Below are 126,682 nucleotides of genomic sequence, written 5' to 3'. Positions count from 1 at the left end.
CCACTGTTCACAACTATGCAATCTTCCAGTTTCTCTCTCTATCTCCTCTCTCCAACCTCAAATTTCCCAACTATTTTCCATAACCTAAACCGTTTTTTCTTTTGTACAAAGAAACACAAAAAGTTCCAAACTCTGGTTCAAGGTGAGAGTGCTACTGTGACTTTTCTCAAACAATAAGAGCTAACAAACAGACAAACAAAAGGGGTTTGGTTTTGTTTTTAAGAAAAAGGAGGTTCGGACATGACCCTCTTTATGTTCTCTAAGTGAATCAATGTTTTCTACATGTGCCAGGCTTCTGTTGACTGTTCTTTGGGTTTGGTTTTCTTTCTTGATTCATTTCTCTCTCTTGGATTTTAGAATTATTTTTTCTTTATTTGGCTCATTATGGTTTTTTGGTTTGGTTTGTTGGTTTTTTTTTGTTTTTTTTTTTTTAAATTCTGGTTTTGTATTGTAGGTATTGGGGATGTGAAGATGAAGGTGAAATTTGGCTTAACTCCAAGTGTTTTAGTACATGTGTGTGCTATATGTACATAGTTTTCTACATAGAAAATTTTACGCGCTTTTTAACGCACTTTATGACTTGTATGTACAAAGTTGTCTATATAGAAAATGTAGTGAGTGTCCCCCAAGCCTCAAAGAAGAGCCTTTTGATTCCATGACTTAAGAGGATTTCAGGTGTTTGAGTATCTCATGTGTGTGTGTGTGTGTGTGTGTGTATTATATACTATATTATATATTATAGAAATATATAATAGCCTATGTCCACGTGAGGGTGTGTATAATATAGACACACATCCAACCCAGGATCATACCCATCCACACCATCCAAATAGAGGTTTTGTAGTTCTTTTAGCTGTGACAAATAGCCTGGCTCTACTGGGTAAAATCCCCCCTGTCCTTAGGAGAAAGGTAGAAAATTGACCCGTTATTCACAGTGCATATTCCTTGGGGGGGAATCCACTCTTTGTAACTTTTCTTTTCCCACCCCAGTTTTGCCACAGAGAGAGTGTTGGTGAGTAAAGAGGAGAGAACATTGGTGAGGAAACAGGAGAGAATGTTGGTGAGGAAACTGGAGAGAATGTTGGTGAGGAAACAGGAGAGAACATTGGTGAGGAAACTGGAGAGAACATTGGTGAGGAAACAGGAAAGGACATTGGTAAGGAAACTGGAGAGAACATTGGTGAGGAAACAGGAGAGAACATTGGTGAGGAAACTGGAGAGAACATTGGTGAGGAAACAGGAAAGGACATTGGTAAGGAAACTGGAGAGAACATTGGTGAAGAAACAGGAGAGAACATTAGTGAGGAAACAGGAGAGAGCATTGGTGAGTAAAGAGGAGAGAACATTGGTGAGTAAAGAGGAGAGAACATTGGTGAGGAAACAGGAGAGAATGTTGGTGAGGAAACAGGAAAGAGCATTGGTGAGGAAACAGGAGAGGACATTGGTGAGGAAACAGGAGAGGACATTGGTGATGAAAGAGGGTGCTCCAGTGATGAGCTCAGGAAACCACGTGGCCACCAGAGGTGGCTGCCCTGTCCCCTGCCCACCCCTGTCTCCCCTGCACGTTGCTCCCACCTCTCTGTCACTCTTCAAATCCCTCTCTCAGATTCTTCTCAGCCCCAGCTTGGCCAAGGCCAAAATCCTGGATTGCTGTTGTCAGCTCATTCTTATCCCATATACTGCCCACAGATCCCATGGATCCATATGGATGCCTTCCAACTTGAGGTAGTCTGTGGTTCAATGATTCTGTGACCTTGAATTTCTTGGGGTGGGACAGATAAAATCCCATTTCTGACTCACTGGACAACTAACTTAGTGAAGCTCTTCCAAGTGATCAAGGAACAGCTGTGGGTACAGAAAGGACTCTTTCTGAAGCTGGTAAAAGTGGGGAGGATGAAGGGAATGGATTTGTGGCATCTCTTCCATCAGGTATCAGTGGGAACACAATTGTCCACATCATTCTGTGGTATCAAGGTGCTTCTTCTCGCTTTTTGCATTTGTATCCCCAATAAGAGCTTCATGTGAATCTTCCTGTTCAAGTTACTGCCACATTTACCTGAAAACAACCGTAGTGAAAAGCAGTCTGTGTTAATGATTATTAATGATTAATTTAATGATTAATCAGTATTTTTCAAAGACAGTATTTCCAACCCCCCACCCCCTCCCCAGCTCACTTTGAGTTTGAATTTCCATCCCTGAAAATGCAGTGCTAAGAGGCCAAGTGGAGTCATCCTCTGCCCCAGTTTCTTCTAAAGTTTTAAGGAAAATATTTAGGATACTTTCCTAATTGCTAAATTCAGTGAGCAGAGGAACCTAGAAGGCAGGTTTGACTCAATCTGTAATCCTGCAGCAAAAATCTTTTAGGTTCATACACTCCAGTTCTTAAAGGAAGTAACTTGCAAAAGCTGCTTGTTCCATGACTCACCCAGAAAATCTGTCAGGGAAAAGAAATGCATGGAAGATGCTTGGCAATACATTTTTCCTTTCTGTATTACCCAGACCCCTCAAAGCAAAGCAAGGCACCCTTTAGAGTCTCAAGCACACCCATGTTTCATTTCCAAATGGCTTTTTTGGTGACATGGAAACCCAAATCTCTAGCAGTGTCTTTGGGAAAGAACAGGAGAAATTCACTTTGTGGACAAGTATAAAGTCACTTCCAGACACTAAGACAAGGGTGCATTTTTTAAACAGATTCCCCCAGGTAAGGAGGTTTGTCCCAAGTTCCTTGGCTTTATGTGAATGGGATCCAATCCTCTAATTTAGCCAGAACATCTGGGTATCTCGAGTTACCAAGATCAATTCCATACTCAAGGCAGACTGCCAGGTAGGGATTCATCCCAGCTGATTTCAGATCTGTTGTGTGGCCTTTATTTAGGTAATCTTAATCCCATCCTAAATGGAAATTATTTGCCATGCTTCCAAGACACTCTCCACCATGGCTTCTCATGAGAATTTTGCACTCTGCTAATGAGCATTCAAAATTATCTCCTTCAGCACAGCTCTGGAGTCAGGAATTTGGCTCTGCAGCCCCTGCCAAAGTGGCACATCCACATCAGGCATTCCCCTTGCAGGACTGAAGGTATCAGGCTGCAATTCAGTGTGGAACCCACTCAAGAAATGGGAGAATTTGATTTTCTGAAGTGCTACACATTTTCTGTGACCATCCTCTGGTCGCTGTAGGGGTTCCCAGAAAATCTCTCAGAAATGAATGCCCAAGCAGTAACTCTGTGTTTTCCTAAAGGATAAGGTCGTTCTCCAACAGTGACTTGTCCAATTCACAGTAGCAGTCACACCAGCTTCTCCTCCTGCTCATTCACAATTTGTTCTGGTCAATTCTCCTCATTTTCTTTAATCCAGCCATGACATTGTAAATGGTAGGAGAATGAAGCTCACATTGCCACTGTTTGCAGGAGAGCTGGGGAATTGTGCTTCTTCCAGGGTGTTACCTTTGCAAGAAGATTAGGAGATGTTTGAGCAGCAGCAAAGGGGCTTCTTAGTCTGGAAAATCCAACTTGCTTTTGTCTATGCTGGACAAAAAGCACTGGGAGCTCCTCACACCCCTGATAATTCATGGCTCCTGAATGATATGAGGGTGCCATATCCATCCTTTGCTGCACATCCCACCTCATGGATGAAGGTGGTCCAATGGCCTAAAGAACTTTTGCCAACCATCCCTGTGCTGGAAACACACTGGAAATGTTCTCCTGGATCCAGCCTGGTTCCCCCTGGCTAACATTAAACCCACAGCTTCTCATATTTGTCTTTCCACCCATGGAAGGAAGCGCCAGGCACATGCTGTCCTGGGTTGCCAGACTAAATTGAAAAGCCCAAGGCTATCCCAAACCCATCCTGGGATATTGTGCTGAGAACTACCCACAGAGCCCAGGTCATGCAGGTGCCTTAACAAGTTTCCTTGTGGGAATGCAGGGAGAGCAGCCAGAGCCCAGCAGGTGCCAGCCCCGGTCCCACCAGCGCCGGCCGCTCCACAGGCACCAACTTTCCTGCCTGGAAAGGGCAGCAGGGCCCATCCAGGGGCTGCCCTTCTGCTGAAGCCTTGTTTGGTTGGCCATCATCAGTGAGTCTGAGCTGGTATTCCCGAGCACACGTTTGTGGATGCAGCCTCCAGCGTTCCCAGGGTGTGCTGCTTCCTCTCAGCCTTTCTAACGGAAGGGAGAAGGGTTTATTTTGCTTTTGCTGATGTTCAACCGCAATAGATTCCCCTGCTGGAGAGTCCTCCCTCTTTGCCCTCAGGCACTACCAGTACCCCTAGATCACAGGCTATTTCTCAGAGCTGTTTTATCCACATTACAAGTCATGAAAAAAAAATCAATGGAACATTTTCCCCTCGGAGATGACTGGTTTGTAGGAAACTTCTGATTTATTTTCCTCCCCGTTCCCCAAATGGTATCATTCCTAACTGGGCTCTAATATCAATATCAATGTTAGTAGGATCCATTGATCAAGCTGTGAATCAAAGCTCACTGCTGTGGTGGATATACAGATGTTAATGACAGTTGCGTTAAGCCAAATTTAGCAGCTGGATTCTTCAACATCCCTTTGTTTTGTATCTACCTCACTATGATTTCTTTGATTTCTTGTGATTTAGTGTTGTATACAATGTCAGAGGTGATATGTAGATAAAAATATATATATATATATACAAATATATATTTTTTGCTTTGCAATAAAGCTCAAAGCTATAACACGAATATTCATAAAATGTCATAATCTTTATTGTAATGTTTCCTTCTTAGTTGTAAAATCCTATCTGGATCCCATTTTCCTGTACACTGGAATTGATATTGTGTTCATGAGTGAATGGTTATTATTTCTGTTCCTTTTCCATTGAAGTGATGTTTTTGAGATGTGAGATAGACACCAGAACTGTCAAACATGAATTTACTTTATTTTTTTTCCCCAAATACAGCCTGTTTGTAACTGGAATCAAAGAGCAAAATTGAAAGAAAATTATTTGCAGTCCTGATCTTTCAATTTTGGTTTGTCTGATCTCAACACTGAATTTGGCAAGAGGCAGAGAGGGAGCAGACAGAGAGGGGCTTTTAGGACTGATGGAGGAAAAATATGTTCATCTCCTTCCATCTGGGTGAAGAGGGAGTCCATTATTTGAAATAATTGGAATGTGGCACTTCCCTGAGCCATGGGACCACATTTATTAAAGACTTGTCCATCTAATGGCAGAGTCACTAATCCAGGTCCTTTCTGTGGGACTGGAGAGAGGCAAAGAGCTCCCCAGGACAAATCACCACCTGGCTAAGGAATCTGGGATCAGTGTGGCTGGAACTGAGGATTTGAGGGCACCTCACCTTGATGGGCTAAAGCCAAATTCCCATGGTCAGAGCACAGATACCCTGGCAAGTGAAGAACCCTTTTTTTTGGTCACCTGCATCATTCTGAGCCACACACTCTGGGTGGGGAAGGAGTGAGGAATGTGGGAGCTCCTGGCCAGGTGAGGAAGATTTTGCCCTGTGCTCATCTGGTGGGAAATATCCTTGGACCCTGTGATGAGCCAGGAACACCACAACGACCAACATCTGGCACAGAAATTCTGGCTGAGTCTGTGGTGTGGGAGCAGCATTAGAGAGGGCTGCTGAGGGGGACAGGGCCTCTCAAGTGTTTATTATCCCCAGGAAAGCCTTTCACAGCTTGATCCTCCTGCCAGAAATGTGAGGACACAGAGCCCACATCTGTCCAGCAATCCTCACTGCTCCAATAAGCTGGAATTAGGAAAAAGAACAAAACAAAAAAAGCACCAAGCCCCACATACTGGGATTCTTAGCTTGGTTAGGAAATATTTACAGGGATCTCACTTTGCTGGGAGTAAAATTATGGGAATTCTCTCCATTTCCTTTCCACCAGACTGTGGGGAATGTAACATTTTTCTCCACTGCCTTGTCACAGCAAACAAAAAATTTGTGACCAGAAAGAATTGGACACAAATGGAGCATGACATATTTTTTTAAGAGCAAGAAGAAGAATTATTACTGAACAAAAATCCAGCTGTTCCATTAGGAAAGAGAAATATTTTAAAAATTTAAAATTTAGAAAGGGAAAAAGAAAAAAAGAAAGAAGCAGGAAATGAAACCCAAAGATGGATAAATCTCTGTGGAGAAAATGCTGTTGGGTTTCACTTAAAGCACAAGACAGGACTGCAAAGCACAGACTTAGACTGGGTTTCATGAGACCCCTTCTGCATAGTCTTCTCTCTAAAACTGGCACAATTGTTCAGTACAAACAGCAAATTTTTTTTCCTCATTCTGATCTGGTGTCTGTACAAATCTGGCTTGTTCTTTGGTTTGGTTTGGTTATTTTTGTTGCCTGTTCCCACCTATTTCTATTTTTATGGTGTAGTATTTTGTCTATCTGAAATGAAATGCAGGTGTGTTCATGAAGTTGTATAGCAGATGGAATTACAGGTTGGAGTTGAATTGGAAAAAAAGAAATAATCTAACAATGAGAAAAATATCTATATGAAAAGTATGCTTCCAAAGTGTGTGTTTGAATTTGGGCATTTTGTCATCCTACTGAGCTTTTTGAAAGGTTTATTTTGAGATAATGAGACTTTATGAAGTTTGAGAGGAGCTTGAGATACCAAAAAGCACAATTTATTGTTAAACTGCTATAATTTGATTGAGGGTCCATTATGGTAGTTCAATCTTTGCCTATTATAATCCCCATATTTTGACATGAAATACACAATCCTTTCAATCTGTTCATTAATCATCTTGCATTAGGCAGAAGGGAGAGATGCAGCTGTTTCATTTCTGCTCACAAATCCCACGGAATTCCTGGCCTTATCTGTTCTTTATTTGCTTCAGAAATAGGGTTGGATTTTGTAATTTGTGGTTATTGTCTTCAATCCCTGCTGTGAAGTCAAAAAGGTCTTTTAACTGAGTGGCAAAGAGCCTGTCCAGTAAATGGAAGGGGCAGCCTGGCTTTTCTCTCACCTGCAGTGAAATGAGCTCTGGGAAGGACCAGGCTGAGGAATCACTGGTGGGTCTCACTGGGTCACACTGATTAATGTTAACACTGATTAATGAGGTTCTGGTGGATCCTCTGCCCTCCAGAGCTGCAGTGTTGGCTGAACTTCATGTCTGAAGCAGAATTCATGGTGTGTTCAGAGGGCTGGTGCTGGTTTGATGAACTGGGGAAGTCCTCAGCATTTCTGAAGGGAGCTCAGGTTTTCCTCCCTTTCTCCCACAATTTGGATGCCTTTGGTTTTGGTCATGGGAGCATTTCCCTGTCACATCTGGTTGGTTTGTTGCTGTGGTCATACTGTAATGATTTCCTAATGCCAACTCTGAGGGTTTGAGTCCTTCTGGAGCATCAGCTCTGCTTTTTTGAGAATCTTTCTGTGTCTCCTCCATCTCGTGCTCACTGCTGGGCTACCTGCTCCTTTCCCTGCTTCAGGACTGTTCATTTCTACAGAGATCCCTTTTGTTCTGGAAGCTGGCTGCTGAGCAAAAATTTCCTCCTATTCCAGCTTGCTAAAAGTGGGAAAGCTTTCCCAGCTTCCAGGGAGCTGACCCAGCTTTTACCTTGGCCTGGAGCAGAGCATCCATCAGTGAGCAGGGCGTGCTGTGTGAGCAGGAATTGCCTCTGTGCTGCTGTTGCACGACAGATGGGATACAGCAGCACTGGGAATGTCTTCTGCTGTCTCATCTGCCTCAGAGAAGGTTTGGATAAAATGTTGAGTAGGTTCTGACCATGGAGCTTTTACAGAAATTAAGATTCATCTGATTTGGATCAAGGGTTTCCTGAGATCCTTTAGGCATCAGAGCAGTGATAGAGGCTGCAGGACTCAGTTTTATTTTCTCTCTGTTTTTCCTGAGGTTTGGAGGGGCAAGACCCTGCACTGAGTCAGATTTGGCTTGCTCACTCCTCAGCTCAAGTCAAGAAACAAATTTTTGTCCAAGGCATGAGGGTGAAACCATGGTTTGAGGGTTCCTTCATGGCTGTAGTGTTGGGCATTAGGACATGCCCAGGCTCACATGAAGAAGGACAGACCAGTGCACCATCTGAAAATCCTACAAAAGATACCAGAGCTTAAAATATATGGAAAAAGTGCTGCAATTTTAGCCCACTGAAATTCTGAAAAATGCACTCAGCAAAGGAGGCTGAGGACAAAAGGAAAAGATAATTGTTCAAACAATTGGATCAAGTTGAACCTGAGCAGAACTGCACTCACCAAAGCAGTCACAGCACCAACACACAGCCTGACCTGGACCAGCCGTGCAGGAGGAGCTGAAAGGATGATCCTCCTCCTCCTCAGGGGGCCTGTCCCATCTCCCAGGCTGGCCCCAGCCTCCAATCTGCCCCTGAGTCACTTCAGTGAGGTGTTAATGGCATTTTTGTGCCAGTCCCTCTTTGGATCATTAGCTCAGCACCGATGACATCACCTGGCAGGAGTTTGGTACAGCTCTTCCTGAGCACCAGGTGAGCCTGACACTGCCCAGCCAAGCTCAGTCAGGATGAGAACCAAACCCCCTCCTTGGAATTGCCTGGGGTCTCTCCATCACCTGAGATGCAGGATGAGGGGCTGAGTAACATTTTGGATGCACTTTGAAGTGGCAAAAGCTTTAAATAAGACACACAGCTTATTCTCCCATTCCTGTTGCATTCCTTGTCTCCACTCACACTAATAAATTACACAGAGCAGGATCTGGCACTCAGTTGTCAAAAGTTTTTCAGTTCTTCAATATCCAGTCAGTGAATATTGACCCAGAGGTTCCCCCATGTGAGGATTTGGTAGCTGGTGTGGAGATAATTTTGGTTGTGGGCATCCTTTTGTGGAGGCTCAGGGACACTGTCACAGGGAGAAGGAGCCACTGGCACAGTGTTTTTTCATTTATTATGGATAAAGTCACCACAAACCTTATCAGCTTTTGGTTCAATGTCATGGCAAGAACAGTGCAAAAGTCAAGAGGTGATACCAGACTGAACCTGAAAACAAGTCCCTGCTTAATAAGACAGAGCCAAGGTTTGGGGGAGAGGTCATATCTTTTACAAGAAATATATATTTTATTATTAAAATACCTCTCCTTTCAAACCATGCCTCTTGTATTACCTCAGACTATGCCAGCTCCCAAAATATGATGTCTAAAAAATGGATTTTGTCCCAGTGTTGTCATTCTATTGTTAACAAACTTTTGTGGCTCATTTCATCCTTCTGACTTGCATCCTGTTCTTATCCTGCTTCAACTTTGCAAGGTGCCAAAGGTTTCTTATTAAATCCCAAAATACCATCCCTGCTTTACGTGGGAGCTGAGGGGATCAGAATGTTCCAGGAAGAGCCCAGAATTTTTTTGGTCCATCCTTCCCTTTGTTATGCTGCCAGCAGAGCCTCAAGGATGGCATATGGCTTTGCTACATTTGCTTTTAAAAAAATAACGACCCCACAGTGCTGCCTGAGTTTTAATAGTTCTGTGTTAATGTGCATTTCCTTTTTGACAAGTGAGATATTTCTGCAGAATTCAGCCCCTTCAGAACTGGCTGCAATTTCCTGCAATAATTCCTCATTTTTCAGGCTAGGGTGAGATTTTCTGGCTATTTTTTTTTTTTCTGCCTTTCTCACAGTCCAAGGCTGATTTAAAATATAATTCTTTGTTTTCTTCCCCAAATCCTTCCCCATCTTTGATGCTCACTCTAAGAACTCAGCCTGGGGCTTTCTTAAAACTCACAGCCAAGAGCACTGAAAGAATTTGCATCAAGTGAGACCTGGAGGTGTTTGCATCTTCAGATTGGGTTAAAACTCCACAGATTTGGCAAATCAGATTTGGCTGCACAACTCTCTGGATCACTTCAATTCTGGGTCCACATCCTGTGTTCAGTGCATCAGATGCTTTTGCAATATTTGGGGTTTTTTCCTATAAAAATGTCACATTTTATCAGAAAAAACAAATGCATTTGCATCTTCTTATGACAAGAGCAACCTCCATCCACATCAGCCAAATTTGGGTAATTCAAATAGAAGAAATCACCTGTAACCCTTTTTTTTTTTTTTTTTTGAGCAGCTTGGTTCCTTTCTCAGGAAATGTTTGGTTTGCATGAAGCAAAAAGAGTTGGAATCAATCTGGTATTAAAAACTATACCAGGTATTTAAAGAAACCATTCTCATTTCTCATTTGGTGTAGCCTGGCAATATTTAAACAATGATTGAAATCTGGTTGTTTCACATCCCATGACTACCTTTATAATTTATTTGGCTACTTGAGGAATTCCAGAAGATAATTCCCTTAAACCTGCAGGCTTTAGCAGCCAGATGTCCTTCCCCAGGTGTGCTCAGGCCTGGTTGTCATGGTTGGATTTTGGGATCATTGCTTTTGTAGAAACCAAGAAGAACACTGGGAGAATACCCAGCTGCTTTTGTCCTTTGAAAATTTCCCTTAGCAGCAACAACATGAATTTTAGCACATGGTTTGTTTTCTGTTCTTTATTAAGGTGTCTTTCATCTACATTCCCATGACAATTTGTCACCCCTGTGCACCTTAGATGGGTGTGTGAGGCCAGATAATGATTCCCCTAATGATTCCAGGGCAATTTCATTTCTTCCCCTTGCTCTTCATCCAGAAAAGATCTCCCACAAAGCTGCAGTAGGACTCTCTCAAGTTTTAAGGTTTCTGAAATAGGATTGGTCCTTGAGATTTGTGTTTGCTCCATGACATCCTGTCCAATTTGGGAAGCAAAAAAAAAAAAAAAAAAGAGAGAAAGAAAAAAAAAAAAAAGGAAAAAAAAGGATGTGAAAATGAATAACTTTGCAATGAAGGTGAAATTTGACTCACCCAATTTTAGACATTTGCAGCCTGCTTGTCCCACTTGTGCAGGTTAATGGATGGATGCCACATTTAGGAAGGAATGTGCCTTTCTTGGATGCACTTCCTGCCATTGAAAAGCAGCTGCCTGCACTTTGTCAGGTGAATCATGACCCAGAAATGTCTGCATCTGTCCTGACTTTAGAAGGAGTCCAAGATACCAACTCAAACACAGGCATCAATCTCTGTTTGTTCAGATAATGAGGCTCCCAGTGTCCCAAGATCAAATCAATTTTTAAACTGCCCTGCAGACTGCTCACCTGTCAAGGTGATCTCCTGTTTCTTCCAATCTTTATGGGAGGAGAAGAACTTCTCACTTTTACCACTGTGGCTCATGTTGGTAATATTTAAAATTTGATTTCTGTAAAAGATCTTATTGGAACCTTAACAGCCACTTAACACCATATTTATACAGCAGCACTTCCAAACAATCTCACTTTTATCCCAAAAAAAAACTCATTTTCATCCCCAACAACCTCATGTTCACCTTCTTCTCCAGCTCAGGGTTTCAGCAGAGAAGTGTCACCTGCTGAAAATCTTTCATTCTTCTCTCTAGATCTGGCCACAGCAAATTTTGCTCATTTTTGGAATTCAGATAAACTTGAACAACCAAGATCAGCTTGCCAAGCCCCTCCAAAGGGACACTGTAAGATCCTACAGCTCTTCTAGATTCTTATTGCAACATCTAAAAACAATTCAGAGGCTTGAACTGCCATGTCTGGCACCTTGTTTTTGAAGAAGGAATCCTTCAATGCACCCACATCTCTTGCACCAAGCCAACACCTTTTCTCTGGCAGAACAAGTGGCATCATTTGTTTTCACCTTCCAAAGAGATTTTAGAGGATTAATGCCAATGAGCTGGTGCTGGGACATTCCCTGTGTTCCAAAAAGATCCTGCTGATCTCTGTGTGAGCATCTCTCTGGAATCTGCACTCTGTGGGATGCTCCAGCAATCACTGCATCACTCAAAGAACAAGTTCCCAAAGCCACTGGCCAGGGCTGCACATGGCAGACCCAGGTGGGAAAACAATTACAGGTGCAGTGGGATGAGAGGAGCTGTGCTGACCACACTGGGGAAAAGCAGCTGTGCTGCCTTGGCATGAAATGAACAAAAATTTAAGATGGCTGTTGCTCCAATATGGATTAATCAATTCAGGATGGAAAAAGCCAGCATTGAAATGAGTTGGTACTTTGAAAAACCCAAACCTCCACAAACTTTTAAGACTGAATATTGATGGTAAAATTCACTTTATCTGACTTGGATAACTAAAAGTTAACTCTCCAAACTCAAACTAGTGCTGCTCAACTTTGTCTTTGATCCTTGGAGAAGAACACTCACCCCTCCTAGCAGGGATATCTAAAGCAGGAGAGATCAATCAGGCTCTGGAAATGCCAATTTCCTTCCACTGACTACAGAAGGAGCCAGGGGTGATCCTCTAACACAATGTAGAGATCACAGGCCGTTTTCACTACTCGTGCAGCAAATTCCTTTGTGTAGGGATGAGGCAACTTTCCTGCTGTCCTTCTTCCATCTGCAATTCATCAGAGAAGTTCAGACATTAACACCAAGGGGCAAAATCACTGTAAAAAGTAGAGATCATCATTGTTTCCTGGCATAACAAAGCCTACCCCTCTCAAAAAGCCTCACAGTCTCAGATCCCAAACCTTGACACAGTTTGATAGAAGGAATTTGGCTTTTCTGATTTCCACCACTTCTTTTCCAGCTTGAAAACTTGTGCTTTAATTGTCCAAGTATTTTCTGGGCAGGCCATAAAGTTTTCATGGGATTCCTGACTTTTCAGCCTTCTGTAGTTAGGCTTGTGCTTCACTGCCTTGCTGCTCAGAGCTTGGGAGGAGGATGCTTTGCCTTTGACAAGGTTGCAGGGTTTTTTTGTTGAATTGGTCTGTTAAAGGGATTTTTGCTTTAGAATAATGATCATAGAGAAATCCCTCCTGCAGTGGGGCACCTCACAACACCAGAGGCCTCCATGCTTGGATTGCTCTTCCCCTGGCCCATCATTCCAGAGGAATGTCTTGTTAATTAAAGCCTAGGGTAGAGGAGCACTGTGATGAGAATGTGTCTAATCCTTGATCCTTGCCTCTTTAAAGAGATTAATTCTTCCTGACCAGGGATTTTGTCAAGCTTTTTGCTTCTCCATGAGCTAGACTGCTATGAGCTCCCCCAGTGCTGGGTAGATCCCACCAGGCTGCTCTCAAAACTCAAGTAGTGTTTAAAAATTAGGAAACCCAGGTGCAAGGCAGGTTTTCCATGGGGAAAAGGTGCAGGAATTGGCAAGGAAGAGCTGAGGGGCAGTGGTGGAGCTGACTGCAGAAACCTCCTGGGAGGATGTAGTGTCTAACAGAACTAAAACAGGGTGACTGACACAACCAAGGGCATCCCACTCTTGTGTTGGACTCTTGCTTCTTCTAAAAGTCCATCAAGTGTCCAGAATAAAATCTAAAGGGAAGCAGAGATGGAAGAACTTTGATAAAAAATTTGTCCTTATCTCCTCTGAGCTCACAATGTTCATCAAACCTCCTCCAGCCTCTGGGGCTTCATTTTTCTAAGGATTAGAGATGTAGTTTTCAAAATATGTTTGGTATTTTTTTGTGTGAGATATTCATTTTAAGTAATTCTGCAGCCTTTACCACCTGAGTACTGCATATTTACTTACCCACCCATTCAGAGTGGGGAGAGAAGCTGAAAGAGGGATTAATCCCACTTAACTTTCTCTCCCATAAAGAGTCTGGTCTGAGTTCTTTGCATCTGCTTCCTCTGCCATCAGTGGAAGGAGATGTGCACCTCTGGAGAGGAATTCTACACCACTCTTCTGGTCTAACTTTCAGTAACTTGAACTCAGAAAAAAACAGATTATTTACCTGAGTAAAGGCAACTTGAGAAGGTATAAATTGCAAAATCATGCACTAAATAAATTCCTGGAATACTGCTGAGGGACAGGAACGTTTCTGTTGGAAGCCTGGTTAGGAAGTCAGCTGGATCCCTCTTCTTGGAGCTGGGATTTAAACTGCAGCATCAGATTTTCCGGGCTATTTCCTGATTACTGTTTTCTTGCTTTCAGAAAAGTCATGTTGGTTGTGAAATAAAATCAATGTGTTTGACTAAATTAGTGAGTTTCCATGGTGCTTCAGGCACAGGGTGGGATTCTTGGAACTGACCTGTGCAGGGCCAGGAGTTGGACTTTGATGACCCTCCCAACTCAGGATATTCTGTGATTCCATGATCCTAAAGCTTCTTTAACTCAGAAAAGTCAAAGCTGGGCGCAGTGAGACCAGGGTGGATGTGGCACTTGAGGACACAGTTTAATGGTGACCATGGTGCTGGGTTAATGGTTGGACTGGATGATCACAGAGCTCTTTTCCAACCAATTTCCAAGGATTATTGCAGGGATGCAGTCATTTGCATCTCATCCTGATCATTTCAAAAAGGATCCCCATCCAAATGAACCTGTGGCTTGGAGTCACAGACCCTCTGTGGATGATCCTTCTTTTTGAGAACTCATCCATCCCAAAAACAAATAGATCGCTGATAACGTTAAATGCACAAACTCAAATCCCAGCTGTGGGAAGCTGAACACCACTTTGCCTGGCCAAAAAAAAAAAAAAAAAACAAAAACAAAAAAACAACTGGTGGTGAGCAAGAAGCAGCAGTTTGGACAGCACAGACTCATCCAGGAGCTCGGTGGAGTGGCAGAAAGCCGTGACTCAAACACACACTCACGTCCCTCATTGAACAGTTTTCACATTTCTTTAAATGTTGGGGTTTCGACCAAGTTTTCATGCTTTTTATTAAGGCAAAAGTCCGTGCTTGTGAAATTGTGAACTTGATGTGTTATTTTGTATCTGTTTAAAAAAAAAAAGAAAAATGTATTTAAAGCTCAAGAGCCGTTATTGTGCGGGGTTTTCTCTCAAACTGGTGCATACACTTTACATCAGGGACCTACTATACATAACAAAAATCAGTGCTACAGTTACTGTAAAACCAGATACACACCTTTTACTGTAATAATAACTTTTAAAACCTTGCACTGTAATGGTTGCTATTAAAAAAAAAAAAAAAAAATTACAAAAAAAACAAACCTCTTGTCAGAACTGATTTTGTATCTTTGATTATATCTGAGATTTTAGCATTTTTGTATACGTGCCATGTCAACCACAGCATCCTCCACGGTTGATTTCCAGGTTCTGTTCCCTTTCTGTCTAACCCAACCCACGCATTGCTGAGTGTGGATGGGCAGGGTATGGAGCATGCAGGTCCTCACCCCGCTCACCCAGAGCCCAGTGGAAGGAAAAGCAAAGACCCCAAACCCTTGGGATGGTTTCAGATCCCGAGTTCCGGCTGCCCCAGCAGAACCCAGCGAGCGATTCCCGAGTCGTTCCTTAATCCTGGCGTTGCTCCAGCTCCATCCCACAGCAATGCACCACGAGTAGGTAGGAAATCCAAACCAACGAGATAACTTTGCAATCGCTGAGTTTATCGATAAATTTTTTTTTTCAATTTTTTTTTTTTTTTTTTAACCTTCCCCTTTTGAACGTTTTTTTTGAACTAAGATGTATTTGGAATCACAGCATGGTGTTGCAATTCTTTCTACTTTTAAATACTGATACATTCTGTGTGTAAAGTCTTGTTTCTTAGCTAAGAGAATCTTAAATGTGGAGCTGAGTTCGAACCATTTTTTTCCTTATTGTACTGTGATTTGGGAATTATTTTGATATAATCCTTTAATTTGGTAGAAGATTTCCCACGCCTTCTCCCTCCTTCCTATCACCATTTCATATTTTTTACAAAACTGAAAAAAAAAACAAACAAACAAAGGAACAAATAATCTTTTTTTCTCTATTTAGGCTGTGTAATGTTGTGTTGTCCAGATTCTGTATAAAAATATGTATATGATGTATCTGATATTTGGCAGTGAACGGCTGCAACTTTAACCAATATAATTAACAAAGAAATGCATAATGTTGGTGTTTTAAAAAGTAAAAAAAAAAAAAAAAACCTAGTTAAGATGTTTGTGTAAACTTGCATGGTTTAAAATGTACTTAGTGCATTGAGAAATGTTGTTAGGGTCCTAAGTGAAAGGCTGGTTTACTTTTTGATTCTAATGGTGATTGGTTTGTTGATCAGAATATCCCCTATACTGTATGTCTTAGTTTATTTAGCATATTGGTTTCTTTTCTCTCCTCCAGACCTAGCATAGTGTATCTATCTCTGTGTGATACTGTTCCTTAAAACCAGGTTGTGGAAACTGCGTTTCGTGCGGCCAAAACGATGTTTCGCATCACGCTCGCCCTTCAGTTGCTCTCCATTTGATTTGCTGTGGAGTCCAGGTTTGACTTTCCCTTGGGATCTCACGGCAGGAGATGCTCCAGGCCGGGCTGCAGGTGCCACTGGGACCAGCAGGATGTGAGGGTGTGGGACACCAGCGCCAGGTCTGGCGGTCTCTGACCACGGAGGGGCTCGAGGGCAGGATTTGCTCCATCCCTAACCAACAAAGGCTGGGTTTTTCCTCTTGGCAGCACGTGTTTTATCAGGATCCCAGCAGGCTTCCTCCCAGCTCTCTAATGGATGAATTTGGCTTTTGTGGCAGCCGTTCCTCGCCGCTGGGTACCGGCAGCACGTGGACGACCAGCCCTCGCCACCATTGTGAGAAACACAGCGAGCCTTCAGCACTGGCAATAAGCTCCATGTTCCCTTCCAGAAGCACAAATTCCACCTTCCAGAGGAGCTGCCTCTGCCTGCTGCAGAGCTGATGGACATCAGTGACAGTCAGGACCAAACGTCCAAGAGGCGACCACGCGGGCAAAGGTCACGGTTCATTTTCACACCTCCTGCCCCCACCACACCTCTTCCCACTTCTCTCCAAGCTTTGCTGCTGCTGAACCACCACAGATGGGGACATCTCCAAGCCTCCAGCAGGAACCAACAAAATTTGCTGGGTTTATTGACCATTAATGCCCTCCCTGTGCTGGGCAATGCCGACGCTCATGTTCTTGTCTCTCAATGCCTGAAAAATCTCTGGTGGCCTTTCCCAAAAAAAAAAGACAGAGCTAGGCTTGAATATATAGACCTATCCAACTTCTTCAATTCCTTCATCCCAGTGGGTCTCCAAGGGCTTTTCCAGCATAACACAAGCCTGTGAAGTGGCAGAGCACTGTTAGGGACCTGCAGCCACCTCCGGGGTGACCCCGCCAGCTCACGGCCACTCTATGCAACAGTCTGGTGCCAGAGGTGTGGATCACACCCCTGGGGGGTGAAACATGCACAAATCCCAGCTAAACCCACGCTGAGACCCAAGAGGACAGATTGATTCGTTGAATTTTCCTTTTCTGTCCTCACACCACAAGCAGTCCGAGTAACCTAAACTTTTCCAGTTTGCTTTCATCAGCTTTTTCCTTCCTGAAAGCTTTTTAAATATTCTTTTCACACAGGAGGATAGGGAACAAATCTTTCCTTCTCAGCTCCAGAAATGGAACAACTCTTCTTTCTTTGCTCACCTTCCTTCTAGTCATTGACCAATTAACTTCCAGTCTTCCCCGATCCCCACCACATCTTTTAAACGACAGCTGCACTCTGATTTTGCTGCTTGATGTTCTAATTGGTTTTAATCTGGACAGAAACAAACAGCCTGACACTAGGCACTGGCAGGGATCCTTGCTTGGCATGCAGACATAGGCACTGTCCTGTGGCCAAATCCTCCAGCTCGATGGACACCGGCTTTTGGCCTTGCTGCTGACTGCAAATCCTGCCATTTGTTGCAGGATTGGCTGCATCTCTGAAAAGCTGCCCATGGCACTCATCTCCCCAGCTTGGTAAGCTTTGTTCTTGCTCTATTCCAGGTCCAGAATTACTCCAGTCAAACAGTGGAAATGCCTTGGCATTCTGCAGAGAGGAGATCTCCCGGTTGGTGTTTCGTGGTGCTCAGTGGATCTCTCTCCCCAAGAGGAATTCAGTTGATCCCAAATCTGAGCTCTTTATATAGAAAAGCTGGTGCTGGAATCAAGCTTTGCTTTCAAAGGCTGTGAGCTGAGCTGGCTCCAGACCCCTCAGGGTTGTGGAGCGTTCTCAGATGGAGAACATCAGCCCTCAATCCCTTACAAGAGCTTTGCCCATCAATTTTCTTTCTGCAGAGCTGGCCTGCTGTATCTCCAACACATCTGGGAGAAGGAGCTGTGCCCTGCTAGGAAGAAGTTCATTCCTTGAGAGATGCCACCTGGATTTATAGAGCTGTAGTGTCCCCTTGCCCTTGGCCCATCTGCCTCTTTGTGGCCCCACAGACATCAAGAGGAGTTGGCTTTTAGAGCAGCCTCCCGCAGCCAGTCTCCAACAGCCCATCCTCCTTCCCTGTCCCAAGGCCAGCATGAAAGTGTTCCCATTGACTAATTAACCATAGACCTGCTATAAATTACCAGAACCCCACAGAAATAACTCATGGCACAGCTCTCCACCAGCTGTTCATCTTCCACTTGTTTGGTTTGCTCAACAGGAGCATTTTCTGGGATCAGATAAAATTCCCCTTAACAAATATTACCCTGGATTACAAGCTGGGCATGGAGCTTTGCTCACCCTCACTAGAAACACATCAGAAGAATTTATCTGTATAAACAGACTTTCCCCTTCCTGCCCTCAGAAGAACAAATGCCATGACCACCTCTAATTTCCATCCTTGAAACCAAATTTAAAAAAAACCAACAAAACCCTCGAAAGCCCCAAACCCTGAAAATATTCAGCAAACTCAAGGTGAGGCAGGGATTTTGCAGGCCATGGCTGTGGATTTATGCAGGACTTTCCATGACTGTTTTATTTCCAACGCAATAAAGAATTAACCAACTTATTGTAGCAAGCCTTGTGCCAGGTGCTATCTCCCAAAACCTTCTGCATGGGACAGTCTCCCTGTTTTTTCTCTGCCTCACAGCACTTTGCAGAATGTTGGAAGGGAAAACACCCCCTTTGTAGATTGCAAATAGGGAAAAGTACGTGGTTTTTCTTTCTTTTTCTTTCTCTTTTCTTTTTTATTCATTTTCTCTATCTTAATCCTTTTATTGCTCTTTCTTTCTTTCTTTCTTTCTTTCTTTCTTTCTTTCTTTCTTTCACAGTCTGAAAGCTGAAAAATATTTGTTGTATTTTTGAGAACCATGAGAAAAACTCCTTCCTTCCTTCCTTCCTTCCTTCCTTCCTTCCTTCCTTCCTTCCTTCCTTCCTTCCTTCCTTCCTTCTTTTTCTCATTCTCTCTTCCTCTGTCTTTCTCTCCTTTACCTCTAATTTTTCTCTATTTCTCTTTTCTTTCTTTTATTTTTCTTCCTCTTTCTTTTTTTTTTTTTTTTTAATATCTTCCTCAGTCTTGCTCTCTCAACCTCTTTCTTTGCCTTTCTTTCCTTCCTCCTCTTTCTTTCTTGTGAGATGAGGAGTTTCCACTGGAATTTGTGAAAGCAAATCCCTTTGTTCTTTCCATCAATGTTCCAAAGCTGACTTGAGGCTGTGCTTGTGAAGACCCCACTGATGTCCCTTTGGAGCAGCATTTTGGAAATGCTTTTCTTCATGTCTCCTCTCCTTACCTGACTTCCCAAATTTCTGGATCCTCTCTTTCACTGCTCTTATGCCCAGTGCACTTTTCTGACCTTTAATGAACCAAAAACTGAACTCCCAACAGGAAAATGAACATCATCCCAAGAGCTCCTCTGGTGTCCCTCCCACCTTGCAGCAGACTCTTCTCTTCCTCTCCCTGGAGCAGCAGGATCCTGGATCCTTGTTGCAGTTTTTCCTCACACTTTCTCTCTCCTTCTTCTCTGTGTGACTCCATTTGCCCACCCAGGTTCAACATCTACCCCACAGGGCTGCTGTGAGACCCTTGTCTGGAGTTGGGGTAGGAGCACCCACCACTCATGGATCAGCTCATCAGTATTCCCAAACTCTGTCCTGACACATCTGTGCTGGCAAAAATCAGGAGTTTTATTCATTCCTTTCATCTGGTGCCAAAATTTGGGGCATTTGTGTCAGCATCCCACAGGCAAGGCTGGGTGTGAGATGTGGAGGAGATCAGATATAGGAATTTCTGCTCTTATTCCTGAAATGCATTAAATTTCCAACACAACCATGGCCAAAGAGGTTTTGTCCCTCCCTCCCAAGCCACCACCAACCATTTAATCATCTTTTCCACCACACACTCAGCCTTTGGATTGCAAAACTCCCTGAAGAATGGTGCAAGTGCACATTTTGTGTGTATAAATGATGCCAGGGCTTTCTGTGCCACAGCCCAGGCTGTCCTACAGCACTGCAGCAGCAGCCAAAGTTGCTGTTTGAAAGGATGTGCAGGGAAAAGTAATTTTAAAATAATTTCTCAGCTTTGGCAGGGGTTTAGCACCCTCAGCCAGCCTCTCCTTGACTCTACACACTTCAATCTATGGATTCAGGCTCCAGCAGACAAAATTTAGGATATGAATCCCAACAGCTGCTACTGGAGAGGAAAACTTCATCACCATCTTAGCCTACCCCACAGTCAGCAAAAAATGCTATTTTATCCCAAGTTTTATCTGAATCAGAATGAATGGTTAGCAGGGTGAAAACCATTCAGCTCAAGTGCAGGAATTTCTGCTCAGAATTTCTGCTACTTCCTTCAAGAGCTCCACTGAGGTGGACTTTTGAAAGCTGTAAGAAAATTGGATTAGGGAACAAAATGGTAAAAAATAAAAGAAAAAAGAGCAAAATGCCCTCTCAGGAGTGGCAAAGGAGCCCAAAAAAGACCTTCTTGTGCACCATGTGAATTTGGTTTAGGGAAAACAGTAGGACAAGGGATCTCCTTTCAGCCACACTGGCACAGGAAATTCTTGGAGCAGCTTGGAGTGGGTCCCTCCCACTGGAAAGCAGCACTCAGAGAATTTTTGCTTTGTTTGCCTTTGAAAATCAAGACACAAGTTCAAAAATAGAAAATGAGAGAGCTTCAGGTAAGGTGAATCAAGTCTTCTGCACAGGGGGGTTGATAGGGAAGAACTGTTCCATCCCTTAAGAATTTCTGTGAATTTATTTTTCCAACCCACATGGAAACCTCAAGGCTAACAGCAAACATGAAACAAAAATATGCAAAACAATGCCAACAAAAACAATTTGGCTATCATGGAGGGAGATTGTTTTGATCTTTCCCTGTTTGCATCCTCTTTTTTTTTTCTAATTTAATATATAAATTATCCTGCATTTTGAAACAAAAGCTTTTCAGAAAAGAAAAGAAAACAAACTGAAGGGAAATGTCAAAGAAGACCTCCAAGAGCTGCAAATCACGTCACTCATTTCCCAATGGATGTGATATTTTCCAACAGGAAAAGGCCTGAAGTTGGCATTTCCCAAGAAGTTTTAATTGTGATGCTTTTTTGGAGGCAGAGAAAACAGTTTTCCTTCCCAAATCTTGAGTCTATCACGTCTTCACAGGGTTATTTTTACAGTGGGATTCCCTTGGATATGGGAGCTCTGCAAACAGCTGGTGCCACAAGATCCTTCCTCACAGGATGGGAACAGGTTCCCAAGAGGATTTCAGCAACAAGAGCAGCACAGGCAGCACCTTCCCAACTCCTGCCTGCCCTGCAACCCAGCCAGGATGGGCTGTCCCTCCTTTCTGGGGTGGCAAAACCTTCTGCTGCCTTCACACCAAGCAAATAAAGAAAATCCACCCCTTGCTCTGTGTGGTTGCACTGGCTGGCAGCAAAACGACCCCAAACCTCCAGAAGGTTAATCCAGAGGTCGGCAGGAAGATTCTCTTTAATTCCATTTTAGCATAGCCTCGTTTCTTTTTCCCTTTTTTTTTTTTTTTGAGTGGAGAGCTCCTGGTATGCCAAAATTTGGAAGAAGTCACCGTTGTCCATCAGGGAAGCTCATTGCCCCAGCAGGACCCTGCCCATTGCCCACAATGATAAGCACATGGTAGAGGGACCACGACAGCCCCTGGCTGCAGTGACAGAGACAAAAAGCACACTTGAGATTAAAGCACACCTCCAAGGATCCTGATAAAACCTGCTGCCAGGAGGGAATTCCCCACTGCCTCTCCCCCAGGGTCCCAAAGCCACACTCACACTTCCCCCTCTGCCCCTCTCGCTCTGTGATTTCTCATCTGGATGTCACCTCCCCTCTCCCAGGCCAGGCTTGCTCCAGGATATTCCACTCCTGCTCCACCAGCAGTGAGGAAGGAGTCTGCAGAAGGTTCCTGTGTGCCAAGGGGGGATTTTCCCAGGATCATCAACACCCCTGGGAACCACAGGGGAGCCCAGAATGGCGTCATCAGGGCTGATCTCCAATCCTGCCTTCCCCTTTGGATTAAAAAAAAGCTTATCCTGGCCAAAAAGCTGTTTTGTTAGACCTGGCCTGGAGCTTTGCATCAGATCTGGGCTTGTGCACTTGCCTCTTCCTTGCCCCATTTGCTTTCTGAGCTGTTTTCCTTTTTTGCACTTGTCAGGAGTTTCTTTACCCGTGTTTAATTGTTGTCAGCTGCAAAATGTTTGTTCAGCCTCTCCACCAAGCTCTTTAAATGAACGTCAGTGGCTGTCTTCCCTTGGACAATAATGAATGTATATATCGTAAGTGCAGACTATACAGAAAAGTGGCTAAGTCAAGGATCAGAGGGTTTTGTAAAGCCTGTTTATTTTTTTAAATAAGTTTGAGCATTTATATTTTACCACCATTTACGTGGTTTTGGGGAACCCAGATTGTGTCAAGATCTCATGCCAAAACAAGCCAAAAGTTGTTTGAGTTCAACCTTTTCTTCCATGAACCATATTTTAAATGATACTTTGTCATTTTAAATGTTTTATTGAGACATGTACTGATGAAAAAAAAAAAAAAAAGAGAAAAAAAAAAGAAACAAAATGTCATCTTGACAAAAGATTTATACATGAATCAGAAAGTATTTATTTCAATTTTGTACCTTTCCATTTTAATACATTATAATGTATTGACTCAACCGAGATAATATAAACAGTTCATTTTAATAACATCTTTGCAGTGTGCTGTGTCTTCTTATTCTTTCCTTTCTACTCCACGTTGAACAGAGAGATTATGAAAACAAAAGAAATATTTTAGATCCTGGCAATCCTGAGGTTTTTTTTTAGACCAGAGCATAAATTTTGAGCAGGATGCTCCAGGAAAACCAAAGTTTAGACCGTGGGATGAGGTCTGCTGAGAGAGCAGAGGGCCTGGGCATGAGGACAGCCCATGGTTAGAGTAACCCACATGTAGCTGGAAATCCAACTGCCTGTGCTGTCCCAGCTGGGTGATGTGTCCCCCTTGTAGTGCCCAGACAGGGAATGGCAGCTCCATCACCCACGTGTAGCTGGAAATCCAGCTGCCTGTGCTGTCCCAGCTGGTGATGTGTCACCCTTGGAGAGCCCAGACAGGGAATGGCAGCTCCATCACCCACGTGTAGCTGGAAATCCAGCTGCCTGTGCTGTCCCAGCTGGGTGATGTGTCCCCCTTGTAGTGCCCAGACAGGGAATGGCAGCTCCATCACCCACGTGTAGCTGGAAATCCAGCTGCCTGTGCTGTCCCAGCTGGGTGATGTGACACCTTGGAATGCCCAGACAGGGAATGGCAGCACCATCACCACGTGTAGCTGGAAATCCAGCTGCCTGTGCTGTCCCAGCTGGGTGATGTGTCACCCTTGGAGAGCCCAGACAGGGAATGGCAGCTCCATCACCCACATGTAGCTGGAAATCCAACTGCCTGTGCTGTCCCAGCTGGGTGATGTGTCCCCCTTGGAGAGCCCAGACAAGGAATGGCAGCTCCATCACCCACGTGTAACTGGAAATCCAGCTGCCTGTGCTCAGTCCCAGCTGGGTGATGTGTCACCCTTGGAGTGCCCAGACAGGGAATGGCAGCACCATCACCACGTGTAGCTGGAAATCCAGCTGCCTGTCTCAGTCCCAGCTGGGTGATGTGTCACCTTGGAGTGCCCAGACAGGGAATGGCAGCACCATCACCCACGTGTAGCTGGAAATCCAGCTGCCTGTCTCAATCCCATCTGGGTGATGTGTCACCCTTGGAGAGCCCAGACAGGGAATGGCAGCTCCATCACCACGTGTAGCTGGAAATCCAGCTGCCTGTGCTGTCCCAGCTGGGTGATGTGTCACTTTTGGAGTGCCCAGACAGGGAATGGCAGCACCATCACCACGTGTAGCTGGAAATCCAGCTGCCTGTGCTGTCCCAGCTGGGTGATGTGTCATCCTTGGAGTGCCCAGACAGGGAATGGCAGCTCCATCACCACGTGTAGCTGGAAATCCAGCTGCCTGTGCTGTCCCAGCTGGGTGATGTGTCATCCTTGGAGAGCCCAGACAGGGAATGGCAGCTCCATCACCCACGTGTCCCATTTCCACCCCTGGCAGGTGAGGTCCCTGCACTGAGACCCAGCTGAGCCACTGCCACAGGGACTGAGTGTCCTGACCCTGCTCATCCCCACTCACTCCACCCCTGAGTAAGGATTGACTCTCCTGCACCAGATTCAGAGCCTATTCCTGATTTCCTTCATTCCCTCCCTTGTGCCCTGCTGCTCCTGCAGCCCCTGCCCAGGGAGCACAAAGCCCTCTCACACAGGGGGACACATCTCTGCTGTGCTTTGGCTGCTCTGCTGTGCCCTTTGTGGGCAATCCCAGACATCAGCCCTGACTGGGACAGGAGCTCACTGCGGGTTTGGGGGTGCTGGTGGGTGAGAGCTGGACATGACCCATCCCTAAAACCCCCCAAGTCCTGGGGCAGCAGGGGAGGGGGGATTCTGTCCTTCTGCCCCTCTCAGGTGAGACCCCACCTGCAGAGCTGCTCCAGGTCTGGGATCCAACAGCAGAAGGACCTGGAGCTGCTGGAGAGTCCAGAGGAGGCACCAGAGATGCTCCAAGGGCTGGAGCCAGGCTGGGAGAGCTGGGGGTGCTCACCTGGGGAAGAGAAGGATCCAGGGGAGCTCCACTGAGGTTAAAGAGAGCTTGTAAAAAAGAATAACAACTTATTACACAGACAGATAATGACTGGACAAGCAGGAATGGTTGTAAACTAAAAGAGGAGAGGTTTAGGTTATGTGGGATGCTGGGGAGGAATTGTTCCCTGGGATGGGGGGAGGCTTCCCAGAGAAGCTGTGGGTGCCCCTGGAAGTGTCCAAGGCCAGGCTGGACAGGGCTTGGAGCAACCTGGGACAGTGGAAGGTGTCCCTGCCCATGGCAGGGGCTGGAACAAGATAATCTTTAGAGTTCCTTCCAATCCAAACCACTCCATGATTTTCTGCTCCAGTGTTCTGGCCTCAGTTTGTGTCTCCTGTTGAGCCCCTCTCCTCCAAACACACATTTGATGGCAGCTGAGCCCTCAATCCATCACTCCACAGGGAAACCCAAGTATTCAGCACACCTGGGCATGCCATGCCTGGCAATCTTGTCCAAGCACCCAGGACATGCTGCTTGTGAGGACACAAACCTGCTCTGAGGGCTCTCTCTTGGTGCTGGGGGTTGGGGTCACGAGCAGAGCAAATCCATTTGTGGCCACGAGGGAAATGCTGATTCCATCTTGGGGTTTCTGGCAGGTCCATGCCCCAAACTCCAGAGGAGGGGAGGGTAACACCCAAACCACCTGTTGGGAATGGCCTGTTCTAACTCCTGAGGCAAAACAAGGATTATCTGGGACATTCCCAGGTGACCTGGTCCAAAACTGCTCAGGAGTGTGGTTGGAAGCCAACATTTGTTTAATTTATTGCTATAGATATAAACAATGAGGATCAAAGCACAAAACAACAAGGCAGGACATTCACTGCAGAGCCCCACTGGGTGCTGATTTCTGGTGGCAGTTTTTGGGTATTATCAAGAAAAGCAGATCATATTCCCCATGACTGAAGTGTAAACCTGCTCCCCTCAAGAAACTGCTGCTCTCTTCCCTCTGGTGGCAGTTTTTGTGGCAGTGGAAACATGGACCCATTTTTCGTGCAATTTTAGGGGTTTTTGGGCCATTTTAAGTCACATTTCCTCCAGATATTTTGCCCATCCATTTTCCCAGTTTTTTTCCTCAGAAATCCCTGGTTTGGGGACCATTTTATTGTAATTTTAGGACTTTTTGGGACCATTTGTCATATGATTTTTGGGGATTTTTGCGTTTCTCTGTGCGAATTTTGAGGGATTTTACTGCTTAATTTTTCCTGGATTTTTCCTGATGTTTTTCCCAATAATTCCTGGAATATTGACCCCTCCATGCCCTTGGCTCCCCAGATCAGGAGCAGTGAGATTCCTGCATTTTTCCACTTTTCTTGGGCACAAACTTCGGGCAAATTCTTTTGCAATGGGATCTTTGAGGCTGGGACGTGGAGGAAAAGGGAGAAAAGAGAAGCAGGATATAGGGATGAGGCTGAAGAGACAGTGGGAGAAGCTGAGAAGGAACCTGAGGGAACAGAGAAAAAGCCAAGAACTCCTTAAGGGTAAGAGGGGAAAGAAATAAATGCTAAGGGAAAGAAAGAAATAAATGCTAAGGGAAGAATTCCAAGGGATTTCAACCTGCACCAGGACCAGAGCAGAGCAGAAATCCTGGAAAAACCATCTTTCACCTATGAGGGTGGGGAAAAACAAGTGAAGAAATTACTTTACAAGTGAAGCAATTCCTTCTCTCCTGCTGACACCCATCCCAGGACAACCTTGGGACAAAACAGGCTCCCTGCTCCCTTTCATCAATCTGCCAGATTCCAAATTTTAGCACTTCTCCTAATAGCTTTCCCTGGTTTGCTGCTAACAAGCAGCTTGTGAAGAGGACAACTGCAGCTCCTCCCACAACCTGGCTGGTTTCTGTCTGCCCCTCACCTGCCTGAGGAGGAACTCCTGACATGTCACAGCACAAGGTAGGTAGCAGCTGCCTCCACCCAGAGCAGATATTCAGTGGGAATTTCCTGGAGATTTTCCCAGTTTTTATTTCTGTAGGAAAGCTCATGGAGAGGGTCAGCATGGCCACACCCAAACTGCATGCTGGGGCTGGAAACAGAGGAGTCAGGACAAAGAAATGGGTTAAAAAGGAGCAAGAAATGGGTGGGAAAGGAGTGTGGGGTGAGACAGCAGAGCAGATTTCTCCTGGTAGGATAAACTGGGGGGTTCTGTGGGTGGGAGCTGAGCATTCCCAAGTGGAGGTGAAGAATGTTGGATATGATTCAGCAGGGCTGGTGTGGGTGGCACTGTCCTGCCCTGGGGCAGCAGCCACTTCCTGAGTGCCACCAGTGAAGGGGACACTCCTCCAGGGTTTGTTAGGGAATAGATTAAATAGATTAAATTGTTTTTTCCAATTCTCTACTTACAGCACCTCTGTGTGCATGTGCATCTTACCTGTTTGTGAATCTCTCTCTCTCCCTAGAACAAGCCAGGACCTGAGTGCTGCAGCAAAGTGATTTCCTTCCCAAGCTGAGCACTTTCCCAAGTGCTCCAGAAAACCTTGAACAAATAATGGTATTTGTAAGCACTGGTGGTGCTGCTGCTTCCTTTAGCTGTGGATTTGGAGGTGTCTGTGGGATAAGTGTGCCACGATAAATTCCCTGCCTCCTTGACTCCACAATGGGTGAGCAAAGGAAAGCTCCAGCTCAGCTCCTACTTTACAGAATTCCATCCCAAATTCCCATCCAGCCCTGCCCTCTGGCAGTGGGAAGCCATTCCCTGTGTCCTGTCCCTCCATCCTTTCTCCCAAGTCCCTCTCCAGGTTCCTGGAGCCCCTTTAGGCACTGGAAACTCTGAGCTCTCTTTGAAGGTTTCTCTTCTCCATTATGAACAGCTCCAACTGTCTCAGCATCATTCCTTGGTGCTTGTTCTGCCATGGGCTCCATGAGGGAATCCTGTTCTTCCAAGGTGTGGGGAAGGCAAGGGCAGGGACATGGGCTGGCAATGTCCCCAGACCTGGCACCCCCCAGTCTCTGTCAACGGGGAGCTCACAGGGCAAAGTGTAGATGAGAGAAAAGAAAACCAACGTGTAATTAAAGAGCTAATGAGCCCATCTTGCCTATTTTTAGTGCTCTTTTATTTTCCAGTGGTTGCTCAAACAGCCCTGAAATGACAGTACTGGGTCAGCCTTGAAAGTGCAGCTCCACTTTGAAAAGTGAGCAATGTCCTTGTGGGTTTCCCTCTTTATTTCTGTTCAAAAGCCCTAAATCTAATTTGCTGTGTTTACAAAGCTGAGCCCTGCTGGGACTGCAGGTTCTGAAATCTTCAGAAGGAACCTCCATCCTGCCACAAGAACATCCCAGACAGCCAGGGCTGAAGAATGCAATGAATACAGCTGGAAATGGGCTGCATTCAAACAGTTTAAAACCCACTGCAGCTCTATTTGCTTTCTTCACTGCTGACCTCTGTTTGCTGCTGCTGGATCCTGACAAGTCTTCAGCACATAATTCCTTATGAATAATATATCAAACATGCTCTGCTGGGCCTGGCATTTCCTCCTCCTTGTGGAAAGCAATGAATTTTCCTTGCAACCATTTGCAAATCCAAAAAAAAAAAAAAAAAAAGAAGAAAGATATCTGGGGCAGGGATGTTTTGTTTAATTGTACTAATTTATTTTTTTAGTTTTTGTGGATCCTGTTGAAGTGAGCCATTAGTGTTGCTTTTGTGTTGCTCAATATCTCTTTTTGTGCTTCCTGACCAGAGGAGTGATTCCTGTATCTACAAAAGTGCCATTTTCTTCTTATCTCACCTGTGTGGTAAATAACACATGAACCCCTGACAACAAATGCCATGAAATGCATTGAATTTTGAAGTGCAAATGAAATTTGCTGCCCAGTTGCTTCCTATAAAAAGAACACAACAATAGTGGAAGGGGATTAATTTTGAAATCTGAACCAGCATCTGCAGGAATGCATCTCAGTTTGAGCAAAAGCAAGTGAGTGTTTCATGGGATTAAATGGGACACTTTATTTGGCAGAGTGAGCTGCACTTTACAGAGGAGCAATTAGCTCAGGGTTGGTTTTGTGGTTAAGTCACTGCATCAGGCCTGGGGGAAGATGCCTTCTCAGAGGCTTCCTGAATTAACTCATAAAGTGATAAAATCTGGAGAGCTGGAGCAGCTGGAGGAGCCTTTGGGCTACATCCCTTCCCTGTTCTGTGGTCAGACAACCCATCCATGACAACTGTGACCTTCCAAAAGGAATCCAGCACCCCTCAGCCATTCCCAGGTGTTCTGTACCTGCCTGCTCTCCAACATGCTCAGTGATGTTGATTCCTGCTTTTCCAGGGGACAGTGCACAAGGAAACCATCCATCCCTAGCAGCACTGCTGGAGTTCCTGTGTGCTTTTCATTTCTGGAACAAAGGATCCCAGTTCATCTAAGATATTCCTCAGACCATCTTATTCAATCATCTGTTTGTGTCCCTTCCTCTCCTGCCTGCTCCATACCTGGTTCATCCCTGATTTCCTGAAGTGCAGTGGTCAGATATGGGCACATTGTTACAGCTCTGGCTTTTCCATCTCTGAGACTGGGAGCAAATATCCTCTTCCATCAGCAATGGGTCCAGAATGAAATTTGAACAGGTTTTTAACTAAAGGTTCTCATTTAATTTGTTATTTTCCAGCTTTACTCCTTCCTCCTTTTTTACTTCCCCCCATTGTTGGTGCCTCTTGGTCATTCCCACTTTCCCAACTTGGCTGGTGCTCAGATGAAAAGTTTTGCTCCTTTTGGCCCTCAGTCACCAAAACCAGCATCATGGTCAGAGACAAAATTGGGTTGGTTTGTGGAGGATTGTCCCAGTGAATTATTCAGGTGTTTTTTCATCACTCTGTTGCCCCCCAGTGCACAAATATTGAACCATTTGTGGAAGAACTTCTCCATGGTTTTCCCAGGGACTGGGGGTAAAGTGACTCCTCTGTGATTCCCTGAACTCCACAACCCTTCCTCCAGTATGATCATTACTGATTCAAAGGCTGTTACATGACAGTTCTCAAAATTTCCAGGCTGAGCTTTCCCTGAGTTCCAAACCTCCAAGCACATACATCAATTTTCTTCCTACTCCCAACCCCTCACCATTGAATTCAGTCCAGATTTCACAAAAAACTGGAAACAAGAAACCTGCAAAGCCTTCAGTCTCCTGTCAATGCTTCTTACGGATTTTTCACCTTCTCACCTACATTAAGGTGAGACTAAGGCCAGGCTGGATGGGTTTGGAGCAACCTGGGATAGTGGAATGTGTCCCTGCCCATGGCAGGGGGTGGAATGAGATGAGCTTTAAGATCCTTTCCAATCCAAACCACTCCATGTTTCCATAAAGCCCAGGCTGATGAAATAACAAGAGCAATAATCAGAATACAAACACACTGCACTCATGGAATAAAAACCATCAGAATTCCTCCCTGCTGCCTCTTGCATCCTCCAGCATTCCCAGCCGAGCTGTGTGCTGGCAGCACCTCCAGGAACATCCCCCCTCTCCCTGAGCCTGTTCGTGCTCTCAGTGCCCCAGTAGCTGTTCTTTGACCCCCTCATCTCCTGGCTCTGGGCTCTCATTGTGACATCCTTGGCTCCACGGGTCACACCTTGTTAATCTCTTGCTCCCTGCCTGGCACTTGATGGGTGGCTTCTCCCACCTCTAATCCGTGTGCTCCCTCCAATCAGTGTCCCAAATCAAAGCTGTCTGGTCTTTTTAAGGTCTCCAGGCAGTCCTTGTCCCTAGTGCTTCCATCACACCTCTCCCAGGACTCCCTCAATAAGCATTCCTAGCCTGGCCTCAGGCCATTTGTCACACAGCAGAGGCTGATTTGTCTCACAGAGGACTTGTTGCACAGCCAGGATTCACATCCTATTTCTTTCCTTGATTTCCTCCTCCTTTATCCCCCCACTTTTTTTTTTTCCTGGCTGCCTCTCCCTCCTCACATCTTCCTGGTTTATGGGGCATTCTGCAGAGCTGCTCTTTAGCTGGGAAATGTAATTCTCTCCTTCCAAGGGTCTCCTCCAGGTGGAAAAGGGTCAGCAAGGTGAGGATCAGGCTCAGATGTGCTTCCAACTCTCCTCCACTTTCCTGCTGTTCCCATTCCCAGCTGCTGGCTCTGTTCATCCCAGCTGGATCTTTCCCTATGAGCCCAGACTGGCAGTGGCACCAAAGGAACTCCCCAAAGCCTGAAGGGACGTGCTGGGAGGAAAATTCCCAGCTCAGACTCTGAGCTCTGGGTGATCCTTGCAGGGCTGGCTCCCAGGAAACTCCTCTTTCCAAGGAAGACCCCTGGGAGGAATCACTGGAGAACTCCAAATGGAATGCCCACCGGGCATCTTTATCCCTTTATTTTCCAGAGTAGAGCTACATCTCAACCCCCCCAAGCACACTGAAAACAGGATTTTAGGCTATTTTCTCACAGGGCTGGAATCACCCATAGCAGAAAATACATATTCAAATATCCACATATTTTCTTTTCCTGTGACACCAGCTTTTAGTCAGGAATGTAAGTGGGAAACACACATTGCCCCTGGATGGAACCTTTTCTCTGCCTAATTTCACTGCCTCCATGCATATTGGTGGACTTAATTGTTTTATAAACTCCTAATTTGCAAGAACTGCGTCGGATAATTTGGACCTTGACCTCAAGCTACCCGTTAAGCAAATATTAAATAATAATTAAATCAAGTATGACCTCCTTTGTGTTTTGAGTTGTGATTCTGTGCCAGACAGAGTCAGAGCTCTGGAGGCAGAAGTGCTCTGATGCAGACGAATATTAAGTTTCAAAACCAAACAAGAGAAAAATCTCAACCTCAAGGCATCCTTTAACAGAAATTACTTCACATTTTCCACCTCCAGTGATGTCTTTATACCACAGCAAAGCTGCTCCAAACGTGGGGAATGCTGCTCCCTATTGGAGCAATCAAACACAGCACTCAGGTCTCAGCCAGGAGACTTCACCCTCTCCAAATTAAAACCCGAGCAAAATTCAGCTGGTGAGAAATGGATCACACAAATGACCATCCAAACACCCCTGTCCTGGTTTGAAGGACAGGTGTCTGCCAATAAAGGCAGAAGCTTCTCTTTGAAATAGAGAGTGTAAACCCCCTCCCTCCAAATTATTATTATAATTTTGAAATGAAGGGGCTCTCAGGCAAAAATATGGGAATTAGGAATTACAGTTCTTTACTAGGAAAATTAAAATAGAAATGCAGTATTACACAGAACAATCCCAAACCCTGCCAGAGTCAGAATCCAAGCTGACACCCGTCAGTCAGTCAGGGTGTTGGCACAGTCCCATTCAATGGTGGCTGCATCCTCCTGCAGGGGCAGATGTGGCTCAGCTGGAGCAGTGCTCCTGGAGAAGGTGCAGTTTCCTCTGAAGCTCCAGGGATGATGTGCAAAGGTCCAGTTTTCCTCTGGAATCCAGTGGAAAAGGCTGCTCTGCTGTTCCAAATCTCAGTTTTTCTCTGGGTAGGAAAGGCTTGGCTCCTCCCCTGGCTGGAGCATCTCCCAGTGGGATGATGGAATTTTATCAGTCATGCCCTGGGACTCACTGGCCATGAACAGGAGATATCTCCTGGAGGGAGGATGGGCTGTGGGAAAGATAAAGATGATTGCCCAGCTGGTTTAAAGATGGCCCATGAGCAGATAATGTGTGCCAGGAGATCAGGGTCACTGCCCCAGCTGGTTTAACAGATGGGGACAGAATTCACATTGCTGGTACATCCTGTACTGCAACCCAAGACAACTGGACACATAGGTGACAGTACAATTTTATTGATGTAAAAGAGATCTTAGAGGTATAATTCATGGAAATGGCTGCTACTGCCAGGAAGGGCACTTGGATCAGGGAATACAGGTACAAGGATAAGGGAGGGATAAATTATTTTATTCCAGAGCCAGATGACAGCAAAAAGTGGTCACTACAAAGAATGGATGGTGGAAGGGAAGGAGAAGACTTCCTACAACTCCCTGAAAGGGGGAAGAAATGGTCTTGAGCTGTGCCAGAGGAGGTTTAGATTGGATATGAGAGGAAAATTCTTCATTGAAAGGATGCTCAGACATTGGAACAGGCTGCCCAGGGCAGTGCTGGAGTCCCCATCCCTGGAGAGATTTAAAACCCACGTGGATGTGGCACCTGGGGACATGGGGCAGTGGTGGCCCTGGCAGTGCTGGGGGCATGGTTGGGTTTGGAAGGTTTTCCCAACCTGAGTGATTCTATGAGGATGCTGGTGAGTGACCTGTGAGCATGGAAAGTAGATGAGGTGACACAGAGGTGGGAAAGGGCTGGAGCACCAGGAGAGGCTGAGGGAGCTGGAAAGGGGCTCAGCTGGAGAAAAGGAGGCTCAGGGGGAACCTTGTGGCTCTGCACAACTCCCTGACAGGAGGGGACAGCCAGGGGGGTCAGGGACTGCTCCAGGGAACAGGGACAGGAGGAGAGGGAACAGCCACAAGTTGCACCAGGGGAGGGTCAGGATGGACATGAAGAAGAATTTCTCCATGAAAGGGTGCTCAGGGATTGGCAGGGGCTGCCCAGGGAGGTTTGGAGTGCCCATCCCTGGAGGTGTCCAAGGAATGGCTGGATGTGGCACTCAGACCTCTGGGCTGGGGACAAGGTGGGGATGGGTCACAGGATGGACTCAGTGATCTTGGAGATCTTTTCCAACCTGAATAATTCCATGACTCTGTGATCCTGTGTGACTCTATGAAAACAGAAAGAATGATCTTTATGGTTGATTCTGATCTCCAAGGATTTTCTCCTGGAGAAAAGTGTTAAGTGAAACTTTTGAACACGGTGAAGATCTGGACAGTATTTATTTGTTTTCACATCAGTCCAGCTTGATGAATATGACCTGAAAGTGCAGAGAACTGGCAATAAAGCCTGAGGAGAACAAACCCTGTGAGGATTCCTGGCAGTGGGACATGTATAGTATATAAAGTATAAAAGGACCAGTTCAATACCCTCATTTAAAGGAGGAAGTGGGGCAGCCAGTTTAACAGGAGTTGAATATTAACAATTAAAAAAAATCATCAAGCTAATTATAAATTTAGAGATTTGCCAGGATCAAGCTCCATCATACTGATGTAACTTTGCTGACACGCAGGAGTCTTAGAGAGGAACAGACACAGATATGTTTGTTTGCTTTGTCTATGAAAAAAAAAAGACAAAAAACTGTCTTGCACAGTGCTCCCAAAGCAAACAGGGAATTGTGACATAAACCCAAAGGTTTATGAGGCAAAGCAGTGGGAAAAGCTGAGCCAGGGGAGCTGGAACCAGATGGGAGGATGGATGGAGGAAGAGCAGTGGGAAATCTGTCCTGACCCTCTCCTGTGAGGACAGGCTGAGGGAATTCGGTTTGTTCAGTGCATTACCTCCCAAACAATGATTTTTACCCCCAAACACACATTTCACAGAAAGTCAGGTAGGGGATATTTTATCTCCCCCCACTGTCTTCCCTCCCATGACAGCGAGATTTGGGGAAATCCAGGGATTTTTTCAATTTTGAATTTTGATTTTTTTTTAAATTCCCTGGGATTTCACCCTGCTCGTGCCCCTTATTTCCAGCGCTGCTCACCCCCTTCCCCCACCTCAGAAACAACCGAGACGCGTTTTGAGCCATTTATCAGAATTTTAGCAAATTTGCGAACTTTGTTTCCTTTTTTAAAAAAATTATTTTCACTTTGGTGGCCGCGGCGCTCGCCTGTTTTAAAACTCTATTTTTAATCAGGCGCTGCTCAGGGCGCCCTTTTTGCGCGCCGGGGATCACGAAAGCCCCGTGGGCAGAGGGAGGCCCCCAAGATGGCGATGCTGGCGGAGCGTGAGTGCCGGGCCCGGTTAAAGCCGCGGGAATGGGACGAGCCGCTGTGCCGGGGGAGTTAAGGAAAGGGGGATGTGGGAGATGAGAGATGTGGTGTGAGGGGTTCCTCTGTCCGGGAAATGGGGTTCTCTATAAATGAGAAACAAAGCTCTCGGTATTCTGCAAAATTTCGGTTGGTTTATTTTCTATAGGCAGAGCAAGCGTGAGGGGTCACCACCCACTCCTTCCCCCACCGAACTTGGTTTGCAGCTCCCTTTTTATAGCATGATTTCCTTGTGGTAATCAGTAATTGTTATTGTGGTGTTGTAGTAATTCTGCGAGGTAAGCAGTGATGGTCGAAGAAACTTCCAAATTTCTGTGGGACAGCTCTTGGGACAATTGGTCCTGGAACCATCTGGTCTTGGGAGATAAAAACAGGAGAAGTGGGAAGTCTGATCTTTAGCAGATAATTTGTGATTGATCACACAAAAGCAGGAAATCTGATTCTGCAAAAAAACCTTTCAGACTATGGAAAACCTTTTTTTTTTTTTTTTATTTTACAAATTGGTATACACAATATTCATAACGGGGATTTAAACAGAGTAGGTTTAATCATATATTTCCCTTTATCTAGGTCCATGCTCTTTTCTTATTTTGAGTATTTTGGTTTATACAAACTCCCAAAATTCTGTGATGAACACGAATCATTTATCAATTATCACAAGGAGAAGGGGAAGGGTTGGGAGAGCCCAGGATGGTCGGGAAAAGGGTTCAGGGGCTCCTGGTGATGAAGAACTGGGGAGATGGGGGATGGAAAGGCAGGAATGGGGGTCCAGAGGGTCCCTGTGTCTAAGAAAATGGGGGGGCTGGGAGCTGGGAGAGCCAGGCTGGGCCAGAAAAAGGGGCTCAGGGGGTCTCTGGTGTTGAAGAATGAGGGGGTTCGGGTCTGGGAAAGGCAGGAATGGGGGTGTGGGGGATCCTAGGGGCAAGGAAAACCTGGGCTGGGGCAGAGAAGGAGCTTCAGGGGTCCCTGGGGGTGAAAAAACAGAGGATCTGGGGTCTGGGGAAGGCAGGAATGGGGGTGTGGGGGATCCCAGGGGCAAGGAAAAGGGGGGCTGAGAGCTGAGAGACTTGCCTGAGGTAGAGAAGGGGCTTCAGGAGTCCCTGGGGGTGAAAAATCCATGATTTGGGGTCTGGGGAAGGCAGGAATGGGGGTGTGGGGGATCCTAGGGGCAAGGAAAATGGGTTGGGAAACCTGGGCTGAGGCAGAGAAGGGACTTAAGGGGTCCCTGGGTGGGGAAAACGGGGAATTTGGGGTGTGGGGTATCCTAGGGTCAAAGAAAAGGGGTTGGGAAACCTGGGCTGGGGCAGAGAAAGAGCTTCAGGGGTCCCTGGGGGTGAAAAACTGAGGATCTGGGGTCTGGGAAAGGCAGGAAGGGGCATCCAGAGGGTGCCAGGGTTAAGGCAGAGGTGGGGGCTGGAGGCTGGGATGGCTGGAAGGGTTCCAGGGGGTGTTGGTGCAGATTAAGGGGGTGCAGGGGGTTCTGTGTGGGGTCTGTCCTGTCCCAGGCAGGGCAGGAGCAGCAGGAATGTCCCTTGGACACTTTTAGGGACAGTTTGTCCTGTCAGTGGCTCGGGGCTATCTCTGTGTGTTTGAGGGGAGCTCAGAAAAAAGGTTCTGTCCCAGAGGGTGTTTGGACACTGGAACAGCTCCCCAGGGAATGGTGACATTCCCAAAGCTGCCAGAGCTCCAGGAGTGTTTGGACAATGCTCTCAGGGATGCACAGGGTGGGGTTTTGGGGTGTTTGTGGGTCCCTGCTCAGGATATTCCATGATTCTGTCAATTTTGTTTCAATTTCCCTGATACTAGAAACAAAGCTTCACTTTTGCCTCTGAGGTAATTGAGAACTTGGGCTCCTCATTTCTGGCAGGACACCCTTTAACCAAGAGCTCTGGTGAATTTCTGTGCTGGGCTGCTGGAAATATAAATAAAAATTACAAATCTGGACAATACAAATAACAAATATGGTTTACAGTGGGAAATAAAGATGTGATTTGAGGAAAACAAATCTGCATTTGCCATTTGCACATGGAATTTTTTAGGTGTTTTCAGTGTAAACTTTGGTGTCATTTTTTCAGAATTTGTTCATTATTTTAATTGGAGATATCAATGATAAGGGACCTTAAATCTCATCCAGTTCCACCCCTTGCCATGGGCAGGGACACCTTCCACTGTCCCAGGTTGCTCCAAGTCCCATCCAGCCTGGCCTTGGACATTCCAGGGATCCAGGGGCAGCCACAGCTTCTCTGGGCACCCTGTGCCAGGGTCTCACCACCCTCACAGCCAAAAATTCCTTCCCAATATCCCATCCATCCCTGCCCTCTGTGTTTTGTCTATTCCCTGTGTCTGTCCCTCCATCCCTTGTCCCCAGTCCCTCTCCAGCTCTCCTGGAGCCCCTTCAGGCTCTGCAAGGGGCTCTGAGCTCTCCCTGGATCCTTCTCTTCTCCAGGTGAGCACCCCCAGCTCTCCCAGCCTGGATTGAAAATGAGGATTTTCTCCACTGGGTGGTGCTGCTCTCTCAGAGTTCTGTCACCATCTGTGGCATCATTTTTGAAGCAGCCCAGAAAAGTTGGTGTTAAATTAGAAGTTGAATCTTGTACCTTGTTTCCTCTCCCACTCTAAAGACAATCTAATCAATTATTGACTAATTAGTGGATTTTGTTGTTTGTGTGGAAAGGGAAGGTGATTTTATGTTTTCTGTAAATGGCATGGAGCTGTTGCTGGGTTTCTTGAATACTTCTCTGAAGATGAAAGAAAGTTTTTTTTGGTTTTTATCCTGCATCTAATTCACCCTATTTAAAAATCAGAGTATGTTAACCTGGCAGAAATGTGAGGATTAATCCCAAGGTGTAGCTAAGAAGTTTGCAATACTTAGATTGAAAGTGTTGGGAAAGGGAAGGTCTCTAAATTTCAAGAAATATTTGTGTCAGGTGCCCTTGTGCTTTGTGACCAACAACCTCCTAGGAAACAAAACATCTCAGGGGCTTCTCCACAGGGAGAGATATTCAGAAAAAAACATTTTGTGATGGAAAAGTTGTGATTAAAAAGAAAGGCAGCTGCTCAGCTGGGGAGCAGATCTGTTGGAATCCTTGCACCAGAATGACTGAGGCTGGAAAAGATCTCCAAGACCATCAAGTCCAAACATCCCCCAGGATTGCCAAAGCCACCTCTGAGCCATGTCCCCAAGTGCCACATCCACAGGGCTTTGAAATCCCTCCAGGGATGGAGACTCCTCCACTGCCCTGGGAAATCCCTTCCAATGCCTGACCACCTTTTCCATGAAGAATTTATTCCCTCATGTCCAATCTAAACCTCACCTGGCACAGCCTGCGGCCATTCCCTCTCCTCCTGTCCCTGTTCCCTGGAGCAGTCCCTGACCCCCTGTCTGTCCCCTCCTGTCAGGGAGTTGTGCAGAGCCACAAGGTTCCCCTGAGCCTCCTTTTCTCCATGGGGCAGCAGGGAATCCCAGTTTGTTTGGAAGTTTAAAATCACAGACCACAGTGCTGCTTCCCCATCTTTTGTTGGCAGCACAGACAGGGCTTGGAGGAGTTGCTGCTCTCAAAGTTTCTGGTGGGAATAATCACAGAATCCCAGATGGTTTGGGGTGGAAGGAACCTCACAGCTCATCCCATTCCACTGTCCCAGGCTGCTCCAAGCCTCATCCATCCTGGCCCTGGACACTTCCAGGGATCCAGGACAGCCATAACCTCTGAGGTTAATAAGTTGTTTCCTGTAGAGAAGTGAACCAGGCAAAGATTGGATTCCCCTCACAGCCCTTGGGCCTTGAACCCACTGTAAAAACTCTTCAGGGACTGTTTGGAGCTTCAAAGTTTCGGAAGTGTTTTTAAAAAAAAGCCCCCACCTTGAATTCTGACAGTCATAGTTCCTTAAAAATGAAGCAAAGAATAAGTCAAACATCTCTGTAATATTCAGTCCCTCTGGCCCAAATCCCAAATCTTGTCTTTTAGGGAAGAATGACTTCCTGATTACATTGAAAACACCTCGTTGGATTTGGCTTCTCCCTGCCTTTGTGTGGCCTTGGGTCATTTTTGATCCAGCATTTCCCATGGTGTTTAATGAAGTTTGTGATCTTCCTGTCTCCCATTCTTTGTTTGTCTTGTTTATTTAGGTTCTCTTCCTGCCTGGGCTTGGGTGCACGCTTCATGTGAATGGTTAACTGGGCTGGCTGCTCTTCCTTGGTTTCAAGGAAGCTGCTCCTGGTGGGAAAGGCAACATGTGGCACTGGGAATCTGTAATTTCTTTAGGAATTCACACAGGACAAAAGACTCTTGATTCTCCTTTTCATCTCTTAATTTCTGCAATAATTTCTGGCAGCTTTCCAGTTTCCCCATAAACCGTTTTTGAGAAATCCAAAATCTGAAATCCCACAGGTTTGTGTTCTGTCATTCTTCTTCTCTGTTCACTTACACTGGAGTTTTGATTTGGCTTCTGTTAGGCAGGCAAATATTAAAATTTCTGGGTTCTAGTTAAAGGGAAGCTTGGAGAATTGATTTTGTCCAGCACTGGGAAAGCAGCATCATAATCTCTTCCCCTGAAGATTCCATGTTGAAGCCAGATGTAAAACAAAATTGGAATAAATGTGGAATTTACACCTAAATGATGATCCTTAAAGCCTTCCCTGAGCTGCAGCCCATCCCGAGGGACAGCAATCCTACTTTGGCATCTTCCCATTAATAATTAATATTTTCACTGGGCTTTTATTATTGTTGGGTTGTTGTGAACTCCAAAATATGTTCAGTCTGGCATAAGTTCTGGAGTGGGTATTTTTTTTTTTTGCAATGAAGAGCTTTGTTTGAACTGATTCAATCCCAAGAAGTCTGTGGGAATGCCAACAGAAGCTGTTTGAATTTTCCCTTCCTGCTGCAGCCAGGAGAAAGCAGAAGTGGTCAGTGGATCCCCGAAACAGCGCCTGGAGCAACGATGACTCCAAATTTGGCCAGAAGATGCTGGAAAAGATGGGCTGGTCCAAAGGAAAGGTAGGAGCTGAAGAAGAATTGTGTAGCTAAAAGAGTCTAAAGCTGCCAGGGGATTCTGATTTATTCTCTTAAGTGCACAGAGAATTTGAGCTGTGATAGATTTCTGCACTTTGTTGCAAAGTCTTGCTTGTGCCTCTCCTGCTTTCCAGCTTCTCTCCATTCTTTGACAATCTGAATTCCCAAGTGAAAGCAGGAGTTGGGACATTAAATCAGGTTAAAGATTTAAGCTGCCTTTAAACTCTCAATTCTTTTCATGCTTTTGCTACTCTTTAAAGCAACTCCAGGACTTGCTTTAGTCTTTCACCTGGTTTTGAGATTTTTTTTCTGATCTGTTCCTTGAACCCCCAAAATGCTGTGAGCTGTGTCCCTTCCCAGCTCCAGGCAGGACCTGTGGGTGAGGGGACTGGTTCCTGGCACTGATAAAAACCTCCAGGTCAGCACAGACAGCTGCAAACTGCAGGTTTAATTCCACAGAGGTGCCTCAGCAAAGCTGAGATTAGGGGTTGCACATCAGGGTGTTTAGTGATAAAAATCCCCACAAAACCACCACTACCTTCAATTAGTCTTCTAGATTTCATTTTCCAGACTTTCCTTAAGAGGCATAAAATTAGGATCTTTCTCAATTCTCTAAATGCATTAAAACCTATTTTATATTTAAACTGTTGCCTCAGTTGTCTCCCAAGTTTCCCACTCGAGATACTGGATCTCCCTTGCCAACAGTTGTACAGGAAGGATTTATGTCTCCATTCCATTACAATGGAACTTTCTCTTGATCAAATTAAGGGGCCAAAGCCCATCTGGGCAGTGAAATTAGGCTGCTTAACACCAGTCCTGTAATTGGTTGTAGTGGAATTGGGTCAGTGTGGCCAAGTGTCCTGCTTGCTTCCCTGCTTTTTGGGAGGCAGAAGTTTCAAGGCAAATTTTCCACCCCATTGACCAAATAAATTCTTCTTTGTTTGTAATGACAACACCCTTTTCCAAATAGGCTTCATCCCTTCAAATATTCAGTATCCCAAGATGTGCCTGCAGCACCACATAAATGTTTATTAATTCTAACACTTTTGACTGATGATTTATGATAGATGAGGCAAGTAAATACAAAGTTTTAAACCCAAAGCTTTGCCTTTTAATTTTTGAGCCTTGACCATAGAGTTGAGAAGGATAACCCTGGACCTGAATATCAAACAACCCTAAAATTGTTTGCTCCAATATTTTCATCCACTTATGAAGTGGAAGGAGTTGTGAATGTCCTGCTGGCTCCTGTCTGCTTCTCCCCTGTCCTTCCCTGTTCTCCTCCCATATAAATTTGTTCTAGATTGTGTTCCACGTGGATCTGCCTTATTCCCATTACCCTTCCCAATGACAGAGGCATTTTTGGTTCTTCTTGTGTAGTGTCTTGTTTGGAAGCTGTAAACACTTTGAGCTTGCTTAGGAATGTCAGGTGGCTTCCTGATTAATCACCCAACTACTTAATGTTGTTGCTATTTTAGTGTTTATAATGCTTTGCTGGAGGCTTAAGTAGTGAATTAAAAAAACTTTTTGTGTTGTGTGGTAATACCTGGGAATGAATTCAGCTACAAGCAGGCAAATTAATAGGAAGTTGTGATTTCTTGCTGTATTTCCTTGTGAACTGTCTTGCAGTCCAAAAGCTCCAATTGCTGCTGTAAAATCCTTACAGTTTTGCCTTCATATCCTCTTTAGGGTCTTGGGGCTCAGGAGCAAGGAAACCCAGAACACATCAGGGTTAAGGTGAAAAATGACACGCTGGGATTAGGAGCTGCCATCAATCATGAGGTGAGCACTAGACCCAGGGCTGGGAATGGATCCCATTTCAGCACAAGCACAACTATTTGAATGGAATATTATTGAAATTTGTTGTCACAGCTGGTGGTAGCATGTACCAAACTGGATTGTTCAGGACTTTCCAAGACAACCCTTTTAATTTCATTTCACTTTGGGGTGACTGTTGGAGCTGTGGTTGGTGTTACCACCTGTGGAGCTTCCCAGGGTCCCTCTCACCAACAAGGATTGGATATGTCCAAATAATTTACTTCTAAGAGCCTTTAATATCTATATTGTGAAACTTGTGTTAGTTCTGAAGTCTTCTGCCTTGTATTCATGTGGGTGATATTTACAGGACAACTGGATTGCTCATCAGGATGACTTCAACCAGCTTCTGGCTGAGCTGAATAACTGCCATGGACAGGGTGGAACAGGTAGGCTCATGCTTGGCTCAATCAGATGCTGGAAGCTCAGCAGAATTTCCATTCTGTGTCTTAAATAAGTTCCTGAGGCCCAGTTTGTGATACAAATAATATTTTTGGTTAGGTTGAGAACTTCTTCCCCAAAATCACTGGGAGCCAAAGGATGTGTTGCCAACCTTGACCATGGATTTGTGGATCTCAGTGGATCAGTTTTACTCTCAGGATTCAAAGAAAGGCTTTTGTTGAGGAAAGAAAACATAAAATGCTAAACCTGTTTATTTCATCCAGGATCACAATATTTGGGACACTTTCCCTGCACTGTACCTAGAGGAACATTTCTTTCTTTATAAAGCACCCAGAATCTGTCTGAAGGCTCACAACAATCACTCAGTGCTGCAATGCTTTGCCTTCCTTTGGCTGCTGAGCTGTCACACTTGGCTTCCATGCTCCAGTGGCTTCTTAAATACCTCCTTTTCCTGTCCTTGGAGAGCTGCTCATAGCTTTTGCTTCAGAGTTCTGCATTTCTGCTCTGAGTGTGTCATAAAGTGATTTTTGTAGCTCTGGTGTTGAGAACACAAGTGGGGAAACTTTCCCAAAAGAGCTATTTTTTAAGTCTTCTATTTTGGAAAAGCTTCTTACAAACTGACCTTGCTATGTGAAAGTGAAGTTAGGAAGTTGTGGTGGGTGTGAGCTTAGAGAAGGGGCTGGTTTATCAAGTGATTTATCATCTCTCCTTCAGTTAAACTCAGTTTAAACTCTGATTTTGTATCTCTGGAGTGTTGTTAAACCGGGGGCTCCTACTTGGGCACAGCCTTGTGCTGCTGGGGCAGAATTGCCAAATTAGTGAATTTAGCAACTCTTCATTCATTCATTCCTAACCTTTGAGCACAGAAGAATTTCAGCACAGAAGAACAAGAGGAAAATCAGTTAGCAAGGGGATTTTCTAATCCTGGAGTACTAGGATTAAAATTCTGAGCCTGATGCCTCAAAACACCATTTTTAACTTGCTGTGCAATTTGCTCTTGTGGGGTCATGAGGCCACCCAAGGACTCAGCACTGTCACTCAGCTCCTGGAGAGGTAGGAGAGCATTTCATGGGGAAATTCCAGAAGTTCCTGTCTCCCTTTAGAACTAAATCCTACCCAAGTTGCAACTTGAGCCCTGGGAAGATCAGGGAGGTGTAACTGGTGGGAAACCTGCAGACTGATGAGCAGAGAGCTGAAATGACTTGCCCAGGGCCACGGTGAGTCAGCAGAGGCAGGTTCAGGGAGCAAGGCTTGGTCCTAAGCTCTGCACTCTTCCCTGGGTCACCTCATGCAAAGTGACCCTTGAAAACCCTTATTCCTCCCTGTTTCACTCAGTTCTTTTAGTCCTTTTAGGAGCTGGGACAAGTTTACACTCACTGAGAACAAATTTGGGTGCACCTTGATAATTCCAGGTCAGAGTCACATTTGGTGATACAGAAAGGCATCACTCTGAAACTTGTTTTTTTGGCAATTGTTGAAGCTGGCAAAACTCATCCAGGAAAAACTCTGCCTGCAGCTGTGCTGGAGGAGCAAATGTTACATTATTGGCCATCCTCCAGTTTCAAACTGCATTAAAAGTCAGCTGAAAAACTTCATTGTTCTTAAAGAACTGGTGCAGTTGCCAGAGCTGGATTGCAATTAGAGGTTGGAAAGGAAGGGCCCTGTGGGGGTTGATGCCAACATTCAAATACCCTCAGTGGATGCAGCTTTAGCTGTCTTTTCCTTTTTTCTCCTGGCTGAGCACCCAGTGAAGGCAGGTTTAGATTAGATTAAATATTAAGAAGAAATTCATCCACTGGTGGTGAGGCCCTGAGAAGCTGTGGCTGCCCCTGCATCCCTGGAAATGTCCAAGGCCTGGCTGAAGGGGGCAAACTGGGATAGTGGAAGGATTTGGAACCACATGATCTTTGCCCACCCAAAATATTCTGTAATTCCTGGCTCTTTTCCTGGGATCCTCAGTGATTATGACCATGGATAAAAAGTGAGAACAACACCTTGGCTGTGCTTTGGCACATCCACCTCGATCACATCTGCTGCAGAAATACCTCTTTGGTGGCTTGATTGGCCCGACTAAATTGCTTTAAAAAGCACATTAATATTGCTGCACTGCTTGCTCAGAGGATTTTCCAGTCCCTGGAAGACACTGATGTGTTTCTATTTCCCTGCCAGTGCAAGTGCCAGCACGTTCTGTAGTGAAATTCCTCCCTGCAGGCACCAGGAGGAGCTGCTGCCCCTTTCCCTGTAGGAATAACGTGGAGGAGGAAGGCTCTGTGGAAACCCTTTGCTGTGTAATGCTCTTGCTACCTGGAAATTGGAAACCCCTCAAAGTGCTGCATCCCTGTCAGGATATTTTAGTTGTGATCCTTGCTTTCCCCACAGACCCTGTTTATTCAGGATTTTTTGTTAAAAACTGGATTTGCTGGTCTTTTCTCTTGCCATTAGTGTGGGAGTGGGAGAGTGGGTCTCAGCCTGCTGGCCCTCAGCTCTCCCACTGCAGGCTGAGGATTTCAGTTTTAGCTCAGGGATTATCAATTGGCACTGCCTATCAAACAGGGAAGTGCTGGAATTCCAGTGTCAGAAAAGCTTGGGCAGCAGAGCTTTCCAGGGTGGGATCCTATAAAAAAGGTGACTCAGCTTGGCCCTGGGGTATGGGTTGATTTCCTTACCCATCCCACAGGGAGGAAAAAAACCACCTCACCACAGTAACCTTCTGTGAAGTTACAGAGCAGACACTGCTGTGCTGCCTCTTTTCATGACTAGTAAGGCAGTAATTAACTGTCCAACAGGTTAGTTCTCTCTGTCTGGCAGTGTTTTGTAAATTAACAGGCTCTGTGGCTGCAAAGAGAGCATTTGTCCCCCCAAAAGAAGATGGCACAGCACAGGAACATGATCTGTGTGCTGTTCAGTAGTGAGGTTAATCCTCCACGTGGCTTTAACCTGCTCACAGTCTCCCAAAGTACTCCTGAGTGACTCTGGGACTGAGCCAGCCCCAGAGACCATTCCCAGGGGACAGTTTTGATGCAGTCCCTCTTCTGGAAGCCTGGAAAATGAGATAATAGGGATGTGGTGATTTGTTCTGGCTGGCCTCAGGGACAGAAAAGCTTTGTCACCATTCAGTTTCCTTACACAGCTTATGTCCAAATAAAGGTATTTTGTGTAGGGTTAGAAATGAAAATCCTGTGGGGGGATTACCCCTTTTTCTTTCTGCTCAATCAGTATTTTTTTTCCTCATCTTTCTCATACTCTATGAAAAACAGCACTATTATTATTTTCTTACCACAGAGATGATTTGCCTTTGACCTGGAGTACCTGTATCTGCCTTTTCAAATTACATTGGATTGGAAAGAGCAAAGAAAGGGGATGGGGTAAAAAAAAAAAATCAAGCATTGACATATTTCATACAAAACTTAGAATGCTTCCTTCAGTAATACTTTATGATATGTTGTTGACTGAATTTTGAGAGAGAAAGTTAATTACTTTCAAACATCATTACACTGATGTTTGAATGTGGTGCATAATGAATGTGGTTGCTTGGGGTTTGATTTTTTTTTTTTTTAGAGTCCTCTATGAAAAAGCAGAAAAAGACATTCAGCCTCGAAGAAAAATCCAAATCCTCCAAGAAACGTGTCCATTATATGAAGTTTGCCAAAGGTAAGAGGAGTTTTGTTGTTTCATAAGCCTGGCCAAGATTAGAGCAAACCCTGCTCAAGGTGATCTGTTGCCTTGTGGAGTCTAAATTTGGCAAGTAAAACCTGGGTTTAGAAACACCCCCTGCAGCTACTTGCTTAAAGCTCTAATGTGCTGTTCCTCTTTATTTTGGGCAATTTTGGATGGCTGATGTTGGGAATAAAACAGCTCCTTAGTGAAGGAGCTGAATAAAGGAGCAGTGAATATTGCGAGCGGTCGGGGCGTGGGCAGGGATGGGAGCTGGAGGCAAAGGTGAGATGGGAGTGTCCTGGACATCTGCATGGCACTAACCCTGCAATCCCCTGCTCAGAGATCATGGGGATGAGATCAGGGATCAGATTAAACCTGCACGAAGGAAGAGAACAGCCCTCTTACATCCACCAGGTACTTTATGGAATAAATGAGGGCAGCCAGAAAAACTCTTGTCAAGAACTTGTGGAGTTTAGTAATTTCTTTCTTTCTTAGAGAGATGACATTATTTTAGTCAGCTCAGGTTCTGGCCCTTGACAGTTGTGCACTCCTTTCACTTTTGCCCTGCTCCCCTTTGACATGGTGTGTGTGCCCATTTCAGGGCATGGATAGGATCAGTTTCCACTAATGGCTGATATATTAAACTGAAAGTTCTGTGTAATGTTTTCTGACAGCAAATACCTCTGCTAAAACAGAGCTAATTGATACCTGAATGGAGGCCAGATTTTCCTGTCAGGGTTTGGGATTTTGGGTGAAATAATTCAACCTTGAAGTCCAAGTTGTTAACATGAGCCTGCCACTTTATGACATTAAACAATTAAATTGGTTCAGGTCTTGCAAATACAGAGGCCATGGCCTGTTTGAGCAAAGAGGATTTATTTTGATTTGGATTTAATATTTTACTAAATATAGAGGAAAAAAGAAGTGTCTTTTGAGCATGTAAAATACAGCTCAAGGCTTTCATATTCACAATATCCCTGATTTGTTCAGTCACATTTCCACAAGGCAGCCCCTCATTTGCTTCCACCCTCTGTGGCCTGACACAGGGAAATTGTCCTTTTTCAGGGAAAGAGGAAAAGTTATTTGAGAAAGGCTCTTGTTGTTGAAGTCCAGTCGTGCTTCCTTTCAGACTAAACAAGACAAGCTCACACAAAAGCGGGAGAAGGGAACAGCGACGGCAGCAAACGCGCCTTCCGCTCCCGGCGCTGCTTTGGAGCCTCGCTGCTGGAGGAGCAGCCACCCCTGCATCTGGGATGAAACACTGATTTCTGCTGCTTTTCCAGTGGCTGCTCCCCTGTGATGCTGCAGGAGACTGGGGCTGGGGGATACACCCAGGGAGAGGCACGGAAAGGAAGCGTAGCCTGAAAACAAGAGCGGGAGGATTTTAGGTGTCTGTCCTGGTTTGAAGGACAGGTGTCTGCCAATAACGGCAGAAGCTTCTCTTTGAAATGGAGAATGTAAACCCCCTCCCTACAAATTATTATTATAATTTTGAAATGAAGGGGCTCTCAGGCAAAGATATGGGAATTAGGAAGAACAGTTCTTTACTAGGACAATTAAAATAGAAATGCAGTATTACACAGAACAATCCCAACCCTGCCAGAGTCAGAATCCAAGCTGACACCCGTCAGTCAGTCAGGGTGTTGGCACAGTCCCATTCAATGGTGGCTGCATCCTCCTGCAGGGGCAGATGTGGTTCAGCTGGAGCAGTGCTCCTGGAGAAGGTGCAGTTTCCTCTGAAGCTCCAGGGATGATGTGCAAAGGTCCAGTTTTCCTCTGGAATCCAGTGGCAAAGGCTGCTCTGCTGTTCCAAATCTCAGTTTTTCTCTGGGTAGGAAAGGCTTGGCTCCTCCCCTGGCTGGAGCATCTCCCAGTGGGATGATGGAATTTTATCAGTCATGCCCTGGGACTCACTGGCCATGAACAGGAGATATCTCCTGGAGGGAGGATGGGCTGTGGGAAAGATAAAGATGATTGCCCAGCTGGTTTAAAGATGGCCCATGAGCAGATAATGTGTGCCAGGAGATCAGGGTCACTGCCCCAGCTGGTTTAACAGATGGGGACAGAATACACATTTCTGGCCACATCAACCCAGCACAGTGTCACATTCCAAACCTTGGCCAAGAGAAAGCTGAAAACAACCCCAGTCTCTTCCAGCTTGCTTGGACAAGGCCATTTAGAAGGTGCAGGGAGGCAGTAGGAAGCTGGGGAACACTTCCTTCTCTAGGCTGATGTGTCTCTTTACCCTCCAGGGGCAGTTAAGGATCCCAGAAAAAAGAAGAAGTCAGATTTGAGTGGGTTTTTTTTTTTTTTTTTTAATTTTTTATTTTTTTGGCCATTACAAGATTTATTTTGAGGTCACTGATTTTGGAATCAGCAAATCAAGTGATTGAGACCCCAGCAGAGTCTTAACAAGTTGACCTGTCTGGATTAATTTTATTTCTTTAACTTTTGCTGATCTTTTCCAAAAGAATTTTGTGACACAGAGAGTGGACAACTCAGCAACTCCTGTGCTGTGGAATTGTTTAAACCTTTGCCTGCATCTCTGAATATCACATCAGACCCTCCTGCTTCCCCCTCCTTGCTCCATGTCTGATATCCAGCTCACTACACAACAATCAGATGGGAGTAATGGCCCTCCAGAAAATCTTTGCTTCACCCTTGAAGTGGTTTTCAGTTGGAATAACCCAGTGTGTGGCAGAGGTGGAGATTTTGCTTTTCAGAAATCAGAGAAAATTCCTCACTGAGTAAAAATGGATTTTTTTTTTTCATTGTGTGGAGGAACTGTAACTCCCTAATTCTGTCAGAAATGGGGAATCCTCATGAGAATCCCAAGATCCAAATGCATACACACATTTCCTCTTGTGCACCTTCTTTTAGTGGCTTTAGCATAGAACCACAGCATGGTTTGGGTTTGAAGGGACCTAAAAGTTCATCTCATTCCACCCCCCTGCCATGGACACCTTCCACTACCCCATCCAAGGCTTCTTGGTTTTTATTTATCTCCAAGAACAATTCCTCTCTGTGGGTCACACTGTTCCCAAAATGCACCCTCAGATGTGAAGGTTTTGGGGTTTTCCCTCTCTTTTACGCCTCCAGGTAAGGATCTCTCATCACGCACTGAACAGGACCTGTCCTGCATTTTTGGGAGAAGACAGAAAAGTGCCAAGAGTCAGGTAAAGAAGAATCTTTTCTTTTCTCTTATAATAAAATATCCAAATGTCTTCTGCCAATGTGTGTTTTCTACTTGAAGTGCCATGCTTCAACTGTGAGGAAATAAGAGTGAATTTAATCCCTATTTTTTGGATTGTCAAGGGAACTCCAATATTTTAATTTATTGTAGGAAATGTACATCACAAAGAAGAATTTTTCTTGACCTGAAAGGTCAAAGGTTAGACTCAATGCTCTCAAAGGTCTTTTCCAACCTAAATGATTCTGTGAAAGATCCATGAATATCCAAAATAAAATTGGGCATTTGGTAGAAACTAGGCAATCTCCACAAACTGCCCTGGTTTTCACAAAAATTGGGAAAGGCTGAGCAGCTGCAAAAGATTCAGAGATGACCTGAACAATGATAAATATTTGATGAGAAGATCTTTCCCCTGACTTTGTGTAATGACATCCAGGTTTGGACCAGCTTTTATTTTATTTATGTGTTCATTAGCATTTTGCACTTGCAGAGCACAGACCAGCTCTATCAGTGGATAAAATAACTGTGGCATGACCAACATATCCAGAAAAATGGTTTGGAAAAAATAACATCTGGAAAAACACAAATGAACATTTTGCAGGAATTGCCCTGTTGGTTCCAAGTTCTTGGAAATCTCTGGTTTTAAGGGAAAGATTGGGCTTGAAATGGAATGGAAATTTTTTAAATAACCTGTAGTGTTTGATACCTTTGTGCTCTTGGAATTTGTTGTGGAACTTCACTGCAGGTCACTGGGAGCTGAAATAAGGATTTGGGAATTTCCAGTCTGTGAGAGCTGTTGGAGCTCTCACATCCTGTGGGTAAACTTGGGAGTCCCTGATCTTCTCCTTGGCTCCCTTGCTCTCAGATGAGTGGGAAGCAGGACAAACTGGGATTTAAAGCAGTTCAGCACTGCTGGGGTTGAGGGAGCAGATCTTGCCCACTCTCTCAAGTAGTTGGTACCATTTTCTCTCTATGTTCTACATCTTTTGAACTTCAGAGTTGGAAAGTTGCTTCTCCTGGGACTTTTTCGTGCAGGACATTTGCTCTTTTGTGGATAAACACTGCAGATCACACAGATTTTGTGAAGGGTGTCTAAGTTTGTGCATGTTTTTGCCAGTCCCTTGACAGATGCAGTAGTTGGCTGATGGCTACTGTGCAGATTTCCTGAAATGGTTCAAACTTTTGGCAGAAAAGTCACAGACTGTTCCCTCCTAGGCACCCACATTTCCACATGCAAATCCAGGCAGGATTTGGAGCTGCATTGTTGCCTTCTGGCTGCTGCTGGGCAGCCACAGGGGGAGGAAGCCAGAGGCAGCACAATTGCTTCCCCCAGCTCCCCCTTCTCCTTCTCTTCATGGATCAGAGATCTGTGGAGTTTGCACAGAGCAGAAGTTCATTGCTCAGGCACTCAGCTCTGAGCAGTCTCATTGCTCTGCACCCATCAACTCTTATGATCCATTTCCATCATGTCCCAGAGCCTGGTCCTTAAGGTGGCACCAAGGGAAGGACAGGAATTCTCTGTGTTTGCCTTCTGGTGTGAAATCCCTGAGCTCTGGGCATTTCCCTGCTGTGGCCCAGGGCTCTCTGCAGGAGCAGGAAGGTGCTGCCATTCTCCTGGAACTGAGCTGTTCCTACATGGAGATGAGGTAGGAAGGGCCCTGGTGACCAGCAGAGCCCTGGGTTTGCCTGCAGGTTGTGGTAGGTTCCAGTTCTCTTCAGATTTCAGCTCCTACAACCCTGGGCTGGTTTCCCTGGTCACAGCATAAGGACTTCCACACTTCCACAGGAGCCAGAGCTGCTCCTATCCCTGAATCTGATTGCAAGTTCCCAGCTGTGGGGGCAGTGGAGAGGATACATGGAATTACCCCCATTGATCCTGGAAAAGCTGGAGCACAGCCCACAGGAATCTCATGGATTTAACAAGACCAAGTGCTGGTGCTGCATCTGGATCAGGGCAACCCCCAGGATCACTCCAGGCTGGGGATGAGCAGATGGAGCAGCTCTGGGAGAAGGACTTGGGGTGCTGGGGGGTGAGAGCTGGACATCACTCAGCCCAGAAACCCCTGGAGCTGCTGAAGAGAGCCCAGGATGATCAGAGGGGTGGAACAGCTCTGCTGGGAGTGTTCAGCCTGGAGAACAGAAGCTTTGGGGTGACCTTATTGTGGCCTCCCAGAACCTGAAGGGAGCTACAAGAAAGATGCAGAGAGACCATTTACAAAGTCCTGGAGGAACAGGACACAGGGAATGACTTCAAACTTACAGAAGGCAGAGTTAGATGGGATATTGGGGAGAAATTGTTCCCTGTGAGGGTGGGCAGGCCCTGGCACAGGGTGCCCAGAGAAGCTGTGGCTGCCCCTGGATCCCTGGAAGTGTCCAAGGCCAGGCTGGAGATGGGGCTTGGAGCATCCTGGGATAGAGGAAGGTGTCCCTGCCCATGGCATGGATGAATGATCTCTTAAGATCCCTTCTAACCCAACCCATTCCATGATTTTATAGCTTGCATTCATATCTCTGAGGCTCTTTCTGAGGTATCCTCTCCCTGCTCTGTTCTCAGAGATGCAGTTTGAGAAGCATTCAGTACACTGAGTGACCCCCAACAGAGTTACCTTACTACTCTTGATCTTTTGACAAAGATTTTCAGCTTAATTCTTTTTCCCCTATTTCTATTTGTTTCAGTCTGGGATCAGAAAAACTTGAGTGTAACTTCATGGGAAGATGCAGGAACTGCTTTTCACAGAATTGCTGAGACTGGAGGGGACCTGGAGGTTTCCAGAGGAGTCACCCTGCTCAGAGCAGGGTCAGCTATGGCAACTTCTTCAGGAGTTTGTCCAGAGTTTTGATTATCAGCCTTCCCTAAAGCCTCCAGTATAAGCCCATGAGAAAACTTCAGTGAGTGGATAAAAGAGATCTTAAGGGGCAGAAGAGATTACTAAATCATGGAATTGTTAAGGCTGGAAAAGGCCTTTACAATCCTCAACAAGCCTGTTCACCACTAAATCATATAGTGTATATCATCAGGTGCTATAGCCATGTGTTTCTTGAACACTTCCAGGGATGGTGACTCCTCCACTTCCCTGAGCAGCCTGTTCCTGTGCTAGACAATGCAGAATTTTTCCTAAATCCAGTCTAAACCTCCCCACTATTGCACTAGGTCTGGTTGGTTGGCTGGTGTCACACCAAACTGCCTTTAGAGGTTAGGGAAAAAGAAAAAAGCAAAACACAGGGATTCCATCTGTGCTTATGCTCCAAGAGGAATTAATGGGAGAACTCAAGGTTCAGTGATGGTCTCTGGACCAGCAAGATAATCCTGGCTCTTCTGAAGAGTTTGTCAAAAAAACAAAAAACAAATAACCTATCACCTATGAACTGTTGCAGTGATAAACAGGGTCTCAACAAATCAGATGTCACTGTTCCAGTCAGTCCTGCCCACTCTGTCCCTGTGTGGTCACTAGCAATCATTCTATGACCTTGACTGTGCAGGTGGCCTGTGGCAGGAGATGCTCTCTGTGAGCTCAATCTCAGCTCTCTTAACTGTGGGGCTGATCTCAGACTCCTTTTTTAACTGGTGCATTGGTCTGGTAATGGATCCTTTCTCTTGTTCCACACCAGCTCTGCAGCAGAAAGTGGGGAATGTTGAAACTTGGATTATCTACCTTATCAAAGGAAGAGGGAGTTGGCCAGAGGACTGTAAAGATTGCAAAAGAGGGGAATTGCAAAGGATGTGGAAGGAAATGCTGTTTGCCCCTGGGGGTCAAAAAGAGTTTCTCTAGAAGTAATAAAACTACAATGCTGTTGTTTTGATGGTTCTGGGATATGTGTTACTAATCAGAAGCAATTGCAACCTTTAATTCTCCTGAACGTTCAACATAATTGTCCTTTTTTAAAAATTATTTTGGATAAATCATCTGTCCAATTCAAACCTCCTTAATAAACTACACAGGGACCTTTTTTTAAAACAAAAAACCAAAAAAATACAAGTGAAAAAAACGAGGTGGGGAAGCAAACAATGGCTGGGCTTCAGAGTGGACCTAAATTGAAAACGTCTGCAGTTTTTCCCAGGGAGAGCAAGTGATCAAAAATATTGAATTGTAATTATGATGCTCTCTGGAGACCTGCAGTGAGGACCTGTTTTGCAGGGTAAGATCTGCCAGACTTGTTTTTTGCCCCCCACTTTTCCCTGTGATTTTTCTCACTTGCTTAGGAACACTGGGAGCTGGGGAGACAGAAAAACAAATTCCATTAGTTCCTATCTGGTTGAACTTCCTGGAACCCCCACTATTTTTTTTTTATTTTTTTTTTTTTTTGCTTCTCAGAATTTCCTTCCTCCATCCAGCTGTGTTTCCTGATGGAGCCTTATCACTGGAGAAAATGCTCCTGAGCTAGGCTGAGGATTTGGGAATGAGCTGCAGACAGTCCCAGCTTGGTTGCTGAACAACATGATTCTGGCACTGATTTTACTCTGGGGGCTGGGGAGGGGGGAGAGCAGCTCTGATTTGCTCAAACCCCTGTTGGAGATGCATAAAAACCTGAGTGTTTTGCATCCATCTCTCACATGCATGGCTCAGGCAGTTCCAGGAGTAATCTGCTTCCTCCAAGTTTGTGTAATTTGGATGTAAACCTGCCTCAGTTCCCCTGAGCCACCCAATCCAAGTAGCCCAAAAGTCTCAGGCTTGCAGTGATTTCTTCCTTGTTAGGCATTAGAAGTGGAACTGTCCACCCCTGGTGCTTTTTCACTTTTTTTTTTGTTTTTTGTTTTTTTTTGGTTTTTTTTTTTTTTGTTGTTGTTTTTTAATCAGGAAATTGTCTTCTGACACATTTTGCAGAACTTCCTCAACTGATTTATATTTCCCAGCACTTATCAGAAAAGCATGTTGGCTAATCTTAAGGGACATAGCTGAAAATCCATTAAAGTCTGGCTTTGCCATGGGCTCCCTGAAGTCATGGGTGCACTGATACCATTCCCTGCACCTCAAATTTATCTCTGCAAAATACCAATCATGATCTTGGTCTTTTGGGGGTTTCACAGTTGTGACTTTTAGACAAGTTACAAGTTTAATCTTAGGGTTTTTGTTTTTGGTTTTTTTTTTTTTTTTTACCTGTGACCAAATTTGTTGCAGGGTTAGCACATGAATTAATTTGCTGCTCCCTTTTTTGGCAATGCCAAGGAAGGGAAAAAAAAAAAAACCTGCAGAAGAGAAAAATGAGTTACAAATTAACACAAATTTTTCACCGTTCTGCTTTGGAGACCACAGTTAGCATGAGGTATTTGGGACTGAGAAGCAGAACTGGGAAAAAAAAAAAAAAAAAAGACATCAAAAACCTGGAAAGAGTCCAAAAGGATTTAGTAAAATGGGAGACAGGGTTAGAGGGCATGTCCTAGAAGGAGAGAGTGGAGGAACTGGAACGTTGATCTCAGAAAAGAGGCAGAAAAAAGATGACCTCTCTGCCTATAAATATCTGGGGGTCATGGGGAGGGAGGAGCAGAGGAAGGGAAGGGACAGTAATCAGAGTAGGCAAAAGCCAGGAATGGGACTGGGGGTGAGAACTTCAATTAGAAAAAGGAAGACACAGACTCACTCTTCAGCAGGTTTCCTCACAGTGATGTCAGCAGGGCACTGGAGGAGTCTCCTGAGGGAAATCCCAGCTCCTCAGTGAGTGGTGCCAAGAAAAAGATGAATTTAACACTTTTAGACCCGTTGGGATGGGCAGAGATGGATCAGTTTAATTAAAACATCTCCCAGAAGCCGTTCTGTGAGCAGCTCCAGGACTGGAGTTGGATTCCTGGGGTTGTGTTGGATTCTGTGTGGCTGAAGGAGATGAGCTCATGCTGGAATCCCTTGTCCTTGTGGATCTGTTGGCCTTCCCTGTTCAGTCATGAAATATTTTAGAGTTTTAATATCTCTGAAATCTCTGCTGCTTGGATCAGCATGTTGTATATGCTTCAGAATTTTACTCTGATGGTCTTGAGATGAGGCAGGGGAGGTTCAGGTGAGATGAGAGGAAAAAATTGTTCCCTGTAAGGATGGTGAGACCCTGGCATAGGGTGCAGAGAAGCTGTGGCTGCCCCTGGATCCCTGGAAATGTCCAAGGCCAGGCTGGACAGGGCTTGGAGCAACCTGGGATAGTGGAAGGTGTCCCTGCCCATGGAAAAGGGTGGAATGGGATGAACTTTAAGGTCCCTCACAAACCATTCTGTGATTATTATCAAGGGATTTTTACAGCCTCTGTAGTACTGCAGGAACTTCTTCAGCCTCTCCAGTTCTGCTCTGCACCCCACCATGGACTCTTAACAGCCCAAAGGGTCAAAAAGAAGAGAAAAAACCCACCCAAAACCAGCAGTGCAAGCAGTGCAAGGCCTTTCCCTGCACCTGAGGAGCAGCCAGGACAGGCTGGGGACACAAAGTCACAAGGAGGACAACAGGACAGTACAGCTGAAGGGCTAAATCACAGAACCACAGAATGAGTTGGCTTGGATGGAGCCTTAAAGCTCATCCAGTTCCAGCTGCAAATCTGGCAGCACAGACCCATGGAAAGCAGATCCAGAGCCCTGTTGCTTTGAGCTGGTGACTTGCAACATCCTCCATAGCAAGTCAGAAAATTAATTAGGCTCAAGGTGCTAATTTGGGCCATAGATTTAATATTTCTCCATGCAGATGAGATTGTTTCAGGAACACCAAGAAGAATTTCTTTTTAACCAGCATTCTAGTTGTGCTTTTGATAAAAAAAAGAGGAAGAGCAAAGTATTGATGTTGTGTTGCCTTATTCTATAAGCACCTTGTTAATCAACTGGAGGATAAATTATTGCTGTTCAGATACCAGGAGAGAGGGAGAGGAGGAGGAGATATCTCCCAACCTGGAATTAAAGGTGCTTTTTCTTCCTCTGTTCATTGGAGAAGCCTTGCCTCCACATTTGTTCCTTGGGGGGGTTGTTAAGGAGCAGAAACAAAACTGGGGGGGGAGCTCTTTTTGATTTATCTTCTCTCCTTCCCTTTTGGTCACTTCCAGAGGCTTAAAGAGCCGAGTTGGCTTTAATGTGTTACCATTAGAGACCAGGCATTAGCTGGAATAACCCATCCTGCCTCCCAGTGAAAAATATCCCTTGATTGGATAATTAATCAGTCAAAGGGGAATGACATGGCCCTAGGCTTGAGGGACTCTGCTGCACAGGTAAACAGGTCATTGATAAATGGTTTACCCACAAATTCATATATCAAGAAAACTTAGTCATTTTTTAACTACACTTGGTGTGAAAGCTGTGCTGTTTTTTTTTTTTTTTTTGGAGGTGGGTTTTTGCTGCCTTTGCTTTTTTTTTTAGCATCGTGGAAGCTTTGAGGCTGTGGAAGTTTGTAAGAGGAAAAGGCCAATCAGAACTTTGTCACGATTGGAGTTCTTCTGTTTTCAGCATTGGAAGGGAAAAAAAAAAAAAAAACACATCAAGAATTTTTTTTCCCTTCTCAAAAAGAGGAAATCATTGACATGGCTTTGTGTTGAGATTGAGTGGGTCTGAAATCAGGATGGCTCAGTTGCTTTTGTCATTTAAATATCCTGAGGCTGCACACTTGGTCATTCCAGTCCTCAGGCACTGCATGGACAAAAAAAATATAGATCCATAAATGGGTCTGATGAAATAATTGGGGAAAATCTATGGTGAAGGAGGCAGGTCTGTGTTGGTAAAAGGCTTTAACTGACCTGATTTCCTGTTGGATTCTGACATTTCTGTGCTGGACCTTGTCATCTGTATATTTTATAACACCTTGTCCTGCAAAGGTGGTTCTCCAGTGGGAGTCTTCACTGAGATTTAGAGAAAAAAAAGAGGAAAAAAAAAAAAAAAAAGAAATTAAAAAGGGAGGAAGAAAATCCAGTTCTAAATGAAATTGCATAAAAATGTGATCTAGAAGCACTTTTGTCCATGGGGTGAATAGGGTTAAAGCAGTGGAATCATGTAAAGGACCACAAAACAATGTTTGGCATAGCTGCTTAACTGGGTGCTCAAAACAAATCCTAATTGTGCTTTTTTTCTTGCAATTGTCTTTTTTTTTTCTATTTTTTTTTCTTTTTAAACTGTGTATTATTTGAGAAAGTAACACACCAGTATCCAATAATATGGGTTTGGCTTCTAGGGTATAAACCTCACCTTATTTTTGTGCTGTGTAATCCCTTCCTCCCAAGCAGCCCTTGCCATAGGCCTGAGCTTTATAGACCAGCCTTGTTTTGTTTTTCCTTTTAAAAATATTTGTCTGATTAAAAAGCTTTCCTTAAAAAAAAAAATTAAAAAAAAATTGCAGTGCAGCAGTTCAAAACAAGGAAAAGTCCCTTTTTTTGATCCTATCATAACAGGATTTGTATATGGAAGTGTGAACTAAGCAGGTGGCTTCCTGTTGATTTTTAAGCCAGGTGGGCAAGTTCTTGATGATGAGTTGGTCTCCCTCCCTGCCCTGCTTTCCCTGGGGCAGGAATTTGCTTATTCCTGTGTCTGGAGGAGTGGGATTTGGGCTGACAGTTTGTAGGGATAATGCTGCTGTGGGAATGAGAGGGAAACAGCAGCTTGGTGTCTCAAAAATCTGGGATTAGGATGCATTTTATTACCTCCAAGGTGGCAGCTGGATCTGCTCAAGCAGCCTGCAAGGACTGGGTGTTCTCAGCAATCTGATTTTTGCTGACTTTATTGTGTCATTGAAGGGTGTCTAACCTTCCTCCAAGGGTGTCTTCTGATTTTTGGCTCATCAAAGTGGTTATGAAACTGCTGCTTGGTTCAGATGGGTTAAACAAACCAGAAGCTAGAGCAAAAGAAATGATTCAGCCTGAGAAAGTACTTTAAAATCTAAAGAAACAAGCTTTTCCACTTCCAATCCAGTATTTCAGCTTCTCTGCTGGATCTTTCTTTCTTCAGCTGTGAATATTTGCTTTTTTAACTCTCCAGTCAGGAGAAATACCTGGTGCTGGAGAGTGACTTGGTGGTAAAATTCCCCACCAGTGTCCAAACTGGTTCCTCCTCTCTCTGAGCTCCCTCCAGCTCGCTGGCATTTGAATTTAGTTTGTGCTTATTTGAGTTTTCCCAAGGTTAAGACAAGCTTAAGAAATCCAGGGGTCTGTTTTTCACTACATCTGCAGCCTCCCTCTGCAAACCACCATCAATCCCAGCATGTTTCCTTTGAATAATTATGGTGTTGCCATAGGGAGAGGGACAATTGTGACAAAAGTGCTGATTAATGTCATTAATTTGACCATCTGTTAATAACTGTGTGTATCCCTCAGCTAAGGAAAGAGGAAAAGGATGATGGGGAAGACAAATTGTGAAGTAAAGAGAAGAGGAGGATCCAGGGAGAGCTCAGAGCCCCTTGCAGAGCCTGAAGGGGCTCCAGGAGAGCTGGAGAGGGACTGGGGACAAGGGATGGAGGGACAGGACACAGGGAATGGCTCCCACTGGCAGAGGATGGGATGGGTGGGACATTGGGGAGGAATTTTTGGCTGGGAGGGTGCCCAGAGCAGCTGTGGCTGCCCCTGGATCCCTGGCAGTGTCCAAGGCCAGGCTGGGTGGGTTTGGAGCAGCCTGGGACAGTGGCAGGTGTCCCTGTCATGGCAGGGGTGGCACTGGATGATTTCAGGTCCTTTCCCACCCAGCCCATTCCATGATAACTGAAACCAGCCACAGAAAAGGCAACAAAGGGAAACTCAAGAGTTTTGCTGAGTTGGACAGAATTCCACCTGTGGTGTGCAGTGTGTCCCTTCTGTCCTTGGGCACAGCTGGTTGTGCCCTCAGATGTTTGGGTTTGCAGACTCACAGCAGGAGAGGCTGCAGCTTGCTCAGCCTTTGGAGCAGGAGGTGCTGCTCCCTGCGATCATTAATTCCATAAATTTTGGGTTGTAGCCTGGGATTGACCTCCTGAAGGTTCTGCCTCAGAGATCCTGGTGGGGAGTTCTGGAGTCCCTCAGGGTGCAGAATTTCCAGGGTGGTTTGGTGGCCACCTTGCAACAACCTCAGCTGGAGATAAAAAACAACATTTTGGATAAACTTTCCCACAAAAAGTCAGTTTTGAGGATGATTTCACCATGGATAGTAGAGTGGACAGGATGGGAAATGTGTCCACAGCATTCAATTTTTAATTCTCTATTTACTGAGATTTATATTAAACCTGCTCTGTTTCACTTTTTCCAAGTGCTGGGAAGTGTTTTTGACAGCAGAATCCAACCCAGCTCAGGGTAACACTGATCCTGTGTCACCTGTGTGTGGTACAGGTTGTTTTTTAACAAATGAAGGGAAGATCAAAAATATTGCATGCCCTAAAATCCTGTTTTCCAGAATATTGAAGAATTTAAATGTCACTCAATGCTTCAATACTTGAAAGAAAATTATTTATTCTCAATACTTTTTTACAAAGAAATATCTAAGCTTGGGAGCAGAAGAAAGTTTCTGTAGTACAAGGTAGTCAAAGGCTAATGCTAATTAGGAAATGTTTTCTAGTTCACAGAAAATACAATTTATTTTTCTTAAAATTTCTAAAAATAAAATCTAATTTCAAATTGTCAGCTTGTGCATTTTGCAATGAATATTTGCAGTTAGAAAAATAGTAATTGCTATAAACATCTTGCTGTGGTCAAGTACAAGCTTGAAGGTGCATTTTTATTATTCATTAAACCACTATATCTCACAATAGAGTAAAAAATCTTAGATGAGGAAAAAAATCAAGCAATTTTGTTATTTCAGGAAAACCTTTATTTATGTATTTATTCTTTGATGTCTCATAATATTGATAAGGGGTTTATAGTTAGTGGAGAAAAAGAGGAACAGTTCAAGTAAATAAGCAGAAGGTTTTTGTTGTTTTTCTCCAAATCTCATCTACTGCTTAAACTCTTTACAATATTAAAAAAAGCACCAGACTCTCCAAGTGCCTGGAAAAGTTGTCAGGTTTAGTGAAATATTTGTAAAGTCCTCTGGGTGTCAGTGGATGTGGAATTTCTCTCCAAGTACTAATAGATTAAGCCACTAAGAAATTTGATATGAAGTATATCAAAGATAAAATCCCAAATTCTTCTTGATGCATTTTGGGGACAGCTGACTTTCCATGTCCCTGCTGTTACATCCAAGCAAAAGCTGTTTCCTCCAACAATTCCCAAATTATTTTACAACTTCAGGTCTTTATTGACTTGCCTGGCTCAGCTCATCCCAGTATCAGCTCCTTAATCAGTTTGTAAACACCACATTTAGCCCAGTGGATTATTAAGTTTTCTAAATATTTCTCTTTTGTAAGGACTCAGTCTGTGCAGTGATAGCAGCAAAACTCCAGTTGTTCCATGAAGACCACCATAATATATAAATTATATAAATTATATAAAAACCTTCTGGTGCTGCTCAGCTCCAATCTGGGGCAGTGATATAACAAAGCTCTCAAATTGCTTCCCCCTAAAAATGTTTCTCCTCCTGACTTAAAGACTGAATGTTCTATGGGGAGCAATTCAGCCTTGGCCAAAATGACCTAAATTAATCCTTTTAATATCTGTGTGTGTGCTGATGCTGGGAGCTTAAGCTTCATTTACATTTCATCTTAAGAGCAGTGAGGGTGCTGGGCCAAGCTTTGAGGTGATGAGAGAAAATTGGGTAATCCTACACGTCAGCAAGGGCTGGAAGAGGAAGTTTTTTGTTGGAACTTGCACACTGAGAAGGCACAATGTCCCTATTTTAACTTCTGCCTTGCTAAGCCTGCTGTTAATCACTGCTTTTGAGCTCCTCTCTCCCAGCCCCTCTGGATTTGGAGGATGGGATTTGTCTGTAGTGGATCTCAGCAGTTTGGCTCAGGTGAGGCACAGCCAGGCTTTAGTCAGGGCTCTCTGCTTCCCTTCACCAGCTGCTGTGCAGCCTGGGGTCACATCTGCATCCCAGTTTCCCAACCACTAAATTCATTGATTTGCAGTTGATTAATACAAAATACAGATTGATTCACAAGTGCCATGGGAGCCTAATTCATGTTGTGTGTGGTTCTTCATGAAGTGCATTGAAATGCTGAGATGATAATTGAGAATTTTGAAGGTCAAAGTGTATCACCCAGGTTTCTCCCAATGGTTATTTCTGGAAAAGCTGTTGGAAGAGTTCTGTGTGTTCTTTTCTGTTTACCTTTTGAACTTTACAGCCACAGTGCCCATATTGTGGTTTTAAGACATTGCAGCTTTAATTAAACTTCCAGAGAGTCCTGGAGCGTGACTGTCTCCAGCTTTCCTGCAGTCCCTGCAGAAGCAGGGGCTGTTTACATAAAGTGGGGTGGGAGAGGGGTGCTGTGCTCCAGAGCATCCCCCCAGGGCACAGCTGAGACTGGGGCTGTGTAACCCTGGAGGTCTGTGCATCTTGGGCAGCTGAGGCCAGGCAAGACGTGCAGGAGTCTCTCACCTGCAGGAGTGTTTGTGTAAGTGGTCAAGTGGAGCAACAGTCTTTGTTTTTGACCCTGTGCTGCTGATTCCCTGCCCTCCTCTCATTCCAGCAATCCCCTCTGCCCTTCCCACCTGGAGCACTGCAGCTTTGGGGTTTTTTATCCACAACTGTGGGTTCAGGAGGTTTTTTCCCATTTTTTTTTTTTAGTTAAGCCTGGTGTTTGTCAGTTAGCAAATGGCAAAGGAATGCTGTGTGTAGCAACTGGGATGGATGAGGTCCAAAGGCAGGGAGCGTGGCCCGTTCCTTTTTCCGGCGTTGTAGGGAAATGGGTGTCTCCAAGAGACGCCCAGCAGCAGAGCCCTGACTGAGCTCAGCACAGTCAGCCTGGGGCTTCTGATCTGAGCACTTGCTCCTGGAAAACACAGCCCTGTCACTCCTGGCAACTGGCTGTACAAAAACACTGATAACAATAAAGGGCTCCCTGCCCAGTCCAGGCTTGCTTGCTGGGAATCTTCCAGGCTAGAGGAGATGCTGCCCCTCTGCTTTAACCCACACTGGGCCCTTCTGCTCCCAAAATTCTGTATCTGCACACACCTAAAGCCTTGCAGGGTTGTGGCAGATCCTCTTCCCATCACAGAATTTTGAGTCTTGAGACTCCTTTTTTTCCTGTATCAGCAGAACAGAATGCCCTTCACCTTCACAGAGTGGCTGGAGGGAGGGGAACTGCTCACACTCTCACAAGGATGCTCCAAGGGCTGGAGCCAGGCTGAGAGAGCTGGGGGTGTTCACCTGGAGAGATTCCTTCTCAGAGGAACCTTGGGAAATAGGAAAAGTTATCTCAAGTTCATGTCAGACAACAAGAGGTTAGAATTTTGCCGTGGCATCTGTAAAGCACTTTACATACTTAATTTTCCAAGAAGTTTTTATGGTTAAAAGTTTTGGACTGAAAGCTGCAAAACTCTTTTGTCCTAATTAGGAGCCAGTTTTTCTGGAACCTGCACTGTCAGGCTGGTGATAGAATTCTCTGTTTTCTTGGGTCTGAAAGAAAGAAAAGATGAGATTGTACCCAAGGGGGAGTTGTGGGGTTTGACACCACTTAAGGGCCCTGACACAAAATCACATTCAGGGTGTCATGCAGGAGACACCCTCTAGACTTCTTGTTTTGTCCTTCAGGATATCTTGTTGCTGTAGAGATTTGCTTGAATCCATGAGGATTCAAGGCAATATTCTCCAATTGTTTCAGAGTTAAGCTAAATGCCTGCAGGAGAGGGAGATTAATCCCAGCTGAGAGGTTAAATATAGTGATGTAACATCTAAGTAGTAGGGGAAGAGAAAAGCTGCAGTGAAGGGCCATTTAACCTGCTTAAGGTGTGACCTGTGCACTTGAGGGTCACCTCTCCATTGCATGTGAAGATTTGAGACTCTGGATGTAAAGCTTCCACTAAATATTAAATATTTGTTTTGAGCTTTAGGTACAAAGCTCTTGGTTTATAATCATATATTGCAAATATATTAAAGCTTTATATTGTTTTCCTTTCCATGTAGACGCTTTTGACAGTTTCTGCCTTGTATTTTTCACAGAACAGAATTACAGAGTGGTTTGGGTTGGAAAGGATCTTAAAAATCATCTCATTCCAATCCCCTGCCATGGGCAGGGACTCACATTTTTTGTGCTGCTAAAAGAATTCAGTCCCAGAACATGGTTAGGACCTCAAGGAACATTAGAAAGGACCACATGTACAGAAATTATTCTGCAGATTAATGCCACTTCCTAACTTATCCTTAGATAAATTATCTTTCTGCCACTTCTGATTGCTTTCCTTTCCCAAGTTCTGCAAATAAAAATACCTTTCTATAGGAGATACAAGCAGAAATCCTTCTTAAGGCAGGAGCTTTACATGTCCAGGAATTTATAGGCACCTTTTCCCCAGTGTGCAGCTCTGAATCAGTACCTGGCTCTTATTTAGGAGGGCATCTTCTTCACTTTTCTCCCAATATTTGGGAAAGCAGGACATGCTGCTCATTTGAAAATCATACCAGCTCCTTTATCACTGCCAGTCACAGTCAGCAATGCTGCATTCCCAGCTTGACACGGAGGAGGAGGTTTGCCCTGAATACATAGAGGAGATAAATGGTCTTTCTGTTCCTCAGAGGAATTTGGGCCACTTCTCAAACTTGGTGCCAGGAGTACAGTAGAAGAGTGGCATGGTTAAAGTTAATTGCCCTCAGATTTTTAGTTAAAAGTCTAACTAGCTTGTCAGCTTTGAATTTATATTTTCACAGTTCACTAGGGAGTGATAATAGGGAGGCTTTGATGTAGCTGCCTGTTTTTTGCTTTGTACGAAATGCTCCCAAGTCTAGTAAATAAAGTTTTCTTGAGAGGGGGGCAGGATTGACAGCTTAGAGCCAGCCAGGAGAACCGTGGATATCCCCTCACCCAGGGGCAGAGGGGCAGCAGGACAGGGGAGCTGCATGGCTGCAGTGATAAAGGAGATTTTCGTGGAGCACCGCGCTGAGCTCTCTAAGAAACAGCTCATCAGAGATTTGTTAATTAGGTGTCACCGGAGACTTGCTGAAACAGTGAAGCTGAGAAGCACAAAGCACTACCTAATTAACTCTTTAATAGCCCTGGAATACACTGGCTAGTTCCCTCCACCAGGGAAACTGAGGAATGCTGGATTAATCCCCTGGGCTGTCCTGAATAGCATTTGAGAGAATAGAGATGTGAGACTGATTCAGAGCTCACAGGAGACTGTGGCTTCTAAACCAAGAAAAGCCTCACTAAATTAACTGGTTATAGAGATGGGTGTTCTGACTTTAACTGGAACAAATTTTTTTTTGAAATTTTAATTTATGATGACCCTTGCTCTATAGTGTACCTCTGCCCTATAGCCAGCTGGGAGGGACCTGAGCTGTTCAGTCATCTTTCAAGTACAGAAGCAAAAAGGCACATTCAAAAGGATTTAAAGGATTTGCTGCATCTTATTGTAATATTATTATCTCATTGAAGATTACCTAATAATGTCACTCAGAGGGTGGGGAGGCCCTGGCACAGATTGCCCAGAGCAGCTGTGGCTGCCCCAACCCTAGAAGGGATGGATAGGGCTTGGAACAGCCTGGGATAGTGGGAAATGTCCCTGCCCATGGTATGGGGCTGGAACTGGATAATTTTTAAAGTCCCTTCCAACCCAAACCATTCTGGGATTCTGTTACTGGTTAACTTCCTAGTCACAACATTGTGTGTTGATACTTTCCAGGCAGCTGCTCTCTGGTTGAAGGGCAGAACAACTCCAAGAAATTGGAGTGCTCCCCCTAATTCTTGCTAAAATAATTCCTGAACACTTTTAAATTTTAATACATTTTTAATCCTTTCTCATTACATGAGAAGGAATAACCTACTCTCCTGTTTCACCTGGTGATGTGTGAACAAACCATTGAGTTCTTTGAAGGTGCAAGTGGTTTTCTTGGCTCTGCAGCCAGGGTGGATGAATTCCATTGCCAGGATCTTACTGCCATCCAGCCTTGTCTCAGTGAGCTGCTATTTTTGTGGAATCTGTTCTTGAGCTGCTCTTTTCTCTGCAGGTGGTTCTGGGTTTGGACACAGAGCTAAACTTGTGCCTTTGTGGCTGAGCTTACACAAGCACAGATCACCTGCTGGCCACCAGGAATGTGGTCTGATCTTGTTCTGGCTGACCCCAGTGAAAATGGGAACTTGCATTGCCAAAACTATTGGAGCATCCAGTGGCTCCAGGGAGTCCAGCAGGCTGCAGACAGGTTTGAGCTGTGTGAGTGGGAAGGGACTTTGTGTTTTACAATATTTTTGCAATATTGATTTCAGCTCTGCCTGGCTGGGGCAGAGGTAGTGTCAGCTCCTGGAATAGCTGTGGCTCTGTCTGAAGGAAAACCTGGGGTTTGTCCACTCTGAAACCATAAGAGTAAAAATGTTATTTCCTTCAGAAAGTTCTTAAAAGGAGAATTTGGTGAAAATAATCCATTTGTAAGGCAAACAATGAAATAGTTACATGTAAAAAGACATTACTGCTTTAACATAAAATCATGGAATCACTGGAAGGTTTGGGTTGGAAGGGACCTTAAGCTCATCCAGTTCCACCCCCTGACAAGAGCAGGGGCACCTCCCACTATCCCAGGTTGCTCCAAGCCCTGTCACCTGGCCTTGGATGCAAATTTCCTCCAATTAATTTTTAGTAAAGTGCATATTTGAGTTTTGGTTGAACTCAAAATTCTGAATTGTTTCACAGTTTCTGCCTGGTGTCATAAGTACTGTATTTGAAAATTACTTTTTCGAGGGAGAAGATGGAGAGGATGTTGCTCTCGGGTTTTTATGGCAAATTTTTGCAAGACATGTCTCTTAAAAAAGTTTATGCCTTTGGGCTGTCTTAAAAATACTTGAATAAATGGAGTCCTGGAATTATTTGGCTTGCAGGGACCTTAAAGCTCCTCCAGTTCCACCCTCTGCCATGGGCAGGGACGCCTTCTGCTAGCCCTGGTTGCTCAGAGCCTCATCAATCTGAGCCTTGGACACCAATTAATAAAAACCCATCAAAATTTTGGGGGATTTTCCTTTCATAAGACACATGAAGATATCATACAAGGAATATTTAAGTCTCTGTAAGGATTTCAGTGCTTGTACTTCCATCAGGCTGGAATTGCATGTTCTCCCAGAGAGATTTTGGGCTGCCTGTGGTGGAGTTGGTTGAGTGGATCAGAAGTTTAAGGTTTATTTCACCCTTTTTCTACTCTCTATAATCTCACTTCTCCACATATTATACTGAACCTCATTCAAATAGCAATTTGTGTAAAAAAAAAAAAAAAAGAAAAAACACCAGACAAACCCTAGAAATGCTGAATCTGAGCTTGATCATGTAACTTGACTCACTCCAACCCTACAATGAGATTATTTAGTCAATCATAATTGTTAATTACATAATTATGTACTGTTCATTTCTCTGGAAATGCACTCACATCATGAACAGCTATTGAGTTTTCTGGGTTTTTTTTTTCATTGAGGGTGTGCCCTAGGTCTTTGTTTACAACATGCTATTCAAATGCTGTTTAGAAGACAGGATTAGGAATATTCTTGCTGGGAATTTGGGAATATTCTTCTGTGTTGTTTACTGCAATTGTATCTTCATCCTTTCTGCTCTGGGGATGGTATCAGGTACTTGTAAAGGACAGTTTGTTAGATGCTGAAAAACAAATCAAAATCTGGAATTTGGGTACAGCTACCCCACAAGGCAATATAGATATTTACTGATTTTAGGTTGTCAGGTTGAGACCTCAGCTCTTCTGTTTTCACATTGCTTCAAATGGTTGAGTTTGAGCCCAAATTCTCACATCTGGAGCTGAAAGATTTTGTGTTTTCAATACCAGTCTCTGGTGAGATAACTGAAGTACTAAAGAGAGACAGGTTCTGATGTCAGCCCTGCTGCTTTGCTGTTCATTTGTCATACATGGGAATGCTTTTCTCCTCCTTCCATGTACTCCTGGATTAAAGAACAAGCATTATTTCAGGTGATATACATGACAGCACAGTGGGAAGTTATTGTTTTATTAGAGAGGCAAATCATGCCTCAGGGAAATATACTGGTCATATCACCTTCCATTTAGAAGGACAAACAAAACAGACAAATTTGGAATTTTCTTCCCTTATTGGGTTCCATTTTTTTGGATGTATTGGCACTTCTGCCTTTTCTGGGAGGGGTTACAGTTTCTTAGATAAACAGAGTCAGCTCATTCACAAGGGAAGGGATATAAATACCTGGCTGGGAACTCAGCCTCTGGAGCTGCTCTGTTAATTCATGCCATCCATCTGGGATGCTGCTGATGGATGTCACCTTGTGAACAATGCAGGTGGGAAAATGGAGCAGACAGCATTTCCTGTAAAAATACCAGGTGATATTTTCAGAGGCTACCTGAGTATAAGTGATGTCCTTGTGTGTAATACACACAAGTCTGTGTGCCTGGAAGTGCCTGTGAGCACAAATTCACAGCTTGTGCCTTGCTGGCATGGTTTATTAATCAAATCCAATTGCTGGCACTCATTGGGAATTCCCTGTGAACACTTCAGAGTGCTCCATGCACAGATTTGGATTGCTGGAATTGCATGTGTGTGATTCCTGGTGCACTCCATGTTGTCTGAAGGCTTCTGGAGCCTGCAGAGTGCCTTGTTTAGGATGGATAAAGGTGCACAGGATTCTGCCCCTCTCAGGTGAGACCCCACCTGCAGAGCTGCCTCCAGCCCTGGGACCAGCACAGGAAGGACCTGGGGCTGCTGGAGAGAGTCCAGAGAGGCACCAGGATGAGCAGAGGGATGGAGCAGCTCTGCTGTGGGAAAGGCTGAGGGAATTTGGATCGTTGAGGAGAAGAGAAGGCTTCAAGGTCACCTAATTGCCCTTTCCAGTAGCTGAAGGGAGGCTCCAGGAGCCTGGAGAGACAATGGTTTGGAGGGACAGGGCACAGGGAATGGCTCCCACTGCCAGAGGACAGGGATGGATGGGATGTTGGGAAGGAATTGTTCCCTTGGGAGAGTGGTGAGACCCTGGCACAGGATGCTCAGAGAAGCTGTGGCTGCTCCTGGATCCCTGGAAATGTTCCAGACCAGGCTGGACAGAGCTTGAAGCACCCTGGGGACAGTGAAAGGTGTCCCTGCCCATGGCAGGGGGTGGAACTGAATGATTTCAAGGTCCTTTCCAAGCCAGTCCATTCTGGGATTCTGTGGTTGGAAGGCAGTGCTTTGCTTGATGCACTTGGGTTGCAGAGAGAAAAGCTTCTCTGTGTATTTTTGTTCAGTGGTCTCTTCACACTCCAGGTTCCATGCTTGCCATCCAAACCTTTTTCCAATTCCCACCTTCCCCACAATTCCAGTGTCCCAATCAGTTCTGATGTTTTCATTTAATATGAAACATGTCACTGTGCCAATGTAGCAATCATACAGAGTTCAGACCTTGCTAAAATACCCCAAAACATCCATTTTTGTGGATGCACAAACCATTTACTTGTTATTAGCATGGAGTATTTTAAGAGTAGCAGCAGGAGGGGTATCTGTGCATCAGGTGAAAGTTTCTTCTGCCAGGGTTTAAAATCATCAGTGATTTGTCAGTAATATGAAATGCTTCTCTACTGTGTCACATTCCTGTGCCATCCCTTGTCCTTTTCTCCAACTCTGCAGCCTGAGCTGTGCATTTGGGGTGGATGAGGGCAGAAAAGGACAGCTTTGTGTTTCTTGGAGAGCCATTACATTTACTCCTGAAGAGGCAGGAGCTGTCCAGGTTTTCTCCCCTTCAGATACATGTTATCACACATTAACTTATCTTGATTAATTCTGCAGCAGATATGGGAGCAGTTCCCTGGAGTTCTTGTGAAAATGAGAGGGACCTGCTATCTCCCCATCATCCTCCCTCGGCGTCAGAGTGTCTGTCTCTGGCATGACTGGGAGCCAAGGGAAATTGCTTGACATCACTTCAATTTCTGAATCTCTCTTGGCACTGGGAAGGTGAATTCCAAAGCCAGTTTTACCCATTGGATGGTACAGATCATGTTGACACACTTCCTTTGCTCCTTGTACTAAATCTTCCAGGAAGACTTCCCCAGGTGAAGTGGCAGCAGCTTGAAAAGTTGAGGATTTTCTTTGTTTTTTTTCACCTTTTTCCTTCTCTGTTTTATTTGCCAGAGGTGGGCAGATCCCACTCTCCTCCCATCTAACCCCAAACTATTTCTGAGCATCAAAATGTGGTTCTGGTCACTACAAGACCCAGATGTTTTTCCCACTCTGAGGTAAATCCTCTTCTGTGCAATACAAGCAAATTAATGAACTTTGGATAGAAAGTCACATTTCCAAGCCATGATTTCAGTATCATATCCAGGTAATAGGTCTGCATGTCTTCAAGACAGAATTTATTAAAATATGTCACTTTTGACTCATTTTAATTGATGGAAACCTCCTTCTTAAAAAAAAACAAAAATTCAAATAGCCTAGTTTCTGCTGGGAAACTTTCTTCTGAATCGAGCGTGAAATGCTTTTTATTTTATTCAGAAAATCTGTTTCAGATGTGTTTCAGACTTTTGCTTTGATCAACAAACAAGTTGCCAATCAGTCTATTGAAATTCACTTTTCCAGAGGAGACCAAAAGAAAAAAAAAAAAAATTAGGAAGTTCATTCCGAGTTTTGTTTCTTCAGACACCACCTCAAAGCCACTTTACCAAACAGATTCCCCCTGAAATTGCTGGTTTTGTCTTTTTTTTTTTTTAACTTTTCATTTTTGTTGTTCTTTGACAAGATTATCTCAGCAGTGTCAGAAAGGACCTGCCTTACCCAAAACAGCAACAGTTAACAAAATCCAGCCTCTGATCCGGGTTTTCCTCCCGAGACTCGCCTGAGTTTATTTTGCCATTCTTGAGAGGTGCTTGCTTTTCCAGTCAGCTCTGCCTTTGATATCCCAGCTAAGTAAAGCTGCTAAATTTGTCCTGGCTGTGTTTTCTTTTTGAGCATTTTCTGGACAAGTGTTTCAACTCTTCCTTTCCTGTCCTGTCTGATATCCAGGGATAAACACACCCAGACACACACACACATGCTGCTTTATCCAGAATCCTGAGCTCAATGCTGCTTTCATGTGATCAGAATCTTAAAATACTTATTTAATTCCAGTTTGAAGGAATATTTGACATTTTTGATGCCATCACTATAATTCCTGTCTTGCCAAAAGAGCATTTCATCACCATTTCCTTATTTTTGTGCTATTGCAGGAGGTTTGAGTGAGGAAATTTTTCTTTATTGTGGTAGAACTTAAAGAGGAATGGCAGAGTGAAGTTGGAGAAATGCTGAGCTCTCATGGTTTGCCTTTTGAATTCTTTACTAGATAGTAAGAATAACATAAATTTTGGTGTTCATGTATACAGAAAAGTGTTTTTCATTTAATGGGGACACTAAGTCAAGTTTAAGGGTAAAAATGTATCAAGAACAGTTATTTTAAAAGCAAAATTTTAGAAGCTTCTTTTAAGGAAGAAAAGGAACAGGAACATCTGAGAGGGAAGTTCTGCTTTGCCTAAAATGCCAATCCATTGATTATTTCTGCATTGGCCTCTGTTCATTTTGGGTCTCCACATGCTCTTCTGTATAGATCCAGAGTAAACTCTTTCAATCACCTGGAAAGTTTTTAAAAATGAAACTGCCTCTTTTAAGCATCACCTCAAACATTTGTCCTAGAAGAAATTGGTAGCAGAAGTGAGTCCAGAATTTGGGAATCTTGAAGTGCTCAAGGGCTTTCTCTGCCCTGTCACATCCATGAAGTTCTCCCCCATTTTGTTGTATCCCTTTACATCTATGATGTGGATTTAACAGCTGCTGCAATTATATGAGGGATGTTTTCTAAAATTGTTTCATTTTAAAAATTGACAGTGCAGCCATGATTTTAATAATGATATTGAGGGCTGGGGAGGAGCATAGGAGCAATTCTTGAGGTTTCTAAAACAGCCATTTGGCAATTGTATGTGGGTATTTGCTAGATGAAATTTTTTTTCAATATCAGTAGATCCAGGGGTGGCTTTGTGGAGAGCTGGCCACTTGGTTTCCATCTGGAATATTTATTTATCACCCCTGTGTTCAAATCTTACTTGAAGGTGCCTCCTAAAATGTCATTGAGTCCATCTCACTTCTGGCTAACAATGTTTTAACAAGTAGCTCCAGTTTTATAGAGGGTGGAGGCTGAAGCACCCATAAATTAAACCCTCTGTGGGCAGGAGATGGGAAGATGGGAGATAACCCAAAATCCTTGGAGGCTCTAGCCTTTCCTCTGCACACCAAGAAAATGAGGTGGCAGAACTGGAGGAATATAAAGAGAAGGAGAGAGCAGCAGAGAGAGAAGGAAAAGCAAAAGAAACCATGAAATAAAAATATTAATTTATAAAATGGGCTTTGGAGCAAAAGAAACCAGGGAAGGATATTAATTTATAGGATGGACTTTGGAGCAAATAAAAATATTAATTTATAGAATGGGACTTGGAGCAACCTGGTCTAGTGGAAGGTGTCCCTGCACATGGCAAGGGGTGGAACAGGCTGATCTTTAAGGTCTCTTCCAACCCAAATCATTCTGTAATTCCATTATTATTTCCACATTCAGGGAGTGTCCTTTTGCCAGCTAATTGGTTTTATTGCAAGGGGAAGAATTCTTATGTAGTAAAGATTATTTAAGTAGTTAGATATCTTTTAAACCCTAAGTTATCCTGGGTCTGTCAGAGCAGATCAGTTTACACTGAGAATACAGAAGTTTTTAGGTAGTTTTCAGTACTCCTAAAAATCCTAGCACACTTTTTTTCCCCAAAAAACTTCAACCTTTTGAATAACAGTTATGAGAAATACTTCTTTTTTTTTTTATTCTACTCCTTTTGCTTAAGTTTAATTTTTACTGCCAGCCTTGGTGGTGTCTGTTCTGGAGAGCAGCAGGAAAAGCTGATAAGGGCATAGGACAGAAATCTTTGTGCTTATCTGCCTGCAGCACATGGAGCTGAGAGTGCATCCTTTTCCTGTCCTAGGACAGGAGACGTAAACTGACCATCTCCTGGCAGCAGGGACTTCAAACACAGCCCCAGCATCCAGGGGGAGGAATCTTCTCTCAACTTCAGAGGCCAGCTAGGTGAAAGTGGGTCACTGGCTGTTTAGAAAGCTGGGTTTGTGCCAGAAAGAATAAAAAATAAAAATAAAAAAACCCACCACATTCCTGATAGCTGCTGGGTCAATAGACATCTCTGTGTTTTGTGGTGATTTTTTTTTTCACCAAAGGGCATAAATTCAGCCTGACTCTAATTGTTTGTTTAGACTTTCACCTGAAGGTGAATTAAGTTTAAAATTAAGGATGTGTTTTATAAAATCAGAATTTGGCTGTCAGATTTGGAACAAAGGTCAGACAAAAGTTGTCCTCACAGAAGGAGTTATTTGGATGAACAGATGAACATTCTTTTATGTATTGTCTTTATGTGACCTAAAAATGAAGGGTCTAAGGCAGAGGGAATGGGAATTGGAGCAAAGAGAACTTTCCACCAGGAATGCTTGAGCCTCAGTGTGCCTGGAGCTGTGCCAAGGCTGTGACTCTGGGTTGGGAACCAATTCTTGGAAAACTGTAAACACAGTTAGGAATTGCTCAGAGCAGCTCATTTGTTACACTTAATAACAGGTAGGGTTCCTAATTTTCACCATTAAGAGAGGCACAGAAAGTCCCAGCTCCTCTGGCTCCATCTTCCTCAGTGGCCAAAGCCCAGGAAAATAAATGCAGGAAGAAAACCAGGAGTCCCCACATCAAATATTGGTGCTGAACAGTTTGGGACAAACTGCTTCAGTGCTTCCCAGGCCTTGGTGTCCCTGGTAGGGACAGCCCAAGAACTCCATGGTAATGCCAAGTTCAACACAGAGGATCACAATGGGAAAGAAGCTTTGGAAGTGTTTTTTTCCTAATTAAACGCCTGCCTGACAGCCTGACCCTTTCCAGAGGAAAGCACAGCTCCAGATCTTCATTTTCCCAGAAATCCTGGGGCTCTGCAGGTTTCCCAGCCCTGACAGCAGCTCACACCAGCTGAAGGTGCAGCCTCACTCTCTGAACATTTATTTATTGCTCTGACATTGGCAGCCTTGCTGAGGCAAGTCTCATCTGCTTCATATGTTCACTTGGAGAGCACAGCAAGGCTGAAGAAACAGCGATGATCTCATCCTTTCCCTTTGTTTCAGGATGCACAGCAGTTCCTCCAGAATGATTGATTTGTTTTATTTTTTTTTTAACAGTCACTTCTAGTAAATGTGAGAACTGGAGGAATTAGGAGCATTAAATCTCAAAGGTTTTCAGCTCTAGGCTGGGGTTTGAGGTTTACTACAGTCCTTAATCTCAGCTCGTGGTCACATAACTTTGATAAAGGCTGGCTGTGAGTGGAAAACCAGCAAACTTTTATCTCTTCCCTCCTTCCAATCTGATATTCCTGTCCCAGCAAACCTCAAATGACTTCCCCAATGCAGCTCCAGGACCCTTCAGCAGCAGGGTGAATGCCATCCCTGGAGTCATGTGATTAATCTCAATTTCCTACTTCTCTTCCAGTCCCTGTGAATCAGATGCAGATTGTACCCAGTGGTGTTGGCTACTCTGTCATTGATAGCAGGATCTCAGCTGCCTCTGCAGGTCTTCTGGTGTTTCCAAAATCATCCTCAAACCTTTACATTGTTGTTCTCCCATGGCTTTCAGCTCTCCAGGGTTCATGTTACTGTCAGCTCTGCTTTAAAGACAAGGCACGACTTCTGGGGAATGTTGTAAGAGCTTTTTCTAAAGTGGTGAGAATCTGAGACCGGGTTAAATTTGCTGAGATTAAGGGTTTTCTGCAGTCTTCAAACTAGTGATGGACTAAAGGCCTAAATTTTGGATTCAAAATCTAAATAAAGGAGTGCTGCTGAGCGTTCTGAGAAGCAGAGGAGCTGGAGCTGGGAGTTCAGCTCCCAGTTTACACCCACACCCCCTTTTCTCCAAGGCAGGAAAAACTGGGAACTGGTCTGAGCACAGGGTGTGAAGATCCCAGTCTGGGAGGGAACATTCCTGTACACAGCTCACCCTTCCCCTGGACTTGGCAAAATGAGCTCAGCTTCCTCCCTCTGAATCACTTGTACCTTCTGCAGTAGCACAGAGCTGCCTGGTTAGGTGGTGAACTGGGGTAGAGGATGCAGAGGCAGAAATTCGGGTGGTAATTAGAGTTATGGATGGTTTAGGTTGGAAGGTACCTTAAAGATTATCTAATTCCAACCCTCTGCCCTGGGCAGGGACACCTTCCACTATCCCAGGTAGCTCCAGTAACTCTTGTGTAAGAAATTTGCCATTTGCTGTCGAGCCTGAAGAAAACTTCAAGCAGCTGTTGGTTCTGCAAAAATTTCTGTCCTCTCAGAAAGACCCTGACCTCCAACTGGAATTTTCCCCCAACCTTCCACATCCCTTGGCCACTGCCTGAAAGGCCTCATGCCCCAGTAATTCCTGCTGGATATTGCAGAGGCTGTCACTCATCTCTGGAGCTGCCCAGCAGCCGTTGGTACGTGAGTCCCATCAGCTTTTCCGTGCCCCAGGACATTTGGGAAGCAAATCCCACCACCTGCCAGGGATTTCAGGGCTGCTGGTAAATTCCTTGGTTCCTTGAGAAGTGTTGCCATGGAAGGTGGCCTTTTATTCCTGTTTGTGCTGGCTTGCCTGCATGAGTGTCAATGGCAGCATCAGACTGGGCAAAATGAAACCTGTCAGTAGCTGCCTGTCCATGTTAGCATTGGCAGCAGCTCCTCAGAACTGTTGCAGGGAAATAGCTCCAGTGGCCAAATTCTTTCAAAATTCACATATTACCTGTTTGAATGGTTAACTCCTTCAGGAGAGCTCTCTGATTCCAAGCTGCTCTCCAGGTTTCTTTACACAGGAGGTAGTTTAGGAGAGCTCATGAAATCCATCACCTTTTCTCTGAGAGGGATCAGCTCTGCTCACCTGAGTCTTGACAGATGTATTAAAAATCCCACTATAACTGGGTGCTTTTGCATCAACCCCACAGGCTGTTGTGTGCCTGACTAACATGGAAAGGCTTCTCCAGCTCTTTAAAACATGGATCTCTGTTGCTTCTGTTCACAATCATTATTTCTTTAGCACAGGGAGTAGAACGTGGAGGTGAGACCATCGTTCTCTCCCAACCTTTGGCATTCACATTGCTACAGGAGTCAAAAACCCCAAATCATGCATTCCTGCCTGTGTCCCTGGTTAAGGCTTTAATAGCTACTGGCACTCCAGGCAGAGATGAGGCTGGCAGAATTTCAGGTTTTCTCAATCATCAAGGCTAAATTACCATTTTTCTCCTTACAGCGAGCATAACCTGAGCAGCCCTCAGTGTGAATCATGGCAGGCTCAGACTCTGAATCTGTAGTCTGGCATCCTAACCATTACTGTGACCCTGAAACAGCAGATTGTTGCTATGTCTGACCTTTCCTCTGAACATATTTTAGGGAGTTAAACCGGAAAAGACATTTAATATGGTTTAGAAAGTGTGTGGGAAGGGGAGAGAAGATGGGTAGGGCAGGTTGAAAGATGAAGGTGCTGGAGCACCAGGAGAGGCTGAGGGAACTGCCTGGAGAAAAGGAGGCTCAGGAGGGATCTTCTGGCTCTGCACAACTCCCTGAAAACAGATTTTAGCCAGGTGAGGGTCAGGCTCTTCTCCCAGGCAGCAAGAACCAGGTATCAGAGGAAATGGATCCTGCACAGAAGCAAATTCCCTCCCAAACTCTGCTTGGAAGTGAATGAGCAAACCAAACCCCCTTAGAATTTCTGGAGACAGTGTCAGGAACCCTTCCCATTGCTGCCATATGGACTAGAATGAACCAGTTCTGGTTCCTTCCACCCTTCCTGCCGTTTTTTAATTCCCAAAAATGTTTTCAGAGGATGTCGAGCAGGTACCTTCACTTGCACGTTGGGAAAGCAGTGATGCCTGGCTGTGCTGGGTGGGCTTTGCAACCCAGCAATTTCAATTTATTAATTGAAAACCAGCTTGAATACACACACACACACACACACACACACAGAGCAGCATCCCATGGTGAACTCCCTGTGAGCCCAAAAGCAGAGAGATAAATCCAAATTTGTGCTTTTTAACTCCTACAGATGTGCAGCAGAGAGGGGAAGACTATTAGGGAATGAAAAATGTGGTCTCTCTCCAGGGAGTTGAATCTGTCCTGATGACTCCAGGCTTAGCAGGAGATACAAACGATTCTGTTTCGCTGCTTTGTTTTAATGTTGATTTGTTTGTAGTCTGCCCGAGGTACTAATTGGTGTTTTACAAGAAGGAATACAAAGGTGTCTGCCCTGAAGAACTCACTAACAAAAAGCACTGCAGCACCGTGTTAATGACAGTCGGATTTTCTGCCTAATGAACCAATCGCTTTGATAAAATCTCTACCTCCTGGTGAATTCCCTGCTTTGATTTCCCCCTCGACTCCCATCTCCTTTTACACCTCCCTTTGTATTCTTTTTCCCCCTCTGCTTTAAATTTTGGGGGCGGGTTCGAGCTCTAATCAACACTTTACAGTGCAGCTCCTGGAAAGAAAGTGAATCACCTCTTTCATTAGGAGCAAACAAGGATGTTGCAACTGAGGATATTTCAGCTGAGAAAGTGGAAGCCCCTGGCCTGGCACTGGATTTTCAGAGGGATGGTGGCTTTTAATCCCTCCAGCATGGTGGCTAACAGGTTGTAACTTGGATTTTGTCAGTGCCTGCATTTGCAATGCTCATACCCAGGATAATAATTGAACAATTCCTCCTCTTCACTGCTGTGTTGGCTTCTTACCACCTATGACTTAGCATGGATTCTTGCTGCTTTTTTTTCTTTTTATTTTTTTTTTCCTTCAGGAGGTGTTGATTGCTGCAAAAATAGTCGTGTTAGTGGTTGCCATCTGCACCTTACTCTCACTGCTTCCACTTGGATGTTGTTGCCACTTTTCCAGAGGTGATTTCCTCTCTGGGAGAGGGTCTGTGGCTGCTGCTTGTCTGCTTCAGCACAAAATATTATATAAAATATTATATAAAAATATTATATAAATGCTCTTTAGTGGTCATTTATACTGTTGGTACTGTTTTCCTGTTTCTCATTGAGCTGAAATCAACACGAAGGAGGTGAGAAATGTCTGAGAAATCAGACTAAGGGTAGTTAGAATTAATGGTAAATAGTTCTGGCACACTTGATTTTGGGGAGCTTTGGGCCAATCAGATTACAGGGATTTCTTTTTAACCTCTATCTGTGTGATACACTGCTTTTTAAACTGTCCAGCTACTTTTAGATATGGTATTTTAGACATGCAGAAGCATCAATAACATCCAGTAACTGGATGAACTTCTGAAATACATCCTGACTTTCTAATTTTATACTATTTCATAGTAGGTTCTATTTTACCCAAGTGCATTTATTTTTATTTATCAAGACTGAATTATTCTGGTTTTATTTCAACTACTTAGCCTGGCTTCCAAGTCAGTTAAAGAATAGATTATTTTATTTTTTTTTAACACTTACCATGCTTGGAAGTGTTTGGAAGATATGGATGTGGCACTTGATGGGTGAACATGGTGGTGGTGCTGGACTGACTTTTCCAACCTTAATGATTCCATGATTCTGTGATTTTTTATTTTTTTCTGGTCTGTTCCATTCTCTCTCACTGATTCGAGGCACAACCCACAGGCAGACAGCCACCTCACAAATATGAAGTTCCTTCTCTGTGAAAATAAATGGTTGCATGAAAAGGAAAGTAAAATTGTTTTCCTGGCTGGGTTCAACTGTATCATTCAACATCAGAGAAGCCACATGGAGGAAAGGTGTTAAAAACTCCATTATCACAGTTACAGCTCCCATCACAACCTGTAAGAAGCTTTATCAGGTCCAGGGTCATCCAACCACAATATCCAAAGACAGAGGAGGTGGAGTTGCTTTGCTTAGAGTTACCACAAGCATCCTTTTCCAGATGAAAACCAGAGCAGCTGTGACCTTCTCCTGTGCTTGGAATGACTTCTTGGAGAGCTCCGTGGCTCCACCCTCCTGCTTTTCTCAGGGCATTAAGTGAAGGGAATGAACCTGAGCTGGCATTGCTCAGTCACTGCATGACTTGGTGGTGGAGGGACCACCCAGCTCTGGAGGGATCAGCAGAGGGCAAGCCCAAGGAAAGAGCAGGGCAGTGGAGGATTAACTGGAAGGAGGCAAAGCAAAATTTGCAAGCAGATTTAAGGTGGATTTTAAAGTGTAATTGGGGTAAGCAACATCTCTTGAAGCTTCTGTGTTCCTGCTAAATGCAAGGCTATACAGATCTGCTGGATGAGGGGACACTCCCCATCCCTGGAAGTGTCCTAGGTCAGGCTGGACAGGGCTTGGAGCAACCTGGGATAGTGAAAGGTGTCTCTACCCGTGGCCTTTAAGGTCCCTTCCAACCCAAACCATTCTGTGATTCTTTATTTCCCTTTACACTGTTTTAATGCTCAGCATCAAGCAAGAATTTCTTTGCTGTTTGGCATCTGTTGTTTTTTTTTTTTTTTTCTCTGCTTCAGGGCACTTAGGACTTCTTGGTGAATTCATTCCATTATGGATTTGAGAGCCCAACCAACAGCAGTTCCCTCTCAAGAGAACAGCTTGGAGGAGGCTGGGGACAGGCAGCTCTGTGCTGGGCTGATACATCCCTGACAGTCAGGTTCTTCTCCCAGGTGACAAGTGACAGGAGCAGAGGAAACAGCCTCAAGCTGCACCAGGGGAGGTTTAGATGGATATTAGGAAAAATGTCTTCATGGAAAGGGTTGTCCTGCCCAGGGCAGTGGTGGAGTTCCCATCCCTGGAGGGATTTCAAAGCCCTGTGGGTGTGGCACTTGGGGGCATGTGTCAGTGGTGGCCTTGGCAGGTTGAACTCGATGATCTCAGAGCTTTTCCATCCTCAGTGATTCCACACCTCTGTTTTCCTTTGCTTACCTGCAGACCACAGAGCATTAGGAGCAAATGAGAGGTTGGGAACAAATTGGTCTTGCCTTTAATCTGGCATTTCCTTTTGAGTCTGCATTTTGCTGCTTACTCCTGGAGCAGTTTGCTGCTGAGCTGTGATAAGCATCCCATCCCCACTGGTTTTCCTGAGCTCCAGTGCCAGGAGACGTTCTGCCTGCGGGATCACCTACCTGGCAATTATTTGTATTGTTTTGTACCCACTCAGAGCTTTAACCTGCAAGTCCCTTGGGGCAACAGCTTCTCTGTTTTGTGTGGTTCACTGGGCAACCACAGAGCTCTTCACTTCCCTCAGGGCATTACACAAAGTGTTAATAATAAAATCCTAGGAAATCTATTTGGAATTGCAGGCACAGGGATTTTCTCATTGTTGTTTTTATTTGCATTGCTGTGGAATCTTTATATAAAGCTCAGACTTGGTGTAATGAAAGACAAGTGTGCCTTTAAAACTCAACCAGGTCAAAACCAGGATGCAGTCATCACCAAAACAATTAAAAAAAAGAAAAAAGGGAAAGCACCTCTTCTCTGGAGCCAGGCTGGGAGAGCTGGGGGTGCTCACCTGGAGAAGAGAAGGATCCAGGGAGAGCTCAGAGCCCCTTGCAGAGCCTGAAGGGGCTCCAGGAGAGCTGGAGAGGGACTGGGGACAAGGGATGGAGGGACAGGACACAGGGAATGGCTTCCACTGCCAGAGGCAGGGATGGATGGGATATTGGGAAGGAATTGTTCCCTGGGAGGGTCTGAGGTTTCCCAGAGAAGCTGTGGCTGCCCCTGGATCCCTGGAAGTGTCCAAGGCCAGGCTGGACAGGGCTTGGATCCACCTGGGACAGTGGAAGTTGTCCCTGCCCATGGCAGGGGGGGACTGGATGAGCTTTAGGTTCCTTCCAACCCAAACCATTCTGTGAGTCCATAAAAAGCTGAGAAGAATCACGAAGATCAGCCATGGAAAGCAGCCCAAAGGCAAAGGAGTCCAAGGATGGGTTTGAAGGTGGAAAATGAGGCTCTTTAATCCCAGGAGAGGAATTCAGTGTAAACCCAAGAGCAGGCTGGACAGATTCAGATGTGAAACAAGAATAAATCAAATGTTTTCACCTTTAGTGCTTGGGAGATCAGGGCTGGGTTGCCCATGAGCAGAAAAGCTGAGATAAGATCCTGGCTGGGAGGCTACAAAGTGTCTCAACATTATAAGGATCAGAGAATCATAAAGGGTTTGGGTTGGAAAGGTCCTTAAAGATGACTGAGTTCCAGCCATGCCATGCCTTTTTATCAGTTTTGAAGGACAAGTCTTCTCCCCTTGGAGATTTAAAATTTTCTATGCCATTGAAGCCTGGGAAATGTCTATTCTGTACATGCTGATCTGAGCTGTTCTGCCCTCAAATGACCTAAGGTTAAACCAGGTGAGTTGTTCTGCAGGTTGTGCCAGGGATGGCAGATTTCACAAAGTGACCATGAGGATCCTTTGTCCCAGGTCACAGCAGACCTGCTCTGTCTTGCTCAGGCTGCAGGGCTGGGTGGGACATCCTGGCACTCTCAGGCTCCAGGGATTATCCATAACTTGGTGCCAACTGCTCCATTACAGGTTTTCCTGCTGCTCTGGGGCTGAAATGGGCTGTTCACTGTCCTGTTCTCAGTGGGGATCACCTCAGTTTGGTGTTCCAGGGCAGGATCAGTGCTGGGTGGATCTAAAATCAGAATTTCAGTGTGGTCATCATTGTTGACCTACTCAAGGCTATAAAATATGGAGATTTAACCACATACTTTCTCCCCCCCTTTCCTCAACATTATTCCTTCTCTGTGCATTCCAAATGCCATCTTTCTCCATCCCAATAAACACTACAAACAGATCATTTACCCTTTTCTTCCTTTTCTTCTTGGCTCCCCAACAGAATTCTGCTTCAGCCTTACTAGAAACCTTTTTCTAATTGCTTTGGCACCTTTATTTTTCAGTATTGAAGGGATACCCAGGACTCATAAAACTTCCTAGGAAGTGTGCAGGAGCCTGGGAGAGCTGTCTTACAGTAGGAAGCCTCAGGAATTGGAAATATTTTATTTGCTGCTGAAATAAGAGTGAGTTTTGAGGCTTTCCCTGATAATTATTACCATTCCCTACTGGCTGCTGTGGGATGTGTGGATGGAAACCCAAGAACAGGTTCTGTCCTTGTTCTCCTCCAGCATTTTTTTCATCCTAAATGATGTCATTATGTTGATGTTACATCTTGCTTGTTGTTACAGTCATCCTGTCTTTCCTTCCTTTGGTGCTCCCATTGCCAGAGTTAATTTAAAACCAAATTATGATCCTTTCACCTCCAATTCTGAGATTTATTGTAGTGTTCTCTATGTAAATACTCACAACACTCATGTTAATGAGCAGGGGAAAGCAGCAAAGCCTGAAAATCCAAATAAAGCCAGAACATTTTATATCTTCTTTAAAACACAGGGTTCACCTTTGCTTTTGGGGTGCCTTGGAGCAGAATTTGTGCCTCCAGGAACTTGGAAGCTGCAAGTGAACACAGAACAATGCAAGTCTCTGCAGAAATGGGGCTGTGATAACTTGGCTTTTTTGGCCTACATTTCTCAGTGGTTATTATTTGTTAATTATGTTGTAGAGTGCTCACAAGTGGGCTAATTGCTTCCCCAGAGAGCTTGCAAGGAAATGATGGACAGAACAAGGGCAGGATGTTACACATCTCAGATAGTGAGAGGGTAAGGTAGGACACTGGCAGGATGGGTAGGGAAACCTTGGAGCAGCATTTTGAAGCTGAGAGGAGAAGAGTTGGGTTGGTTTTTGGAGGGGAAGATGAGTCCCAGTTGGAATTGATCTGAGGAGCTGATTGTCAGAAGAGCTGTTTAAGGAAGCACAGAAACTAAAGGCAGAAATGAAGAAGAATTTATGAAAATAAGGCTGCAGAGAGGTTGTACCTGGCTGGGTTGTAGTCACTGGGCAGTGCTCTCTGAATTCTGGAAAATAAGAATAAGATCTTATGAACTCTAGGCACACTGCATGAATGGCATCCCTTAAAAAATAAACCCCATTCCTCAGTCAAACTCTTTTCTTCAGACCCTTATAGATGGGAAAAAAGGAAAAAAAAATGTGCATACCCAGCCCTGCTGTTGTATTTCAAATTTAGCTCTCATTCTTGCTGCTTGTGTTTCTGCATCTGTCTTTTAGCCTACACAGGGCCCAGCTGGTATTTATGATATTTCTGGTCTGTCCTGCCCCAAATTGTGAAGTTCTGATTCATTTCCCTGTGCTCTGAGTCCCCCCTTTGCACCTGCTTAGAGGAAAAAAACCAAGCCTGGGGAAGGCACACTGAAAAGTGACAACAAAGTGACACAGGGGGCTCCTGAGCCACTGCTGGTGCTGAAAAACAGGAAATGTCTGTCCCCTTGGCCAGAGGTCTGAGCTTTGGATCCATGGATCAGCTCTCCCACAAATCACCCTCTCAAATCAGAGAGCAGGAGAGGCTCAAGTGTCGATTTTCCTTTTGAGAAACATTTTTTGAGAGGAAGGGGAAAGGAGCAAAGCTTTGGTTTAAATTACCTGCTTCACCTGGAAGCACTTTATTTCTACCCAGATCTGCTTCTCTACATTTATTATTAGAAAAGAGGCAGGAGAGGAGTTGGATGTGGGCAGGTGTTGTTTGCAGATTTGGTAGCACGTGCAGTTTCCTCTGCCAGAAGCCAAAGCTGTGACTGTGCTCACTCTTGGAACTGCTACCACAGCTCCTTTCTCTCTTCTGGGTGCTCCCATTGGATTTTATTCCCTTTTCTTTCTCAGCATCCCAAATCTTCAGAGCCCTCATTGATACCTCTGATTGTATTCACAGTCTGGCCAAACCCACTTGTTACTTCTTTTGGGGTTCTTTTGTGGCTGTGGAGCACAGGAAAATCCTGAACTCGAGGATCAGTGAGGGTTTTTGGTCTCTTGAATCCTTAATAGCAGCTGCCCATTCCACAGATTACAAAGGGATAATAAAAAGTGCCCAGGGAGTGACAGGACATGTGGGCAAGGCTTGGATTGTACCTGAGCATGGCAGTGCCATGGGATAATATAATATCCACAGTATTGGGGACAGGGGTGGCTGACCTGGATTTTTGAAGACTTTTTAGACATTTAAAGTTGGTATTCAGGATTAAAAAAGCAATCTGCACTGATTTGCATCCTGGGCTGATTCCCAGTGTGTGCAGCAAGGGAGGAGGGGATTCTGCCCCTCTCAGGTGAGACCCCACCTGCAGAGCTGCTCCAGCCCTGGGGAACAACAGCAGAAGGACCTGGAGCTGCTGGAGAGAGTCCAGAGGAGGCACCAGAGATGCTCCAGGGGCTGGAGCCAGGCTGGGAGAGCTGGGGGTGCTCACCTGGAGCAGAGAAGGATCCAGGGAGAGCTCAGAGCCCCTTGCAGAGCCTGAAGGGGCTCCAGGAGAGCTGGAGAGGGACTGGGGACAAGGGATGGAGGGACAGGACACAGGGAATGGCTTCCACTGCCAGAGGGCAGGGCTGGATGGGATATTGGGAAGGAATTGTTCCCTGTGAGGGTGGGCAGGCCCTGGCACAGGGTGCCCAGAGCAGCTGTGGCTGCCCCTGGATCCCTGGAATGTCCAAGGCCAGGCTGGATGGGTTTGGAATAACCTGGGACAGTGGAAGGTGTCCCTGCCATGGCAGGGGTGGAACTGGATGAGCTTTAGGTTCTCTTCCAACCCAGACTATTCCATGGTTTTTTTCCTTCCCACTCATTTAAAACACAGTATCTGAGATTCCTGGTGATTTGTTTCCTCACAGATCCATCTCAGAAGTGCTGCTGGGTCAGGTCTGTGTTCAGTGTCCCAGCCCTGGTGCAGGAGAGTGGAATTCCAGGGTTATTTTCATCCTTGTTCCTCTGTGAAGGATCTCAAGGCACCTTACAAACACTTTATAAAACTCTTAGCTCTGCTGTGAGTCTCATGCAGTTGATCAGGCATGTTCTGTGCTTTGATAACCTGTGCCAGAGCTGGAGGGAATAACTTCTCCAGGGTTTCCCAGCAGCTGGGAAGAGAGCTTGGGGAACGTGACCTTCCCAGTCCTGTGCTGGTTTTGCTGGACTGCACTTCCTCTGTTATTCAAGGTGAGAACAGAGCAGTTAGAATTGATTTAGGTGCTTTTGGGGAAGATGAAGTCACTGTGTTTGGATCTCTGCATTGTGCCAATAGAGAGATCCTAGGGGAAATCTCTTCCTTTAGGTTTGTTTATATCCAGTGTAAGGCACAGATGTAATTTGCAGGGAAATGTGAAGGAAGAGAAGTTGTGCTGGCCTCAGCAGAGGAGCTGGAGTGGAATGAGATGTCACAGGGATATATCTAAGTGTCTCTCAAGATATGAAAAGGATTTTCTCTTCCATATGCTGAGTTTTTTAACTCTTTCCTTCTGTGCCTTCAGCCTTCTGCACCTCTTGGGAATTATCCCACAGTGTGTATTCCCCCTCACCTCAGCTCCTGGGTTTTACTCACTGCCTTTGTTGTGCACAAACTTCAATAAATTTGGGTTTGTTTTTTTTTTTCCTGAAAAGTGTAAGAACAGTAGGAGGAAGTGTGTGTGTGCCCTGTGGGACACAGTGCTGGGATTCCCAGGCTGCCCTTGGAAATACAGGTGCTGTGGCCTGACCAGGATCTGCTCAGGACAGCTGGAATGAATCCCCAGGACTGTCATTGCAATCAAGTCCCTGGCCAAAATTTAATCCCTTGCACTTTTGCAACCCTGCTGTTTCCTGTTCTGCTGGTGTTTGCAGGCTGGAGGCAAAACCTGGCTGAGTGTCACAGCTTTTATTGTGCAGCTCCTGTTTCACTGATGGGATCAGGCTGGGCTCCAGCTCATCCTACACCCCTGGAAATGGATTGTTTGTATCACAAACAAATGGAATTTTGCATACCAGGAGTATTCAGCAAGAGGGATGGGGGCTTTCTGTTGTGTGAGTGGACAAAATTGCTGAAATTGGCCACTTGCTGAGGTACAGGATGAGCTTTTAACAAAAATATAAAATAGAAGGGCGAGACAGGCTGGGTGAATTTGGATGTGGTTTTAATAGAAGTGCATCAGCACGGAATTTAAAACTGAAATAAAAACAGAACCAGCAAATACAATGTAAATGAAAATCAAGCACCTGGAGATTGCTGCAGTGGGGTGAAATGGGTGCTGTTATGTGGTGATAAAACCTCCTCATTAGGTTGTGGTGCCATATCCAAGGCCAGGCTGGATGGGGCTTGGAGCAGCCTGGGATAGTGGGAGGTGTCTCTGCCCTTGTCAGGGGCTGGAATGGGGTGGGCTTTAAGGTCCCTTCCCACCCAAACCATTCCCTGATTCTGTAACCAGAATAGGGATCTCCTGAAGGATGGTAACACCTCTGTCTTTGGAGGTTTCCATGACTCCACTAAAAAAAGTGGAGCTGGTCTAGCACTCACAGTAGTTCTGCTCCAGAGGTCAGTGATTCTATTAAAACCTCCAGATTATTTTAGGCATAGATGTACTATAATAAAATTCCTTGGCCTTTTGATTGCTAAAGAAGCAATCTGCTCTTTTGTAGTTGCAAGTGTAGCAAAAATGGATCTTCACAATTCCATGGAAAAACATCATATTTTTAAAACACTTTTCCTTGTCCCCTTTCCATTAATTACTTCCTAACCTCTCTTCTTGTCCTTGCTGGGTTAGAGACAGCTGATGGCTCATGTGGAGTGTAGAAGTTAATATCAACTGCAAGACAGTAGCTGATGTTTCAATATATTCTGGCACAGAATTTATTTTAACAGAGTCAAGGAGGAAAGTGCTTCTCTGTAGTAATTGGAACTTGTCCTTTTAACAAGTGTCATGTCATCCAGGTATTGGACATTCAGAATTTTCATTCCATTTCCCATCAGTGGATATATTGTTCTATTGGTACTCAGGATAAATAGTAGTAAAATTAAAACTTCCTATGGGTATGTGGCATGTCCTGGTAATTACAGCACCATGGCCAACAAAAAATAGAAGTTGCAGGTGACCTGAATTTTCACCAGTTCATGTCCATTCATGTCCAAATTGAGTATCCCTGCTTCTGATCTCTTTCATTAAACCCTCATTTATTTAACAGGCTGCCCATGGAAATGATGGAATCATCATCCCAGGAGGGATTTAAAAGCTGTGTGGATCTGGCACTTGGGGACATGGGTTGGTGATGGCCTTGGCAGTGCTGGGGAGTCTTTGGACTCAGTGGTTTTCCAACCTTAACAATTCTGTGATCACCAGGAGGTCAAATTGTATCCTTGTTTAGGTTTCTGAAGCATTACAGAACTGAAAGGATTTACTCCCCCTAACCCTTCCCTGGTAGTTGTGGGGGTTGCTTTCAGTGGTTGAGACTCCCAGTGGTTGTTTGCTTCACAAAGATCCTGATTTCTCCTACTGGCAAAGCTTTCCTGTGGATAATTTCCACCTGCTGCTTGTCCTTCTCCTCATGAGCACCAGGGCAATTGTCCCATTTTCCCTTTGCATCAGTCCTTTCTGTACTGGGAGTCTGTTCTCATCAGCTCTTCACAAGATGCTGTCTGCAATAAACCAATTTTCATCAGGTAAATTAAAAGCATTGGAGCCTCCTGGGTACCTGTTCTGATGCCAGAACTGGCTGCAGAACTGATGGTATGTGGCCTTATTTATGCATGTATTTATTTTAATCCTGCTTAAACTCATCAGGCTACAGGTCTTTGTTCACCCTCTTGCCTGTTTGATCCCAATCCAAATGTTAATGCTCCTACTTAACTTGAAGTTGTCAACTCCTTAAAGCAAGACTCTGTCAGCAGTTGATGTCTGCAGAGCTCCAGAGTGACTCTTCAGGAATTTTCTGCAGCCATTCCTGGGATGGAGAGATACAGGGATGCCCTCAGCTCTTGCCTGTCAAGTTTTGTGCACTGCATGAAGGTCCCACCAACCTCTCAGTGAGGATCTGAAGCAGCAGGAGCAGAGCAGGATTATTTTAATCTTATTGTTCCAGTTTCTCAGCAAGAAAGTTGGTAAGAAAGGCAGAGCAGGGATGGCTGCATTTTCAAACTGAGTGATCCTGTGTTTTCCATGGAACTCAGGCTCCATGTGCTTCATCCAGCCCACTTGCTGCAATTTGAGTGAGGGCTACTGAAATAGTTCAGCTTTATTCTGCCTTTTTGCTCATCCCTTCTGGACTTTGCCTTTTGTGTCATTTTTGTGAATGAGATTTCACAAAATTGTTGTGAATTAGTGCCAACAAAGCAAGGTCATGTGAAATTCCTGGGTTTGAGTAATAGTTCATATGTAGCAGACAGAGATGGTACAAGAGATTCTTTAATTCCTCTATTTTAAGTGCTATAAAGAAAATACTTGCATTCTGAAGAGGAGGGAAACTTCTCTGAATTAATCCAGGCTGCTCCTGTTGCTCTTTGCTTTGGGCAAGGATTCTACCTCACTTTTCCACCCAGGGTAATGTGCAGGTGCAGTTCTGAATAATTTTGAATATTAATTATAATAATTCCAGAATGGTTTGGGTTGGAAGGCACCTTAAAGCTCATCTCATTCCCACCTCTGCCATGTGCAGGGACACCTTCCACTAGACCAGGCTGGGTTTCACACCCATTTGGTTTCATGATGTGTCTAAATCCTTCCCACTTTGGGCTTCTTCTTTTCACTGGTGTGAATTCCCTTGATAATTAACCATAATCCCCTGTTTTTTCCTTTCACTGATAACTGCAAGGTGCTCTGAGAGTGGGATGCCCTAGAGATGCAATCCTGATCCTGCAGGATTCAAGGGAACCAGGATTTCCCTCTGGAAGTTTGGTGTGCTCCCTTAATGATTTAATCAGCAAGTGAAGAAAGGCAGAGAAAAACACCATGGTACATGGAGTGCTTTATGTCCTTTAGATTATTTTCCATACATTTCACTAATTACATAAACAGATGATATTTACAGGCCTGTGATTGACCTTCATCTCTTCCTGTGGACTTACCAACCTCCCCTTGAATTTTCCTATTGTTTCCTTTTACTCATTCCACATTTAACACCACGTTTCAAGCAGTCCTTTTCTTTTGCTTGGGACCATCCTATCAATTCCCTATTCCTAATTCCTTCTAATTTCATCTCCTCAGCTTGATTTTGGGCAGTTTTGGAGCTGATGGCATGGACAAACATCTTCTCCAATCTTCTGGTTTCCCTCCAGTTACAGCACAATTGCTCATTTCCTTTTGTACCTGATCATCAGTTCTCTGGAGCAAGAATATTTCTTTTTGTCATTTATCTGGTTTTTCAGAAGCTGCAGCAGCACCATCCACTTTTAGGGATATCTGCTTTATTTTTCTTTGAATTTTTTCTCTGTGTTGGATCAAGCAGGGGAGGGATTGGATGACCTGTGAGGGGTTAGAGAAAAGCCCTGGTTAGAGTTCAGCAGTGTTCCCATGGCTACTGGGACAGGTACACCACAGAAGCAGGAATACCTTGGCATTTAACAGCCCTTCCAGGTGATTTATGGTTTTACATAAGCTTTTCCTAAACCCAGAGGTTTTCTAAGGTTGGCACCTCTTTGCTTGTCTCCATGCCCTGTTAGTTCTGTGCTCAGTGGCCCATGGTTATTAAAATTCTTATCAATAAAGGAGTTTCTGAGCAAGGTTCTTATTTTCTAAACTCATACATACCTTTGGAACTCCTCTGCTTAACCAAAGGAACGTTTGTTTTATGCCTAATGTGCTTCATGAACAGAAAGAAATGTGTAGAGCTCGAGTAATATTTGCCTTCAATTACAGTAATTAAGTTGTCAGGACTTGAAGTCACCAAGGCAATGAGAAAATCCTTTCCTGGTTGGCCAGGGGCAAAGGGGTGTCCTGGGCCCAAGTGTGTTTTACACATCAGGGTGGGGAGGGAAACAGTTCTGGCTGAAAACCTGGGAGTCTGTTTGTCCTTTTGCAATCCAGGGTGTCAAAATCCTGCTGTAGGGGGAAGGAAAATGACTCTGTGTGCTTGGGCTTCAGGGAAGGGATTGTCCCTCTGTGCTGGCACTGCTGGGGACACTTCTGGGACCTTCCCAACAGGAGGGACCTGGAGGGGCTGGAGTGTGTCCAGGGAAGGGAACAGAGCTGGGAAGGGGCTGGAGCCCCAGGAGAGGCTGAGGGAGCTGGAAAGGGGCTCAGCTGGAGAAAAGGAGGCTCAGGGGGGAACTTGTGGCTCTGCACAACTCCTGACAGGAGGGGACAGCCAGGGGGGTCAGGGACTGCTCCCCCCAGGATCAGAGGAAATGGCCTCAAGCTGTGCCAGGCAGGCTCAGGTTGGACATCAGGAGGAATTTCTTCATGGAAAGAGTTGGTAAACATTGGAAGGGAGGTTTGGAGTGCCCATCCCTGGAGGTGTCCAAGGAAGGGCTGCACAAGCACTCAGTGCCTTGGGCTGGATGACAAGGATGGGCCCAGGATGGATTTGATGGTATTGGAGCTCTTTTCCCACCTGAATGATCCTGTGATGATGTGGGATTCTCTGCTTGTTGGGTTAGGTCTTATTAAAAACAGGTGTAATATAAATATAGCTCAACCCCTTCATCCTGGGAATTCTGTCTTGTTAAACTTCTGCTGCAGCTCCCCTTTCAAATGTAACCTGTGTGTTTATACATCCTGTTTTTCCCCCTGTTCCACATCCCTTTTCAGGCTTCTTTGCCAGGAGTCAAATAGTTTCAGTTACTTCATAACCCTTCAGGAACTCTACAACATATCCCTACAAGAAAAGTCCCTCATTTTGCTAAGTGCCCACACAAACATCACTGGAATCTCAAGTGCAGCCTTACTTTTGTTCCACTGGAATAGCTCTCTTGAAAGCAGAGGGATGAGGAAACCACCACTCATAATGCAGCACTAATGACACCAATTTGTGCATTCCTGCTCATGGGGAGTAAAGGTTATGGATGCATAAGGAGCCAGACCTGGAAAACCTTCCTCACAAACCCTAATAAACCCCACTTCAAGTTTAATGATGCCCTCAAGAGAGGCAGGTCCCTTATCTGCAGCATCATGCAATAACTATAAAGTGTTGAGATAAGTGGAGTTTTATCTCCCAGCTCTCTGCTGGCCTTCCCTGACTATCAGGTTATGGCAGTGAAAGTGGCTGTTGTTGGAACCCTGAAGCCTGGGAGTTTTGAGCTTTCTGTACTTTTTAACACTGACCCCCAGGAGATCACTGCTTTGGACTTGGGGTTTTGGAGAGGATTTCCAAATTTGAGTGATGGAGTTAAAATCATGGGTGTGTAGTTAAATAAAAGTGTGTGATTTCACATGGTGGAGGGTTTTGAATTCAGGATTTTTAGAATATAGTAATATGTATGGGACAAGATGGAAGTTTTTAGGCATTGTCTCTTTCTGTCTTCTTCCTTCTTCATGATTTCAGGTAGCAGTTTTTGGTTGGATAATTAGTGCTGCACTGTGGGTCACAGGAATTTGGTCATTGGGTCAAAAGTATAAATAATATAGGTGTTTGTTAGTTCTTTATTGGACTGTTTAGCTTTAAGGGGACTTGCAACTAGCTAGGTTTATCTCCATTTTGCTCACTTTTAGCTGGTAGCTAGAAGTGTTGCAGAACTCTGTACTTTAGATAAGATTTAATGAAATTCGCCTCCTTTGTGTTTTTAATCCTGACTCTGAGTAAAACCAGAAGAAAATAAAACCAGGCCAGTAATTAGGTGGCACAACACATTTACAGCTGTGAAATCTGACTGCTCTGATTGGGGCAGGCAGGATGTGTGGGTAGAGTGGGTGCTCTTACCCATCCTTGTGCATTTATGAATGGAAAAACAGGGAATTACCTCTGACTGTAATCCCTGTGGATCCCCTTTCATTCAGGAAGGGGTTGTAGGGCAGATGTTGGTGAGGACTCTACACCATCCTTCCCAGCTTTTCCCATCCAGAGGGGGTACCTGGTTCCCTGTGGTGTGTACAAGGCTTTAAAAAAAACATTAATGAGCTGAGTGAGCTGGAAAGGGGCTCAGCTGGAGAAAAGGAGGCTCAGGGGGAACCTTGTGGCTCTGCACAACTCCCTGACAGGAGGGGACAGCCAGGGGGGTCAGGGACTGCTCCAGGGAACAGGGACAGGAGGAGAGGGAACAGCCTCAAGTTGCACCAGGGGAGGCTCAGGATGGACATCAGGAGGAATTTCTCCATGGAAAGGATGCTCAGGCATTGGAACTGCCCAGGGAGGTTTGGAGTGCCCATCCCTGGAGGTGTCCAAGGAATGTCTGGATGTGGCACTTGGGGACAAGGTGGGGTCAGTCACAGGTTGGACTCCATGGTCCTGGAGCTCTTTTCCAACCTGAATGTTTCTGTGAAAGTTTGGGACCTTTCCAAGAGTCATTTGTGACTTTTGCCAAGCAAAAGGCTGTACCACAGAGGCTTTGTTTTGAGTGCTTTGGTATGTATGTGAACGAGCCTTAATTTCAGCTGCCTTTCTGGTTTGTTTCTTTTGTAAATCTCAGATCATTTAACAAATTATACATTTCCATCTTGTGGCATTTGTTGCTTTCTCAGTCAGTTTTCTTCATGCCATCCATAACATCCAGCTCCAGAGCTATACTTTGCTTTTAGTTTGATATTTCCTTTCTAGAAAGGAGACTCTTCACCTGCAGCTCTTTATTTCATGTCTGCAGAAACCTTGTAAGATGTAACCTGTGATGTTGTTTGTGCCATCTGATAACCTGTGATCAAATGGAGCCTGTTTAAATAACATCATCTGGGACACCCTGACAGCAGAGCAGCTCTGAAACAAACATTTCCAGAGATCAGATAAGGTGGAGGAGATGCCTCAGTGCTGGATTGCTCCCTGGATCTTTGCTGAAGAGTTATTCCAGGAATGGGATTTCCTGGTGGATTGGAGTGGATCAGTTTTCTTGTTGGTTTATGTCTTGCAGGGACATGTGTTTTGTAAAGTCAGTGTAATGTGACATGAGTTATGTAGGAGTAGGTAAACTGAGGAGATCAAAACAACTGAAAATTGTCTTGGTTTGTGTTCTCTTGCTGCCTTCCCTCCTTCCACCTCTTTTCCCTAAACCTGCAGCATCTTTCACATGAAGAGCTGCCTCACTTCCACCCAAATCTTTACTGTCACAGTTCATTTTCAAAGCACCACGTTGCTTTTCAGTATTTTCCTTATTAGTGTACAAAAAAACCAGAATTATGTTGAAAGTCATGACTCCTGAGTCACTCCTGCTCATCTCTGTTCCTTTGCAGGAGGATATTGCTGATCCTGACTCCCAGGAAGAGAAGAACAACTTCCTCTCCAGCCCTGGAGATGGTTCCAGCACAGTCAAGAGTGTTCTCACTGTCCAGGAATATTTTGCTGAGCGCATGGCAAAGCTGAAGGGAACCCAGAAGGAAACAGAAACAAAGGTGGTGCATTCCAACCCAGCAGCTGATGAAGCTGTGGAGCCTTCAGAAGAGCTGGAAACCAAAGTCAAAAAGAAAAAGAAGAAGAAGAAGAGAGATGATGAGGAAGAGAGGACAGAGGACTGTGAGAAACCAGAGAAAAAGCCTAAGACAGGGAGCTGGAATGGAAAAGAAGTGGATGATCCACTAAATGAGTGTCACAAAAGGAAAAAAAAGAGGAAACATAAAGAGGAGAATGAAGGAGAAAACATCAGTTGTGATGAAAATACAGGCAATGGAGAAATTTCTGTGGGAATGTCTGAGGGGGAGGAGCAGGAGGAAAAGCAGAAGAAACGCCACAAGAAGCACAAAAAGCAAAAAGAGGAGACAGAGGAGTGTGGGGAAGGAGCACCCAGGAAGAAAAAGAAGCACTGCAAGAACATTTAACCCTTTCAGGCTCAGGGGTGAGTCTGTTAGAGGAGACTGTGTAAAAACAGCACCAATCCAGGCCTGGACACTGCTCCAGCAGGCTGGGTCTAAACTCAGACTGGATCTAAACTCAGGCTGGATCTAAACCCAGCTCTCCCAAGGGAAAACATGGTAATGGACCAGCAGGAGCTTCAAAAGGGATCCACATGGAGGATTAACACATCAAGACTGTGAAAGGCAGGGAGTGACTTTCTGCTGCTTCACACACTGACTGTGTTTTTTCAATCCAGGAAAAAAAAAATTAAAAATTACCTTAGTACTTTTTATTAAAATTGCCTTTTTATTAAAATTGTTTTCACTTGTGAGAGCTCAGCTCTGCTTCAGGAAGCAGAAGAGGGTTTGCAAAGCTGTCTGTGTTTTTTCATTGATTTTTGCAAGGTGGTGTCTAATTTTTACATTCACCTCTTTTTTACACATAAAAATGAATGTTGTTTCTTCCCAAAATGCTTACTCTGATTAAAAGTTTACTCCTGAGTGTCAGCACTAAAGGATGAAATAAAAAGACCTCCCTGTGCCTCAAAATCATTGTCAAACAGTTGTAACTGCACCAAAGCTAAAGGAAATGTGTATTAACTTTATTTATTAACCATACCTGAATCTTTGATTTCCAGGCAATACTCAGGATCTCCTCACTGGAATCCAGAAAACTGCCTTGGATAGAGCAAGGTTTTTCCCTGGAATTGAGAGACCAATAGATTTTAAAAGCCCAGTCAGGTTGTTATTGCCATTCACACATTGAAAACTTGCAATTTGGATTTATAACCAAACCAGAGCTGGTTTCTCATTGTAAGCCTGGAAATAAGGAATGCTGGAACTGGGCACTGCCACGAGCAGTTTTGTGGGAGATCTGAAACATTCTGCATCAATTTTGGCATTTTAATGTCACTCAGAGCTGTCAGAAGAGATGTGTGGAATGGGAAGAAGGATTCACCTTCCTGGTGTCTTGTTCTGATATTTCTTTGGCCACAGCAAACTGCCAGCACAACCCTGAACAGCAGCCAGTTATCCTGGCAGAATCCAGAATCCAAATCCATGAGCTGCTCATTTCATCCAGGCTGGGTTTCATCAGTGTAAATCTAAAACATCCCATTGGCTGCTCTGCTGAAGAAAATGGGCACATTTTTATATTGTCTCAGCTCAGCAGAGTTGCTTAACATGGTCTGAGGAACATTGTCAAGATGCAGATGTTAATAGGGAAAAAAATTTCCTTTATTGTGCAGTGGAGGAAGCTCCATCTGCAGCACCCAGACCACATGGATGGTTTGGTTGCAGCTCAACTCTCCTTTTTTTAAGATCTTTTGGTTTCCAAAGCACCTTTTTGTTTTTTTTTTTCCCTGCCCTCAGGACATGCTCATTCACTGCAGCAAAATGAAGTTTCACTTCTTGTATGGGAGAACAAGATGCCTTTCCCTGGATTTCACATCCCAGGGGGTTTAACCTTTGTTCCATCTCCTTTTCAGGCTGTACAGTTATTATTCACCATCATCTGCTTGTCCCTGGCTTCCTTAAATGAAATACCACCAAATACCATCAGTTGTCAAACTGGGAGGAAACTCCATGCTTGAGGTGAAAAAAATCATCTCCTCAGTGGAGGAAGACAGCAAAATAATGTTTTATGTTAAACTGAAGCATCCCTCCTGATTTCTTGCTCACCACAAGTCAGAATTTTTGTTATTAGAATCCAAAAGCCTGATTGTTTCCAATTATTATTTTTTAACTCTTAAGCCAACTAAACTTTACAGGCTTTCTGGGATTTCAGTTTAAAAAGGTGCTAGTCAAGGAATAAGGTTTCCTTCTCCAAAATCTGCTGGGCTTGTTTGTTTGTTCCCTCTGTGAATTTTTTGGTGTTTCTGTGTGCTGATTCTTGTGGGTGCTTGGCCACATTCCAGTGTTAGTTACAGGAAGAATATAAAACCAGGAATAAACCTTTAATTAATTAAATAAATAAATAAATAAATAAATACCAGGAATAAACCTACAAATAAATAAATAAATAAATAAATAGAACCAGGAATAAACCTTTAAATAAATAAATAAACAAACAAACAAATAAATAAATAAATAAATAAATAAAAATGAATAAAACCAGGAATAAACCTTTAAATAAATAAATAAATAAATACATACATACATACATACATACATACCAGGAATAAACCTACAAATAAATAAATAAATAAATAGAACCAGGAATAAACCTTTAAATAAATAAATAAATAAATAAATAAATAAAAATAAATAAAACCAGGAATAAACCTTTAGAACCAGGAATAAACCTTTAAATAAATAAATAAATAAATAAATAAATAAAAATGAATAAAACCAGGAATAAACCTTTAAATAAATACATACATACATACATACATACATACCTACCAGGAATAAACCTACAAATAAATAAATAAATAAATAGAATCAGGAATAAACCTTTAAGTAAGTAAGTAAGTAAATAAATAAATAAATAAAACCAGGAATAAACCAATAAATAAATAAATAAATAAATAAAACCGGGAATAAACCTTTAAATAAATAAATAAATAAATAAATAAATAAATAAAAATTAATAAAAACAGGAATAAACCTTTATCCTGGTTAATTCAGGATACCCAGTACTTAAATCTGGCTCAGATGGAAGAATCAGCTCCCAATGGAAGATTCTCTATTTCTGCAATAAATACACAGCACTTTATCCTGGGAAATGTGGGATTTTAATGTGTCCCAAGCTCTGCATGTGGTTGTAGGAGGGGAAAATCATAATAAATAAATAATCATAAATCATAAATTGCTTGTATTTGACAGAAACAATTGATTTAACTGCTCTGCTCTGTGTTTGTGGTCAGCATTACTCAATGAAAACTCTTCATACCAGATACTGCCCAGCAAAATGGATGATTGGAACAAGGGGAGCATGTTTCAGAGTAATAAATTACATATATATATATTTGGGTTTTTTTGTTTCTAGTGGGTTTTGAGTTGGGTTTTAACCCAGCTCTGGGTTTGGCAAGAAGGCCTTTTTTAGAAAGCACAAGAAAAAGAATGACGTCAGCGCCCAGATGGTGGAATGAGCAGAACGCGAGCACAAAGGAGGACTTGGTTTCATTTCCGCCAAAATCTGACTTCCAAACTCCAGGGCCCTTTGTTAGAAACTCACCCATTGTGCTCACAGAATGAGGTGGCTCCCAGTGAAATTACCTGGGCACCAAGGAAAATGAGACTGGGAAATGAAGGAGGCAGGAGCAGCGCAGATATTAAAATGTTTTCACTTTTGGTAAGCCTGGGTCAGCAGTGACTGAAGGAAATTTTCCTTTTTGCTTTGGGAGCATTCCAGCCCTGGTTTCTCCTGAGCTGTTCCAATCTTTGCAGGGATTTGGCTGCTCTTGGCTTTGAGGCTCAGAATTCCCTGCAACATCCACGGCCAAGGAGGTGATTGGCAAGTGCAATGTCAGAGCAGCAATAATGGAGGTTGGTTTGTGTTTGTGAACACCTGCAGGCACCAGGCTACCCTGGGAAATCTGTCATTGTACCGTTGTTGGACCCAAATTTGTGTGAACTTTAGGAGATTTCCTTGGAGCACCCCAAGTGACAGCCCAGACACGTGGTAAAAGCAGAATTCCTTGAATTTCCTCCCAAGGTGTTCCAGCTCTGATGCTTCACACACAGCCAGGGTAAAGCAGAGGTGGAATTGGAGAACCATGGAATCACTGAGGTTGGAAAAGCCCTTTAGGAACATCCAGCCCAACCATTCCTTCAGCACAGCCAAGGCCACCTCTGCCCCATGTCCCCAAGTGCCACATCCACAGGGCTTGGAAATCCCTGCAGGGATGGAGACTCCACTGCCAATGCCTGACCGCCTTTCCATGGAGAAATCCTTCCTGATGTCCAACCTGAACCTCTCCTGGCACAATTTAAGGCTGTTCCCTCTCCTGTCCCTGTTCCCTGGAGCAGTCCCTGACCCCCCTGTCTGTCCCCTCCTGTCAGGGAGTTGTGCAGAGCCACAAGGTTCCCCCTGAGCCTCCTTTTCTCCAGGCTGAGCCCCTTTCCAGCTCCCTCAGCCTCTCCTGGAGCTCCAGCCCCTTCCCAGCTCTGATCCCTGTTCTGAACAAGCTGCAGCCCCTTAAACTCACAAAAATCACAAAGCAGCTGCTTCTGAATGGACTCAAATTCACTTAAACACGAGCACAGGTGGCTCTGAAATCATTAATGGTGTCTTGCAGTGTCTTCCCCTTGGCTGGGGAATGGTTGGACTCGATGACCTCTCAGGGATTTCCCACCCTAAACCATCCTGTGGCTCTGAAGTGTTTGGGGACAGCTCAGCATTGTCCCCATGCTGCAATTCTTTCAGCTGCCCTGGTGCTCCCTGCCTCCAGCTCCTCAGCTCTCAGCAAGGACAATTAGCTGCATTCATCAGCCTAATTAACCAATTTTCTCCTGTTTAAACACACCAGACCGAAGCTGTTGCAGCATCCACCTTCAAAAGGCACAACTCAGAACCTGCCAGCGCTGAGGGAAGGAAGGAAGCTCCAGGAAGAGAGGGAAACCACACAAAGTCTGTTGGAAACACTGCCCAGCATCACACCTGGCTGGGAAAAAACATCTGGGAATGGTGTGTGCTATTGGAAACAGGGTGAGGATTGTGGGAATCACCCAAAGCCATCCTTTGCCTAATTCCTGGGCAGGAACCCCCAGGAAGGATCAGAGCTCAGAGACCTTGGGACAATAACCAAGGATTTTATCTCTGTGTCTGTTCCATCCAGGGATAAACTCATTTTTTCTTGGATCAGCAAATTTTTAGTCATGTGGGACTGAGAAATGCAGTACAAATGCACAATTCTGTGGTGGCAGAAGTGGGAATATTGTACAACAAATTGAACCTCCATTCCTCAGCGAGCCAAAATCTGCTTCTGAATCACTCAAATACATTTTTTTCTTATCTTAATCCATCTTTATAAATTTAAAGATGTAGTTCCTTTTAACCTAAAGGCACTAAAATACATGTTTTTGTAACCTTCAAACTGCAATTTAAAAGTGATAAGAGCAGAAATATTCAGCACCATGCTGAAAAATTTAGCATTTTGGGAAGGGGAACGGGAAGGTTTTCTGCATTTTTTTGTATGTGGGAAAGCTCTGGGGATTTTTAGCTAGAAAATAGATGGTCCAGGTAGCAATCCCAGGGGAAAATCTGGTGGAATCAGGGAGGATGGGCAGTGGGCAGAGTTGGGAGCTGCAGCACTGAGGGAATCTTCTGCTGGGAACCCCCAGCTCTCTCTGCAAAAATTCCCCTTGGGAGCCAAGAGTTTCATCAATAATTAAGGAACATGTGAATATTGAGCTAATTTAGGATTTGCACTTTCTCACATATTTTAATCTCCCTGAAGGTTGGTGGGGTGCGAGGTGGGGGTGGGAGGAGTGAAAACAAACCCTCCCTTTGCAGGAGTAAAATTCCAGATGTCATTTCCCCCCGCCCCAGATTAAAAAAAAAAAAAAAAAAAAAAAAAAAGAAAAAGAAAAAAAGAGGGATCTTTTTAAAGAGATACCCATGTAGGGTTCAGCCACTCATTTTCTGCCTGGCCCATGGGAGTTGTTGCCACTGTTCCCCATCTGTGAAAATGGGGGAGAACAAAGCTTTCTTCCCCCCTTTGTCTGCTCCGTCTATTTTCGCCGTAATTTCCCTGTTCCCAAAGCCCTGGGAGAGCTCTGCTGCTTCCTGTGCCCCAGATACAGGTGAAGCCTCACAGCAGAGCAGGGAAGGTGAGCACAAAAAAAAAAATAAAAAAAATAAATAAAAGGTAATCCCGAGGTTTTTCCAGACTAATTACCCCGATCCGGTGGCAATTAAGAGGTGGCATTTTCACATGGCCCCAGCCTCCTTTATGTAACGTGGGAGCTTCTGACAGGACAGGTTTGACCAGCATTTTAGGCAGGGTGCAGAATGAAACCCTCCCTGCTAATGCCATCAGAATGCCAGGTGCTGCAGGAGAGGGGGAGAAGAGGGAAAAAAAAATTAAAAAGGTGATTATAGTAATAATAATAATAATAATAATAGTAGCAGTGTTTGCAGTTAAAATTCTGTGTGGGGGCTGTGGGAAGGGTGGAAATCCAAATGAGGAATATTCTGCTGGATTTCTTTGTGCTGTAACCACACAGGAGCCCCAGATTGTGTCTCTGGAGGTTCTGGAAAGCCACGAGTTGACCCCTGTGGTGCCTTTGGGAGGGCAAATGTTATCCCAGGATGTGGAGGGAATAATGAGGATCAGGAACACCCAGAGAGGAGCTCTGAGAGCTTCCCAGCTTTGGCAGCAGAGCAGGTCCTGTCCTTGCTCAGGGTTTCTATCCTCTCCCAAACCTTTCCACCCATCCTGCAACATGTGCAAACACAGGGCAAGGTGGAAGCAGTCCTGTAAAAGGGATCAAGTGGAATTCATCCATCTCTTTCTTTTTCCCAGGAAGGAAAATTCTGCTGCTGCTGCTACTAAAAAAATTCCTGGCCTCTGGGGCCTCCACAGAGGTGTTTTTATATTTATGATATCCAGATCCTGAGGGTTAAAAAATAACAGTGAGCCACTGCCCTATTCAAAATAAAACCTTGCAACCCCGGGCAGCCTCTTTTTCAGGGCACTTCCACCCTAAAGGGAACTGAACAAAATTAAGGCTGTTCCAAGTTTTATTCCCAAATTCTCACTGCCAACCTCTGCAGCACTTCCAGCCTGCAAAATGCACCCGGGGAGAGCAGGGTGGAGAGTTTGGCATCCTCCCTCCCTGCCCCATCACCCGGAGGCGTGAGACAGGACTTGGGGAGAGAGCTGGAGCTGCTGGGACAGAACAAGCTGTCCCCAGGAGCGTGCCCGGCTCCAAAGCCCAGATAAAAGGCAGCTCCTCGGTGTGTGTGTTTGTGTGTGTGTGTGGAAAGGGTTTATAAATCTGTCCCGAGAGCAGGAAATCTCCTGCGCCTTTTAGATTTAAGAGAAGTTGCCTTCCTGTTGTATTCCCAGATAACGCAGCTCTGATGGAGCCCACTTGTAAATAGCTCAATAGATTTAATCAGTTCCTTTGGAAAATGCTGTTGCTTCCGCAGGGTTTTAGTTCAGTCCCGGGGAAAAGCTCGGGGAGGGCAGTTGCTGCTTCAGTTGCGAGCGAAGTTGGCAGATTCCAGCTTCTCCTGACCCCAAAATCGCTGCAACCCACAAGAAACCAGAGGCAGAGCAGAGGGAAGGGAGAGACCAGGAAGCCCAGGCGGATCCAGCCCGGCTCACATTCACACTCTCCATCACTCCTAATCTGACAAGAGTCAATAGGAACACCCAGGCACGTGGGAAACCTGCCCAAACTCCCCGGGATCTGCGCCGGGGTTTTCCCCCTGCCTCGGGTCAGGTGGGGCAGCCGCGGCCCATCCTGCATCCCATCCCATCCCATCCCGCTGCTTTTCTGGCAGCACCGAGAGGAAACCCACGGCCAGAAAAGCGGAGACGCTGCAGCCCCATGCCCCAGGGTCAAAATCATAAAGGAATCCAGCCATCAAATCCATCCCCCGGGGCAGGTTGCAGGGATGAGCCGGGAAAGGGCGGCCGGCCGGGGATTTTCGGTGCCACCACCTTTCTGGAAGTGCTTTGTCCTAGTGAGAGGAATGCTGCTTGGATGATTTTACCACCCTTGTGAACACCCAGCTGGGGGTATGGGGAGCCCCACTGTGCTTTGGGACTTCCATCCTTCTCGGGATGGGGCAGCACTCCATAAAAAGCAGCAGCAAGGAAAAGATCCTTTGTCTCCCAGTGTCCAGGGATGGGGATGTTTCACCCTCTTTGAGCTGTGCCCAGCCCCATCCCTGCCTTGTTTTACCCTAAAATCTCCCTTAGGAGTCCGACCAGGCACGTTCATTGTGTCCTACTTTCCATCCCATACAAAGGGACTTGAAAATTTGGGGTGAAACCCACATGGGATGGGCAAAGCACAGCTGGGCTGGTGGTTAAAGCAGGAGAAATGGGGAAAAGGTTTCCCTGCCTGTGGGACCCGTGCCTTGATTTCCCTTGGCAGAGAGGGTTCCTGCAGCTTTTGCACCCCAGCGGGATCTTCCTTTAGGTGATATTTCCCTTTTCTTTCCAAGTTTTCAGTGCCTTTACCTCCTCTCTTAACCTTTAAAGTTTGAAGGTCTCTGAGGTGCAGGGAGGCAGCGGAGCTGTTTGGGGGCGGGACATCTCCAGCTCTCTCCTCACGCCCTTCCAGCGGGCAAAATAAGGAAAAAATAATAATAAAAGAGGGGGAGGGGGGCAGTGGGAAGGAGAAAGGGGGTGCTGGGGGTGCTGCTTCCCCCCGGGCAGAGGGGTGGGGAGAAGTTTTCTCGCAGCACCATCCCGGTGCGGGGCTGAGGAGTTTGCAAACAAGGAGGAGCAGCGAGTCCCTTCGGTGTCATTGGAGGAGGCTTTTTCCAAGGAGCTCATAAATACGGGAGAGGCCGGGCAGGAGGCTGGGACTGCGCGGGGACCCCGAGGGCAGCGCGGGGGCCGGGGGGGCCATGGCAGCGCTGCTCGGCACATTCCCCTGGCCGGAGCGGCTGGAGGGGGACACGGGCGAGGGGCTGTCCCCAGGGCCACCCCCCCGAGCGTCGCAGGGAGAGAAGGGCTCCGAGAGCCGCATCCGCCGGCCCATGAACGCCTTCATGGTGTGGGCGAAGGACGAGAGGAAGCGGCTGGCGGTGCAGAACCCCGACCTGCACAACGCGGAGCTCAGCAAGATGCTCGGTGAGCGGCGCGGGGGGCGCGGGGCAGCGGGAGGTGGGGGATCCCCCCGGGCATCCCTGGGGTGCAAACCCTGCTCGGAGCCGGTGACGTCCAGGCTCAGACCCCGGCGGGATTCGGTGCCCGGGGGAGATGCCTTGTCCGGATTCGGTACCCGCGAGCCCACCAGGGCATTCCCGGGGCTCCAAGCGCTGCCCCACGCACCCACCCGGGCATGGGATGCACACTCGGACCCAGCGCTCGATCCCGGGAGGATTCACCCGGGCTTGGTCCCCAGGCACCCACCTGCGGTCCCTGGAGGGGAAAAAAAAACTCCGTCCGGGTTCAGTGCGTTGGGATGGGGATCCAGGCACCCACCCGGCCATTCCTGGGGTGCAAATCCCGTCCGGATCCAGCGCCCCGGAGTGGGCACCGGGCACCCGCCCGCTCATCCCGGGGTGCAAATGCAGCGCCCCGGACTGGGAATGCCAGCGCCACTGCCATCGCTGGGGGTGCCAGCCCTGCCCGGGTCTGGCACACAGCAGGAGGGCACCCCTGCACCTACTGGCCGGTTTTGGGGTGCACAGCCAGCCCGGGGGCAGCTCCCTGGGACTGCAAAACCTGATGGAGTTCTGCACCCCGAGAGCAGCACCGTGCACCCACCCGCTTATCCCGGGGTGCAAATGCAGCTCCCCGGAGTGGGAATGCCACTGGGGGTGCCAACCCTGCACCTACCTGGCCGGTTTTGGGGTGCAAAGCCAGCCCGGGGCAGCTCCCTAGGACTGCAGAACCTGATGGAGTTCTGCACCCCGAGAGCAGCACCGTGCACCCACCCTGTCACCCCAGAGCTGTCCCACTCTCCAGGTGTGCAGCCACTCCTCGGGTGTGCTCTCCAAGCTTGAGGATGGTCCTGCATCCCGGGGGACAGGCACCTTGCCACCCCTCTGCTGCAAACCCTGACGGTGCTGCCCTGCTCTGCAAGGAGGGACCCCCGGGTTTTCCTGGCCTGTCCCACTTTGTCCCAGTGCTACACGGCTGGGGTGTGGGTGTGTGTGTGTATTTCTGCTGTTACTTTTGGGAGATCACAACCCATTTCGAACACACTTCTGTTTCCCACCCCCCATCTACTATTTCTCCTTTTCTCCCAATCCCCATTTTGATGTGAAACCAAGAGGGCAAACCGAAATTATGGGCCCAGACAGCCTGAGAAAGAGCTGCTCAAATTGCAACACGGCTTTGTGCCCAACCTCTTATCCAAAGTTTGTGTTTCCCTGGACAGTTCTGTGGTGTTTTCTTTGGTGGTTTGGGTTTTCTCCTTGCTGCTTTGCCATGCAGCATCTCAGCTTATTAGTGTTATTTCTGCTGTCTCAGGCCATGGGAAGGCATCAAAGGCTTTGATCTGTATCCTCATTTCTCCCCCTCACCCTGAGGAGCCTCACTGTGGGATAAACCCCCTGCCCAATGCTGCTTTTCTGTCCTGTGTCTTGGGGACATTTTATCTCAATCAGGGAGGAGCAAGGTCATAGAATTACAGAATCCTGGGATGGTTTGGGTTGGAAGGGAGCTTAAAGACCCTCTCATCTAAGCAGGGACACCTTCCACCATCCAGACCAGCTGTCACAGTGCCCAGGTCTCCTTGTGCCCTGCTGCAAGTCCTGGCAGGGCACAGGCTGGGGCACCTTAAAGGACACACTGTCCTGGCCCTGTGCTCAGCCAGGCACAGCCTTGGCTGTCCCTGCTCCACAGCCAGGCTCATGGAGCTGGCAGAGCTCATCTGCCTGCATTTATTTACTAACCCTAAACCCACCTTGTGTGGGGACTTGGCATTAAGTGAGTCAGAGACCCCATAGCAGCCCCAATTCCCCCCTTCTTCTCCTGCGGGATTTTTGGGATACCGGGCGCCCTTGGGAGGCTGCGGGTGCTAAAGGGAGCGTGTCCTGCATTTCAGGGAAGTCCTGGAAGGCGCTGAGCCTGTCGCAGAAGCGTCCCTACGTGGAGGAAGCCGAGCGGCTGCGGGTGAAGCACATGCAAGATTATCCCAACTACAAGTACCGGCCCCGTCGGAAGAAGCAGGTCAAGCGCATCGGGAAGAGGGTGGATCCCGGCTTTCTGCTGGGCAGCCTGAGCCGGGACCAGAACTCAGTGCCCGAAAAGCGGACCTGCAGCCGGGCCGGGGGGGACAAGGAGGGCCCGGGTGAGTACCAGCCCCGGCCGGGGCTGCCGGCCGTGCGCGGCTACCGGGAGGCTGCGGGCAGCGGCAGCAGCGCCAGCGTGGACACCTACCCCTACGGGCTGCCCACCCCGCCGGAGATGTCCCCCCTGGACGCCATAGACCCCGAGCAGAGCTTCTTCTCCTCGCCCTGCCCCGAGGAGCATCACCGCTCGCCCTTCTCGGCGGAGTACGCGCTGCCCCGCGGCCCCCACCCGCTCAGCCCGCTGCCGCAGCCGGCCGCCTGCATGATGCCCCCGGCCTCCAGCTGCCCTTCCCTGCCTGCTCCTGCTCCTCCCGGCTACTACACGCCCTCCTTCCCCTCGCTGCCCCCCGCCAGCCTCCACGCCCACCTGGGCCAGCTCTCCCCGCCGCCCGACCACCACGGCTTCGACAGCTTGGACCAGCTGAGCCAGGCGGAGCTGCTGGGCGAGATGGACCGCAACGAGTTCGACCAGTATCTCAACAACCCCGGCCACGCTGACCCCCACGCTGACCCCCACGCTGACCCCCACGCTGACCACCACGGTGGCCACCAGGGCGGGGCTTTGGCCAGCGGGCACGTCCCAGCGTCCGGCAGCTCGCACAGCTCCGAGAACAGCCTCATCTCCTCCGTCCTGGCCGATGCCACGGCCACCTACTACAACAGCTACAGCGTGTCTTAGGAGCCCGGCCAGCAGGAGCCCGCGCTGTTCCGAGGCGTGGGGACACCGCCCGTCCCTCGGGTGACCGAGCCCGGGGCCCCGGAGTCTCCTCGGTGCTGTAGCTAAAGGATTTGGGCTGCTGGCTCACCACCGTGCCAAGCTGGAGTGCTCTGCTCCCACCGTGGCCAGGGGGCACTTCCCCACAAAGCCAAGTCCCTCTGCCAAAGCAGGGATGCACAGCAATGCTGCCGCTCATTTTGGGGCGTCCCCAGCTCTGCTTTGGGGTCAGCAGTGTGGCAGCACCCCGCAAACGCCAGGTCTGAATTCCCCCTGGAAGGGGGAGAGGCAGGGGTGGGAGAAGGGAAGGCTTTGGGGAAGGTCTAGGAGCTGGTTCTGGGTTCTGGTCTGACCTGCCTGATCACTCCAACGGGGATTAAAGCCCCCATCCCCTGCCCCAGAGCATGGACTGGGGGCTTCACCCCTAGGGGAACCCCAGAGGGGATGGACACCAGCCCCAAGGGTGCTGAGCCTGCTCTGGACTGGGGTAAAATCAAGAAAGCTTCCACCCCTGGGAGCAGGTCCTGGGATGAACATTTTGGCCAAGAGGTGATGATGTAGCAGACACTTTTTTTATCAAACCTCCTCCAAAGGGGAAGGCTCCGTGTTTGGAGCCACAGTGCTCAATGCCTCTCCTAACTCTGGCGTTTTATTGCTTGTAATAAAGCTGTACATTGATTTATTCCTTCCATTATTCCTTCTCCCCCCCACCACCCACCTCCGATTTTGTATTGCTCGAGTTCTCTTCCTTTCCATAAAGATGAAGTTTTATTTTAAATCAGTTATATGACATGATTAATCTTAGTGTTTACTGTATGGCACTTGGTAATGGTTAGTTAGTAACGTGGTTATGATTTCCTGGTCTCAGTCCCCAAAATGTATTAATAATAATTGCAAAGAAAACTTTAAAAAGAACCCCAAAAGTTCACTGGTTTTTAAGCTAATACATTCCATCTCTTTTGTGTGACTCTATGCATTTTGAATGAGTGTAGATACGAGTTTGCATAAAGTATTTAATTTAAATAAATATGTTTTTATAAGAGACTGTTCGATGATTTAAATTGCTGTCGCTATTGACAACAGTTTTCAAAACAGAAACATTTCCCCTGCAAGTGCTATTTTTTATATTTTTGTTGTTGTCTTTGTTGTTTGTTGGTATTTTCAGCCAAATTTTTCTACTTCCATTTTTTTTTATAAATAAAACGAAGATCTGTGGTTATCTTTACAAATTGTGGATTACTTTCTAACAAACAGACTCAGGGCATGAGGAGTGCTTACTCTCATTTTTCATGGAGTGTCTCAGGGCTCAGGTCACTGTGCTTAATCCTGCTTTTGCCATCTCTCTCAGATATGATCTTTTTAATCCTGTTTCCATATTACAGGGAAGTCAAGAGCTTTGCCTTTGGTGTCCTGGTGAGCACAAATGATGTTGCCAGTTTATGGAGTGAGTGCCAGTGCCTGGAGCGTGGGTTTTAGTCACTTTTAAGGCTCTTTTCTTTCCCAGTTTGGGCTGATTCACTTTTTAAGGTGCTCCTCAACGTGGGGACCTTGAAAAGGGCTTTGGTTTCAGGTGCAGATCGAGGCAATGGGGCCTCAGAAATGTGTGGGGGTCAAATCTGGGAAGGTGATGTTGAGTGATGGTCTTCAAGCCTGGCCAGCAAAGAAAAAACTTAATTCATGTTGTTGTCTGTGGAAAAAAATCGCAGCCTGCTCTTGCCAGACATTAAATGAGGCTGTGTCCCTGCTGTCCTTGAGGCCAAGCCATGCACAGAGAATCCCAGAGCTGTTGGGGAGCTCTGGAGCTCCCTCCCAAAGCAGTGTCCCCCCAGGCTGGGTTCCCTGCTTGGCCCCAAAAAGAGGAGGAGCACATTTCCCAGTGCACTTTGTGATGCCACCTCTGTCTGGAGGCTGGGAGGGACCTTCAGAGGTCACCAACCCAGTCCTGTCCCACAGGTGACAGGATCTCTGATCCACAGAGCCCATGGTCCCAGAAGGTGCAGGCTGTGGCAGTGTTTGGGGAGGCACCAACGTGCTCCTGCCCTGTGCTCCTCCATCCCCATCACATCCCCTGCATTCAGCTCTCCCATCCTTCCTTCTTCCACCTCTGAGGCATCCCAGCTTACCCTGCCTTCTGTTTTTAGGGGGAAGGAATGGGCACCTTTGGGTACTGCTGGTGGCTCAGCCCAAACGTGACTCTTGCAGGAGGATTTTGGAGCTGGAGGGAGGAGGGAGGTGCCAGGATCCTGTTTGGCCTCTACCCAGCAGCATTGACTCACGTGGGACCGTGCCAGGAGCAGGAGTGGGGCTGGACAAGTCCTGCTTTTCCCTTCTCCATTCTCCCTGCAATCCCAGAGGAGCTGAGAGCAGTGAAATCCCCTTGGGGAGCAGGTTCAGCTGTCCCAGCCCCCCAGGAATCCAGCTCTGGGCATTGCCACCAGCCTCATCTGGGATGTCACATTCTCTCCCTATAGGACATTTTCCAGGACACTGGCTGCTCCTGACCCTTCCCCTTATTCCCAAACCCTGAGGAACAATGGGATAACTGCACCACCCTATAGAACCCTTTCTCTAGGACATTGGCTGCTCCTGATCCTTCTCCTTATTCCTAAACCCTGAGGAACAATGGGATCAACTGTACCACCCTATAGGACATTTTCCAGGACACTGGCTGCTCCTGATCCATCCCTAAACCCTGAGGAACACTGGGATAACTGCACCACCCTATAGGACATTTTCCAGGACATTGGCTGCTCCTGACCCTTCTCCTTATTCCTAAACCCTGAGGAACAATGGGATAACTGCATCACCCTATAGAACCCTTTCTCTAGGACATTGGCTGCTCCTGATCCTTCTTATTCCTAAACCCTGAGGAGCAATGGGATAACTGCACCACCCTATAGGACATTTTCCAGGACACTGGCTGCTCCTGACTCTTCCCCTTATTCCTAAACCCTGAGGAGCAATGGGATTAATTTCACCACCCTATAGGGCCCTTTCTCCAGAACATTGGCTGCTCCTGATCCTTCTCCTTATTCCCAAACCCTGAGGAACACTGGGATTAATTTCACCACCCTATAGGGCCCTTTCTCCAGAACATTGGCTGCTCCTGATCCTTCTCCTTATTCCCAAACCCTGAGGAACACTGGGATTAATTTCACCACCCTATAGAACCCTTTCTCCAGAATATTGGCTGCTCCTGATCCTTCTCCTGTTCCTAAACCCTGAGGAGCAATGGGATAACTGCACCACCCTATAGAACCCTTTCTCCAGAACACTGGCTGTTCCTGATCCTTCCCTAAACCCTGAGGAACACTGGGATCAACTGCACCACCCCATAACCCTTTTCCCTCCTTGCTTTCACCCCATGGTGGACACAAACCCCTCTCCCAGAGCCCCCAGAGCCCTATTCCCCCAGGAAAAGGGGTTTCCACGCACCCCATCCCCGGGGACAAACGGAGAGCCCCGCCAGCCAAGCCTGTCCCCACTTGCCCAAGGCAGTGAGGAGAGGTGGGAGCTTGTCCCTGTGCTCTCTGCAGTGCCAGGAGCAGCTGCAGGTCCCAGCCAGGAGCAGGGCCCCCCGAGGGCGTGGGGAGCAGCAGCCAAGGCGAGGTGGGGCTCCCTGGGAGCCACGGCCGGATCTGGGCACACACCCAGGGCTGAGATGCAATTCAGGAGCTGCACCAGCCCCCCCTGCTCTGGTGGGATGGGAAATGAGCTGCTGTGGGTCATCCCCTCTAGCCACAGCAATTTTTTTGGGGGGATGCAGGGTGTTGCTGCAGGGAGCAGAGGTGGTTTTGCTTGGAAAGGGGATATCCAGGTAAAAGACTGCTGGCCATCACTGTTTGTGGATGTTATGGACTCGTTCTGCCTCTGTCCTGGGCTTGTTTCTCCTCCCTCCCCATCCCAAATCCAGCAGCCCATGGCTGTGTCTGTGCATGCTGAGCCTTGTGGTTTGTGGCCTGCTGTCCCCAGCCTGGGAGCCAGCAGGAAAATCAAATCAGGGCTGCAGGAAGGGATAGAGCAGCCTCACACCACATTTGGGGTGTCAGTGTGGGCCAGGACAGGAGCATCTCCTTGTGACAGAGAGTGTGAGCCCTCTGTGCCCAGTGCTGGCCCCCGTGGCTGTGCAGGTCATGGGGAGCAGGGGTGAGGTCACCTTCCTGCATAGCTGGGATTTGAGCTGGCCAGGAGCTGTGTGTCATGCCCTGGGTGATTTCCTCTGCATCCCTTGAGCAGGTGCTGACTCCTCCATCCTCTCTCTGCTTGTCCCAGTGACAAACAGGCACCTGGATGTTCTGTGCCTCAGTTTCCCTGTCTGTAAAACAGATAATTCTTCCTTCCCTCTCACCCTTTTTCCAGTCAGCACTGGGATGTGACCTGTCTCTTCCCCAGAATCTGAACAGGACCAGGTGCTTGTGCTGCCTTTAGCACGAGGGGTCCCTGCCCCATGCCAGGGATCTGGATCCTGCTATGGAATCACCTGGGAGACAACAATTTTCCCTGATTTTTCAAAGCAGAACCAGGTGAGGGAAGCAGAGGCAGAGAAGGGGGTGAGGCGACTGGGCTGAGCTCACCTTGCAAATCACTGACAGAACCTGGAGAGACCCTCAACACAGCCAAACCCCACATCCTAAATCCCCTTTTCCCCCTGCTATTTCTCACCTCCTCCCTCCACCCAAACCCTCAGTACACCCCAGGGCGAGGAGGGCAGGATCAGAGCCTCCCTCCCACCCCTCCAGAGGAGGGAATGAGACAAGCTGCTGAGTGTTTTCCTGCCCAGCACTGCCAATGGGAGCAGGGGAGGATGCATCCGGAGCTGAGTGTTTCCTGGCAGATAAGGACAGCCCCTCCTGCAGGATGTTATGAGTCCAGGTCCTACCTCCACGCTTCAAGAGAAAGGCTTGGATGTTTATGTCAAGGAAAAATAACTTCTGCCTCTGTGTACAATCCTCTGGCTCCCCCAGGGCTACGTGCAGCAGGGTAAATGCTGGGAATGGGAAAACAGGGGTGAGGAGAGTGATGGGGGACAGGGAGAGCTGTGGGGTCTCTGCCTGCTGGCTGGGAATGTGCCAAGGGAAAGGTAGGACAGATCTGAAGAGCTTGAGGGTGGATAATTCATGCTCAGCACGGTGGGATCAGGGTCATCATCCATCCAGGATCACCTTGGCCCAACCCAGCGTGTCACACCTGGTGCACACCTGGAGCAGGTCCAGCCCCCAGGTGGGATTTCTCCTCATCCTTCAGGGTGAGCCCCTTCAAAGCCAGAGCCAAGGCCAACCATGGCAGCCCCACCAGCTGGAGATCAGGGTTATCCTGCCCACTCTGTCATCCAGGGAATCAGAAATGCTGGCAGAGTTGGGTCTGGCTGGCTGGGGAGGAGGGGGAAGTTGTGCAGTGGGTATGGAGGGAATGATGAAAACATGGATTTTCTCCTTTTTTTTTGCAATGGATAAGTAGAATCCAGTGCTGGCCAGAGCCTCCTGTTCAGATTGTAGCTGTGTTCTGCTGACATCCATCTGGGAAATACCCCCAGGGCTCAAGCCAGAACCTGAGCACTGCCTGAGGGCTGGTGCATGTCCAGGGACACCTCTGGATGATGGAAGGAACGTGGAGAGACTTGCACTGGTCAAGAAATTAGGACAAGGAAAACCTTCCAGCCCCATTCCCACTGAAATTACACCAGATCCCAGCACAGCCATGGCCAGACCACAGATCCTGTCCCAGGGGCAGTGAGGACATTCCTGGGGAGGGTTTGGATGTGCTCACCTGGTTTGGGTGGGTCCAGACATGGAACAGCTTTTCATGGAGAATTTTCTCTTCAGCATCAATAGGGAGAAATCTGAAATTAGATTCAAGATATGGCAATGTCCTGTCCAGGGTGATTAATGAGAGATGAGCTGCCTCCCACTCCCATCTCAGTCCAAAAGGATTGATGGAGGTCCCACTCCCCACCCAGTGGGTCCAGGAGAGGACTGGAGGAGGAAAGGAGAGAGGGAAAAGCCTGTTCTCCTCTGAGCTGGAGGAGTCCCACCAAGAGCTGAAGGGCATCCAGGGAGAATTTTGGGATAGTCAGCCTGTGCTGGAGCCCTGAGCTGTGCCCTCCCCCAGCGTGTCCCACCCTCAGCACCCCAAATTCCCCGTGTGCCATCAGCCAGCCCGAGATTTTCTCCTTCCCTTTGATTTCCAGGAGCTGCCACTCGGCCCCCACGGCAAACAAAACATGAGAAGGGCAGGCTTGGCGGAGCAGGAAGGAAACCAGCCCGTGTGGGGCTGAGTCACCATCCCGCTGCTCCTGCCGGCATCCCAGGAGCGGGAGAGGGACCAAGGGATGCCAGGGGCACCAAGAATCCTCATCCACCACCCCAACCCCGTTTTATCTGCTTTGGGAAGCTAAACACGGCTTGTGGGCTGCTCTTTATTAATTTGGAGTGGGAAAGGCTGGGTTTGCTTCCCTGATGAGGGAAGAGTCTTCACACTGCCCGTCTGGGCTTCAGCCAAAATTCAGGGAGGATGCCAAAAAAAAAAAGTTTAAAAAAGGCTCCTCAGCACTCCTGACCTGGGACCAGCTACTCGATTTTCTCCTCTCAGGTTTCTTCATGAGAGCTTCACGTGGTTGTGAATGACACCAGTCAGACATTTCAACTCTCCCCTCTATATTTACTGTAGATTTAAAAAAAAAAATGCAAATAATAAAAAAATCCACATATGTATATATGTATATGTATATGTATATGTATATGTATATCTTTATCTATATCTATATCTATATCTATATCTAATCTATATCTATATCTATTTTATATCTGTATATGTATATGTATATGTATATGTATATGTATATGTATATGTATATGTATATGTATATCTATATCTATATCTATATCTATATCTATATCTATATCTATATCTATATATCTATATCTATCTATAACTATATATATAGATATAGCTATGTATGTATGTGTGCATGTTTACATATATATATGTATATATATGTGTGTGTATATATATATGTGTGTATATATATATATATATATAAGAAAGATGGGTACTCCCAAATCTACCCCTCATTTACTGGAGATACCAAATATACATATAAAAATATATAAAATATAAATAAATATAAATACATAAATAGATATACATATATATAAATATTAAATACACACATACAGGAGATATGACATACACATGTATATTTATATATGTATAAGTGATCCTTACATACATACAAGAAAAATGAGTTCAGATTTTTAGCAAGGCAATCATGATAGGATAAAGTGTAATTGTTTTTGAGTAAAAGAGGGTAGATTTATTAAATATAATATTAAATATATCATTAAATATATCATTAAAGATAAGAAAGAAACCTGGTCTAGTGGAAGGTGTCCCTGTCTCTCAGCCTCCCAAAAGAGGATGGCAGCACACAAAAAGTGTCCTGGGAATGACCCCTGCTCTGCTCACCTTGAACCTTACCTGGGCAGTGGTTGCATCCCTGCCACTTGGCCTGGACCAAAATCACCCCAAACTATTGGAAGCCTCTGACCCTGCTCCTGTTCCTTGATGGGCTCTTCTGGAGTGTAGATTTGTCTGCTGGGCTTTTACCACCTCAGAAACATTCCCATTTCCCTCCCCCAAGCCCAGGAAGATGGAAGACATGTTGCACTTGCAGAACCAAGTGCTCCAGGACCAGGAAAGGCCAGGCTGGAGCATCTTTGTGCAACCTTCCAGGTGCCAGGCACTGCAGGAGAGCTCCCAGGATGTGACAGTGCATTTAAGGCACTGATCTCACAGTTACAGCATCACAATGAACTTTTCTCCCCCCTTGGACTACTCAGCTCAGGCAGATTTGGGTGGATCCACTCAGCATTTAAGTTTTAACAAGGTCAGCCAGGTCCCTTCCCAGTGTCTGCACTGATTTAAGGTGGGATTTAACTCCCAGCTGTGTCCAGCTGTCTCCACTCTGATTTGGGGGTCACATCCATCCTGGTGCAGTTTTCATCTCAGTTGGAACATGGTGCCAATAATGCCATGGCTGTGGGTGTGATCCTCAGTGGGAAATTCACTTGAAACTTGGACTTGATGATCCGTGTGGGTCCCTTTCAACTCAGAATATTCTGTGATTCTCACAGAAATGCTGAGGTTCTAAGGGGCCTCTGGAGATCCCATATGGGATCTTTTCCTAGATGGAGGCCTGGCTTGGAGGCAGAAGGAGGTGGGACTCTCCTGGGGTTGATTGTCCCTCTCCAAACCAGCATGACATTCCAAAATGCCTTTTCCTGGTGGCCTTCACTTGAAACAGAACCCACAACAAACAGGTTGGGTATCTCAGCACTGTGGTCCTATAGAGAATCCATGGAAATCCCAATTTTCCCAGGATCTCCCTCCAATCCAGGCTCCTCTTCCCTTCTTTTACTCCAGGGAAAACCCACAACCCAGACCCCCCACACCACCCAGCCTGCCTTCCATCCTGAAAAATCCCAAAAACCACTCCAAGGGAATTTCTCCAAGGGATGGGACCCCCTGTAAAGGACCTGCTGTGCTAAATGACCCATCAGACCTTCCTGGCTGCTCATCCCTGCCCGGGTTCAAAAGGTGATTTAGGATGACATGCTCTGCTCTACATGAACTTGCCAGCCATTGCCAGCTCCTGCCAGCAGCGTGACGAGACACCCCTTCATTGTACATTAATTCCAGCAGGCGTACGGCCCAGCAATCAAAGTGCCTCATTAAACTTTAATTAAATTTCCCAAGTGATTTGCTCCCGGGCGGAGAACCTGCAGTGCAAGCCCAAGCAGGTCTCTGTGTGTGTGTGTGTGTGTGTCTGGGCTTTTGGAGGCTTTTTATTCCCCCAAAGTTTTATTAACACTTCATGGCTGGGGTATGAAATAAAGCCAGAGGTGGAAATCCAGAGGTGGAAATCCAGTTGAGACTGGGAAGAAAAGCCAAACTGATATTCTGCTCCTGCCACTCCTGCTGAGTGCTGTTCTCCTGGAAGAAGATTCTCCTGCTCTTCTCCAGGCTGAACAATTCAAACTTTCCCTGCTGTTCTCCTGGAGGACCAGGAAGATTTTGCATTACAGTCCCTTTGTAGGAGATGGACAGGAGGTAGAGTGGTCAGGAGTTAGAATTGACCCTCAGATCAGTTCCCACAATCAAAGCTTGGCAAAAGTGATAAAGGAATTCCAAATTTGTAATGGATGCCAAACAAAACTAGATCTCTTTCTATCAATGACAAGTCTTAGACTCAGAGGGGTGAGGATTAGAAGGGACCTTAAAGACCATCTAGTCCCACCCCCTGCCATGGGCAGGGACACATTCCATTATCCCAGGTTGCTCCAAGTTCCATCCAGCCTGGCCTTGGACACTTCCAGGGATCCAAGAGCATCCACAGATTCTCACACAAACCTGTGCCCATGCTCTGCCTTGATGACCAGATGGTCAAAACTCTCTCCAGAGCAAGGTGGCTGCACCTGAACACCCTCTGTCTTGGGTTTCAATACAGGATGTGGCCAGCAATGTGGATTCTGTCCCCATCTGTTAAACCAGCTGGGGCAGTGACCCTGATCTCCTGGCACACATTATCTGCTCATGGGCCATCTTTAAACCAGCTGGGCAATCATCTTTATCTTTCCCACAGCCCATCCTCCCTCCAGGAGATATCTCCTGTTCATGGCCAGTGAGTCCCAGGGCATGACTGATAAAATTCCATCATCCCACTGGGAGATGCTCCAGCCAGGGGAGGAGCCAAGCCTTTCCTACCCAGATAAAAACTCAGATTTGGAACAGCAGAGCAGCCTTTGCCACTGGATTCCAGAGGAAAACTGGACCTTTCCACATCATCCCTGGAGCTTCAGAGGAAACTGCACCTTCTCCAGGAGCACTGCTCCAGCTGAACCACATCTGCCCCTGCAGGAGGATGCAGCCACCATTGAATGGGACTGTGCCAACACCCTGACTGACTGACGGGTGTCAGCTTGGATTCTGACTCTGGCAGGGTTGGGATTGTTCTGTGTAATACTGCATTTCTATTTTAATTTTCCTAGTAAAGAACTGTTATTCCTAACTCCCATATCTTTGCCTGAGAGTCCCTTAATTTCCAAATTATAATAATTTGGAGGGAGGGGGTTTCCATTCTCCATTTCAAAGAGAAGCTCCTGCCTTTATTGGCAGACACATGTTCTCCTAACCAGGACACCACCAGGATTGTTCCTTGGGCTGTGCTGACCCCTGACCATGGCTGGGATTGTTTGTGCTCTTTCCAGCAGACTCAAACTCAAACGAGCCACGTCCCCTCCACATCGAGCCATACCCACGTTTGTCTCTGTTATTTCCTGCAAGCTGATCTCCAGGTTCCAATTCCCTGAAGGCTCCAGAAGGGGCCAAACCCGAGGCTTTGTCCAGGGGACTGCACAAAACTGACCCCGCGGGTCCCTGCGCCGCGATCCTGCACCGGGTGAAATTCCCCGAGTTTTTCCCTTGGCCTGGAGTGGATGGATGGCAAACAAAAGCCAATTCTGGAGCACTTATTCACCTCGAAAGAGGCACCAGCACAAAAACCAGCCACCCCCTTGAAACTTGGAGTGAGGTGGGGATTTCCATGTATTGCCTGTGCTTCCAGATCTGCAGATAAGGGTACAGCTGGTCAAACATTTTCCATTGATGATTTCCTTGCAGAAAACATCCTTCTAAGGAAAAAAAAAAAAAAAAAAAAAAAAAAAAAGCCAAGTAACTTAAAGAAAACTTAGAGTTTAGCTTTGTTTCCCTTAAATAGAAAGTGCATTTTATGCAACTTTTCAGGTTTTTCTCGTCGAAAAGAAAAATAGAAGTGATGAGGGACCAGTCAGAGTGAGATTGTTTGATTTTTAAAATGATAAATTTTATATGTTTTTTAATGTTTTTCACAGCAATATTCAAGCTCCTACCATAGAAAACAGATTTTTTTTTCACGTTCTGTACTTTTTCCTTTCCTTTAGCTGTACTTAACAGTTTCTTGGTCAAGTTAAGCCTCATCACCAGATTCTACCAGTTTGAAAACTTATTTTAGGGGTCAGAGTAGATGATCTTCAGAGATCCCTTGCACCCCAGTGATTCTGTAATTTAAACTCTTCCTGCTTTAATATTAACTATATTCAGGTGTATAACTGTGAGTAAAAATAAGAGATTTTTCAATAAAAGTAATAGATTGCTATTCTCAATTAAACAAAGATAAAACTGAAGTAGAGAAGGTGATTTTTCCCTCTTAAAAAAATGGTTTTAATAAGATTTTTTTTTCTGAAAGGCAATTTTATTAAATTGAGGAAAAAAGATGAGGAGCTCAACTGGGAGAACAATTGGGATTTTCCAGTTGTTTCTTGTTGATTTTGCCTGTCCCTTCAGTCAAACTGGATAAAGGATAAAGGATATACTGAATAGGAATAGAATATAGATTATAGAATTATAGAACTATAATAGATTATAGAATTAGGGAATATTCATAAAAATATGTTTGGAAGCTGAAAGAAAACAAGGATCTGCATCCTAACTCTGCAGTCTGCATTATATTAATGGAAGAGAATAATCAGGAATGGAACCAGATCTCTGCATTTACATGATTTTGCTCCTGCCAGCGAATCATTCCACACCCTCTGCCAGGTCCCTTAACCCCAGTGAGCTCTGTCTAACCTGGGATGGTAATTCCTCTCTTAAGGGACCTGGGAACATCCATTATTCCCTGCAGGAATCTACAGTGAGCACATGCTGTTGTCACTTCCCTCCAAGGTGACACGAAGGAATTGGAGAGAGCTCTTTGAGGGAGAGATGTCTGTAGGAATAGGCTGGGAGATGAGGCTGCTGGCATGGAAATATTTGTCTAGGAAGGAAGATCCATGGCCAAACCTGGCAAAATCCCAGCCCAGCCCACTGGGGAAGTGTTGGATAAACTGATGTGATTAAGCCCAGCGTTCCCTCGGTGCCTTTGTGGTGGGGAATATCTGAGACAGCTTAATTACAGCAGGCTGGAGGAGCCTGGTGCCCACTGATTTCACTTGGAGGCTCATTCCTGGACCTTCTTTGGGATGGATGTCCAAAAATGAGTCATGTCCCGGGAATGGGGTTAGGGGGTGAGACCAGGAATTGACTGGCTACGCCTGGTCCTGCCTAGGCATGAAAAATCTTTCAGGGATGCTGTGGGATGAGGATGAACAGGTTATTGTGCAAAGTGCTGCCACTCTCCAACCTTTTGCAATTCTAGGTTCAGCAGTAAAAGTGGAGTCTGCTTCCTTTGTGCATTTATACAGGGAAAAAACCTCCAGGACTGAAGTCCCCAAATTCAGCTTTGAGCAAATCTCCCAGCAAACAAGGAGCAGTTTTATTTCTGGGGAACTGGAGGCTGGAGAAACCTCAGCATCTGTCTTGTGATCATGATCTTAGAGGTCTTTTCCAAACTTAAGGATTCTATGGATTCTGTGAGCACAGAATAAAATGTAGGGTGCTGTTTATCCCACCTAAATGATGGAAACTCACAGCTTTATCTCCATTAGTTGTCTAAATATTTTAGGGAAAACTGTCCCTGCCTATGGTCTTTATGATTTCTTCCAACCCAAACTCTTTTATGATTCTATGATTGTATCATGTGCATTTTCTGCCCAAATAATCATAATATTAAAGATTTTAGGATGGTACTCCTATATTGTCTGTTGGGAATCACCCTAGGAAATGCAAACTCACAGATCTGCACAGGAATACACTGGGTCTGTGCTGGTTTTCCAAGAAAAAAAAAAACATTTCAAAGCCTTTATTCTCTATCAGACAGGACAGCATTGCTCCAGTGCTGCTGCCTTGGGAATTCCTGGCTTGCTGCAAGATGAACAACCAAAAAATCCAGGTCTCAGCTAATTTAATTTGCCTCTAGTCCAAGAGGGGTCTGATAACTCCAGACATGGTCAGGGTAATTTATACAGCTATTTTAAAATAAGACAACTTATTTTGTGGCTTTTTGAAAAGCAACCTTGGTTCTTACTCCATTCTTCAATTTATTCTCCAGATGGTGTAAAGGGAAGCAAAAGCTTGGATTTCTCCAGCTCCAGGGTGTTTCCAACAACACATAAAGAGTCTGGCAGCCTGTGCCAGGGCTTGACCCTCCTCTCAGGGAACACACTTTTCCTAATATCCAATCTAAACCTCCTTTCTTCCCAATATCCCATCCATCCCATCCTCTGGCAGTGGGAGCCATTCCCTGTGTCTGTCCCTCCATCCCTTGTCCCCAGTCCCTCTCCAGCTCTCCTGGAGCCCCTTCAGGCTCTGCAAGGGGCTCTGAGCTCTCCCTGGATCCTTCTCCTCTCCACTGAGCATCCCCAGCTCTCCCAGCCTGATCCAGCCCCTGGAACATCTCTGTGGCCTCCTCCAAAATCACTCCAAGAGATCCATTGCCTGTGCTGAGGATCCCAGAACTGGGCACAGATGAATGATCCCCATCCCAGGGACTGGCCATCCTGCCTTGTCTTTGCAGGAATGAAGCAGAAATGCTTCTTGTGCTCCAGCTGGTTTTGCTCTTCCAGCCTCCCACTGGAGATTTCCCTCACTGGAGCAAAGCAGGAAGAGCCTTTGTGCTCTCTAAATATGAAATTATTTAAAAATTCCCATGTAATCAAAGCCATGCACTGTGGTCACAGCCATTAACCTCAGGATTTCTGTTTAAAAACCTTCTAAAAAGGGACAGTTTCTAGGCTTGTGGAGGGAACAGAGCCCTCCAACTCCCAATTTAATTTCTCCTGATCCCCCAGAGCTCCTCTCACTCCCAGGACCCCACATCCCCCATTGCCCCCTCCACTGGTCCCCGTGTTTGTGGGGATGTGTGAGAGCAGGAGCTGCCTCAGGATTTATTTCCAAGCATTTAACACTTAACAGGAAGTGCAGGACCAGAGTGAGAGCCCACAAGGCATTTTCTGAAACTACCCCCTTAAAAAATTGCACCTCCAAAAACTCCTCACAAAATCCTCAAGGCTGTGCTTTCCATCTTTGTTTGTTAATCTGATTTTTTTTTTTTAATTGCCATCTCCCCACCTCCTCTCCAAAAGAAAAGGGTTGTGGAAGTAGATCCTGCCTCCTCTGCAGGACTTTGGACTGCCATTAGCATCTCATGCATTATTCAGTGGGCTGATTATGAATGAATCAGCACAGATCCCTCCCCTTGGAAAGCTGAGAAAAGCTGCAGCTCTGTCAGAATGCCCCATGGCCCTTCCTGACCCAGCTGGCTGCAAAGGGAGATGTAATTTCTTAGTGACGTTTAATTAAAATTTAATTAATTTGTGAAGAAGCAGTGGATGTCCTGAATAGATTTTTATTTCAAAGGGAATGCTTGAGAATTGGTGCCCTGATGCTGTGGAGTGCTGGGAAAGCACTGAATGGACGATTTTTAACAAGAATTGGGAGATGAGTGTGGCAAGAAGCACCTGGAGGAGGGTTGGGGGCGGGATGTTTGATCCACGACTGAATTTGTGCTATTTGCAAAATAAATAAGGGGTGAATGATTATTAAGCATCTTCTGATTAGGAACAGCAGCAAGAAGCAAAGATCCCCATCAAGTTATCAATTCCACCCCAACCCAGCAATGCAGGAGCAATTGCCAGAGTGAAATCCAGCTGCTTTTCCCTTTTCCTCTTTCCTCCCTCTCAAAATTCACCCTGTGACAATTTCCTCAGCCTGAGAGCTGCTCCCCTGCCGAATGTGCTGAATGGATAAAATCTGCAGCAGCAACGAGCCGTCTGTGAGATTAATTTGTCTCTGGAATCAACATTATGCAAACAGGACCCACCCTAATTTGTGTGAACGGGCTGTGTGTGTTATCTTATGATTAAACAGCTTGGTAAGCACCGGAATTTCTCACCTGGCTTCCCTGAGCAGGGTCTGGTCCTGCTCTGAGGCTCTGCCTTCCCCCCAGCTCTGCACCTCCACCTCCTCGGGGCTTGGAAGATCCCAGCACGTTTTTAGGGAGAGGAACCAGCTCTGTGTCAAGTTATAAATTTGTGGCATCTTAATTTTGTTTTGGAGGAGCCCTAAAAGCCCAGTGAGCAATCTGCACAGCCCCCTGTTATCCCTCTTTATCCAGGGACAGGACCACTTCCCAAACGTGGGTGGGATGGGAAGAAAAGCAGAATATTGTGCAAAATTCCAAGGTGCTGGAGCACAATTCCCTCTTTTCTCTCCATTCAGTGCAGGAGATGTTTTCTCACCCAACTGATTTGTGGAAATCTTTTGAATTGATTGATGGAGCATCACTGGTTCCTCTCCTCACTTGTTCTCATTCTCCACAGAGGGAAAAGGGCTCATCCCCACCTTTCTCTCAGCTTGGATCTGATTCCTGCTTAAATCCATCAGTTCAAATAAGGAAAAAAATTCAAAATACCAAGAAGATGGATATGAAAGAGTCCAAGAGGAGCAGAATCCTTATTACACCTTCTGGAGTGCAATGAGGGGCAACAGAACAACATCAATGAGTCACAGAGGACTTTTCCCCTTTTTTGGAGAAGGAGATGTCCTTTTGCTCATGTGGGACACATCCAGAATGCTGGGCCTGGTCTATTTGAGCTTTTATACTGTGCCAGTTTTGACCTTTTCCACAAGGAGGGGATTGACAAACTGGAGAGAGTCAGACAGAAGGTCAGGGTATATATATTTATATATCTATATATCTGTATATCTATATATCTAATCTATATATCTATCTATATATCTATATATCTATGTATATTTTTAAATTTTTACATAAATACATCTATATCTATATCTATATATCTGTATATCTAATCTATATATCTATATATATTTTAATTTTTACATAAATACATATCTATATCTATATATCTATATATGTATATCTATATATCTAATCTATATATCTATATCTATATCTATATCTATATCTATATCTATATCTATATCTATATAATCTATATCTATATCTATATCTATATCTATATCTATATCTATATCTATATCTATCTATATCTATATCTATATCTATATCTATATCTATATCTATATCTATATCAATATATCTATATATCTATATATCTATATATCTATATATTTATATATCTATATATCTATATCTATATATATGTATATGTTCATAGGGACATGTTTAGGGAGATGAAAAGCAGGATTTAGAAGCAGAGGCTGAGGGATCTGGGTTTGTTCAGCCATGGGAGGGCTGAACATATAGCTCAGCCATACAGAGAATATAGATTTTCAGATTTTCCTTGGATGCCCAGAGTGAAAGGAAAAGAAACAATTGACTCTAACAGCAAGACCAGAAATCCCAGTCAGACACTGGGGGGTTGGAGGTGAGGAAAATCCACCATGAAGAGAAAAAAAAAAGGGAGATGCTGGGGGGGTCTCCATGCTCAGAGATAAAATATTGCTGAGTGTGAGCAGTGTAGCTTTGAGCTTGCACCTGACATTGAGCTGGGTTTTGGATTGGATATTTTCGAGGTTCCCTCTGTGAGGAGCCTGGATGTGGCTCCAGCTTGGAGGTGAGGGAGCTCCCAGGAAGGTCCCAGCAGGCTGCAGGGTCAGGGTGGTGTCCCCATTGCCACAGGGAGCAGGGCTGGGGCACATCCCTGCCCTGGAGCTGCTCTCTTACCTCACAGGCAAACCTGGCAAGTGCTTCACTCAGAAGGCATTAACACAGAGAAGGTGATTTTCCCTCTAAAAAAGAAGAAAGTTTTAATAAGATTTTTTTTTTCTGAAAGGCAGTTTTTTTTTTAATTGAGGAAAAAAGATGAGGATCTTAACTGGGAGAACAATTGGGATTTTTCAGGTTGTTTGTTGCTGATTTTGCCTGTCCCTGCAGTCAAACTGGATAAACACATTCCTAGAATTATATTATAGAATATTCATAAAAAAATATGTTTGGAAGAAAACTGAGGCTCTTGCAGGGAGAAGCCCTCAGGACACTCTTATCTATCTGTCCTAAGATATTCTCATTCAACAACCCACAAAGCAACAGAGACAACATAAAAAAAAAAAAAAAAAAAAAAAAAAAAAAAAAAAAAACCTTTATTGCAATATCTATAAATCAAACAGGTCCTTTTCCATTCCCTGGGACTTCATCCACCTGCCATGGTTTGGACATGTCCATCCTGTCAAGTTCAGCTCCTGAGAGTGGTGCAAGGTCATGCTGACAGCCTGCCAGGGATTTGCCTCTGCCTTTAGAGGCAGCCAAAGTCACAGGCAGGTTATCCCTGCTCAGCACAGACACACTTCAGGGCTGATTCATTCCCCAAAATTACCAGAGCATTCCCAGTGACCCTCAGGGGACTCCACTACTGGAAGGGAGCAGAAAATTCTCCATTCAGGATCATCCCACCTCTCATTGAAGAGCTGGGAGCCCTTCAGAGTCAGAGCTGGGCAAGGGGGTGACATTCATCCAGCACCAGGGGATGCCCAACATGAATGTAATAATCAGCAGCAAGTGAGGGGTTGAATTCTGGATTTATTTTAATGATGTAAAGCACCAGTAGCTCCTTCTCCTTTAATCTGATCAGCTCAAGGCTGCTGTGATGGAGAATCTGTATCCAGACCTGATGCCTGAGAACACCTAAAAGTCCAAATCAGTATAAAACAAATAAGCAGGAATATTTTTACTGCCATACAGGGGACTGAAATCTCGGGGGTTGTTTTTTTAATTTTTCATTTCTGACATGGTGTAAATGGGACAAGGCAAGGAGCTGGATAAAACCCAAGACCTGAGTGCAAAGCTGGGGTTCAAGAGCCAGTTTTACCCAGCAAACTCCACCCAGCAGAGCCAATTTCTCTCTGCTGGACAGGCTGTAATGCCCAACATGAATATAATAATCAGCATCACGTGAGGGGTTGAATTCTGGATTTATTTTAATGATATAAAGCCACAGTAGCTCCTTCTCCTTTAATCTGATCAGCTCAATGCTGCTGTGATGGAGAATCTGTATCCAGATCTGATGCCTGACAACATCTATAAGTCCAAAGCAATACAAGATACAAATAAAATCAGCAGCAATATTCTTTATTGCTGAAATCTCGAGGGTTTTTATTTACTTTTTCATTTCTGCCATGGTGTAAATGGGACAAGGCAAGGAGCTGGGTAAAACCCAAGACCTGAGTGCAAAGCTGGGGTTCAAGAGCCAGTTTTAGCAGCAGCACATCCTCACAGAGCCCTGCACGGGGGGCCATGGGCAGGACACCCCAGCTCAGCACCACGGGGATGTTTCCCCTGCCTCTCTCAAGTCCCTGCTTGGCAGGGCACAGGTGGGTGTTGTCATCCCTGTTACAACACAGCTGGCTGGGAGGTGAGGGCAGGATTTCATCCCAGCCCCAGCAGACTGGTTCTGCCAGGCTGTGCTCCCAGACACTTCACCCAGTGACTGCTCCTGCTGTCCCCAGCTCCAGCAAACCATCCTCCTGCCCTTGTCCCAGCCTGGGGCCACCTCAGCCTGCCATGGAGACTTCTGCCTGTGGTTACACTTCCTCTCTGAAACAACACTGAGTGGTTTGGGGCTAGGAGGAGAGGACACAGCTCTTAATCTGCACCAGGGGAGGTTTTAGGGGAGGAATTTCCTCATGGAAATGGGGATTGGCATTGGAATGGGCTGCTCTGGAGGTGTGGAGCCCCCATCCATGGAGGTGTTCAAGAAAAGATTGGATGTGTGCACTCAGTGGTGTGTGGTCACAGGTGGAGCTCCATGATCTCAAAGCTGTTTGCCAGCCTAGTTAATTCTGTGATTCTGGGTTGGAAGGAGCCTTCAAGACCATCACATTCCCAACCCACTATGGCCTGGATTTTGAGCTAAACACCCCACACTCTTTATGTAAAACCTCTCTGGAGGCATCTTTCCTGTAGGGGACAGCACTGAAGATCCCAGATCTGGTTGCAGAGGTACCTTTTGTGCTTGGGAGGGGTCATCAGGCTCTGCAAGAGACTTTTGGGAAGCCAGAGCAAAGATCTGGGGCACCATTAGAAAATTATTAACTCTCACTGTTGGCTGCTTCCAGGGAAAAAGAAAATAAATTCATTCCTGAAGGTGAAAGAAAAGTAAAAGGGAGGAAAAATAAATGAAAGGGTGTCTGGCAAGAGCAGAGTGAAGCAGCTGGGAGAGTGGATTTTGAACCCCAAAAGGACATGTGGTGCATCCTGTAATGTTGTGATGTCAGGGAGTTTGAAGGCATTTCCCTTTCCAGCAAAGCCAGGAGAAATCCAAACCACTTTCCCTGGAGGTGTCAAGCCCCACAGCTGTGATTCAATCTCTAAATCATGCCCTGGAAGCATTTCCAAGAGGACCAGGGTTGGGTGGTGGGTAGGGAAGGAGCCTCCACTCTGCACACAGTGTCATTTCCCTGGGGAAGTTTCTGCCCTGATTCACATCCCCTCTGGCACTTGAGACCCTGACCAGAGTCAGATTTCCTTTTCCTCAAGGTTCTCCACCCTCCCCATCATGTTCCTGGCTTTCCTTGGTCTCCAGCTTTTCTCTGCTCTCTGAATCCAGCAAAGTGGTGATGCTGAGATCAGTCAGGGACATGCACTGGGTTAACTGTCAGACCCCAGGTCTGGCCCAGACTGGTACCAAAGCCCATCCCTGACCCCTGACAGGAAGCATCCACTTCATTTTGGAGGGAGTTTAATACTGTGGGCATTGCCTGCCCTGACAGTTGTCATCAGGAGCAGAAAATCACTCCAAGCACTGACTGGTTTCCTGGTGGAGATGTCTCCTTCCTGTCCTTATCAGTATTGCACCCTAAAAACTGAAGTATGAAAATGCTCCAGTGAGCAAATGTGGGTTGTCATCACCCATCCTCTCTAAAGCAAAAATTCTGTAGTGGTTTTATCTGAATTCTGAGATTATTACCCACCTCTCCCTTCCCCTTCTCCAGTGGTCATTTGTGTGACAATCCCAGAGAGCACAGGACATGCTCCAGCATTCCCCAAAGGTGTCTTCAACTCCTACATCCTCTGGTTAACCAGGGCTGCTGATCAGGCAAGATGAAATAAGAGTTTGTGTCCCAGCTTTAGAGGATTTGCTAAAACCTTCCCAGTCTGTGGCACAGCCAGGAGAGCACCAGAGCTTTAAACTTCCTACTCATCATTTCCAGCACCATTTTGGATGTTAAAGAGTTCAAACAAGCAGCTCCTGGATGAGTGGGAGAGGTTTCCCCATGTGCTGACATGACAGGCCAGATCTTCAGTTTAAGATTTAAGGAAGTTGCATCATTCCTCAGAAAACAGAGATTTCCACATTTCTTCCACCTCCCCTGCATGGCCTGAGTATTTCCCAGCAAATATCTTCCCTAAGGAAGATCTCCATCTACTCTATAAATACCTACAGCCTGGTTGGATGAATTCAGGCTGATGCAGCTGAAATTGGGGGGAAAGAACAAGCCATGAAAACTCTGCATGGCAGAAATTCCCTTTGGACTGAAGGCAAGGGCTGAAAGTGGAAATGCTGGGTTATGGCTACAGCAATCAGCTGATTCCTGCTGGGAAATTGGATTGAGGAGAATGGGAGGCACCAAGCTGGCACAAGGCTGCATTTGAGTCGAGCTGCAGATTTTGGGTGGTCTAATTGAGGCTTTCCAGTACCTGAAGGGAACAGGAAAGATGGAGAGGGAATTTTTACAAGAGCATGGAGTGACAGGAGAAGGAAGAATGGCTTCAAACTGCCAGAGGGCAGGATTAGATGGGATATTAGGAAGAAATTCTTCCCTGTGAGGGTGGGGAGCCCTGGCACAGGATTCCCAGAGCAGCTGTGGCTGCCCCTGGATCCCTGGAAGTGTCCAAGGCCAGGCTGGATGGGTTTGGATCAATCTGGGACAGTGGAAGGTGTCCCTGCCCATGGCAGGGGTTTAGAAAGAAATGATCTTCAAGATCCCTTCCAACCCAAACCATTCTCTGTCTCATAATCTGTGAGTTCAATCCTCACTCAGGGCACCATTGTAAAGGTGGTATTTCTACTATTTCATTAGTGGCTTGTTTGTAGTTTTAAAAAATTATTTAGAGGTTTTTTTTTAAATTTTATTTAGTGTTAGGATTAAAAACACAAAGGAGATGAATTTTTTAATGTTCGGGCTTAGTTGTTTATTAAATATTTTTTTTAAGTACAGAAAGTACTGCAACACTTCCAGCTACCAGCTAAAAGTGAGCAAAATGGAGGCAAACTTAGATAGCTACAAGATCTTTTAAAGTTAAACAGTCCAATAGAGAATTAACACTTACATTATTTATACTTTTTACTCAATAACTAAACTCCTGTGACTCGCAGTGTAGCACTATCCAACCAGAAACTATGACTTGAAAAATGAAGAAGTAGGGAGAACACCAAAAGGAGACAACACTCAAAATCTTCTGTTTTGTCCCATACTCATTACTATATTATAAAAACCTCAAACTTAAAACCCTTTGCCATATGAAATCACACACTTCTATTTAACTATTTTTAACACACCACTGATTCTAGCTCCATTACTCGAATTTGAAGCCTTCTCCAAGGCCCCAGGTCAAAAGCAGTGTACTCCAGGGGGTCAGTGCCAGAAAGCACAGAAAGTCCCAAACTCCAATTTTTCTGGGATCCAACATTCCATGACTCTGTGACTCTACAAGATGAGAAATGAGTTCTGGAAGGAGCAGGCAAGGATGGAGCCCTTTAAGGGCTGGTGACGTGGTGGGTGTGGAGGTTGCATCATTAATCAAGTCCCTAATGCTCTTAGTCTAATCCATTAATGCCTCAGCATATGAGGCAGTTACTTCTCTCTTAGACCAATTTTGGGTCCAAGGGGATTAGGACAGAAGGTCTCTCATCTCCTGTGCTTGGTTTTGTGCAGCACACCCAGGGCTCCTTGCATCTGCTGCACCTTTGAAGGTCAAAAAACAGTCCTGAAACTGCATTAGCCACTGCAGGTACAACTGTGGCAAGGTCAGGGATTCATCCCCAGCCCAGCAAGGCTCAGCTGGCTCCCAAGAGCAGGGTGAGATCCTGATCTCAGAGCCCACCACACTGAGAGCACGGCCAGGGCAGGGGTGTCACCCTGCTGCTCGTGTCCCAGCACCAAGGGATGGAGCCCTGAGGAGATGGCAGACACTGTGCTGCAGATGAGATCAGCACAGCCTGGCAAAGCTCCAGCTCCCCTTCAGGCTCACCCTGAAGAGCTGCTGCTGATGGAGGGTTCTGCTCAGACTCTGGAGGTGGTTTTAAAGAGGGGCCCAGGCAGGAGGTGAGGTCTGGGAGATGCTCGAGCATCCCACAGCTGTCTCTGACATCTGAGATGGACCAAAGGAAGGTGATGTCACTGTCCTGCCAGTCAAACCTCCACACAGTCAGTGTTTTGAGGCAGTTGTCTTGGTTTTCAATACAGGATGTGACCAGCAATGTGAATTCTGTCCCCATCTGTTAACCCAGCTGGGGCAGTGACCCTGATCTCCTGGCACACATTATCTGCTCATGGGCCATCTTTAAACCAGCTGGGCAATCATCTTTATCTTTCCCACAGCCCATCCTCCCTCCAGGAGATATCTCCTGTTCATGGCCAGTGAGTCCCAGGGCATGACTGATAAAATTCCATCATCCCACTGGGAGATGCTCCAGCCAGGGGAGGAGCCAAGCCTTTCCTACCCAGAGAAAAACTGAGATTTGGAACAGCAGAGCAGCCTTTGCCACTGGATTCCA

General features: G+C 45.6%; 2 protein-coding genes across 3 annotated transcripts; both read left to right on the top strand.

Annotated features, from left to right (window-relative positions):
- Positions 1–34,515: 34,515 nt before the first annotated feature.
- PINX1 (PIN2 (TERF1) interacting telomerase inhibitor 1) lies at positions 34,516–93,939 on the top strand. 2 transcript variants are annotated; one of them, XM_056488136.1, is made up of 8 exons: positions 34,522–34,551; positions 39,479–39,588; positions 41,290–41,382; positions 41,726–41,804; positions 45,376–45,468; positions 48,574–48,650; positions 91,768–92,366; positions 93,852–93,939. In XM_056488136.1, exons 1-7 carry the CDS (start codon positions 34,533–34,535, stop codon positions 92,347–92,349), a joined length of 1,053 nt encoding a protein of 350 aa, XP_056344111.1. In that variant the 5' UTR covers positions 34,522–34,532; the 3' UTR covers positions 92,350–92,366; positions 93,852–93,939. The 2 variants fall into 2 exon arrangements, with proteins under 2 accessions (XP_056344110.1, XP_056344111.1); XM_056488135.1 differs by lacking the exon at positions 93,852–93,939 and having other exon boundaries at positions 34,516–34,551; positions 91,768–92,655.
- A 6,799-nt stretch (positions 93,940–100,738) lies between these two features.
- On the top strand, positions 100,739–105,051 carry SOX7 (SRY-box transcription factor 7). The gene is made up of 2 exons (XM_056488311.1): positions 100,739–101,123; positions 103,048–105,051. Exons 1-2 carry the CDS (start codon positions 100,898–100,900, stop codon positions 103,971–103,973), a joined length of 1,152 nt encoding a protein of 383 aa, XP_056344286.1. The 5' UTR covers positions 100,739–100,897; the 3' UTR covers positions 103,974–105,051.
- Positions 105,052–126,682: the final 21,631 nt, after the last annotated feature.

Source organism: Oenanthe melanoleuca, chromosome 3, assembly GCF_029582105.1.
Source record: "Oenanthe melanoleuca isolate GR-GAL-2019-014 chromosome 3, OMel1.0, whole genome shotgun sequence".
Lineage (NCBI taxonomy): Eukaryota > Metazoa > Chordata > Aves > Passeriformes > Muscicapidae > Oenanthe > Oenanthe melanoleuca.
The sequence above is the reverse complement of the archived record's forward strand: the minus strand, read 5'-3'. Positions and strand labels throughout refer to the sequence as shown.

Coding starts and splice junctions, on each gene's coding strand:
- PINX1 (XM_056488136.1), top strand. Junction 41,805..45,375: donor CCATGGACAGGGTGGAACAG/GTAGGCTCATGC, acceptor TTTTTTTTTTAG/AGTCCTCTATGAAAAAGCAG. Junction 48,651..91,767: donor AGAAAAGTGCCAAGAGTCAG/GTAAAGAAGAAT, acceptor GTTCCTTTGCAG/GAGGATATTGCTGATCCTGA.
- SOX7 (XM_056488311.1), top strand. CDS start 100,898: ATGGCAGCGCTGCTCGGCACATTCCCCTGGCCGGAGCGGCTGGAGGGG. Junction 101,124..103,047: donor GGAGCTCAGCAAGATGCTCG/GTGAGCGGCGCG, acceptor CCTGCATTTCAG/GGAAGTCCTGGAAGGCGCTG.